Genomic DNA, 131,493 nt, shown 5'->3' with positions numbered 1-131,493 from the left:
ATTTCTAATCTGTTACACTGATTTATTTCTCTGTTTTCCTCAGGTTTTAACCTAAATCCTGCATTTCTAGAGGGAGACGAGAAGGTCTTAACATTTCAGCGTTACGTAGAAACCTGTAAATTTGCCAATGGTCTTAAGAAGTTCATAAAAGATCCCAATTTTGCCTCTCAAACGGTAGGATTTGTAGGAGGAAATTGTTCATTTTACATTTTTAAGTTCTCTGTAAGTGTTAAAGGCATGATACCATGTGGTCAGGCTGTACTTTAGTATCTCAACAGAAACATTACAGTCATTACACTCTCTGGAGGCACTAGTGTAATCTGCTATAATGACTTAAGTGCTGTGTTCTGGGTGATCGTTACTGCAGGCAGTAGAGTACAGCATAGCAACACTGCCATTATTGCTGGAATCCCACTGGTTGGGACACATAAAGTCATGCATTAGTTCATCATCCTCGACGTTCTGTGTGGCTTTAATAGGAGGCAGTTGAGATCGTTCAGAAGCATTTTGCGGATAAAGTGAGAGCAAAAATCAGCCCTGACTGCACTTATGATGCCAGCTACTACAATGTCACTCCATACCTGGACTCTCATGGCACCACTCATGTGTCCGTGCTCGCTGAGGATGGTATGGCGGTATCTGTGACCAGCACCATCAACCACATGTATGTGCCCTCAAATCACATTCACTCCATTTATACGAGCACTGGAACACTGCCAGATAATATTGTGTGTTATATTATTACTTTATTAAAGAATGCAGTGCTATGCAGGAATAAAATTGTGCCTTAGAATGTGTCAAAACTGACTGTTTCTTTCTCTCTTCTCAGATTTGGATCCAGAATTTTCTCCCCCAAAACAGGCATCCTCCTCAACAATGAGCTTGCAAACTTCTGTGGAAAAACAGACCAGATTCATGCTGGTCCGTGAATAAAATTTCATACACTGAAAATTGTGTAGGATTTAGTTTGAAGCAATTTTAACTTAGAAATTGAAAACAAACTGCAAGTAACAAATTAAATCAAATGTGAAATTTTGAAGTAGAAAAAAATTAAATTATAATTTTCTTGTAAAGTTCACTTGAATTACCACTGAAAAATAGTTTTTTTTTTTACAGTGTAATTGAATAAGAGTGAAATGTAATATTTCGCCAATCTCATATTGATTTATTTTAGTTTTTTTATATTTTTATTTAAGCAAAACAGTGTAGAATGTTGGTATTTATTTGAATTGAATTGTATTTATCAGAATTTGTATTGCTTATTTGGTATTCTGATATTTATCGCTTATCAGACATTATATAAACATAATTATCAACTTATCTGTATCAGCTAGAATTTTAATATCGATCCATTATCTAATGGATAAATCTAAATATGTTCTTCTTGTGGTAACTTCTAAACTAATTGCTTTATTCAAAATGCTATTAAACTAATAATAATAATAAATAAATAAAAATTACAAAAACTTTTTACACCAAATTTAGTGTATGCTACATTTTTATTTCTAAAACTGAAGTAGTTATTTAGAAAATATGGCTACTTTTTTGTGAGTTTGTTACCTTCAGGTGAAATGTCTTTCGATCATAGTTATATATTGGTGTCTTTGTTGTTGTCGATGAAGGGTAAACCAAAAGACATGCAACCTTTGTATCAGCTACAACAGCATGTTATTTAATCAGACTAAATCAACCTGACAAACTAGGTTACAAAAACACAAGTCATTTTTATGGGTTAGATCAATTAGAAATACCTCAAAATTGGATGATTTATATAGCTTTACATGATAAATGCATTATATAGTTCTTGTAAATGCTGCTCGATACTTGTACCGAACACAAAATATTCCTTAGAATAAGAATAGGGGGATAGAACATTTTGACACTTTGTGAATGTATAAGTATCTGTTCTGTGTATCTGTGTGTAGGTGAGCAGCCGCCTTCCTCCATGTCTCCAGTGATCCTTTACTCCCCATCTCAGAAGCACATTGTGGTCATAGGAGCCTCAGGTGGCAGTATGATCACCACTGGGGTGGCTCTGGTGAGTCTAAACTGCTATTTAACAAATTTAACACACTGTGCTTCCGTAATCCAGCTCTAACCGAAACCCTTCTGGCTAGACTCTCATGAACTTCCTGTGGTTCGGCAAGACTCTGAAAGATTCCATCGATGCCCCTGTAGTGTTTGTGGACTCCAAAAGCATCCTCAACTTTGAGCCCTTGTTTGACAAGGTAAGTAGATACAAATGTGGTCAATGTTTGTAAAGGATCAGGGGAAATTTCCAAACCACTTTCATCTCTTTTCATCCTCAGAATGTTCTGGAGTCACTTAACAAGATTGGGCACAAAGTCAAAGTCCCACAGATGTTTTATAATGTGGTAAATGCAGTGTCAAAGAAAAACAACTGCATAGAGGCTGTATCTGACTCACGGAAACATGGAGAAGCTGCAGGGTATTGACCCGGAGTATAGCTGGAGACTGTGCCTTGTTTGGATGAACTAAACTGGCCAGTTGACAAACTGACAAATAACAGCAAACACCATCAATATGTGAAGTTTTGATGTTTTACTGTGAAAAACGTGAAAAATATATATTTTTTAATTTTACTGTGAATAATGTGTTGTACATATGTTGATGGGTATATATATATATATATACACAGTATGTGAATGTTGTTTTATAATAGTTTACAACACTGCTTTGGCACATGTTTAAAAAACACTTTGTAAGCTACCCAACTTGCTTGTATAATGTGAGTTGATTTGTGCACATAGATGTCAAAGAAGGCAAATATACAATATGGTTAAAAGCTTTGGGGTCTGCAAGATTTATTTTTATTTTTTAATTAATACTTTTATTCAGCAATTATGATCAAAAGACATTTTCAATGTTACAAAAAAAATGTTCTTTCAAACTTTATATTATTTAAAGAATCCTGATAAATATATTATGGTTTCCACAAACAATGAATAAATGAAAAAATAAATAAATTAAGCAGCACTGTTTTCAACATTAATAATAATGAATGTTTCTTGAGCAGAAAATCAGCATATTAGAATGATTTCTGAAGGATCATGTGACACTGAAGACTGGAGTAATGATGCTGAAAGTTCAGCTTTAACATTACAGAAATAAATTGATTTAAAATTGTAATAATATTTCACAATCTTGCAATATCTAGATCAACTAAATGCATCTTTTATGAGCATAAAAGACTTGTTTAAAAAAACATAAAAAATAATTCTCACCCCAAACTTTTGAGCGGTATACTATTTATTTTATTTGTATTTTTTTCAAGTTTTTTTGACACTCGCTAACATTTTGTGAGGTTGTTATCAAGTCCAATGTCTTTCTTTCATAGTTGTATACTGATAATATATTTTTTTTCTTAAAAGTTAAACCTCAACACACGAAACAATCTTTAACATGTTTTACATAAACTCATTTGTTGCTTTTTTTTTCTAGATTTAGAATACTTTAGAATACTTCAAATGCAAATTGAAAATTCAAAATAAAGTATTACTAAGTGTAGTGTAAGTAAATACTACTACAAAAAAACAGTTTGTATATTTAAGTCGTGTGTATAATATTCATCTAATATTAGCTGAAATTGATTGCCCTACAGACACATGATGAGTGCAATATAACATCTCTATGATTATTTTTGCTTGGCATCCCTCATTGCTTGGGGGGAAAAAAAAGATTTTTAATTAGACTGTCAAAACATTTTTAATGGGTAAACGGCACCATACAGGCTCTAAAAAAGTGTTACAGTCACATTATTGATTGTATGGATTGCTTGTCACAGGTTCTTGGCATCTCTCAATAGTTCTGAAGTGTGCAGATGGATGGTCAAAGGGAACGTTTAGCTCAGCTGCTCACCAATGATGCCTCCACAGCATGACGCCCAGCATTTCTTTATAATTAACTTCCAAAGCCCTGAAAATAGGATACGTCTGACTCACAGTGAGCTCTCATCAGAGGCTATGAACAATGTGAGTGATTGCATTGGCTTTGGCATCATGATCGGAAAGATAAACAGAGCATTATGAGCTCTAGCTATTCAGGAACACAAGAATAAACATTGTCATGGCATAAGCAGTTAGCAGAACTTGAGTACCAGTCAGCAAAGTCCTCCGTCTGTGCGAGTCTAAAGCCCAGTCATTTCCATTTGAAGTCCGCAGGGGAGCTTTAGTCCTGAATCTGCCTGCTGGTACCCAAATCTTTCTCACTCTCATTCCTATATGCTTTCCATCCTGGAGCTGAGAGCATATGGAAGCCAGAGGATTTCCTGCCTGACAGTAGAATAATAGCATCTCTCCTCAGCCCATACTTACAGTCATCCTCAGCAACCGCAGGCCGGGGGACAATATAACTGTCAGATGATTGTGCGCTTTTGGACATCGCCTTTTGTGTGTCAATCAGTGGATTTCCTTCATTTTCAGTTCATTCACAGTGTGAATGTGCTCTTGAAATCTCTGACGGAACATTTATGAGCACTCCAGAATCTGAACAAAGCATCTCCGCAGTGAGTTATGAGCTTACGATGGTGACCACACCATCATGCAGCAGTTGTAGAAAATAACGATTTTCTTGTTTCCTTGAAAATTTTAGTTATGTCTTTTCTCTGCTGAGTTAAGTCAACATGGAAATACATGCAAATCATACACAGACACAGCCTGAGGCCACTTACATGGGCTGCTACCGCATTAACAGTAATGTTTACAATATACTGTAAAAACATGGCAAATAAAAGGACTTTTAAATAAATATGGTACTTTTACGCAGTCTATTATGCTCATTAGTTTGATCAGTAAAACAGGATATTGTGAAATGATATTATAATTAAAATAACTGGTTTCTATTTGAATATATTTTGCAATTCATTTCTATGAGGGCAAAGCTGATTGTTTAGTAGTTTATTTAAATTTAGCTGCAATAAACTGATTGCAACCACTTACCTTAAAAAAAAAAAAAGTAATTCAATTAATCATTGTTTTGAGTGTCCCCACAATTCACAAAAACAAACGTGTGTGTGTGTGTGTGTGTGTACTATAAGAAATGTATTACTTAAAATAGTTTTAATAAAATATGACAAACCTTGACAAACCATGCTCACTTAGAATGCAGTGTAAGCTTGAATGTAGTCAAAGTATGTGATTCCAGATGCAGTAAATTGTAAATCTGTTTGTGATCCTGGTGCAGAAACACCACAGATTTTCATTATTTCAGATAGGTTAAATACTTGTTTACTTGATTCTTATTATTCTTTCAAAGATGAGTTTGCTCTTCTACCTTAATAAAAAAATTAATTCCCATGTGGCCGCTGACTGGAATATTTACAGTGCTTTTCATTTTTCAAAACATGTTTTTGCCTCAGAGCTGTTTCAATGGCGCTGTTTCATAAAATACAGCTTGCATTATTTAGTAATTAGCTCTTGCAATATTTATATCAACACTTATGAATGCGACGGCAAACATACATTGGTCCAAAAACAGTTTAATTAACAGCATAACAACAGCCACAGAACAGTGGATGTTTAAAAAATATATACACACATGTATTTCTCTGAATGCACTATACATTAACACCACAGTGTCAGTTGATGATAAACATTAACATCTCTAGCTTCATGGTATAGCTTAATGTGATCTGTACAGTATACAGCATGATATTGCAGTTATATGAATTGGCAACAAACAGTCAAGTGATAGCCCTTAAAGGAATAGTTCACTAAAAATGAAAATTAGCTAAAAAAATTATACCATCCAAGATGTAGTTGAGTTTGTATCTTCATTGGATCTGGAGAAATTTAGCATTACATAACTTTCTCCTCTGGATCCTCTGCAGTGAATGGGTGCCATCAGAATGAGAGTCCAAACAGCTGATAAAACAGTACAATAATCCACAAGCAATCCACATAACTCCAGTCCGTCATTTAGAAGGTTTTTATTTTTTCTCTCTATTATGTCTTCTCTACATAATATTGTTTTCTCCAGTGAAAAAGTTGTCTCATCTGATTCAAGACAGAAATATGAACAAAGCAAGCACCGTTTACAAGAGAAAACAATCCAAAACAGTTATAAACAAATATGTCAGTGGATTTTAAAGTGAGAGGACAAGAGAGGATGGACTTTTTCACTGAAGAAAGAGTTATTTTGGATTATGGACAGAATCAACGGTTTAAATTTGAAACACCTTTATGGATTTGTCCCTTACAAACACACAGCTTTTCATTTAAATTTTATTCATTGTTTTTATCAGCTGTTTGGACTCTCGTTCTGACGGCACCCATTCACTGCAGAGGATCTACTGGTCAGCAAGTGATGTAATACTAAATTCTGTAAATTATCAGCAAATTTATTTTTGAGTGAACTATTCCTTTAAATGTAATTCAAAGATAAAATGAGACTAACATTAGATAATAATAGACTTGAAGTGAACATGTTTTTCTGCCTTGGAACTCAGGTCTTTTTCACATACACATGTCATTTACTCATTGCAATAATTCAGCATTTCACATTATGCAAGTCATCTCATGAGAGGATGGCTCTATACAGAGGCGAGCGTGTCCAGTGAGGTAATCTAAAGCTGTGCATGTCCAGCTTATAGATGGTAATATGATAGTTTCCACACATTTAAACAGTTTTTTATTATTACATTGGGTCTACCATGAAAAAACAGAAGCTTAAAGAGACCATGTTTTTCCAATATGACTTTTTTTGTAAATAAAAAGCTGAAATATTTGTATTACTATGATTAATTTCATACTTATTTCCCTGACTTTGTCACTTTCACAGGCACTTTTTGTATTGCTTATTTTGAATCGCTCTTAACATGTCCATTAACCCAAAGAACTCCATTACACAACAAAGAACCCATACAATGGAATCAGGTACCAAAGGACCTCCACATACTGATAATCAATCCTCTTCCTCTACACACAAAAGGAATAAATAAGCTTGGAAATATCATAGACCGTTCAATATGAAAGTTAGGCACTGTTAATACCAATAAAACATTTTCCCATCAAAAAGAAAAAAAGAAATGTTAATAAATACAGGGAGTCTTTGTGCAACCTTGCGCATTGGGGTCCATGCTGATGGTTTGGAATGAGATGTGCATTTTTCCTGGTTCTTGATTGAGTCACCAATGACCGAAGGCCCACAAAAATTGAAAAGGGAGAGAGGGAGTGTTGTTCAATATCCCGCAGGATAGCCGCCTTTCCTGGGGTCAGATACGGCGCAGAGTTTGTCTCCTTGTCGCACAATGGCTTGGACTACTGCTCCTGGCGTCTTCTGCAGCTCTGTTACGTGATTCTTCTGAGCCAGGCCATCAAGAACGCTCTGTAGCATGTGCGGACACATTCACAAAGAGCCACATACATATAATAAAAAAATATGAATAACTGTCTTTTTACTGACTTATTAAACCGTTTCTCATGTCTCAAATTATGAAAGCTTAGTTGTTAAGTCCAGGGACCCACCTGCTCAAAGTCCTGTTCCACAACTGTCATGTTGGGGTTGAGCTGGTTGTGGACTCTAGGCTCTGTAACTGCTTTCTTCAGATCATAGTTAAAGAACAGTGAGTTCAGGATCACCTGGGAGAAGTGGAAAAGGAGAGGTGAAAATACATGTTTTGATATATTCAACAAATTACATTTTAAATTTTGAAAAATAATGAAAAAATTGTTTTTTTTATATATATATACTGTATATGCAACTTTATTAAGACCACATATATACAAAAATCTGTATGTTCATGAATATTTTTGTAATTTCAGTTTGTCTAATTCATGAATTCATGAATAAATTTCCTTATATAAGATCAACATGTATTTAGGATGGATTTACATGTGCATGTGTCCAAAAATTTATTAGCTAAACATACATATTTAAATATACATACATTTTTAACCATTTGAAGGCATTTCAATAACTGACTAATAACATTTTTATTGCCGTTAAAGTGAAATTACTGAACCTAAAGGAGTTAGGTTAAATAAAATTAAATCTATACAGTATATACCAGTCAAAAGTTTTTGAACAGTAATATTTTTCTTTATTTTAAAGAATTTTCTTCTGAATTCAGTAGTAATATTGCAGTAATATTGTGAAATATTTGACTATTTAAAGCTTTCTATTTGAATATATTTTAAAATGTAAGTTATTCCTGTGATCAAAGCTAATTTTTTAACATCAGTACTCCAGTCACGTGATCCTTCAGAAACAATTGTAATATTATGATTTTATTTTCAAGAAACATTTATTATTATTATTATTATTATCAATAACCGTTGAGTAGGATGAAGGATGCTTTAAATTGATCAAAAGTGATGATAAAGACATTTATAATGTTACAAAAGGTTTCTATTTCAGATAAATCCTGTTCTTCTGAACGTTCTATTCATTAAAGAAACCTGAAAAATTCTACTCCGCTGTTTTCAACATAATAATACGGTAAATGTTTTTTGAGCAACAAATCAGAATATTAGAATGATTTCTAAAGGATCATGTGAATGGAGTAATGATATTAAAAAATTCAGCTTTGAAATGAATACATTTAATTTTAAAATACATTTCAATAGAAAACAGTTATTTTAAATAGTAAAAATATTTCAAAATTGTACTGCTTTTGCTGTACTTCCAAGAGGCAACATGTATATTGAAAATAGCAGAGGACCTAGGACAGATCCTTGTGGTACTCCATACTTTACTGGTGATAATTGTGATGACTCTCCTTTTAAATGAACAAAGTGGTAGCGATCGGACAGGTAGGATCTAAACCATCTTAAAGCCTGCCCTTGAATACCAGTATAGTTTTGTAATCGATCTAAGAGTATGTCATGGTCTATAGTGTCGAACGCAGCACTAAGATCAAGTAATAATAGCAATGAGATGCAGCCTTGGTCTGAAGCAGGAAGCAAGTCATTTGTAATTTTAACAAGTACAGTTTCTGTACTATGGTGAGGTCTGAAACCTGACTGAAATTCTTCATAGAGATAATTTGTGCATCCAATGAGTATAGTTAAACGCTGTTTTGTGTTTGTGGTTACCAGAGCAGTTGCAGTGGTGATTTTCGTCCCCCCTGAGGCCCCAACCACCATTTTGACTCTGTGGTGTTTGTCAAATATTATCGTGGGGCACATCGATGAAAGTGGTCTTTTACCTTGTCAAAAGACAAAAGTCTTATGTTAATACAGCCTTCATTTGAATCGTACCTGCATATCTTGAGATAATCTGTCATTTATATTAGGCACCTGGCTGAATGAAGTTATTGGGTGAAGGAGGGACCCCAAAGCCATTGGTAATGTAAGGAGAGCTAAAATCATCCATCTCATCATTAAAAATAATGCCAGTTGAGCGTGACATCACCTTCGAGCCAAAACTGTGAAAGCAGAAGAAAGATCAAGACAATCAGATCAAAAGGAAAAGAACAACAATATTGCCTTTCCCCCCTGAGGTCCACTTATAATGTTTTTTTGGCACAAAAACAATCATACTTGTCATTCTCAGGGCTCCAGACTAACATATGAGAGCATACTAAATATTCTAAGAGGAACGGTGTTTTTTTTTTTTAATAAATGAACAGGGAAATGCAGGTCAAGTGCAGTTTTTCTCTTACTAAAGGTTGATGGTGCTGGTGGCTGCTACCGCGCTCCCATCCTCTGCGATCAATGACAGGTGAGCTGTGCCGTGGTCATCAGGGACAAAGTACTCAGGATCATAGTAGGTGTCTGGGTGAGTTGTGTCATCTGTGATTTTACTTCTAATGTTGTCTGCAAAGTAGTCTGAGGTCATGTTGTGGATGAGCTAGGAAAGGATATAATTGAAAATAGATTTACAAAAGGCCATTGAACTCGCAGGTGCGTGAAATAGGAACAGTTAGAGGCCTTGGGAAAATATCATCTGCTGTAACGGATATTATTTGTAAATGACTCTTTAAAACACTTCACAGATCTTGAGCTAAAATGCATGAGATCAGGTTGCATTACTCCTCAAAACTCCTTGTGTGAGACACAAAAACAACAAAATATGTACAGTTAGTTAAACTCACGTCAGTGATGTTGAGGTAACGTGGGTCTCCCAGTTTACTCCTCTTGGCATAAGCAAAACGAAACGCTTCTACAATGCGATGATAAGTCAAAGTCCTCTTCTCTGCTGTGGACACACTGCTGTCTGAGAAGTTGAAACCTAGAAAACGAGTTGAATCCTTGATGTGAATTATCTCCGTTATCCATATTCATATTAGGATACACAAACACTTCGCCTTACATAATTCAGAAAAGCCTTCATTCACATAGAACACATTTTGGTAACACTTTAGTACAGGTGCCAATTCTCACTATCAACTAGTTGCTTATTATCATGCCTATTAATAATATATTGGCTGTTTATTAGTACTTAAAGCACATATTCTTCATGACCATATTCTACATCTTTAATCCTACCCAATGCCTAAACTTAACAACTACCTTACTAATTATTTATAAACAGCAAATTAGTAGTTTATTGAGACAAAAGTTGTAGTTAATGGTTTGTTAATAGGGAGAACTGAACCACTTTTATTTATTTTTTGCTAGACATATTCAAATTTCTCTTAACATTCTTTGCTAGACATATATATTTGACTGCTGCATTCACTTCTTGTATATTTTGCAAAATCACCTTTGACACACCATTCTTAAAACACTGCATTTCAATTTTAAAAAATAAAAACAGATCTTGCATCTTGTGTTTTTTTAACCCAGAACACGTTTTTGGTTTTAAAAAAGCGAGATTCAGGGCAATCTGAAGGCAAAATGAAAAGTATTTCAAGAACTATTAAAAATATGCAAAATATGTAAGATATGGTCAGATATGTTCTTCTGGTGCATATTTACATAGAAAAATTAGGGAAAAGCAGCACAGTAGAATACAAAATCATGTTCTGTGTTTAAGTTACATGACTCTCATGAATACTTTGTGGAGTATATTTGGCATATTTGGTATATTTGGAATATTTGGCAGATATTTGCTTATATTCTCCATGGCAATGCTGTCAGTCCAAACTGAAAGTGGCACTACTATCAGATTCAAACTCAACTGGCACCATCTTGCATCTCACTTAATGAATGCAGTGAAGATAAGTAAGCCACATAAGATGGATAATATACAGTCATCTGATCATTATCACAAAATAAACCCCCACAGGGTTACCCAAGACCTTATGCTGCTCACCTTGTTTGTGTTTATTTTGCAATACTGATCTGCTAAATGTACATTCTTTCTCAATTCATAACATGATGCTGCTTGCCCTCATGAATTAAGCTCTTCTGCGTAAATCCCCGGTTTACTCATGAAGACTCTGCTTTGTCATCATAGTGTCTATAAATGAGTTAATAAGTGTCTGTGGTGATGAAGGATTAATACATAATCAAGTACTTGAGTCCTGGTGAATTCCCAGCTCAAAGAACAACATGCCCTCTTATAGTTATCCATAAACATATCTTCATAAACTTTATGTAAAAACAAAAACAGGTGTACCGTACATTCAATTTGTTTATTAAGGATATATTAATATATTTTAAATGGCCTTATCTTACTTAATCACTTCTTAATCACATCACATTAATGGCTCAGATGATTGGCTCAAAAGATTCCTGGAGGTCTGCCATTAAGATGAATGGGAATGCTAATGAATGGCTCTCTCCAGGTATTCTAGAGATCCTTGATGCCAGTACACACACACACACACACACACACAGGAATAATATGAGACTCACCATCCACTATGTTGAGAATCAGAGCGAGTACAGGTCCACTGGATGGAGCATCAGGAACATTAATGGTGTACTCTCCCACATTTAACTTCAGCGGGGTCTCGTTCAACACTGGTTTATATTCCATTAGGTCCTGAAGTGTTATAATCCCTCCTGTAGTGACACATTGATTTGCATTTTTTTAATTAGGTAATCTGACCTTCAGCGCATGAAAAAAAAGGTCAATAAAGAAAGTATGAAATGACCCGCAGCCTGGATATCGTCCACTATATTCTGAGCCATAGATCCATTGTAAAAAACATCCGGCCCTTCCTCCGCTATCTTCTTATAGGTGTCAGCAAGTTTGGGAAATCTAATTATGTCATTTTCCTTCAGGAGGTTTTTGTCTGAGTCACAAAACACTTCTCTGGAGCAAAGACAGAGAGAGGAAAGGGTCAATATGATTTCTTTAAAACTACAAGTAGAGGCAGTGTTTGGAGTGTGGTAAGTTAGACTAGTTATTTGTGATTGCTTCATATGACACAGTATGATGTAATTACAAATTGCACAACAGTACACCACGGTAAACTTGTTACTTGATGCAATGTGCTATTTTCATTTATGATAAGTGGATTTTCTCACAAACTGAACAGTTTTCTATATAGTGTCCAAAAGATAAATCCTCACCTCAATGTAACGTCACTCAGAATTGAGTCCTTGTTTTTTGCAATAGCATTGGCCAAGGCCCTGCCGATTGGAAATCCATTGCGTGCCAGTTCTATACTGGGCTCAAACAGTTCCCTCCATGGCAGTCTCCCATGTCTTTTGTGTGCCATCTCATAACCGCGGATTTCCCCTGGTATGGCGATGGACAGCCCTCCTACCATTCAAACAAGACATAGATTCATTATTCAATGGCCAAAACTGCAATAAGGTTAATGACATGATGTTTCAAATATGTTTTAATGCAATTTAAAAGGCTCATTAAAAGAACAGAATAAAAAAAAAAAAACTAATTTAGTACACTATCATTTTTATATGGGAAAAATGTAATACTTTTATTCAGAAAGAATGCATGTTGATCAATATACATTTAGAATATTATAAAAAGATTTCAAATAAATGCTGTTCTTTTGAACTTGCTATTCAAAGAATCTTTAAAATATGGTTTCCACAAAAATGTCAAGCAGCACAACTGCTTTCAACATTCAAAATAATAAGAAATGTTTACTGATTTAAATTGTACAAATATTTTGTATATATTTTTGATCAAACATATGCAGGCTTGGCGAGCATAAGATACTTAAAACATGAAAACAAATCTTATTTGCCTCAAACTTCTGAACTGCAGTAGAGTTTGTCATAATCTTTTGTTATTTCTTAGTCAAATAATACATTTATATAAATAAAAAAAGATTAACAATACTTTTGTTCACCAAATCAAAGTCATGTGATGTGACCAACATGCAGAAAAAAAACCATGAAATGATGCCTTAGCGATTGTCTAGACTCTAATAACTGCGTGTCAAGGTCAGTAAGTCTCTTAAGAGATCAGATAATTTGACCTATATGACAAAGCAAGGCTTGTTCACAGGCAGATTACACTCTTAAATATAAAGCTGCTTCACGATGCCATAAGAAACTTTTTGTCTAAATGGTCCCATAAAGAGCCTTTAACATCTGCAGAACCTTCCTGTTTCACAAAAGGTTCTCTGTGGTGAAAGAAGGTTCTTCAGATTATAAAAAGGTAAGAAAGAGAAGGTTCTTTAAAGAAACTTTGACCGAATGGTTCTTTGTGGAACAAAAAATGTTCTTCTGTGGCATCACTGTGAAGAACCTTTTGAAGCACTTTTATTTTTAAGAGTGTAGCTCTATTTATTTTATAGAATGGAGGCTGGACTTGGTGATATTTACATTAATGGTAATTTACCTTTCCGTGACAGCTGGGTGTTATTGCCAAACATATCCTCTGAAGCATTCATTGGAGCAGTTTCTCTGGCATCTATTGTCTCAACCTTTCCTGTGGACCAACACATGGAATTATTATTTTTTTATTATTATTCAAGACTAAAAATCATTTGGACAGAAACCTAAGGCCACAAGCCTGTCATCATAAGTATCTGCTGAATGGCAAATGACCTCTGCATCATGTTAAACTCCTAAAGCCATGTCCTTCCGTGCCAGACTGACTAGACCTGACCTGACGTTTTATGTTTTTTTAGAACATGGTGTGAGCAATACCAATGTCATGGATTTGATTCTTAGGTAAACTTCTTAAATGCATAAATGAATGCATAAATGTCATTGTTTTACCTGTTGATGCATTGTATATGGTGAAGAACAGCCCTCCTCCAATGCCCATACTGTGTGCGTTGAACAGCCCAACACACAACAGAGCAGCAATAGAGGCATCAATCGCTGAACCATTGCGCTTTAAGATGTCCCTGCAAACATGAAGAATGATGGGTTTTTGAATTGACGTGCATGATGTTCAATGACAAGCATAGAAACTCTTGGCTCTAGATATTTGAACTCTTACCTTCCAACCTCAGAGCACTTCCCGGCATCTGCTGCCACGGCTGCTTTCAAGTAGAAGTGGTCTGAGGATACAGTGAGTCTCTTATTTCCGATTCCCAAATACACACCCAGGAAAAACCCCACTGAGGCCACAAGCAAGACCACCAGACCAGCAACAAGAGACTTCTTGACCATTTTCCTGAATAGATACAGAATGTGAATACAGGATGGTTGAGATAAAAACATTTGAGAGCATAATTTGATATATAATAAGTGACATTTATGCAATGTTGGGAAGGTTACTTTGGAAATGTAATAGGTTACAGATTTCAAGTTACCCTATTTAAAATGTACGTAGTGTAACTATTTCAATTATTTTATTAAAGTAATGTAAAAGATTACATTTGATTACTTTTCTAAATTTGTGTTTAATGTTTTCCACTGTGTAATTAAATTACGTAATTTAATTGAATGTAACTAGTTACTCCCCAACACTGCATTTCATGAAATTGTTATTCATTACAAACAATGCGAATGTGATTGTTTACATGTATTTTGTAAACTGATGTGCTTATCACCACCACTTCAATGTAATTTACTTCATCATTGTCAGTTGATCAGTGAAGGGTATCCACAGCAACACCACAGTTTCAAATTCATGCCCCAGTATATAAGCATGTACATTTTTTGATCATAGAGAATATTTTCCCCTAAGGAAAAAACATATAAGTTACTTCACCTTTTCAACATGTGCCGTTCATGAATGGAAGGGCAGGTGTAAACCTTTGGTAATTTTTTAGGAGAAACGGATAACAGTGAAATGTCACCCAGCTCAATAGACCTGTTGAACAAACCCTTTACAGTTACACATCAGCATCATCATCATCCTCAATGTTTACAGCAAGTTTTATAAAAAAGTTTTAGCATTCATTCTACAAGTCTTTACGCTACAAACATTGCATTCTAGCCCTGAATTTGCCCAGCATGCAGAGTTCAGAGAGATTCATCCTTGTGCACATCCAAACCTTTCAACAGTCACACACTATACAAGCCCTGAATTGTATTTCCCAATTACAGTTTACTCTTATAGACAGAAAGATTGATCTATCGATAGACACAATGATGACAGACAGACAGACAGACAGACAGACAGACAGACAGCTAGACAGACAGACAGACAGACAGACAGACAGACAGCTAGACAGACAGACAGACAGACAGACAGACAGACAGACAGACAGACATACATACATACATACATACATACATACATACATACATACATACACATAGCTATAGATGGATCAACAGATAGATAAACAGATATATAGACATACCTCACAGATGATTTCGTCTGGTGAACCATAAGTGTACACTTGTACAAGTGTATTTATTAAGACAAATGTGTATAGGACTGAGGACAGATATAATCTATGCTAATTCAAATTTAACTCCAGAGGTTATAAATCAACCTGGTCCCAACCTTACTTGGTGATTGGCTAGGACAGGATGATTTTTACATTTTTCGGTCCTGACAGTAAAGACAGGTATTGCTCATATGAAACCTCACCCTGTTATTAAGAGCTTAGCTTCAGAGGTTAAGCTACTGCAATCTTGTTGACAATGCATTTACTCCACCCTTATTCTTAGATTTTACATTTAAAACTGTAAAAATGCTCATACAGTTTTACAAAGGAAAATGGAAAAATGTATAACAAATATTAAAGATTTGGCAGTATTTCTAGGTGACTAATCAAATAATAAAATGTGTGACATTAGCCGTGTAAACTCCCCTGTATAAAAGGTCAAAATGTACAAAATGTTCTTTTTTCCATTGAAGAACAAGGTGCTCTTTTGATCTTTCTGAAATCATGCTTGATAACATGGATCATCTGTTTTGAATAAACCGTCCATGTTAGCTTGAGTTACAGCAAAACGTCCAATACACATACTTAGAAATTGTCAAATTTATGTTAAGTAATTCATGTGATGTTACCCGAGTTATGTCCACGTTTTCACTCAAAAATATTCAAAAAGGAAAAGAGAAAAAATGCATTGAAACATCTTCACTGGTGCTCTCAGACTTTTGGACGTTATTATTAAAGTTTAGTTAAGCGAGCACTGTATGTTACGTAAGACTTCTAAGAAATATCTCTGATGCAGCATGTTGGTGTTGACTCTCAGCTGAATGAGTGTCAGAGGAAAAGATTCTTGACTTTGAAAATGTCATTTTTATGTTTGTAAAACCTCCAGGGACTTTATTCAAGAGCGAGGAAATGCTAAAGACCATTTAAGCGCTTAATACCAATGACAGAAAATTCTAATACTTTCTTACAGTCACAATTCTTGTAGCTGGTGTCAAAGAGCACAGTTACGTATTAATGCCACCATAAAAACAGTCGGTCAGCACTTTTCAGCATGGGACAAGACACTTGAAGCATTATTAGACCTGTTCAAGAGACCTTTTGTCCCACCGTCCTCAATTCAATAAGTGAGTGTTAGCAGGGCCTGTAATTTGAGTTTATCTTCAGCTCCTCCCATTATATTTAGCACACTGTTCAGGATTTATTCATATGGTGTCACTCAGCAGTCCCTTCATGCCATAAAACCTCAATTATTGTTGAGTAAATGGATAAAGAGCGTGTCTATGTATGAGTATTTATGTGTCAGTAGTTTTTAGGGAGATATGTTACTCACCTACTAGGAATTCACAGAATTGATCTGAAATTCAGTTTGGCAAACAGTTCATGACACATTATTTGATTAATTAATCCCATGCTGATGTCTCAGAGTCATTCAGTTTGAAACTATTTAAACAACTACTAATAAATACAGTTATGCCCTTATTTATCTTGGTATTATATGAATTACACTAACAAATGATGCCTTCTCGTAACACCCATTTCAAAAGCATATAATCTAGCTTTCATTTTGATATATGTACAGTCTTGTTTGGTTATTTAAGGGGCGTTTTGATGTGGAAAGCCATATTTTTTGGAAATGAACAATCACTGAGCCAGCTAAGATTGTGCTTAATCTGAAATAAAAAAAAATATGTGAAATTTTTCATGTATCAGTATGAATTACAGTTCATTTATTTACACTGAGTAACAGCACATGAAAAAAATAAAAAAAAAATAAAAAAAGTTCTTCATTGGCATCCAAGAAGATCATTTCACATTCCCTTTCCATACCACAAAGTAGTCTTTATTGTTAAAAAAAAAAAAAAAAAAAAAAAAAAAAAAAAAAAAAAAAAAAAAAAAAAAACAATATATATATATATATATATATATATACATATATATATATAAATATATATTCCACTAATGCTATCATACAACAGGCAGCAATTTAATATGCAGAAGCTTACTGACAGGTTTTTGAAAATCAAACCCAATAGGAATAATTTCTTTTTATGTCTATTTTGCCTTTACATTGGAAATAAAAGACAGATGGAGTTTCAGCAGATATTTTGAAAAAGGCTGCGAATCAGACAGGGACATCAGTAAGGTCTGTTGCTAAGGTCTATTCCATCTGTCATGTCACTGTGGACAGATAATGAAAAGCAATTGTTTTTTTAAGAGGTCTCATTGTATTTGTTTGGGCTGTTTTTACTGCATTTTACACTGTTTTGAGAAACAGTTGCCACCAGCCTGTGGTGTTTCGAGTGCTTCACACACATTGAATCATTCTGCGAAGCAATTCATTCAGAGTTTTGAAAAGTTTCTCACATTTCTCACATTACTTACTACAAAACAACCCCAATAATAAATAACAAACTAAAAAAAAAATGTGATAAATGTGCTCTAGTAGCCGAAATATCTGTATTTACTGACAGAATGTAAACCCACACTGCGCATGTGGAATTAAACAGTATCCCGCGAAATCCACCCTGACAGTTTTAAAATAATATCAAATAAATAAATGATATTATTGTCTGAGAGAATGGAGGTAAAATGCACTATTCAATTTTTTAAAAATGTATTCTACTTTATTAGCCTACTTATTTAATTCATTTCTAACAACAACAACAAATAGGCCTACTATTGTTGACATTTTTGGACACAATTGTTGTATTGAGCTTTCTTTTCTTTTGGAGAATTTAATGAAAATATTTGAGTTCAAATATTTGAGCTCTTCTGAAAATGTATAGGAGATTAATGGACATGACTGGATTTGACAGTTGCTGTTGTCTAGCACTGGGATCCTATAGTGATTTATTTCATTCTCAGCATCAATCCATGAAATTAATTGACCATCAGTTCAATAAACTTACTTAAAAATCGATTCAAATGTTGTTTTGACTTCACCACCCCACATTTTTCTTTCTTGGCATGTGGGGCACATACACTAAACACCGTTAGCCAATGGCAGGACAGAACTCAGTAATGATCCACGCGTGGTGCTGAGGAGAACATCTCCATCATCCACTGAACACCAACTAGAGCATCAAGAGGACGTGTCCTACTGACAACAAACACAAATACGAGGGTGCGAGAGCTGAGATAAAGAACAAAACACTGACATTTATGCTGCTAAAACTACTACTTGTGTCGTCGAACGGATTTCTCAAAGGACACGAGCGAGTACATGCTACCCAAGTTCGGACCGATGTGGAAACCTCTGGGCGTTATCGTCCAGGCTGCCATGGTTACGCCATAAAAGGGTATTTATTGTAATATTTGTGGTATCAACGTAGCCTAATTGAGATCATGGGATCCAGGCTCAGCCGCCAAAACAGTCTCGACAACGAGAATTTTTCAAGGAGGCGACGGAAACATCTCGACAGTACGGGAGAGAGCGATCGGAGCGGAGACTTCTTGTTTACGTCCCTGATGCTCAGGTCGGATAAGCTGCCGGGGATGCTGAGGAGAGCCAACCACAGCCCGTATGTCCGACGAGTCGCCTGGATCCGAGAGATTCAGAAGCTCCTTCGGGAGAGGAAGAGAGAAGAGGCGACGGACGTGCTCAAACTGTTGAGGAAGGTGAGGGAAATAAATGTCCTGCAGTGCTTAATAAACGTGCATCTGATAGAGACAGCTGTAAAACATGCATGAGTTTGTCTCTCTCTCTCTCTCTCTCTGCTTTACTGGCATTGCATGTGTTGCAATCACTGACACAAATATTGCACAGATGCATCAGTAGAACACACAAAGACATGACCAAAGAATGCAATTCATGTAGAAATCTTGAATTTTCCTGTAATATGGTCAACATGTTGACAATTTCTGAATAAAAAAAATATTTTTGATATTTTTGAGGGCTTAAAGTGTGCAAAGCCAAAGTGGTGTAACTGTCTTAAGATTATTTTTTTTTTTAAATTTTGCTAAAAAAAGAAAAGAAAGAAAAAAAACATTTAATACACCAATACATAATTATTTTTTTATGTTTTATTATTTTAATATATTGTTCATAATAATTCAAATATTAAAAGTGATATTATAATATGATATATATGTAAATGTATGTAGATATATTGTTGTCATGTGACAAGAAAACCATAAAAAAGGACCCGTTTAGATTGTCATAACTCTGTCAGGTTTTTTAAAATTTCATTCCAGTTTTAGTTAATTTAGTTAGTACATCAAGTCAAACTCAATTAAAATGAGAAATGTTGCCTTGTCAAGTATAGCTGATTTTTTTTTTTACTTTTAAAGCTAGTGACGAAAATGTTTTTAATGGTTTTAGTTTTAACTATAACTATAACTATAGTAACCCTGCTCTTTATGAATACTTTTTGTGACTCAGTCACAACATTTGTAAAAATATATATTTAATATTAAATAAATTAAGTAAATTAAAAGTATGTAATAATGCATAATAAAATAAATAAAAAGGTTGTGTGCACACGTGCAATTACAGTTCAATGAAAACACTATGGTAGTTTTTATCTCGATGGTTACACCACTTGACATTTTTTGCCAGTTTTGTCTGGACATTACTCTGTTTTGCATAAAAATAGCTATAAGTGTTTTCCAAACATATATGAAACCAACAATAATAATAATAAAAAAGATATTTCTCAGAACATGGCACATGTGTTTTAAACTAGATTTCCCATTTTCATCACCTCAGACATCCTTATGTCATTGATTGACCCTTATATAGTATCCAGTAGGTGAAATGTGGCATTGGCATTTCCACTTCAGATGCCCGCCGTGCGTCTCGCTCTGTAGTGCTGCAGTGAGTCACCTTGTGCAAGAAATCATTTCCCTGGATTTTCTGCTGCTATTATTTGTTGTTGAAACTGAGACTCTACACAAACACTAATACTAATGCCTGGATGCTTCTACATTTGTTCTGTCAGAGTGACCCATATACTCAACGCAGCACAGAGCAACAGAGAGAGCTGACCACTGATGACAGAGGAGTGCAGGGGATCACGAGGTCAATCGCATTAAGTGTGTCATGTGCATGTGTAAGAATAAGTCAAAAGCTGCTGTTGGATAAATAATATGAACAATATAATATATTAAAGGCATGCAAAATGAGTGTTTTCGAACAGGTTTCTTGAACACTCCCCTTATCTGCAACTGGTCAGACAGACAGTCCTGCTCCATTAGCTGCTGTGTTGTTTGCTATTACTGCATTTTACTTGCAGGGCAGTACAATTGTCTCTTCATACTGGGACAAGAAAAGGTATTTTAACATAGAAAAAAGTGTCACATTTATTCACTGGGGGAAAAAAAAAAAAATCCAAAATGTGATATATATTTTTTTATTATTATTTTGCCTGGAGCAAAAATGAAGGCTGACATTTTTCTCCTGCTGTGTTAAAAGTGGTGATCTGAGGGCAGAACGTGTCACAGTTTATGAACTCCTGTTCTCCTGACAATCTCTTTCTGATATCATATGATTAATGTATCAAGATGAGGAGACGCAGCCACACCTAATCAAAATGAAGTTTTAAAGGCGTTCTTAGATCTTCCGTTATTCCCCAACCCAAAGATACATGCATAAAACTCAATAAAACTCTCTCTCTCTCTCTCTCTCTCTCTCTCTCTCTCTCTCTCTCTCTCTCTCGCTCTCTCTCTCTCTCTCTCGCTCTCTCTCTCAATTTTCTCATCTTTGCAGCTGCTCATTCCCTTGTTCCAAAATGCTGTTGCCTTGCTGCTCATATGAATTGGCTACTGTTGATTTTCATCTGTTGTTTTGATTAGAAAGCATCTGCCAAGAATTATAAAGGTATCTGTTGCTTTCTGGCTTATCAAAGTTATTTTAATAAATGGTGAGAAGAAACAAGAATTTTGAAACTAAACTTTTTATATAATATAGCTTGAGGCCAAACCTATTTTCATGCACCTACACTGTAAAAAATGTATGTATTTGTTTTTACTGTAAAATAATGTAAAAATGTTTGAAAGTATGAATAGGATAGGATATTTATTTATAGGATATTTTCTTTTAGTGGAAATCTATATTAAATTTAGCAAGAAAATAATTATGTTTTCTTTCAGTTTAACTGTACAGTAAAAATGGTAAAAAGAGGATCCCAGATTTTATTATATTTTATTAAAATAATAACAATTCTTCTTATTTTTATAAGGTAATATTATATACACTGCCTTAAGTTTATTAACCGTAGATTATGGAGAGACCAAAGCACATCTTCAATTTTACCACTTATATTATTATGTTATTATTTATGTTTATCTTGAATCAAATCCAGTGAGAAAAGTGTCACTCTAAATACATAAATATATAAAAAGGGTAGGAAAATAAGCAAAGCCTACAACTTTTCAACATTTAATTTATTGCGAAAAATTCTCTGTGAAGACCTAATTAAAATTTATTCTACTTATACAAGTTATCAGGAAATCGGGTTGCATATATGTATTAATAAATCAAATGCAATCCTGTGATGCTGAGAACATCATTTTACAGTGATTTTTTTATAATTTACTAAAATGGGAGTTTATATATATATATATATATATATATATATATATATATATATATATATATATATATATATATATAGTGTTTTGTTCCAGATGGACAAACACTTTTTTTTTTGAAAATGTAAAGGCTTTCATTTAAAATATTAATGCATGTTCATATTTAAACAACAAGGTTTCCTATAGATGTATTTGCTGTTAAGTTTGTTTAGGCATGAAATTTTCCAGCAGCAAAAATATAGCCTCGCAGAGGGTCAACATTTTAATATGTACAGCAAGCCACACAAATCAAGAACAGGAGTTGCACAGGCCTCTACCAGCAGGTCTTATATCTATTAGTCACTTGTGTGTATTTAATATTCACACTGTGCACTCTCTTCTCATGTTTTCAGTCTTTTATGTAATTTCCCCCCACAGTTTGCCTGTTGTCATCCCTTTGTTTTCTTTTTTTAAATTCAGTTTTTTATAGTCCCATTTCATTGTCTCCCTCTCTCAGGAAGTGCTGTTAATTAAATTTGAGAATCTGTCATCCCAGAGCAGAGAGCGTTTTAATCAACACAGAAAGATAGTCTTGGATACCTTTGTTGCGACAAGCATGTCACCGCAGACCCGTGGTGTGGTCCTCTGTGTGCATTCACAGTCTTCATTAAGGCTTTCTCCCATTATCAAGAAACAGAGAATTAAAAATGGGTCTACGATTTAGCAAACAGGACCTAACACAATTAGAGTGGACATGGAAAGTACTGAAAAGAGAACATGAGATAAGTAGATCAGTGTCTAAAAAACAATGTAAAAATTATGACAATTTGCAACATATGAATTTAGCATGTGCCTTATGATGCTGCATATTAAGGGAAGTTTATTATTGAGGGAAATAAACATTTCCTAATATACTTGTTACAGCACAAAACTGGGATATGAGGACCTCCTACCAAGCAAGAAACTCCCCATAGGAAACCATCTGTTATCTGATTTTTACAGAAAGAGAAATACATCTATTGCAGAAATGTATTATATATATATATATAAATATATTTAAAGTATAATAATAAACACAATTCATATTAATGAATATAAAATACTAAATAAGTATACAATAAAATATTCTATTTAAGAATATGCATTTAATTAGTTTTGCTTAAAATAACTAAACTATAATAGTTGTTTTTGAATATGCAAATATACATTATTATATTTTTTAAACATGATGTACATGCAGAGAGCAGAATTATAAAAATAAATAAATAAATAAATAAAATGTCACTCAAGCTGAAAAGGGTAAATTAGCCTCAAACCTGTTCAGATATACTGTAAATGACACCTGTTCAGGAATAAATCACTCAAAAGTTGGTGTTTAAATGTCAAAACCGATGCACTAGTAAATGCACTGGATTCTGAAATTGAAGTTTTCCTCTACTACTTACAGAGATTTGAGTTGGTGACAGGACTGCTACAGTGATAGTGATCTCACATTGATGAAAAAATATTTTGGCATAAAGGATCTAGAGATACCAGCTAGCCGGACTGCATCTAAAAAAACAAGCTGACAGCCCCAGATCTCGCATGATATAACTTGAGGCAGCTGTCAGCCGGTGTTTGGTCTTTTACTCAAGTCTCTTTCTCAAAAGGCTTGTCATAGAGATGATATTATTAGGATTCTTGGAAGTCACAGTAACAGGAATTATTTTCAAATCCTAAAAGGTTTTTCATCATCATGTCCAACTTACTGTCTCCCAGACCTCTCAGGTCAATTTGAGTTGACTTTCACTATAATTTCTTTGTTTGTGTTGGTGTGTGTTGTTCATACTAAGATAAAATGGTTTGTTAGAGTAAAGAGACATAAGAGCCAAACGTCATTAGACATCCTCACTAAAACAAAAATACATCCATCTGAGACGTGTATGTGCGCAGAACTGGCGCTACACATCTTGTTACGTGCTTTTTTCATATTCTGATCACTTGCTGTCTGGATCTCATAGAACACTATTGACATTTACATTTCTTGAACAGGCAGTTTAACCCTATAAAAACTAGACTTTATTCATTTTTGCAGATAATGCGTAGCTGCTAGTTAGTAACAAAGAAACCAATGTAGGCTCATTTTAAAAAAAATGTGTATCTACCAGCAAAACAAAAAAAACGTACCTATCGATAAAATTCACTGCAGTTACATAAAATAAACACTAGAGGCAGTAAAACTCCAACCATTTTTAACTCACGTTCGTTTCTGCTAACACTATCAATACGATTTTATCAATTAGGGTGGGATTTTCAAATGCGATAAATCTTTTAGCACCACTCACTAGACGTTTAATATCGGAACTGGCGTAATTCGTACAACAATCAACAATAATAACATTTTACCAGATTCACATTCATCCATTTCAGATGAAACTGTTCATGCTTTTAGAGCTTCACTTGACATTTTACTTTGAAAGTAATATCATTTTGCTGAAATGTCACCACAGGCATGTTTTTTCCAATGATCTTGGGTTGAAAGAAACAATACAAGCTCAACCTTCAAACCAGTGCTATCCAGTATTCATTCTGGAAATTCATGCTGGTCTAAGCAGGTCTTTCCAGCAGTCGAAGTGCCCCCTGTGCTCTTTTTTTTCTCTGGAATTGAGATTCAGCACACGATAATGGGAAAAAAGAGAGAAGGTGTTTGGTGCTGGATGGATGGAGAAGAGTAGGGGACAGAGAGGTGGGTAGGTGTGGGCGTCTCCTTCCCTGCAGCTAAACACATTTAAGCATGCACATTCCAAACGCACTGAGTGCAAAGACCTGTTACAATCAGAATATGCAAGTCACCACAGATAAAAGCATCTGGTCTTTGAATATTAATAACATTCCAATGGAGGCAGTTTCATAATCCCTTCTGTGTTATTGAAAGTCTGCGGCTCTCACACTGTCTCAGTGAAACACCCCAATCTTGTCATTCTAGAGTTATTCTTATCTATGTAAATCAAAGTTGCATAATACATGAAAGTTATATTCTCAATTTTTTCGCAACACTGGGACTTTACGAAAGGGCCGGTTGACTTTTTGGGACAGCTGTCAAAACCAAATTTGTACGCAGAATAAATAATCAAAGAATTTAAAGCCCCCTCCCACCTCACCGCAATGGTGAAATATGGTTATTATGGTATGAGTTATAACAAACAAAGTGTAGACACAATGTAAATAAGAGATTCATTGTGCGGTGTAACGCTTCATTGAATATAATGGAACTTTCCAAAATTGTGAGACAGCTTTTTAGTCATTATAAGGTGAGCACACTTTGTTCACTTTCTAGGCTATAATCCATTCAGAATTTAAATAAATATACTCACGGATTCACTCTCCTATAACCATTTATCCAGTACTGCCACTTTCCATTATGTTGTGTTTACTACTACAGTTATCGCTAAAGTAGTAAAGTACAGTGAAAGTAGAGCAGGTGTGATTGAGTGGAGGCGGGGACTAACTTGCATATTCCTAGAGCCTTGTGTTTAGAATTATATTCAAGTCATTTTAAGACATAAGGAATTCATTTTCATGGGAAAAAATTTAAATATGGTATTTTGATTATCAAAGTTTTATGAGATAAAATTAGTGTCTGTAGGACTTTAAAAGGAGAAAGAATAAAATAGCCAGGCCCATTTAAGTCATAATGGTGGGTCTTAGCTTAGGCAACATGGACAGTGTTCTCTCAAGTCAGTAAAATCACAAATCATACATGTAGCTGATTTGTTAAAAAAAAAAAAAATATATATATATATATATATATATATATATATATATATATATATATATATAATTTGAGCATTGGGGTCTATAATCATTTTAAAAAGAGGCCAGAGATGTTTGGTTTTAACTATTTAAAAGTAGCAAACTTAATTGAAAATCTATTTTTTAAGGAAACTTTTTAGTTAAATTCTGCTATTCTTCAATATGATTTTGTTTCAGTTACTGTAAAAACTTTAGTGTATTTTCTAGCTTCATTATTTTGTGAAATTAAATTATTATAAAATTCGTAATTTTTAATTCCCAATTTCATTTTAATTAGCAATATCCAAATGTTTTTGTTCCAGATAAAATTATACACACATACTGTATTTGTGCAAACTCTGCATATGGACGTTTTCAGGCAGAAATACTGATACAGCATTTGCATAACTTTTTTTCCCCAAACAATGCGCAATTTTTCCCAAACATCGGCCCAGCGAATTCTAAAGAGCGACCCAATGAACACGCAAAACTTACATACTCCCAACCAATACAAAAACTGGTTGTTGAGTTAGAGTCACCAACTGTTGCACACATAAATAAAGGAATTGTGTGAAATTATTAGTAAATGTGGCCCCTTATTATAGTAGCTTCCACAGATAGCAATCAAGACAGTAACTTGTATACCTAACTACCTATATGGATATAGATTTCATCATATATCCCTGGCATTATCAACATGAAAAAGGACAAAAATACACATTCAGAGCCATACAGTACATCATGAAATTGCCAGAAAAGGCAGCTTGAGTGAGGGACTGATAATATGTGCTCTCTTTCTATCTTTTTCTTTTTCAGGACCTGGGATTAGAGGGTACGTCACTCAATGAAATCCTCTATAAGAACGCATCCTTTCTAAACCTGGTGGACCCCATATCTCATGAGCTTCTGCTGAGCCTGGCTAGAGACATGCAGTGCCCAAAGAAGGCGAGTCTTTCAGCTTCACTTCAGCATGTAATTTCTTCACTTTATTGATTGCTAATTAAAGCAAATGAAAAGAAATGTGTTTGCTTATAGTGATTAGTTGTCCTAAAATGTCTAATTTGTGTTTCTTCATGCATTTATTTCAAACCCTGTATGCATCAAGCCGAAGTTTAGTTGAATCTCTTCAATCAACTTTTAAGCTCAAGTCTTGATAAACTTAAACTACTGTTGTTTTTGAGTGACATCAGTTGTTATTTTAACAACTTGCATCACAACCATTCCTTAAATGAATAAATTCTTTGAAAGTTATTCAGAGTGTTATCTGAGGCACTCTGTCTGAATTCGCTGAAAGTACGATATGATTGAAGATCAGCAAAGCATCCGTGTGCCTTAAGTCAGCCCAACAGCTATCCAGAATCTTTGAATCAGCACCACAGGCCATTCCATTGAGACCGATTCCCTTTTCCTGCTGAAGGCTTGAATTGTAAGCCATACCAGCTGCGGGGCACAATAGAAACTAGCAGTTTTATGAAAACTAAAGTCTGCATGCTCATCATTCTTGTCCATTAAAGATGATCTGTAATAGCATGCGATTTTTTCTTCTTCTCATAATGATTAATGCAGTTGCTGAACCCTGAGGCTGCTGTGCTGAGTATAGGAGAAGATGCAATAAATTAGATGGAGATCTTGCTGTGCGTCTGTCAGAGTCATGAGGAGGTGGTTCATAAAGGAGATGTACATTCTCATCTAAAGATTCAGCTCAGTGTGACACTCAGTTTAGTCTATAGGACTGTAAGCAAACTGTCACTAGGAAACAGCACGCTTCAGTCTGACCTGCTTTGCAAGTGACAGTGGCTGAATTTGATTATCCTGTATCAGAGAGATGACTGCCAAAAAAGGCTCTGAGTGTGGCAGACATTCAGGTGGGAATTGTGCCCACTGATACCCAGTTAACTAAAGGAATTATGCAAATTAGGTAATGATATAGAAACGGACACGTTTGAGATAAAAACTATACAATTGACATAATTATGACATAAGAAGTTGAAATTATGAGACAGAAATTCATAATTATGACATAAAAAGTTCAAATTCTGACAAAATGTAGCAATTATGATATGAAAAGTCACAATTTCTATCAGAACCCTCTTGGGGCACGAGGAGACAAGGAGATTCCAAAATAATATCCTTTATTGAAATCCACATCGAGGACCACAGCGCTTGGGGAGAGACGAACATAGACCGGACACATAGACAGGGAAACACAGGGCTTATAAACATGGGGAAATCAACGAGGAACAGGTGAGGACTAATCAAATGGGGCTCGGGACTAATTAACTAATGATCACAGGAACGAGGAAGGTCAAATAGAGACACGAGAGGAGGGGAAAACAAGACACAGGACTGACAATTATGACATCAAGAAGAAATTATAATATAAGTCATAAGTATGACATTAAAATTATGATATGAAAAGTCATACATTAGATGGAAAGTTTTAATTATGAAAAAGTCATGATTATGACAAAGTGGATATTATAGAAAAAGCTGCAATTATGAGATACTAAATCAAAATTATGGGATGCAAAAATGATGAGAATCTAAGTTAAGTATAAGATAATTATGACAAAGTCAGAAGTATTGCTTTAAAAAGTCACAAAATAAAAAGTCAAAATTCTGAGATACTAAGTTACTAACTGAGATTAACTACCTATTATAATTATGAGTTTGTCATAATTATGACAAAAAGAGCTGAGTTTTACTCCCATTTTTTTACTTGTATGCCATATTTATGACCTATATCATAATTTTAATTTTTTAATCTCAAAATTATGGATTATCTCATAATTTTGACTTTTTATCCCATAATTATTGGCTAAGTTTCTAATAATTTTAACTGTTGATGTTATTATTGATATAATGATGTATCCACAATTATAATTCACTTCTCCATCATATGATCACCAATTTAAAATAGGAATCACTAGAAAATTCACAAACATTTTATGTAAATTTGCAAAGGTGTAGCCAGACACACTTTTGTGAATATGGCACATTCTATAATAAGCCTCATTTGAATAGAAAGAAACCGTGTTTGAGCTGAAAACAAATGACAATGACTTCATTTGAATGTGCAGTACTTTTTAACACGCACAGTCTAAATATGTCAGGATCATGGACCTGTTTTTGTTGTTTTGCTCCCCATGTGTTCTGTGACCCAGTTTTTCCCTCATGTTAATTGTTAATTTGTCTCCTTAGACAATTGTTGTCATGTCTCCTTAGTTCCCTCGTTATCCTGTCTTTAAAAGCCCCAGTCCTTTCAGTTAGTGTTTGTCGGCCCTTGAATTGTCTTCCCTGCCTGTGATCTGTTATCTTCTGGATATTAAAGACTCTCGCTTAGTGAATTCCTTGTCTCTTGGCTTCCGTGTTCCGTGCTTCCCGAGAGTTGTGACAGAAGGACCGACCTAAACCGTTACCTCCGTTTGTACCCTCCGTTTTGTTTTCTGTTTTTTCTCAGTGTTTTTTTATTTCCGTTGTGCCCCATGGATCCCTTTGTCCGGCCCGAATTCCTCCTCCTCCTGCTAGAGCAGGGGGACCGATCTCTTGAGGACCATACAAGACTGTTCTTGATGCTAGCTAACATCACCAGCTACCCGGACGACACGCTCTGCTCATTCTTTCATGGAAGCCTAAACACCGCGTGCAGAGCGCTGTCATCCGAAGATGGTCCCAGAGCCCAGCCCACCATCTCCCCGAGGTGCGGAGCATCAGCCCGAGCCCACCGATGACGGAGAGCCATTTTCCGCCACGATGTGCGAGCCAGCGCTAAGCCGAGCGACTGAGCAGATGATTGCCCCGGAAGTTGAGCCCAACCCGTTAGACCAGGTGCGAGAGCTGGTGTCAGTGCCCATCACGGGGGAGCAAGCCGTGGACGGTGTGAGTGCAGAGTGGAGCTCCGCCCCCTGCACCGTGGCTGAGGGTGAGCTGAGGATAGATCTGGGACTGCTGGACAGAGAGGGGGCGTCCGATCCTCCAGTGCCTGCTCCTCGAAAGTATTCTCCAGTGGCCGCTCCTCAAAAATGCCCTCCTGTGCCTGCTCCTCGAAAATGCCCACCCTCCCACCCGCTCCTGCCTCCTCCACCGCTGTCGTCTGGCAGCCCCCCTGCTCGCCCTCAGCCCCCTATCGGTACGGTGCGAGCCCCGTGGGTCTGTCATCCTCCAGCGTCACCGGGGCTGGAGTATCCCTCACCTCCGCCTCCAGCCTCCGAGGCCTGGACACCGCCTCGGCCCGTAGACCCAGTGGCTCCACCTCGGCTCCTAGCTCCCTCGCCTCCACCGTCACCCCTCAATCCACCAGCTCCGCCGGGCTCCCTCGTCCCTTCGGCTCCACCTTGGTCGGGCGTCGACCCGCCATCGCCTCAGGACTCCTCTCCTCTGACTGCGCCTCATTGCTCTGTCCCACCGGCTCCGTTGGGCTCCTTCCTCCCTTTAGCTCCACCTGGGACCTCAGTCGCTCCGGCTCCGCCGTGGATATCCGGGTCTCCGCCTCCGCCTCGGTCGCCAGAGCCCTCGGCTCTACCCTGTGCCCCCGGATCCTCGGCATCGCTCCTCCATGGCTCCTCCCTCCGTCGGCTCCACCGTGGGCCATCTTTATGGCTGTGGCCTGGGTCCAGCTGTGCGCCTCCTGCTCCGGGTCCCTCCTGTCTCTTCCCTGGCTCCTCCCACCTTTGTCACCGCCTTGGTCTCTGTCTGCTGGGCCCCTCCTGGATGTCCGTCCTCCTCCTGAGCCGCCTCCCTAGTTCCCACCCGCCCCTCCCCTTTGGATGTTTCAACGGTGCGAGGACGCACCTTCCGGGAGGGGTGCGACATGTCAGGATCATGGACCTGTTTTTGTTGTTTTGCTCCCCATGTGTTCTATGACCCAGTTTTTCCCTCATGTTAATTGTTAATTTGTCTCCTTAGACAATTGTTGTCATGTCTCCTTAGTTCCCTCGTTATCCTGTCTTTAAAAGCCCCAGTCCTTTCAGTTAGTGTTTGTCGGCCCTTGAATTGTCTTCCCTGCCTGTGATCTGTTATCTTCTGGATATTAAAGACTCTCGCTTAGTGAATTCCTCGTCTCCTGGCTTCCGTGTTCCGTGCTTCCCAAGAGTTGTGACAAAATACTTCAGTCTAAAGTTTTGCAGCTGTGAATTGAATTTGCCCCTCAGCTTTTTTGCAATTCACGTTACAAAGCAGAACATTTAAGGGCATTGGTTTATTAAATGGCATTGGTTTAACATCACACCTGTTCCAGCATAAATATTTGATGACATGATTTATTCCACCTCCTACAGTCTGCAGTGTACTGTCAGTTTTGCATCTCTAAATGTGAAACCGTCACCTCACTTGGGAGGTCCAGAGGCCAGTGGGAGGTCCAGAGATTTCCATCAAAGCAGGGTGCAAGTTATTAATAGAAGGCAACACTGCAGTGAAATTTTGGTTTAGAGAGTCAGGTTGGATTGTGACATCTAAAGCCAAAGCAATCCACAATAATCCAGTTAGTACATTTTAAATCTGGGGTACCTCATCCAGTGGCATGCACTCTGACAGCTGTCTTACACACTTTATTGAGAATATTTGTACAAGGCAGCAGAGACAGAGACGGATCGACCTACCCAGAAAAGCTCATTCGTTTATAGATGATTTGAATCAATCAAGATGATTAAAATTATGTCTTTCACTGATCTGTATCTGAGGAATTAGTCTGATTTGGCTGGTACACATTGAAAGTGTTTAATGATTCATAGCTTTAGATAACCATCTTTATAAATCCACAAGGCAAAAAAATAAATAAAATGACACAAAGCCAAGATGGATTATATATCAGAGAAGATTACTGCTTTCATTCTCAGAGAAGATTATTTTTCTAAAAAGCACATCAAACTTAAAAAATAAAATAAAAACAAATGACTGCAATAAGAAACTGCCCTGACCTGCTCCTTATGTGCGTTATATTGTTTACTCGCAGAATATGAGAACTTCATGCCGCAGGCTCCACATTTGTCTTGTCAAATTTGATCAAAGGGCTCTTTTTTTATTTTATATTGTGTCTTTCTATTCATGTTGTTCTTTCAGGACTCAGGCACACTGAAGTCATCTGAAAAAATTTGCAGACAGCTCATCTACCACCTGACCCCTCACTCCAAGTGGCTTAGTAAAAGAATGACCCGGAGAAAGGCCCAGGCCTGGTGAGAAATCTTCCTTGTCCTCTATGCCATCAAAACATCAGAAAGTGCTGATATGAAGTAAAATTGCATTCCATCCCACATAGTAACATATCACATGCTGAACTATATATACCGTTTACTTCAGCTTCTATTTGATATATTATAAAGAATGAAGCATTCATTTTGCGCCTTACTGTGTACTATATATATGTATCTGTAATATATTATAGTGTTATTATAATATTACTTGTCAGCTATACCATAGCGTTTATTCATATTTTGGATTAGCTTTTATTCACAGTTATCATTCATGTTTTTTGTTTAAGTTTTAGTAATTTTATTAGCTTTTGACATTTCATGTTGACATTTTATTTTATTATATTGTATTTTATATTTCTATTTTATTTTATTTAAGTTAGTTGCCTAGGAAACATTTCTAATGCTCTAATTTTTCTAATATTTATATTTTATTTAATTTCATTTCAATTTCAATTCTTGAAAATATTTAAGAAAAATCTCAAAGATGTTTTATAATTTTAGATTTAGTTAACATGAAAACACATATTTTTGTCATTCCTTCTTTTTAAGACCTTGAAAATCTTCTGAAATTTGCATAAACTACTGATCTGTTCCACGATTTACTGAGCAGAAATCTGATAGCAGTTTCAGACAGTGTGATTATAGATGAGTTTAACAAATTAGAGCTTGTTTGGCCTGCCACCGCTAGCCCATTAATCTCAGCCCCCCTTCATCTCTGCTATTGATTGGTAGAGTCTTATTACCAGCACTGCTGCTGGATGTGGGAAGTGCTGTCTGAAGAGAGCCATAATGCCCTTTGTGACTTAGGTGTATAATACTCCACAAGGTTGACCTGAACCTTATTTATCCAACATAAACCTGTTCACTTCACCTGATTAATTAAATTCATGAGAGCAGCCAGTTTGCAGGGTGTTAAACAAGCACCTGTCACTGGTTGCAGAATATATTTTGCATATTTTGTGCTTGTTGAAAAGGGAATAAATGTGTGTATGTATGCGTACCACCCACATGGTCATTACATGCGCCCTGAATCCATTGCCTCTACTCAATACAGTTTTTCCACATCCTGAATTAACCATGCTGCCCTGCTCCATTACCTTTAGGCTGTCAGGGGAGGATAAAGCAATGAGTGGATGAGAGACACAGAGAGAGAGAGAAGGGTATTTTCACACTGCAGTTCTCATTTATTATGCAGGGTCGCTAAACATAAGCAAGTGTTACTGTACTGGTCATTTTGAAACAAGTCATATCGCTTATAAGAAATAATGTGGCAGTTCCAATAGTTCAGTGATGCTATCAAATGACTCACTGCCAAAAATCTTTTTCTTAATCAATATTTTGGTCCACTAAAATATTTAGACATACAAAAAATCCTTAAAACAAGATACATTTACTTGAGAAGCAAATTTGCACAAGATATTAAGACTTTCAGAGAATATATCTTGTCAATTTTTTTAGTTTTATATATAAACCTAACTAAATTTATTAGAAAAATGCACGTAGGTTAATTTGTATTTCTGTATGCCACATGGAGTAAATATTATATTGTATCATAATATATAATATTATGGTGGTACATGGCTAAAAAATGGTACAAACATTATGATATGATATTATTTATATATATATATATATATATATATATATATATATATGTATATACAATATAATACTATGGCTCTGTTATAGTGCATTATTATTTACATGGGACTCCAAGCTACTTTGAAGAAATGCCATGGTACATGTTTAAAAATGTACCATGGTATTATGGTGGTGAAATGGTGGGTAATGCATTGTGTAAACATATTATTAATTTATTCTCATTTGTATTATATTATGTTATATTATATTATATTATATTATATTAAATATATAAAAACAATATTTAGCAAGACTGATACTGATTTATTTTTTTATTTTTTAAGAGTGTAATATTATGGTACATTTACATATAGGCTGTTATTGATGTGTTATTGATTAACATATGCATGTGCCTTATTATTTACATGGTACTCCAAGCTACTTCAAAGAATATATGTCAAAAAAACTTACTATAAAGATGGTACATGTCCAAAAGCATGGTATTACCATGATACCTTTGATACTTTTCTGTTAGTAAGAGTTTTATTTGTGTGCAAGTTTTTGGCTTTATTGGCAGTGGTGCCAACCTTCTGTGTGATTAGAGATTCAGAGAAGATTGCTCTGCAGTGTGTGTATGTGCGTGTGTCTTGTGCAGCTCGGGTTCAGGAGCTCTGTTGAGGAGGATCTGTTATACTCTCCCTAGAGCTTTGTGTTCATATAAGTCAATCTGACAAACAGAGAGTCCGCAGGTCCCTGCTGCTCTGCACTACAGAAACCAGACACAGCACAAGGAAAAAGAGCTTCAAAAGAGTGTGAGAAAAAAACAGGGTATGGCCTTAGAGCAAAGGACTAGACAAAACAAGACACAGAGAACCTCAGAAATGGGGAAAAAGTGTTTGTTCTGAATCAATAATTTTGTATTTTTTAAAAGATGCATTTGCTTGATGCTTTGCAATTTGAGACTTATTTTCAGAGGATATATCTTGAGAGTATAGGTTACATCGTATGTGTACCTCTTTATTCGCTATTTTTCATTTCATGAATGCATGCTGGTCCTATTAGGTGCCATATCACCATACTCCAGCTCCATTTACATGTAAATGAGAAAGAGGTTTGGTTATATTTGAATTGACAGATTTATATGTGTCTATTTACTTTTGATGGATCTGCATTAGTTTGCTTGTCTCTTATAGAGACATCCTCAGACTTTCATTGGGGTTTAAGTTGCATGGATGGCGACTGAAGATAATGTAATTATACAGTGGGTAAAATTATTAATGTAACATCACAGTGTGTTACTTGATAGGAAAGAGAGAGCAGAATGGTCTGACAATGCTAAATGGAGGGAGTAAGAGAGATCTAAGAGACGATGAAAGAAGCAGGATTTCATGTTGTGCTGGTTCTTTTGTGTGCAGATTCTTGGAGCTTGATCAGGGGATTTAAACAGGCATTGTGGAAAATCTGGATGAAACAGGACCTTCTTTCTGACACCCGCATGTGTTTGATTGGCAGTATAAAGAGACTGTCTGTGATGACTCTGTGACTGTCTGATTTATCCAGATTGCACACATGCATGCTCAGACATACACAAACACAATCTGTCAGTCAGCCTAATGTATGATTTTTGCTTTCACATGTATTTGAGATGCACAATTAATTATGCTTCCCTTGCATCAACATTTTCTATTTGCAATGTGTTTTTGCAGTGACTGAGTATTGTAATTGATGACAGTTATGGATGCACATGAATGCAATGATGAATAGCTATTTAAATTAGCCTATACCGTTCAATTGTTTGGGATTGGTAAGAGTTTTTTATGTCTCTTATTTGATTTATTTGATTTAAAATACAAAATATTGTGAAATTATTACAATTTTCCTTTACATTTTTTTTTGGCATTTTCACGTTTATTATTATAGGAAGGATGACAGGAAGTGAAGTGGGAGAGAGATAGTGGGGCGGATCGGGAAAGGTCCTCGAACTCAGGACACACGTAATGCAACAGCGCTGTATGTCAAATTATTAAAATTTTCTGCTGAGATTAACATTAACAATAATTTTTGAACATTACAAACGTTTACTGTCATTTTTGGCTGTTTCATGCATGCTTGCTGAATAAAAGTACTAATTTCTTTAAAAAATATGTCTTACTGACACCAAACTTATGAACAGAACGTAAGTAAAGGTTCAGCAATGACAGCCATTCCTAATTAGCAAGGTTTCACTTTTCACTTTTGCTCAAAAGAAAGAAAAAGGGTATCTCAGGAACCGCACTCCAGTGGTTTGAGTCTTACCTCTCAGATAGGTCCTTCAAGGTATCTTGGAGAAGTGAGATATCCAAGTCGCAACATCTAGCTACTAGGGTGCCTCAAGGCACAGTTATTGGACCACTTATTTTTTCTGTCTACATGGCATCACTAGGTTCTGTCATTCAGAAACATGGCTTTTCATATCACTGCTATGCTTATGACACTCAACTCTACCTCTCATTCCATCCTGAAGATCCGATGATAGCTGCTCGGATCTCAGCATGTCTAACAGACATTTCTTGCTGGATGAAGGACCATCACCTTCAGCTCAACCTAGCTAAGACAGAATTGCTTGTAGTTTCAGCAAACCCATCACTTCATCACAATTTCACCTTCCAGTTAGGCTCATCAACCATAACTCCTTCAAAAACAGCCAGAAACCTTGGAGTTGTGATTGATTATGAGCTGAATTTCTCAGACCACATTGCTAAAACTGCCCGGTTCTGCAGATTTGCATTATATAATATTAAGAAGATCAGGCCCTTTCTCTCGAAACATGCAACGCAACTCCTTGTTCAAGCCCTTGTTCTGTCCAGACTTGACTATTGCAATGCTCTCTTGGCAGGTTTTCCAGCCAATTCCATCAAACCTCTACAATTAATCCAAAATGCCGCTGCAAGATTAATCTTTAATGAGCCGAAAAGAATACACGTCACACCTCTATTCATCAATTTGCACTGGCTACCAATAGCTGCTCGCATTAAATTCAAGGCATTAATGTTTGCCTACAGAACCACCTCTGGCTCTGCACCCCTTTACCTAAATTCATTACTTCAGACTTATGTGCCTTCTAGAAGCTTGCGTTCTGCAAGTGAATGACACATTATTGTGCCATCCCAAAGAGGCACAAAATCACTTTCACTGACTTTTTCATTAACATGTCCCATCTGGTGAATGACCTGCCCAACTCAATCCGAGCAGCTGAATCGTTTTACCCATTTTCAAGAAATGGCTAAAAACACATCTCTTCCATGTTTATTTGACCCTCTAACTCTAGCACTCTCTATTCTAATTTTATTTTATCCATCTGTCTACTTTTTATTAAAAAAAAAACACACACATTTGACCCTCTATCAACTGCATATTTATTCGCTAACTGCTAGCTTTTCTTGTAAAACTAACACTAGCTTTCCTTTTTCTATTCTATCTACTCGTTTTTGTTTTGTTTTTTTTAACATGAACAAAAACAAAAACCTTTCTACGTGTATTGCGTTAGGCTAACCAAGACTTGTAAAAGCACTTGCATGTTGTTGCTCTTTTGTTGGTTTTGATTGCTTCATAATGTCCTCATTTGTAAGTCGTTTTGGATAAAAGCGTCTGCTAAATGTAAATGTAAATGCTCAGCTCTTTAATTTTTAATTATATTGGATTTGCTTTTTTTTAGACTGCACATTTGAAATGTAGATGGTGTAAAATCTAATAGACACTCTAAGAGAGCCGCCCAACAAAACTTGAATGTTTCCATAATCAGCAAGGCATAAACACCATGAAGAGAATAAGTGATTGCATAAAACTTATATGCTTTGCTTATGAATATTATTCATGTGACTGGTTGGTAATTAGGCACTAATACCTAATTCGAGATCATGACTTGATGAGTGTGTGTTCATATAACAAAACGAGTTGTCACTTTATGTGGAAAGGCTTTGGTTTGCACTTTAGCCAAACAAAATGAAACTTCTAAAATATGATTATTTTCCAAAAAGACTGAACGAAAATTTCTCTGCATACAACTTTCAAGCTATAAACCTATTGTGGATTGCATGGTCTAGATAATCTGATTTTGGAAAAATTTGATAAACAATGTTTCAGTGCCTGTTTCAAATTGATACCTCTGCAAATATCAGCAGTTTATGACACTTAGGTCATTATTTGCTGAGATTATTGTCAGTGTTTCTTCTTCTGTGTGTTGAATACCTGTGCTCAGCTAAGGCCATGATGTGTTAATGCTATTTGCAGGGCTTCGTAGAAAGACAGACCAGCATCTGCTCCTGGAGGCAGGTGTGAGTCTGAAACTCACGCTGATCAAAGGTGTGAAAGCATCCACTCAGGTGGAAAACAGAATTTGCTAAATAATCACACTCACAATCATGTTTGCTTTGCACTGGAGAATCTTTTATATTTTTTGTCCCCTTTGTAGACCATTAGCAATAGTCAGACAAACAGTTCCTATTCCTATTCATCTCTGTTGCAGTTGATTGACTGACTCAGAACTGCTATGACTTGATGAGGACAAAAAATAAACCAAAAAATGGTGTAGATGATGCCTATGCCAATGGTAGTAGTACCAAGATCCGGACCTCTGTAAATTTTTCATGTTCAGAAATACAATTTGTTCTCTGAATGACGTCGCTGTTTAAAACTGCTCATATGAGTGTCTGCAGAATCACGTTTAGACAGTTTGCAAGAATGTCCAGTGTCCGTGGTATGAAAATGATCTCTGGCGGAATGAACGAGGCGGAGTGAGGGCACTGTCTCCGTCGTGTTAGGGATGTTGGGATGTTGCAGTTTAGGGTTATAGTGATATCTCTATCCTATCTTTTTGCAAAAGATTTGAACTAATTTCGGTTTATTTTTATATTTATTTTTTGGTTTTTATTTGTTTTCATAGCAATATCTGGCAACGCTGCCTCGCCGGCACTTAAACTGAAAGTAATAAAAAAAGTATAGTATAAACAGTAATATTGTGAACTATTATTGCAATTTAAAATTACTGTTTTCTATTTTAGTATATTTTAAGCTGAAATTTATTCCTGTGATGGCAAAACTTAATTTTCAGCAGCCATTACTTCAGTCGTCAATGTCACATTATCCTTCAGAAATCATTCTAATATAAACATTTTGTGCTTTGCTGAATAGAAAGTTCAATAGAATTTATTTGAAATGGAAATCTTTTGCAACATTCTAAATCTTTACTGTCACTTTTTATCAATTTATTTCATCCTTACTGAATAAAATCGATTTCTTTCAAAAAACGTACTGACCCCAAAGTGCGAGAGTAATGTATTATTTTAATTCACTTACAAATATAACTTACAATAATGTAAATACAAATAAATCAAATGTATGTGTGTTTTTTGTATGTTTTTGTCTCTTTTTTTAATACACAGTCGTGGTCAGAATTATTGGCACCCTTGGTAAATATGATCAAAGAAGGCTGTGAAAATTAATCTGCATTATTAATTCTTTTGATCTTTTATTTAAAATATTCTGAAAAATCTAACCTTTCATTGGATAATACGAAATTTAAATGGGGGGAAATATCATTATGAAATAAATCTTTTTCTCTAATACACATTGGCCACAATTAACGGCACCCTTTTATTCAATACTTTTTGAAACCTTCATTTGCCAGTTTAACAGCTCTAAATGTTCTCCTATAATGCCTGATGATGTTAGAGAACACCTGACAAGAGATCAGAGACCATTCCTTCATCCAGAATCACTCCAGACCCTTCAGAGTCCCAGCTCCATGTTGGTGCTTCTTCTCTTCTCTTCACCTCACTCATTTTCTACAGGGTTCAGGTCAGAGGACTGGAATAGCCAGCAGAAGAAGCTTGGTTTTGTGCTCAGTGACCCATTTGTGTGTTGTTTTTGGATTATTGTCCGGTGGGAAGATCCAAACATGGTCCCTTATAAGATTTCTAACAGAGTCAGTCACTTATTGATTTTTTATCTGTTGGTATTTGATAGAATCCATGATGCCATGTGTCTGAACAAGATGTCCAGGACCTCCAGCAGAAATATAGGCCCACAACATCAAAAATACAGCAGTATATTTCATTGTACACATGGGGTACTTTTTTCCCTGTGTTCACCAAACCCATCTTGAGTGTTTGCTGCTAAAAAGCTCATTTTATAGTTTCATCTGACCATAGAAGCCAGTCCCATTTGAAGTCCCATTCGTGTCTGATAACTGAATATGCTGGAGTTTGTTTTTAGATGAGCTAGGAGATTTTTTCTTGAAACCCTCCCAAACAACATGTGGTGATGTAGGTCCTGTTTGACAATTTTTTTTAAGTTTTTCTGACCCCGAGACTCGAACGAAACAAACCTGTTTTTGCAATTCTCCAGCTGTGGTCCTTGGAGAGTCTTTAGCCACTCAAACTGTCCTCCTCACTGTGTATTAGGACAATATAGACACACGTCCTCTTCCAGGCAGTTTTGTAACATTTTATGTTGACTGGAAATACTTAATTATTGCTCTGATTGTGGAAATGGGAATTTTCACTGCTCTAGCACTTTTCGTAAAGCCACTTCACTAATTTGTGAAGCTCAATTATCTTCTGCTGCACATCAGAAATATATTCTTTGTTTTTTTTTCATTGTGATTTGATGATTAAGGGAATTTGGGCTTTGTTTTCCCTCCTATTTATATTTCTGTGTAACAGGAAGCCATGGCTGGATAATTTCATGTTCATAATCACCCTGGAGTGCTATACTTCAGAGATATTTTCCTCATAAGAATTTCTAATGGTACCAATAATTGTGTCCAACGTGTATTTGAGAAAAATATTTATTTCATAATGAGATCATAATTGTTTTAGTTCAATGAAAGGATAGATTTTTGTGATTTTTCTAAATAAAAGATCAAAAGGATTAACAATGCAGATTTATTTTCAGAGCCTTCTTTGATCATATTTACCAAGGGTGCCAATAATTCTGACCACAACTGTAGGACATTTTGGCATAAACAGTTCTTTGGAATCCAGAAAATAAGCTTTTTTTTCACACTGACATAAATATTTGCATTACTTGACAACAACCCGCAGTGCTTGATGCTAGCTTTTTGTCATGCTTGACTGCCATACAACTGTGTAGGTCTTTTCACTGCCAAAGCAGAACATTTTCTAGACAAAAGTCTAACAGATGATGAAGCTGTATGCACAAAAGTAACAGTTGACCTGTTCATTTTATGTGTGGTTGTGTTTAAGATGCAATCAGCTATCTTAAAACAGTTAGTTGGTTTATTGTGCCTCTCATTAGCATATTAGACAACACTTCCCTTATTCTTTTGTTCATTTAGACAGATAACCGAACGAGAAATTCATATTTAAATGAGGATTTTGCAGTAATGCTAGAATACATTTTTGTGTCTGTGTTCAGATTTGCATTTTTGCTTTTTAATGAACAAGCTGTTCACTATTAGGAGACGTTAGCTATGCTGTTTGCCTCTTTTCAACCATTTGTGAAAAAAATCAGATTGACATAGGTGCTAAAAGGGCGATTTCATACCTTTAATGAAGCAATTTGGGATGAGCGAGAAGAGAGCCTGTTGATTACTAATTGTGTAACATGCCAGTAAAACAGAAAGGATTTTCACAGTTTTTTTTTTCTTTTCCCCCATGTAAATTCTTATTGCCAGAGGTATTAGAATACTAAAACATCAAAGAAAACATGGAAATATCCTTCCCTCTTACATCTGTAATTGTGATATATTTAGCTGGACGGTCAATTTAGCATAATAATTAATGCAAAGTGTGCATTTGTAGAAAATAAATAGCATAGACACTTTCTGTAAAGTCTGTTCAATGGTTTACTCATCTGCCAAAATAATATTATGCCTTTGAGGCTATTCATTTGGGGTATTTTCATGGCAAATATTGATATTTGTGATTATTTTAAGTAGTTATATCATGTTCAGTTTAAAAAAAATTTTCGGCAGCTGATATATATTATTGGATTAGGGGATGAAAGTCCAGCAGGGTATTGACCGAAAGAGTGAAACAAAATAGAGAAGATGAGGAATCTAGCTTTAGGCCAGGATTAATAATGGAGGTATTTTGCATCATTGATGACTCTGCAAAAACAAAATGGAGCGAGGCTTGAATCAGCCATGTCAGGGAAGACTGGAGGGAGAAAATGAGGACTGAGGAGGAAATCTTTCAGCACTGCACGGACAAAATCTTGTCTTTCTATTGATACTTCGATGTGTTTCAGAACTCACATATTTCTGTAGACTAGAAAAGTGGTGCAGAGGGAACAGACATTGGCGGTGTCTGAGTGCAGAATGCTTAGTGTCTGTGATCGTACGAAAGCTGACAGTAAGGAAAATGAATGTCACTCATAGCTGCTGGTTGCCAAGGAACGCGAAGTGAGCCCGAAGTGACTGTAATTCAAACTGGCATCTGGTCGCGAGAAAAATAAAAGAGATAAATAACACATACTTGTATTATTCTTTTACCCATCCTGCAGTGGCACAGATGGCACATTTGTGTTTTAGTTTATGTTTTGCAACCTGAAAGTCACAGTTCACCTTTTGACAACATACAGCACATCACTCACACACACACACACACACACACACAAACTATTTAAAAAATGATCAATCAGTAATTTTCGTATTTTTCAGTAAAAATATCTCACGTATATATATTGAGATTATACTTTAAAACAAGAAAAAATTATAGTATGCAGTTGTGCTCCTAAAGTAAATTTATCCTGTATTAAAAATGTTTAAAGAAATAGTTCACCCAAAAATGAACATTTGCTGAAAGTGTACTCAACCTCAAGCCATTGAAGATGTAGATGAGTTTGCTTCTTCATCAGAACAGATTTCTCTCCTGAATCAGATGAAACAACTTTTTCACTGGAGAAAACAATGTTATGGATAGAGGACTCATATTTTAATGAGAAGGAACAGTTTGTAGTTAAAATCATCATCATTTTCACTTCAGATGTTAACTGATGGACTGGAGTTCTGTGCATTATTGGTTTGTTTTATCAGCTGTTTGGACTCACTGCAAAGGATCCATTGGTGAGCAAGTGATGTATTGTTAAATTTCTCTAAATCTGTTCTGATGAAGAAACAAACTCATCTATATAATCTTAGGGTGAGTGCATTTTTCGGTGGGCTATTTCTTTAAATCTTTTGCTGTTTTTTTTTTTTTTAAACTAAGAGGGTTTTTTTATTTGTATTTTTTACTTTTTGCAGTGCTTAAAAAAAAAAAAAAAGCTTTTAATAACCAATTTGTCCTAGCCTTTAAATAATTCAAATCTGAACCAAGTTTGGCAGGTCAGACTAATCTTATTTTCTCTCAAAAGCACCTCCCTGCTGACTTTTTATTTAAATTGATCCCTAAAGCATCTCCAAAGACATTTCAGCATTTCATCAAAGCCTGCAGTCTTTTCATGGACCAACCTATTGCTATTTAATCACAGAGATCCCTCAAATGTCACTGTTTAAAGGCAGAGCAGATTGCCGTGTGAGTTAGCAAAAATGAGGCAGCAAGCTTAAAAGAACCACTGTATGTCAAAATGAAACCTGTGGACACTCGTATACTGCACAGGGGGTTTGGACCTGGAGTTATATTTGGCAAAAAAATTGAATTTGGGCCCAAACACAGAAGAGCGATGCCACCTGCTACCAATGATAGGAAAATAGAGGAAGACTGTCAGTGGGATTTCATGAAGAGATATCAGCCTTTGAGAGGATTGTGATAATACATTTGGATCTCAGTGTGGGTGTATGTGTGTGTTTCCTCGGCAAATGAATATTCTTTTGATCTCTGTCCTGTGGTTTGTGTGGCAGTATATATTACAGGACTATCCCTATTTCCATTTCAATCTCTTCATTGTTACCATTACTGGCACCAAATGGAATTGGAAAAATTATGTTTTAAAAAGGGTTTCCTGAACATCCCCCCTGTCTGCCATTGGTCAACCAAATAACCGAATAGATAGCCATGCCCCAGACTCATATTGTTGGTTGTCATGCTAGTCTAGATCCTCATACAAACTGATCAGTTCTTTATAGGCACCACAGAGAAACTGAAAAACACTTGTGAAAAAGAAGTATGCCTTTAAAAAGAGTTATGGAAATAATATATTGAGTTAATGGTGAAATGAATGTAATGTTTTCAGACACTTAATTACATGTTATGTACAATTAAATGGAAATGCGTTATAATTTCGATTTATATAAAATGCGGTAAATTAAAATACACTTTCAGTGCCATTTCTACTGAATCGTGAATGTCATGTACAGTATTTAAGTATATTTGTAGTTTTTGCATTTTTTATGATGAAGTTGCCATTTAGTACATTTAAAGTAAAGTAAATGTAGGCCTAAATGTTCTGAATATCAAAAAACACTATAGTTTTAAAATTATAATTAAGTACTTTATAGGTGCTTTATTATGTTAGTCAACGTGTAAAAATAATTGCACTTCTATAAAGCACAATAAATGATTATTAAAGCCAAATCATTTAAAAAGTAAACTTTTATTTTGACATTATTACAAAATGCACTTATTACAAGTTTGTTAATAAATACAGTGTTAAAGTGTATGCTCTTTAAGTACACTTATAGTAAGTGACCTTTTGTTTCATTAATATTATATTATCTGAAACTTCTAAGAGTTTAAGTACAACTGCACATTCATTAGATAAGTGCACTTCTTTTTCACAAGGGAATGGTTTAGTTGTTTAACTTTGCATATTAGACTGGGAAAGTATTTTTTATATTGAATTATACCTTCTAATAAACATTCTGTTATTATTATAAAATAATCCTGTTCTTTTCCATTCAAAGAAGCAGGTTTTGACTAGTCTAATATTCAAATCGAAAAAGTACAGTTCAGTTGAATGTTAGACTTTGAACTAAATATGGATGTCTTTCTTATCAACTGTATTTTGGAACTGTTTTGAGAGTGTAAAGAAGATTTATTTTGGGTGAGCAGAAAGGCACTGATTCTGTCTGCTGCCTGCAAACATCATAAGAAACAAAAAAAATAAATAAAATCATAACAGCAGCAGGGATCCAGTATTTGGCAGAACAATAGTGAACTCTGACTGTGAACCTTACTTCAGAAATCGTACTTTAGGAGGTTTTATCAGTCTCTAATAGAGCTCTAATATTATGTCCTCTTACAGGCTGTGTGTTTCCCTAGTGCCACTTTGATATACATCTATGTTCTTATGTACAGTATTTGACTTGCATACACAAAGACATGCTAAAACAAACTAGAAGCATGAACTCATTCGAGGAAGTAACTGATTACTGGTTCATGAGACTACTATGAATTTTTACACTGCATCATAGAGTAGACTTTTCATGCTGAAAATTATTGGTGCCTTGCAAATAGACCAAATAATGATTCAAAAAAGAAACAGAAGATTTGGCAAAGACTATGTCATAACTGGCAACACATGCAAGAGCTCAAAGCTCTCATCTGATTTCTGTGAACGCTGTCAATAACAGCTATTGAAGCTAGAGGATATGTGCACTTAAATTATATATACACTCTCAGGGGGAAAAAGAGGTACCCTTTCAAAAGATACTAATATGTACACTTTAGGTACTAATATGCACTTTTAAAATATTAATATGTACCTTTAAGGTACTAATATGTAGCTTTTGTACCATAGGGTATTGCCCAAGTGACAGCTTTTTTTTCTGAGAGTGTATGAAGTCGTTGAACAAAGAATTGCAAAGGATAGGCTAATATTCACTGAATAGATGTTTATCAGTACTGATACAATAAAGATGAAATTTACATACATAGTGGCAACTCATGCTTCTCACGAGTCGGCAAACACAGATGACAGTCAATAACAAACTGTGTGCTCCGTTTTTTATTCCTGTTATCTGCAGTGTTCTTCTGAAAAGCTGCTTCTTTGACCGCACTAATGTACTAGAGAGTAAAATTACTTACATACGATTATGAAATAATCAAATTACAAAGGCAAAGGATGAGTTTGAGAGCAAAACTACCCCATACTCTTCCCCCACCACAGCAGTACTGCTTCTAGCAAGAAGAAAATCATTTAAAAAAAGACCAAACATCTAAATCGTATTTTGTTAAAGCCACAGCACTTCCTTATTTGTTATAAATAAAATCACCCCAATGCCTTTTTTCGTTTTCTCATTGAATTCCTAAGTGTATAATATTTGTTGTTTTTTCACTTTTAGTCTTAAAACAACGCTTCAGAAGAAGCTCTGCAGTGACTCTGTGGACCTCTCAGGCATACCTTTATCAACTCGCGACATACGACATGTGGCGTATTACCTCCAGACCAGTGGGGACGCTGTGATATCCGTAGATCTTAGTTTCACTGAGCTCCGGGACGAGGGCCTACGTCTACTTCTGCCCTTCCTGGGTGCATTGCCCAAACTCACAACATTGGCTCTCAATGGGAACCGTCTGACTCTTGGCATCCTTAAAGATCTGACTGAAGCCCTCAAAGATTCCAAGAAGTTTGGTTGTCTTGCCTGGATTGACCTAGGCAACAATGTGGACATATTTACCATGCCACAGGTAAAACAACAGAATCTTAAAATCAATCACAGACCCCTTATTGTAATAATTACACTGAGAGAAATGCTTTATTTTGGATAAAACACGGTTATACTACAAGACATGTTGCCTGCTTTATAAGAGGTACAACATGGATTAGCCTAGTAGGGCATCCTTGATGCTCCTGGAGCAATATTCGCTGACAAACAGTCATAGCCTTACTTTTGATGCTAAACTTAGAGACCCAAAATATAAAATATTATTGGCTGATTGTAATGTTGTACCAAGAACATCAAGGATGTTGATCCAGGAACATGTTCTACTTGGATGAATCAGATTATGCAAGATAAATATTTGTTTTATATGTTTTCACTCACCATTTTCAACTGGCAGGGTGAACCAGTTAATTAAAATCCTATTTGGATGGGACTAGTTTTCCCTGAGGAGAAAAGCATCAATCTGTTATCATTAGTTGGTGCTTTAGGTATCCTGAACTAACAATGAACAATATATATATATATATATAAACAAACACACACACACAAAATGATGCATTATAAACAAACATGAATTAACAATTATCAATAAAATTGACCCAGATTAATAAATTATAATTGTTGCTTTTTGATAGTTCATGATACCTAATGCATTAACTGATGTAAAAAATGTAACTATATTGTGAAGTGTTAACATTACTTTTACTATTTGCTTCCCATTTAGTTTGACCTTTGTTGAAATTTTTTCTTTGTTCGAATAATTTACACCTTTTTAACCAACTTTCAATGTTAAGTAACAGATGATCATTCAAGTACTGCTGGTATCTAATCTAATATAAGAAATACATTTGGTAAGGAGACTCCATGATTTTCTATAATGCCCACATCCAGACAATAGACATTCTACAGACATTATCTGCAAGTAATTGTAACTCAAAACTATTTCTACTCCATTCTCAGCCTCTTCTAGTGGCCCTACGTCGACGCTGTAGTCTAAAGAGCAGTCTGCCCACCATCTATGAGTACACAGAGGGTCAGCCCTATTGCTACCGCACAGAGAGCTCCATTGAAGAACCCAGCCACTTTGAAGAAGAGGAAGACGAGGAGGAGGAAGAAGACCTGGAGCCATGGAGCATTGGGGAACAGAAAAGTACAGGTAGTTTTACCCTGCACCATTGTGAGAGGTGAACCAATCGCGATCATTGTCACCTGACGATGGGATAAAGAAGGAACGGGAGAGCGCAGGCAAGAGAAATCTCTTCTCTCAGTACCATTTCTCCCAATCAACACCTTTTACCATCGCCCTCCTCCACTGCAGCTCCATGACCTTCCCATTGCGGTTATGTGTGAACCAACAGCATCGCATTTAAGGAGCCAACTAACCACCTGAACAGAGCAAACGGTGAAACACGCTGGTTTGAAATTCTCTCAAAGCTTCACCATTGACTTACTGTGTTGGCAGATGATGCTCCTTGACTCGAGGTGGGGGATCATTGGAGGGGGCCACAGAGAGTTGCGTTAAAGATGCTTTCTTACACCCCTCTTCGGTCACGAATGACCAGTGATGGACAGGAAAAAATGTCAATAAAAAAAATCCCAGAGTCAGTCAACTGGCTGATGCATACCAACGGTGGATCTGAAGCTCTATGGACCCCGGTTTTAAATAAGGTATGGTCAGAAATTTTGTGGGGTCTGGTCAGGTTTGGTCGTATTTGTCAGTGTTGCATTGCTGAGGCCGTCTCTGCCGCAGCAGACCGGTCCTATCACCACTCTGTGTGTGCTCTACTAATCTCCCAACAAAAGCCATGAAACCAGCTCAACAGACTATACAGCCGACCCACGTCACGTGATGCAAGCAAAACTGCTATGTCAAGACTTTTGCATTTTCCCCCCCTTTCCAAAATGTTCACTTGTGAATACCCACGCACCACTTGTCATGTAGTTGTGAGTGATGATACAAAAAGGAAATGCTGTTGAACTGCCAGCATCTAGTTTTTGTTGTCTGCTAATGATAAACAAACTATCTTAGAAGACAACAGGTATATTTCAGCAAAGAAACGATTTTGTTGTATATGAGAGGATCGTCCATCTTTTTATGTTCAGGTCATCTTAAATATACCTCTTAAATATGTCTTACTGTGTCAATGCATTGCTGCTCCCTTTGGAATCGTCCATTGAAATATGGCGGTTCATTATGCTACATTTCTGTATGGTGTATTTTAATATCTTAAGCACATTGATTAATCATGTCTGGTCAACTTTACTAAAACTTTCTTAAATGTTCTTAACATCATGCTCAACATACTCTTGCCTGTAACACAGAGTTGCAGCAACACCCCACCTATTTTAAATCTAATATTGGTCATTAATGATCAAATTAATGGACCTCGAGATACAGAGCTAATGATTGTCCCATGGCCTTCGATTACCTGAGCACTTTAGTCTGTGTTTCCATCAGGTTTGTGACTGAAAAACTTGTAGCAATGTCGTCTTGTAACATGAACATCTTTATGTCTTTCTGAAACAAAAATGAGCCAAACGAATAGTTACTGTACTAACCAGCACTTAGTTGTTTGGGAGTAAAGCTCAGATGATCAAATAGTTAAATGTCAGTGTTATTTATGATATATGTATTATTTTAAATGTGTCAGTTGTGTGTGTATTTGTTTAATGTTATCTTAATGTTTTCTCAGTGCTGACTTCAGACTATTATATTATATGTAATATCCCACAACATGTGCTAATAACTGTCCATTTTCACAGGGCCTCAACAAATTCAAATGACAAATTGACCTCTTTTTAACTTTCCAAAACTGAATATAAAATTAATTTGGACTATTTAGAACCTGATTAAAAAACAGCAATCTTTGCATTTGTTGTTTGGCTCTGTGTCTAGATCGTTGCAGTTATGTGGCTTGTGATCAGCTTATCTGGGATGTTTAACCTGCGTAATGTGTAAATCTGTTACTCATAAACACCACGTTGGTGTCAATACCCACAATGCTAAGCAAGCTAATACACTCAGTGGCAGGTTATTGATAGAGGGCAGCTTATTTGTCATGTTGTTTTATGTGTAAGTCTGAATGAGCTTTCTATGTCTGTGTCATATACGGTGTCCTCTTAATCTGTGCTTCAAACAGTTTATAAGACTGACTGTTCAACGCTTCTGTAATAAACTTTTATTAATAATACCATGGGTGTAGCAAAATAATACTTGTTTATTTTTAAGATGGAAAATCGGTTTGAATGCGTTTATTGGTTGCAAGTGCCTGTGGGAGGCTGGTGAGGTGCATGCAGAGACACAGAGAAGTTTTTTTTTTATGATGGGGTGGGACTAAGATCTGTGACAGCCTGAGGGAATATATTTTCTTTTACAGTCTATGGAATACACACACACACTTCTAAAATGTTAAAGTAATGGCTGAAAGAAAATGCAAATTCTGTCATTTAGTCACCCTCATGTCATTCCAAATCCATATTTGCTGTTATTTTTCCATGGAAAAAATAACATTTTTGAAGAACTGTGATGTAGATCTTTTCTTATACACTGACAGTTAATAGTGAACTGACCTGGGGTGTGTTTCCCAAAAGCATCGTTAGCTAACTACTGTCGTTAGTTCCATTACACTCCATTTGTAAGGACGGAACTTGCGGCTATAGTCGCTTTTGGGAAATGCACCCCTGTTTATCTCCAAAACCTACATAAAAGTAGTCCATGCCCTGCTAACAAAAATGTTCTAATGTTTTTCTAACGTTTGGTAACATTCACGTTTAATTAAAAAATAAATAAAAAAATTTTTGAACATTCTCTGAATGTTGAAAACATTTCGTTTTTTAAATGTTTTGAATTTTTGTTATGCTTATGCAAATGTGTTACGTTTGCACTCCAAGGAGATACACAAAACACGGCAGGCAGGTATATCAAAAACAATAAACTTTACTCACGACGACAAAGGCAGGTGTAACACATACAATAGCGGGCCTATGAACAAGGGAGAACACAGGCTATAAAGGCAGGTCACAATCAAGGGAGAACAGAAACAGGTGTGGAGTTAATTAACTAATAATCATGGGTATAAACTAGGAAGGTAGACAGAGACATAACTAAACAAAAACAGATCAGAATCGTGACAAAATGTTAATGGAACATTCTATTTTAGAATTTTGCAAACGTTATTGGAACATTAAGGCTGGAATACACTACACGACTTTCAAAATCTGACCAGCTTTTAAAATACTGGGCATCAAACACTTACTGACTTTGTAATAGTCACAGAGGAAAAACTGGCCATCATACACTACACAACTGAGGATCACACACTACCAGACTTTAAAGTTCCAATCACAACAAATCTAATTTATTTGATATCCTTCTCCAACTAGATAGATTCATAGTCTGAGGAAAAAAAATAAAAAATGCAGGCTGTGATCATCATACACTATACGATTTTCTGTTAAATCTATATCAAATCTGCAGACTGGCTCTGACTTTCAGCAACTAGTGTCACAGTCTCAGTCAAAGTTACAGTCTCCTAACTGTAAATTGTCAGAAAATTGGGAGCAAAAATTGTGTAGTGTATTCCAGTCTTTAGAGTTTTCTGAAGGTTCTGAACAAAGTTTAACATTTATTTTCATATAACATTTAAAAAAAAAAATGCTAGATGAACGTCTAACTAAAATGTTACAGAAAAAAATAATAATGTAGAAATACTGTTTTTGTCCTACAATTTTGAGAGCAAAAATTCAATTGTTTTGAAAACTTTATTTCTGAATGTTCAAATCCTTTTCTATCTATCTATCTATCTATCTATCTATCTATCTATCTATCTATCTATCTATCTATCTATCTATCTATCTATCTATCTATCTATCTATCTATCTATCTATCTATCTATCTATTCTGTCACATCAATGTTCTCTGAACATTCTGAAACATAGAATATTATTAAAGATCAAACAAGTCTTAATGAACATTTTATTACTTATATTTTTTTTATTAATGTTACTGGAAGAATGTTTGCTCATAAGTTTGAGAGAATCTTGCTCGAACCCTAAAGTTTTGAGAATGTTCCCTATTAGAGGGGTATGAGTCTAAGTCATACACTGTAAAAAACTTCCGGGATTTCACAGCATGCAACTGTAATATTTCACAGTAAATTACATTATTATCACTTTACAGACTTTTACTGTGATTTTCACGGTATAATACCGTATTCGGGAATTTTACTGTGCAAATAATGTTGGTTGGAGCAGTTACAGGAAACTACTGTGAATTCTTTCCCGCCTCCGCGCATTGAGCTCGTCTCCTCCATTTTCTCACCCGAGTTCAACGGATTCAGCAGTAAGTGTTGAAATGTCAAATTAAATGCCTTTTTTTATATGATAGTGCATGAAATTTAAAAGTATTTACCAAGTAGAGTTAGTTGTAGGTTCTGTTGTCACGTTGTTAGCGGTTAGCTTACTTGTGTAGGTTTGAGCGCAAATTTTTTTAAAATCATAAGCAAACATTGGTTGTAGTAATCTTATCGCGGGTAAGTCAAAAAAATTTAATTATATCTTAGCTTTTCTTAGCGCTAACAGCGATCTCTTTCTCTTTCCCTGTGTAGCTTCTCTCCACACTGGGGAATAAAGTTGTATGTATGGTAAGATGGCCTTATGATCGTTATTATCAACCAGAGTAATTATAGTGTCGTGGATTATGGCAAAGGTAGAGTAGATTCATCTAAAATGAGTAGCGTTAACTGGGCTTCTTCATATTTTTCTTCCCTGCTGTGTGTTTGTGTGTGATACCGAGCAGCCGTTGTCTGCTTCGTCAACTGAAAAATGATAAATCGATAAAGGTAAGGGATTATTTGTGTGCAAATTTTGACTGTGCTACCATAGGTACAGATTATTAACAGTCGAGTCTTATTGTACTCTTATTCATTGTTATATTATTTTGCAGCCTTGTGTTACAGCAGGGGACTGTGATGCTACCAAGAACCCCTAGCTTGCTTGATTGTTCAAGGTAATGTTGTCCTTCTCATTTTTATTGTATTTCCAAGTGTCAAGTCATCCACAAATTTGTTGCGAGCAGTTTCATGTAGAAACTATTTTCTTTCGACAGATAGTTTCTACATGAAACTGCTCAGAATACGGTCTGTGGATTATCTTGGTCTTGATTTCTGGAAAAAGACATTGCTGTAGAGTGAGAATGGTTCTGACTATGATACTAATGATGTATTCATTTCATTTAAAGGATCTAAATGTAAACAAAAAGGTTGCCTCACTGCCTGGAGTCAAAATAAACCATGCTATCACTTCTGAACGGAATCATTTGGTCTTGAAATTTTTTTTAAAAAGGCATAAGTGTTTAAAAAATGTTTAAAAAGGCAGAAGTACTAGGTGCAGAATTCTGACACCACATTGATTACAAAACCTCGGAGATAATATAATAACTAATTTTAAATAATAATTTAATTTTCTGTAATTAAAATGAAGTGCACCCAATTGGGAGGGGGAGCAAGCCTGGCCAGTTTGCTCACTTGGAGGGTTGTGATTAAACCGCACCTAATTTTGAAGTATAAAAAGGGGTTTCTTGCAGAAACGGTGGAAGCTCAGCCGTGGGATAAGCGCGCGTTAGTCTTCTGTGACTGAAACGGGCTCCCCAGTCTTTTAAAGAGTGAAGATGATGGCACGGTTCTGAGGTTGTATATTGTTCTATTACTTGGCTTGGGGTTTAGTTTTAGTGTATGCTTGAATTTGTGTACTATTCATTCATGATTATTATCTTTTATCCATTTACTCATGATCATTCTTATAGTATGCACTGGTGTATGATTCTTCTTCTTTAATGTGTTTATTTTTGATTATCATTATTCTTTTATGCATTTACCTATGTTCATTATCATTATTGATAATTGTATTGCTTGATTAGTATGGTGTACGGACCTTTTATTGGCACCTCCTCTTGCTGATTAGCACCACACTTGTCTCACATCAGTTTTGAAAAAAGAAACCATAATAAAACAGTACTGCTCGTGCCCTACCTGATCGGAAAAATCCAGTCATTGACTCTGCCTGTGTCAGTTTGAGTCTTGTTAAAGATTTAAATCCCTGCTGCCAAGATGCTCCTCTGCTGGACACGGATTATGGAACGTTAAATCTCTAGGGGTGGTTGGATTTATTCACGCACGTTAAAATATTTAAAGCTTCCTTCTTTTCAGATTCTTATTTACAGCATTATCTTAATAGGCTGTATATTAACTTATTGGGAGAAAACCAGTAGTTCTATGTGAAATCAAGACATATATGATCATAACACCCTGCGAATATTCGACTGTGCGATTGGGATTCGAATCAGGCTCATCCTCAAAGCATCGAATCGTCGACTATTCGGGGTTACCCCTAAACAGGTAACAGTATATCTGTTTCTGTTCCAGGTGACACAATGAAGACGAGGGCATGGATGCTGACATTGGACGGCCAATTTGAAGTATGCTGAAGATGCTTCTTGCACTCTGGAAATCAAATCACAGCTACAAGTTTGGAATGACATGAGTGCGAGGAAATAATGACATAATTTTCATCTTTGGGTGAACTGTTACTTTAAAATGTCATTATTATCTTTCTAAAGATACGAAGCAAGACGCAGACGCCCAGTTCCTCTCGATGGAGTAGAGCTTATGGTTCTTGTCGGTGTGTGTATAATATATAATTGTGGTTATAAAGAGTGTGTGTGAGTTAAACATCTGTAAACAGATCTTCAACAGTGTGTACACTTGCTTTTGTCACTGTGAGCTCAAACAAGAAGTACAAACTGTTCTGCTCTTGTTACATCTGGTTACATAAACAGTGACGCTGTAACTGCTTTTGAGACAGTCCCATTGAGGTCTTGGGAATTATGCATGTCATGGTCTGTGTTGGTGTGACAAGCATACTGACCCACATTACTGCAGAAGAAATAATACCAGAGTCCTCGTCTGCCACCCCATGGCTAAACAAAACAAAAACATAAAATAATGGTTTAAAAACATGATAGGCCAGAATGAATATGAATTTGATCATATTCTTGTTGCTTGTTCCTGAAAGGACAGTTCATCCATGAATTAAGTCATTAATTAGGCCACTCACCTTCATGCATCACTAACAAAAGTAACATTAAAAAAGACATTTTGGCTTAGTTTGTATGATGTTATTGACATTCCAACAAGGAAATGTTATGCATGGAGTTTAAGGCCCAGCAGTGCACCTTATGGGGTCTTTTGTGCTGTCAAAGCAAACGGGGACCTTTTGATCCGAACTCACAAAATGTCAGCGCACAGTCAGGCAGCGGTAACCCCACCAGGATGAACTTTGAAGCTTAAGAATTTACGCCTTCACTTGTCTGGACACTTGGTACATTTATTTCTGAGGATGTTTTTCCTCTAAGAACATTCAGCTCAAATAACAACAGCGTGATAGATTGGCTGGGTCACGCTGAATCTGTTAAACATGAGGGCAGGGAAGGTGATTGCTACAGATGGCAGAGATGCACATCAAACTCATTACTCTGTTCTTTGCCATTTGTGCCTCTGCTGTCACATTAGTCAGAAGGATGAAGAGTGCAATGGCTGCCACTTTCTAAAATATCTGCTTTTGGCCTCTTTGAAAAAAACAAAACAAAAAACAGCTAGAACAAATCAAAATATTAATGTAAAAATACATAATATCAACAATGGACAGAAGCAATAGCTAAACAAAGGAAACTGGAATACTATTTGCCCCCCCCCCTCCCCCCCTCCCCTCAAGACACTGCCAGCCTACCCTAGACCTAAATATGCTACATATAGGGCACACTAAACACTGCATCTGTTTTTGATTGCTCTAATGTACATCTACAATACATAGAGCATACTAAATACTAATGCTCATTAGTATGTTTTACAGTGAACACTAATAACACTACATAGGCTAATGCATTATACATAACAGCGCATATTGTACTGCCTAACATATCATTTTCAGTTAGTTGAATTAAAAAGAAGCAAGTGCAAAGATAGCAACCACGCAACCTGAAAGTGTGTGTGTGTGTGTATGTGTGTGTGAGAGACTTGTCATGTTGCACGATTTTGCCATCTAATGGACAAGGACATTATTGTATTTTTTTCTTTTATTTATTTTTTACATCAAATCAGCTAGATTTAAACTCATCATGGAAGACTATTTCAAATACTAGTGAACTTCCAAGTCCCAAAAGACTGTCTGAAGACCAATGAAGATAAAACAAACAAAACAACAAATAATTGGCATAATCATCAAGACTGAGGTTTGGTCCTCCATTCTCCACATGGGTGTTTGGCATTGGAGATTTGATAAACTAAAAGAAAAGTGTTTAAAATACTGGTTTTCCCGTTATGCAACTTTCCTGAAACAACATTCCTCAAAGGAAACCACACAATTTTATGATGATGGATTTTCCGTTAAAGGCCAAAAAAACAAAAACAAACATGTAAATTGATCATTGGTAAGCACATTGTTTTGATCCCATAAAACATCAGTGCAAATTCAGCTCTTCGTAAATAGTATATAAGCTCTTAGCTCACACAAGTACTGGATTGTTGTATAGGTTTCAAAATAACAGTGCACTTTAGGATATTCTTAAGTCTTTAAATGCTAAAATGTACACTACTTGACATGTTAAGACATTGTTCGTGACTTTTATTCAAGAACAGTTTCATAACCAGAGACAATGGCAGAATTTTTTTGGAAATCTTTAGTAAACATTACTTTCATTAATCTGCAATACTTTGTTTAATCCAAAAGAGCAACAATTACGAACTCGATTGTTCCGTGGTTTTCTTGTCACATGCCAGAAAAGTGGTTTGAAACATTTGCATGGACGCATCTTTAAATATTCCAGCTTGATTGTAAAAAGACATTTTAAAAGGAATTTTGTTTTTCAAAATCATACTTTCATTCACAAAAATCCAAATTATTAACATTAACACATACTACAAGCAGACAAAGGCAGGCCTTAACTGACATCTTCTGCCAGGTTCATTCACATTTACCAAAATAACAGAGGATCTACACGCACTTAAACGTGCACAATGATTCACTTTTGAGTCTCTAAGAGAGTTTGTGCACATCATAGTTCCTGTCTCTTCTTCAATATGATATTCCGCACAAGCGCTGTGGCTTCCTTTCGGATATCATCTATGGGCTCCTCCGGCTTCCAGAAACGCACCACCTGGCCCTCTGGACTCACAAGAAACTTCCAGAAGTTCCATTTTGGGACTCTCTGTACTGAATCTAGAAATTAAAAACAAAACAATATATCTAACAAGATTTCATTTAGTAATTGCTTCGATTTTAAACCAGAGGTTATTATGATTGTCTTTACTGCCGACTGAATTAACAGGGTCTGGGACATCATTTTTGAGTGCTCAATCATCTAACACCCCTAAATATTCATATTATCAATAAATCACTATTAGTGGGAGTTGCAACAGCTGAACATAGGATGTCAAAATAATGGTGACCGTGAGGGGTCGCTTTCCCAGCTCTGAAGAATAAAACAACTTTATATAGAAAAAATAAAATAAGAAATATAAAAATATATATATATGCCTGGGGGTTTGTACACAGTTCTCACGGTATTCATTTTTTTAAAGCGTATTAATTGTATTATTCTGAGGTAAAAGCTACCTGTAATGAATCTGAACGCGGGCTCCGCCTCAGACCCCATTATTTTGATCTTGCTGAAGATGGGGAAAGTCACACCGAAGTTGGATTTGGCGAAAGCCTCGATTTCTCGACTGGTGCCTGATTCGGTGTCACCGTACTGCGAGCAGGGGAAGGCGAGCACGTTAAAATGAGACGTGCCGAGCTCTCGGTGAAGCTCCTGCAGAGCTCGGTAACTCTGCTCCGTTAACTCGCTTCCACTCGCCACGTTTACAACCAGAGAGACCTATTCTCAGAGATAGCAAGACCTCGAGTGAAAATACCGCTACACATTTCTACAATCGTGCATTTTCAAAAGCCTCACAAATTATGTTAAACCATTTAAAAGAAAACTTTTGTGTCTACTCTGTGATATTGCATAACATACTTTCCCTCGATACTTCTCCAGTGAGACTGTCTTGCCTCTCGCGTCCTTCACTTCATACGAGTAGAAATCTTTGGCTTTTCGCGACTTTAACAGTTTACTGTGCAGTAGGTACAGTGAGCCCATGCCCACGGCCACACTCAGCAAGACCTTGATCAGTCCTGCTCTAGAAGCTGATGATTTGTTGGGGTATCCTCCGAGCGCCTCCATGATGGAGGATAAATGTGGAGGAATCCGGGTGAAAAACTTCAAGTCTGGTTCTCTGCAGCTCAGATAGTGGGCGTGTCGAACTGAAGGGGTGTGTCTGTTTCAAATAAGTGGGAAAGTGGAGCCGCTCAGTGCCTCAAAATTGCATTCATCCGTCCATAATGCTCTGTTATAATCGCCATCAGTGGCGTAACTTTGCTTTGAAAAGTGGTGGGGACACCGCACAAAACGTTTTGCTATTTGTTTATTTAATAACCGAATTTACTTGGGGACTGAGTTCAGAGTTGGAAATGCACTTAATTTCCACACATGCATCACATTCACAAATATGTCTATAAACATCCAAATAAGAAAAACGTAACATTCACAATGTGGAACAACTTGCTAAAAGGACAACTTGCTAAAAGTAGGTGTGATCAATGCACGCGCTGAACGAAGAATCAACATTACGTCAAGAGTCAAGACAAGCCCACAAAATGTTTCCTCATCCAATCAAATAATTTAACCAATCCTGAACTACGCAAAACCTTGTGTAAAACATGAATGAGAGTTAATTTGTGTTTGAAATAGTTAAACTACCTTTATTAATTAAATAAATGAAATTGTTTTGACGAATCTTTTTTTTTATGACGTTTATATAAAAGCTCTATTTTTCCTCCCCCACCCCACATGTAAAGGCTAGTTAACGGTAAATGTTGCTACCTATAGCATAAATGTTAAAACATCAACAAAATGTCCAAAAGAAAGCGTGGAAGTGATATAAGAAGCTTTTTAGTGAAGCAGCCACGCACAGTAAAGGCCATTACACACTGAGTCCGAATTTTTCGTCCGAAATTTTCGCACGTTGAAAAATAAATACGACCTCACGTTGTCAATCACGTTTGCACACTGCCTCCGAAATTGTCGTCCGTCAAAAAAAAATCGGATCGGGTTCGATTTTTTTGCGTTTTTCGCATCCGTATAAAGCATTTTGAGATGCTTTGAGAAGGTGTTTTGACCATTCAGAGCCACCGTACAAAAAAAGCCACAGCGAAAGCCAAAATCCAAAATGGTGTCAGACAAATTAATACACTTTGTCTTGCAGCACAGAGCACTTTATGACAAACAAATTGCGGAATACAAAGATACAGAATATAAAGAACTGCTGTTGCCTATTTTTTTATGCCTGGCGCGCACCTTTCCGATGCCGCAGTTCGGGGTGCGTGTGTGTGTGTGTCTGTGTGTGTGTGTCTGTTGGTGTATCCATACCTCAGACAGCCTCTGTTCAGGATAAATTGGTTGACGGAAATTGGTGGTCTTCTTTTTAATATGTGGATTCAGTATCGCTAGCAAAGTATCAAACTGAGGCACTGACATCCTGAAATAAACTTTGAATCTCTCGGGATAATCCCGCAGCTCTTTGATAAGGAGGTGGAACTCTCCTTCCTCTCTGCGCAATCTAAGGATTGGGTGGACCCAATATTTCCTTTTTCTTTTTCTTTTTTTAAAAAGAGAGAGGCCAACAAAATCATCCTCACTGCTTGAAGACATTTTGTATAGTTTTGCGAATTCTTTCGCAACGGATTAATTAAAACGCATTGGACTCAGTGACAATACTTGACAATACGTCACGACTTACTTACAGTGTGCAAGGTCTCTGTGCGTGACGAATTTTTAAGATTGCGAATGCGAAAAAACGCATGCGAAAATTTCGGACTCAGTGTGCAGAGACCTTAAGACTAAAATACAGTATTAACATTGTAGACTACAAATAAATTTTAAAAGAGGTACAGGATCTGTAGACTAATTAATTATAGGGAAAGGAAACTACATATCCCATGACGCATATCGCGTATCTCGCGATAGTTTCACAACGAGACTTAATATTAATCTTTGAGGATGTTGAAAAGCTTCTGACCGGCGGAAAAAAATGTTAAATGAATGAATTAGATTATGAAGAGTGACGATTTGTAGATGGTGCTTTTCCTTTAATACATACCTTACGCAATCTATTTTTCAGTTACTTTTTAAAAGTGGTGGGGACAATATCGAGCCTGGTAAAAAGTGGTGGGGACATGTCCCACCCGTCCCACCCGTAAATTACGCCTATGATCGCCATGTACGTTCTTTTATTATTTGTTTATTTGAAGATCTGCCAAAAAGGCCAGCAGGATCCCAGAGAAAAAAAAACAAACAAACATAAAAATGTGATCGTAAAAAGATTATTGATATTTCACACTTCTTTAATCAGCAACCTTTTCAGTTGTTAATTATATTTTTTTTATGTTTAATGGGCTTACTGTAAAACGCAATTGTGATGTGATGAAATTATAGCAAAAGAACAAATTTAATGTCCACACACTGATATAACAGCTCCATAAAAAGTATTTATTGCAACGTTTCTGTGTAATATAACTGCACTCTTTTAAACTTTTTTTTAAGAGTGGGTCTGATCGTTTATCAAACTGAAACCACGGGCAATTAATCGATAATAATAGGCTGATTAAAAAACACTTTATAGGCACTTCTTGTTTAATGGTATTTATAGACATTAAAAAAAATCATAAAAATATAAAATCAAATTGTTTTCTGCAAACTCCACCACTGAGGTGATTTTCGTGTTGCTTTACAGTATCTTTTTGAAATAATTGCATATTGGTGATTTTTTTTTTTTTTTGGTGAAAACAATTTGATTTGATCCTTTTATTAATTTTTTAAATATGTCTTTGTGAGGTAGTAAATAGCATTGGTCATGAGTTTGATAGGCCTATGCAATTATTAAAAAATGAAGCAACATAGAAATCACCACAGTGGTACTTGGGGAGTTGTAGAGCAAGAATCTGTAAACAGAGTTTGCAGAAAACAATTTGAATTTATCTTTTTATGAATTTTTTAAATATTTCTATATCAATGTAAATAGCATTTGTTATGACTGGTATGCAATTATTAAAAAATTATACAGTAAAACACCACGAAAATCAACTCAGTGGTACTTGGGGAGATGCAGAACAAGAATCTGGTGGAAAGTTTTGCAGAAAACAATTTGATTGTCTTTTTATGAATTTTTTAAAATATGGCTAAAATCTTTTTTTGTTGTTGATGCAAATTTGCTTCCTTCATCCCTGCATGTATAATAAAATGGTCAGAAAATAGTTCTTACAAACAAAATACCATTTATTTGATACTGAGGTTTCCTAAAGACGATTGACCACAGTCATCCCAAACGACGGCAGCTCCTGATCCAGCAGGCGGAAGAGCATGGCACATTTGTTGCGTTGAGAGATGTTGCCGAGGGAGTGATACAAGCGTGCCTGTAGGTAGTGTATGTCTCTCATACGCTCTTTACAGTCAAGTTGAGAGAAATACACAGCTGCCTCATCCAAAGTGTGCACAGATAGTTTCACAGCTGCAGGAAAGAAACAAACATGACAAACATGAATTATGACATGAATACAGTGAGATGGGTGACAAACATGACTCGGGCAGTACCAGTCAGTCTGCGTTCCTTTGTAGCAGCTCCTGCTAAAGCCATCTGACAGCGAGCGGCCAGAAGCAGAGCTCTTCCCTTGTCTATCAGAGACCCGTGAGCCAAAACCGACTCCAACACGTCCTGCACCAGTACAAGAGCCTGCTCCGGGATCCCCAACATCAGCTGTGAAGAGAGATGATCAATATCAGACACTCCTAGTGGACAATTGCACTCTTTCTTCATCTTTTAGAAACAACAAACACACAGGTGTACATAAAAACACTTCAATTAATTCTCATTTCAATGAGTCTTGTATGTTGGTGTACCTGTGTAAATGCCAGGTGTAACAGCGTCTCTGAGGTCAAGCTCTGCAGGTTGTGTTGTCGTGACAGAGCAAGAGCTTGTAAGAGTAACGGCAGAGCTGTTGCAAAACCAGATGAGTCCCAGTGAAGTTCTGCAGAGGCCAGCATCACCCTGCCACACAAACACACTGAAAAGTTCAATATAGACAAGAGAACAACTGCATGTTCAACAATATATCAGCAATTTAAAAATATACACTACAGGTGCATCTCAAATTATAATATTATGGAAAAGTTCTTTATTTTTTGTAATTTAATAAAAAAAAAAGCAAACGTTCTTATATTCATTGCACACAAACTGAAATGTTTCAAGAGTTCTTTTGTTTCAATTCTGGTAGTTATGACTTACAGCTTTGGAAAATTAAAAATTCAGTATCTCAAAAAGTTCGAATATTTTCTCAAAGATCAATCAAAAAAAGACTTACAAAACAGAAATGTTCAAGATCTCCAAATTAGGTTTAATTATGCACTCAATACTTGGTTGGGGCTCCTTTTGCACGAATTACTGCTTCAATGCGGCGTGGCATGGAGCGATCAGCCTGTGGCACAGCTGAGGCATTATTGAAGCCCAGGTTGCTTTGATAGCGTCCTTCAGCTCATCTGTATTGTTTGGTCGGATGTTACTTACCTTCCTCTTGACAATAGTTCAGGTCAGGCGAGTTGGCTGGCCAATCAAGCACAGTAATATCATGGTCAGCAAATCACTTGGAAGTGGTTTTTGCACTGTGGGCAGGTGCTAAGTCCTGCTGCAAAATGAAATCAGCATCTCCAAAAAGCTTGTCAGCAGATAGAAGCATAAAGTGCTCCAAAATCTCCTGGTAGATGGCTGCATTGACTTTGGACTTGATAAAACACAATGGACCAACACCAGCAGATGTCACGGCGTCCCAAATCATCACTGACTGTGAAAACTTCAAACTGGACTTCAAGTAGCTTGGATTCTGTGCCTCTCCACTTTTCCTCCAGACTCTGGGACCAACTGTCAAGTCAGTAGTCTTCCCCATAGTTCTGGTTGCATGTTCTAAACTAGCTCAGGAGGTACTCATTATTTATACTCAAAATTAATGAAACTAATCAAGCTCAAAATGGAATATTCTAATTTTTTGATATTCTGAATTTTTTATTTTCCTAAGCTTCCTTCTGAAGTCATAACCATCAGAATTAAAACAAAAAAAACTATTTCAGTTGGTGTGCAATTAATCTAGAATATAAGAAAGTTTGCTTTTTTAAATTAAATTACGAAAAATAAAGAACTTTTCCATGATGCTCTAATTTTTTGAGATGCCCCAGTATATTGCCTTGAACTTGACTGGTCTGCAGAAATCCAAGTCCTAATAGAAGAAGGCAGAAGGCACTTCCAAAAATGTGGCAACAAAGATGGAAACAATTCATGCATTTAAAAATTGTATTTCCATCTCTGTTGCAGCAGTTTTGGAAGTGTATAAAATTATTGTACACAAATGTACAAGTCATTGGTGTTTGGTGATGAGTTTTTGGCTCACAGTCTGCATTTAAAGTCACACCACAGGTGTTCAGCTGGGATTAGGACTTGGCTTTCTGCAGACCAGTCAAGTTCTTCCACACTGACTGAATCAATCATTTCTTTTTTTAACCTTGCCTTATACACTGAGGGCCCTGTCATGTTAGAATAGAAAAGGGTTCCGTCCAAACTGTTGCTATAAAATTCGAAGCATGCAATTCCCTAGAATATCATTATATGCTTAAACATAAAGATTTGTACTCATGGAAATGACTAAAGTAGTCAAACCTTGTTCATTAGAAGGGGGTGTCCCAATACTTTTGGCAATATAGTGTATATATGAACGGTCCAATAAAAATGATTCATTTTCCATTTTTCCTAACATACATTTTTTTTAAATTACAGCTTTTTTTGTTACAATTATAAATATTATATTGCCAGCAATAATTTGACTGAAAAGTCAAACGGAGTTGAATCTAATATGATCACAGAGATTTCATAAACACACACCTGATAATCATCTCTGTGTTCTTGCTCTTCTCACACTGCTGCTTCAGCTGCTGGAGAACCTTAGAGGCTTCAGTCGATCGATTCAGAGCTTTCAGCAACTGCGCTTTCCTGAACAGACAAGCACATTAGCAATCACTTGTACATTTGAAAGTTTTTTGTTTTAAAGTCGTGACGTATTGTCAAGTATGGTGACCCATACTCGAAATTGGTGCTCTGCGTTTAACCCATCCAAGTGCACACACACAGCAGTGAGTAGTGAACAAATCCACACACACACACGCACACCGTGAACACACACCCGGAGCAGTGGGCAGCCATTTATGCTGCGGCGCCCGGGGAGCAGTTGTGGGTTCGGTGCCTTGCTCAAGGGCACCTCAGTCGTGGTATTGAGGGTGGAGAGAGCGCTGGACATTCACTCCCCCCACCTACAATCCCTGCCGGCCGGGGACTCGAACCCGCAACCTTTCGATTATGAGTCCGACTCTCTAACCATTAGGCCACGACTTCCATGTTTAATGTTAGCCTATTAAAAGAGTATAAATCTGCAGTTATCTACCTGTACAATCCCTCAGTACTGTTTAAGGCAGAGATAGCTGTGACATGGGGTTCAGCCAAGTGGTATTTCCCATCATTCATAGCCTTCTCAAACTGAATCTTTAGATCACACAGCATCCAGAGCTGTTAAAGAGAGAGAGAGAGAGAGAGAGAGAGAGAGAGAGAGAGAGAGAGAGAGAGAGAGAGAGAGAAAAGAAAAAACATTCTTAATTGGAACTGCTGCTGATCAGTACTTGAGCAAGTCTGTATTTTGTTCAATAGGTTTACTTTGGCATGCTGGGTATGAGGAGGAAACTGCTGCTTTAAGTGTTTCATGATGTCACTCACAACAGCATAAAGGCCCTGAAGATGAAAAAAACATGCTAAAATGTAGCATATAACATATATTTAAATTCATGTAGTTGTGTGGAAGTTCAGGTACCTGCTCGGCATGGAGTTCAGCCAGATGACAGAGAGCGATGGCAAAGGCCTCAGTGTTGTTCTGCTGCACACTAAAGTTCACCGGCTCCAGACTGTTCATGTTCAACAGAAGCTGTGCCTGCTGCCGTGCCATAGTGCTACAGAGAACACAAATAAATTCTGCTTAAATAACATAAAACCAAACTCTGCAGAATGGAAGATCTTACAGTCTGTTTAAAGCAGGGTGTCAAACTCAGTTCCTGGAGGGCCGCAGCCCTGCAGAGTTTAGTTCCAACACACGTACCCATCTAGGCTGAATCCGAAAACTTAGGCAGCTGACTTGCTGCCTTATGAGGCAGACTTTGCAGGCAGCATTTTTGCACAAAGGCACCTCACGAAACTGATTTCAGACAGGCTTCTGAGGCAGCGCAACGGTTTAATGATCAACAACAAAATAGAACGAGTTTTGGTGATAACTAAACTAATATTTAATTACTATAATACTAATTGCTCGCTAGAAATAACATCCAAAGTGCAAGAAGTTAATCAGAAATATACATTTACACACAAACTAACCACCAAACACAACTTTCAGATGCCATCTTTAATTTTTAGCTCAACCGTCACGGAACGGAACGCACAGGATTGTGGGACATCAAAGGCAGAGAAGGATACAGCTATGCTGCCTTCAAAAATCGATCAGATGAAGGCATCTCATGAGAGGGGAAGTGAAGCTAACTTTGGATTCGGACGTGCCTTGATGCCTTCCTACCTTGGAATGTGTCCTCCGAAGGCAGCATTTTTCAGTTTTTGCATGCAGACCTAGTTTTCAAATAAGCCAGAAGGACCTAATTAGCTGGATCAGGTGTGTTTAATTAGGGTTGGAGCTAAACTCTGCAGGGCTGTGGCCCTCCAGGAACTGAATTTGACACCCTTGGTGTAAAGACTGAATGCATCCAGAATCTGCGTTATCTGACCTTTTGCCATACATCCTCCATATAGATGTGGTCTGTGCCAGACTGATTTCAATCAGCTCAGAGAGGCTTTGCTTCCAGTGCATGATGTCGGTTCCTCGCAGGGCGTCCAGCAGCTTGTTGGCCGGCATGCCCTGTTTTGCTCCCTGCTGGACCAGAGACTGAATGCCTAGAGATGCCAAATACTGCAAAACACAACAGGGAGTGTTAATTATTTACTTCATGGTATAATGACCTTGGCTTGCAAGAGATTAAAATGCACTGGATTGTTGCTAATACCATTTCTTATTGTCTACTGAAGGAAACAAACATGGCAAAGAGTAAAAAAAAAAAAAAAAAGTTTAAAAGGATCAATTGAAGAGTTACTTACAGGGAGACAAAAGTGAGCTGCAATTTTCACAGAATCTTCAGTTAATACCACACTATCAGATCCTTTCATCTGTTCCAGTGTGTAGAGCCAACTCTAAAATTAAGAAGAAAAAACTGTAAATTGATATATATATATTTTTTTTTCCTTCAATGATTGCGTATAATATATGCAATTGTTAATCAAATGGGAGTGATTAATAAATCCCTTTGCACTATTTTAAAATGGAAAGTGGATTTTGCATTATAGGGATGCATAGTATGACATCAATTATTGTCTAATATTGCAGATTTCAAATTTTCAATAAAAAACAAAATCAGTATTCATGCTCATTTAACTTATTTACCAGTACTTTGCTGTCATCTAAATCTCAATTAAAGCATAATTTAATTAAATATTCTAATTATTTTTAACTATTAATTTTGAAAATAATTAAATATACCATACAATTTAATATTAAATATTTTATTTAAATTTACAATCTCTCATATTTTACATTATATTGCTGTGATTCACTTGTCGCATTTAAAACACCCGATTTTAGTATTTAGTGTTTTATTTTAAATTTATTTAGACTAAATAATATAGAAATTGAATACTGACTATTTACTGGTTAGTGGCCATGAAAATAATAATCAGCTTATCAACCTGAATTTTAATAGCGATGCATCCCTGCTGCATATATCAATAGTGAAGAAGAACAAAGAATCTGTTCCTACCAGACAGTGTTGAAGACACACGTGGTCATTTGCTTCCTGTGCAATGCGGATTGCTTCCTGCAGAGCCAAATCAGCCTGTTGACTGCACAAACACAAGCACAGAAAGCAGTTACAGTTCAGCAGCTAAAATTCTGTCTGCTCCCTCTTTTCCCACCAAAAATAAAATGCTCCTGACGTAACGCAGTGCTCTAAACATAATCTGGACAACTAATACACACTAGTGTCCGAAGCGACAATGCAAGGTTGCCAGATTCAGGACAGCATAGCGCAAACTGCGGCCATAGCCTTCATCTCCGTTGCTCTTTCCTTCTCCACCGGAAAGAATGAGGCGGTCAAAGTAGTGCAGGAGGCTGTGAGTGGAGATGTAGATATCCTGCACTCGCATGCTGTTCAGATAGCTGAGGTAATGCTGTGGAGAGACAGACTCAGATATATTAAAACAAGATTAAACATCTGTTTTGTGAAAGGAAGAATTGCAGCTTACAGCTTCAGCAAAGTCAGGATTGAATTTGAGAATGTTGTTGAGCTCGTCCTGTAGTTTAGCCGGCGACATGGCCTTGTTTTCATCGTTCTTAAGGAGGTATGCCTGAGAAGAAGAAAAAAAAACATGATTATAATTAAATGGAGTAAAATGTGTTAATGAAAGTCAAGCCTCTTCTAGGTTATAATAAACCAGGGTCAGAAATTATTCAGGGTTTGGGGCAAAAATGCCACCCAAATTCAAGATACTGACGCCAAAAGAAAAACTGTACCTGCACAATAAATTAGATAGATTATGACAACAGTCAAATATAATAAGGTAATCATAAAAATTGCCCTAAGAAGGTTAAAGAAAAAAATGCACCCCACTGGAAATCAATTCCAGGGTGCAAATATTGCCCTTAATGGAAAAATTAATTCCTGACTCTGTAACAAACCTGTCGTGCAAGAAAGAACTCTGCTTGTTTCTGAGATAAAGGACCTCGGGTCTTGTCAGATCTGATGAAAACAGAAAATTAAACCCTCGTCATATTCAGTCTAATTCAATTAATACAGCCCTGATTGCACTAATAACACAAGTAACATGTTATTCCTCTGACCTCAGCTCGGACTGGTGTAGAGATGCTGTGTCCAGCTCGTCTTTGTCTATGCGGTCAGTGCTGGGATCTTCATTGCTCGTCAGCTCCATGTCTTCAGCAGGCAAAGCGGACGGTTCGGGCTGATTGCCACGATGGCAGTACTGCTGCAGGGACTTGTACAGCTTATACACCTGACTGAAGGACAGTTTATTGTAGGCCAGCAGCATCTGACGCATGAACAGACCTAGAAACAGAGAGAGAAAGTGATCAAAGGTCTTCAGAATAAAGTTCTTCTTAACTACTATTTTCACATTCTAACATTTATTGAAATTAAGGATACTCTGTATTGCCAAAATAGTTCTTAAATCTTTTAATCTCACACATTTTACATTATGAATATTTTTCTATTTAAAAATTGGTATACATATCTGCCTTATTAAGTACAAGTATGTACTCATGAGTATGTAAAAAATATTATAAGAAAATATTTTTAGAATTTCTTAAGAATAACTGCATTCTTAAGGCCACTGAACTTTTTCTGAATCGTCATCCTTTCCTATCAAAATGCTTGCAACGGATGCAAAAAAATCGAACCTGATCTGATTTTTTTAAAGACGTAAACGTGATTGACACAACGTGAGGTCTTATTTATTTTTTAACGTGCGAAAATTTCGAACTCAAGACCTTTACAAATGTCTAATATTATAATCTAACAACTTCCTATACTTTTTTTTCTTAATATTTGTGTGAATCTGGTCACAGAACTCTTAAATTGGGAGATGTGTGATAGGAATGGTGGTTATGGCCCTGAAAGAAACACATTCATACCAACAACACTAGTTTTGAATGCCTCCGAGTCACTGAAAGCATTGGGAAGGATAGTAAAAAAGTGCTCCATATCCTGCAGTTCTCCATCAGCCATTAAAAACAACCTGAAAAACAGAAGGCCATGGTTTATTTATAAAATATTCATCAAATTAAATCCGACTAAAGCCGAACAGTTCTTTATACCTGAGTTTAACAGCATTGGCCATGCGAAGACAGCACTCCTCTACCATCTTCAGAAACTGCTCTAGAGTCAAATCTGGACCCTGGTCATCACAAACACAAATCAAACACGTGCTCAACATGTGTGTGAAAATAAGCGTTCTTAATTGTATTGAATTGTTATTTAAATGCATGACACGAATTTCAGTAGAATAGTAGTTAACACAAATGCTTGTATGCACATGCATCAGCAAGCCAATATGAATATTATATAAATATTAAAGACGTCAAAAAGTACTGTATTTAATATACATTTAAACGACATTACTATTACATATTTAAAATACACTTTTAGTGAACTTTAACGGACATGCAAGTATTCTAGAGTAACGTTATACTCAAGACCGTTAAAGAAATTATTAATCATACCTGTTGTAAAGGTAGGATGAGTTTGTTCAGGAGTCTTCTGTCTAGAAGCGCCATTGGTTTGGTTGTGGACATCTCATAGAGTAAAGATAATACTGCAATCTTGTAAGGAGTCACCCAATCCTTTATACCGAAGATATTGGCATGAACAACACCATTTGTCATCATGGGGTTGAAATACAAGCTTTCATGCACACTGGCCATGGCCTCTCTGGACTTATATTCCTCAAGGATCAGCAAAATGAGGTGTATCGGTGCAGTAAATTATATAGTTTAATAACGACGGTAACTGTGCTGTTTTGGGATAAGCTAAAATAATCTATCCTACATTATATTGCTAATATGGTAAAACATCAACGGCGTTTCAAATGCAATAATGGCAAACCTTTCTTACATGTGGAAATCTATAATAATAGCAACCGCTATGTTTGATGCGTAAGGTTAGTAATCATAGTGATCATATTCATGTGGATCATTTGCTAACAACCTGACGGAGATATTTCTTCAAAATACCCTCCAGTTCCGTTCACGTTTCAGGGCGCGGTGTAGAGCACAAATGAATCGATTATGTTCGTATCAATGAGTGGCTGAACTATCAACACGGATCGTTGCGAGTCTGATCGCGGTTGAATGAAACTCGAGACCCAAGTCCGATGTGGATGAATCGTTTAAATCAGCTTTTTTAAAATCTGTTCAATAGAAAAATGCTGTTACGTTTTAGTACGCGATGCAGAGCGCCGATACATCGATTCCCGTGGGCGACTAGAGAACAAACTCTGACAGCAATGTTTTTATTTATTTGGCTACATATTGCTTATTACAGTTGTATATACTTATAACTCAGATAATTATATAAATATTTCTGAGACAAATAATACCTGAGATCAAACGATCATGCTAAACTTATTAAAAAAAAACAAAGCAATTCCATTCCATGCGCAATAGAAACTACTCTCATGCCACTGCACGAACTTCCGCAGTACTAGTGGAGGTAAGAGATGATTGGCTGTTTGTTATTGCGTCACAGGATTTCCACCGCTGTGATTGGCTGAGAACGCTTCATTACAGTTGCATAGCGATCCTGGTGCGACTGAAGCTGTTCACGAGCGATGGCCAGGCTGCCTTAACATACAGCTGGGTGACTCCCCGCGGTGTTCTGGAGTTGCTATGAAGGTACAGTCATTTCTCATCATACTCGTTTAGTTTTTAACTTGTTTCTGTATTGGCTGTGTATCATGCTAGCATTAATAATCTGCTGCCTTTGCTATCAGCTCGATACCAACTGATTTCCAGTTTAGCAGTTCATGCATATTTTGCACTGTGTGATTTTGTGCATTGATGACATGTCTTAATTATGTATCAGTCAGCATCTAGCAGTTAATATCATTTATGTGTTGAATGTCAGTGTTCAAGTATTAGATGCAATGATCATTAATGTGGCTGTTTGTTTGTATCTCTTCATTTGTTGGGAGGTGAGACCCAGCAACAGGACCAATCCTTCACTGTGCCACACAATGACACAATTGGGAGTTGATTATCATGCTGGCTCCCTATGAAAATAAAAACACCATGGTTACTCTCTGTTGAGTGTCACTAAGAGCTCTGGCTGCAGTCAGAAGTCATTTAAAGCACACTAATCTCTTGTTATGGCTTAGTCCTATTCCCATCCCTTTCTAATGGGATTGATCCCAGTCAATGGGAACTATTTCAGAGCAGGGCATTCTGAATGACCTAGAAAATGTGGGATAATAAGGCACAGCAGCTCAGATTTACTATTGTTATCATGCACAATTGCAGTTTTTACATGTTGGAGAGGTGTAACCATATATTGTGTCACAATATATTTAATTACAAAAATGCAATAAAATGTATTGTGGATAGCAACTATATGAATCAGCCAATTTAGTTTACACTCATTTTAATCTTGGCCCTTATTTACATATAAACAAAGATTGATGCACATACAAAGAGTGCATCAAATATGAAATAAATAAATCTAGAAGAGCAAACATTTGAGCTCCCATGTTTAATAAAGTTGGCATGAAATGGAAGTCCGAAGTAGTAATCGCCTTTTCTCCCCTATTATAAGGGAAATTAGTTTGAGTAAAGATTCTCAAGGTGCATGGGTTTTTAAAAAATGTGTATGAATAAGTGATTTATAATAATAAACACTGCAATAATCTATTAAGAAGAATTGTCCATTTTGATTTCACAGTGACTTTAATTATTCTTAATTACATAAAATGCATTAAATGATAAAAATATTAAACTTTTTCAGTGTATGTAGTCAGGGACAGAGTGTAAACATGTCTAATCATGAACATTTTTATTCTGGTTATAATAAACTACCTATTGTTAACTTTATCATAAGTCTTTGAAGTAACCATATCTTAAAAATTATCATTTTAATTTCATAAATTAACTATTTTAGCTTTGTTTAAAATGTTAAAATGAGAGTATTATGTCATAAGGTCAGTATTGTGTACTGAATAATGACTTGGGTATGTTGTTATACTCCTACTCTTAATAGAAGCTCAGAGGTTTGAAAAAGACTTATTGAAGATCATTTTCTTTGTATGTTTTTAAAGTCTTTTGTTTTCCGTGCAGGCGGGGGCCTCGTCCATGTGGGCATCATGCTGTGGTCTGCTGAATGAGGTGATGGGTACCGGGGCCGTTAGAGGGCAGCAGCCAGGTTTTGGGGCAGGTGCGGGGCCGTTTCGTTTCGCTCCCACTGCAGGATACTCCACATACCCGCCCACTAACTCCACCAGCACCAGTCTGGTGTGTCAGGCCTGTGGACAAGCCTTCTCTGTCTTTAGGAGGAGGGTAGGGAGACCTGCACACCTGCCACTGCCATTCCATCGCATTTGCTTTGCACATTAATCCTAAAAACATTTATTAGTTTAAAGACGGCATGAAACACTTTGACAAACACGATTTTCTTTGTTAATGTTGACATATGTCCTACTAAATCAGGAAGTTGGGTCCATGTTGACAGGCTTGTACTTGTTTTAAACAAAACTGGAGTCATAGCCTGACAAAAATAGTTAGTGGGTGGTATTAAGGAAAGGGATGTTTTCATTCTGTATATAATTTGATTTGACAAACATTTCTATACTACCCTGCATGCAAGACGAATCCTCAGTATTTGGGCCTATTTTCCATAGAAGAGAAAGACTGCATTTTTCAAATCTACTAAAAGTTTGTTTGATCAATTTTAGGAATATGGTAACTCATATAGATCTAATTTACATGGACTAAAATGCAGAAATCTTTTTTTTATTTTTGAGATTAAATGAAAACGTATTCTAGTGAAAGGTTATAAATAAATGCTGATTTTTTTTATTGCTTTCCCGTAAGTAGGACTTAAGTACATCTTTGAAATATGGTTTAAATGTACTGCTGACTGTATCGAGCATTTATGGTAAACTAAAATTTGATGTAAATTCAATTGTCTGTCATGTATTTATATGTATTTGTAATTGTACAATTGTAATGATGAAGTTGCATTTTAGTACATTTTAAATCTATTTACTTTAAATGTAACATTGAATAACACACTATAGTTAACATTGCAATTACTTTACCATTATAACCTTGCATTTTGTCCTTTTGATTCAGTACATACTCTCTTTTTCTCCACTGTAGCACATCTGTTGTGACTGTAAGAAGAGTTTTTGTTCGCTGTGCTCGGTACTTCAGGAAAACCTGCGCCGATGCACGACTTGTCACCTGCTGAAGGGCACTGCATTCCAGCGTCCCCAGCTCATGCGTCTGCGTGTTAAAGACTTGCGGCAGTACCTCACGTTACGCAACATTAACACTGATACCTGCAGGTACTTTTGCACAGACATTAGAAAGTTAGCATTATTAATAATTGGGTATATTATGTAAATATTGTTAGTGTTTTTGAATGTTTAAAATGTTTTCTTAGGGAGAAGCAGGACCTTGTGGACTTGGTGCTTTGCCATCAAGGGGCAGAAAGTGAGGATGATCCAGACACACCCTCTCTGCAGTCACGCCCCCTGTATAGCCCACCACCTTCAATGGAAGAGCCCACTTCCCATCTCTCAGCACTCTCTCCAACTCAAGGAGAACCAATCAGTTGGAGCAACAGCAATCAGGTGTGTCCTGTATACATTTGGAATAGGTAGTGATTTGTCTTATTTTAAAAACTTTTTAATAACTTTTTTTATTTTCCTCACTGTATTTACAATAGGATGAAATATGATATCAAACGCCACTGCCTCTTTTTGTTTTCATTTAAACATATTAATAGCCACGGAAATGTAGTTCATGCACGTTACAATGAAACAAATTATTATATCAAACAGCATTGCCTCTTTTCATTTTCATTTTAACATATTAATAGATTAATAGAATAATAGACTAAAGACCAAAGATTACCTGTTAGATTTACCCAAAGCGAATTATATCTCATGTTTAACCACTACAGAGACATCAGAACCAGCAGCAAATAAATGTGAGAAGGACTAGCCGAGGTTATGCTCCTCTCAGTGGGATACATGAGCACTGAGCACCCGGTGATCGCGTGGAGCTCACTCAAAAAATATAGTGGTTGAAATGCAATGCTGCATGAACTCAACCAATCAGCATGTTCAGCGCCCATTTCCCGCCCCCGAAAGTTCTGGACCTTTGAAAAAGTACTACCTCACGAGCAGGGACTTTCTGAGGGGCAAATTTGTACCCGGAACTTTATTTAGATCCCCGTTCCTGCGGTGGAAACGGGGCTTAAGTATTTCGATTTGCAGTTTTACAATAATAGGACTACTTGTATAGCAAAAGTTATATAGTAATAGAAAAAATTTAATTGTTACGCATGTATAACTGCACCTGTTTCTGAATATTTGCTGAATTAAGTGCTGTCAGAGTTTCCAGTGTTGGCAGCTCCATTAAATTAAATATATAATAAACATTATAGCTTGACTGCAGGTTTAAAAACAGTGAAATGTTATAATTAAGGAAATTAAACTAAAAGGCAAAATGAAATATGTCTAATTTGGTGATAAAAGATAAACATTGGACCTTATGAAAAAATAATTTAATGAAGACACATACCTCTGTGCGTTCAACGCGCACTGTTTATAATTTTAGAATCACGATAAAAATGTCGACTTTCATCGTGAATCTAAAATGAGATTTTCTTCAGCAGTTCTCCTCACAAAATGAAATTCATTTCAAACTAATTTTAATAACACTGTGTGAGCAGGGCGGGTAGACAACATAATCAGATATTAGATATTCTGTATGGTGATTATTTGTCAAATTTGTATTTTTTTCACATGTCACTGAGCCCTAGTTTGGAACAACACATTTACATACATTCCAGAATACAAATGTTCTATATGCACTTGACTCAAGCTTCCTATTTGTGTCTAATGAACTGAAAGTAATATGTTTGTTTTTCCTTAAGTTACATAAATGTTTGTATTACATTTGATTAATTTAATAACTAAAACATTGCACAATTGAAATAAAATTGAGAAATGTTATTTTTCTCTAAGATGATAAATGTACAGCACTAAATTGAGCATGCAACATGACAAAACCATGTGACTATAATAGCATAGTGCTGTTTGAAACTTAATACTTACTGTTTATGTTCCTGAGCATATGCTCAGATACCAGAGCAGTATAGTATTTCATGTGAAACATGGCCTCTTCCTCAGCTGATCCAGGGTGCAGAAGTGTAACATTAGTTCGTTTTCAAAAGGCGTGTGGCAGAACTGGTTTGCACACTGTTGGCTTTGGAAGTACACTTCATTCCATTTAAACCTCTATTAACAAAAAAACTGAAATGATGCCAAACTTGAAAGATGCTTCTTGCTTGTTGACTTGTGGCAGGAATCCTTGCTAAAGCTGTAGGGGCTTTGCATGGAGCTAATTATACTCTTTCTGTTTAAACATTCCTTGCTGATAGGATATTGAGGACTCCACTTCAGTCTCACTCCTTAACCTTGACCAGACAGAACACACGCCTGAGGTGAGTTAAGTCACTAAGTGAAAACTGAAAGGAATGACATGGTCATTTCCGGTAATTATTGACTATAATAATTTCTGAAATTGCATTGACAATATGACTATAATGTATTTTTACCATCAGGTTAGTCCTCAGACGCGGCGGCGGGCTAGAGCTTCTCTGTCAGACCTGTTGTCTCTTGATGACGTGGAGCAGCTGACCGTACGGCAGCTAAAGGAAATCCTGGCGAGGAACTTTGTGAGCTTCTCCGGCTGCTGTGAGAAGTGTGAGCTGGTGGAGCGTGTCAGGAGGCTTTACCGGGAAAACGAGGACAATCGCAAATCTAGTGAGTGCTATATACAGAGCTGCACTTACATTGCCGCACATATACACAACACACAGTCTAAGATTAACTTTTTTACATAAATGCCAACTGTATGTAAATTGAATAATAATAGAAAAAAATTATTTACAAATATTCTTAAAAAATATTGTTCCTAAATAAAAAAAATTAAAAATGTTTTATCTTTTTGTCTGTCAGTGGAAAATGTGAGCAACCCCATCACTGCAGGTAAGAAATTACATCACAGTCTGACTTAAAGTTCATACACTGTAAAAAATAAAATTGAGGAAACTTAATCAAGGCAACCAGCTTCAGCAGATTTTTTTAGTTTTCTCAAATTTTTGTTATATAAACTTAAAACAACCATTTGAGAAAGCTCAAAAATCTGGTTGCTTTAAAAAGATGACCAAACTTAAAAAGTTTTTTTTTTTTTACAGTGCTGTAAAAAATCAAAAGTTGAGAGAACTTAAGGCAACCAGATTTTTTAGTTTTCTGAACTTGTTTTAAGTTTATAAAACTTAAAAGTTGAGAGAACTCAGAATCAGAATCAGAATGAGCTTTATTGGCCAGGTATGTTTACACATACGAGGAATTTGTTGTAGTGACAGAAGTTCCACAGTGCAACAGAAAGACAGCAACAGGACAGGACACAGATAATAAAAGAATAATATACAAATAGGCAATGTACAAAATAGCAAAAACACAATATATAATATAGACAATTATGTGTGTAGAGGTCTAATATGTGCAAATTTGAAATGAATAAAAAAAAAAATAAGTAAATGTTGTGAATGTATAATAGAGTTGTGTGTTCCGTGTTTTATTGTCAAGTGTTCATGAGATGGATTGATGAGATGGATGAACTCTGAAAAAATCTGCTGAAGCTGAAAATTGCCTTTTTAGGTGTAGGATTTTTATTGATTTCATTAATAATTAGCTTAGGTTTTACCAGTAAATTAAATAGATTGTTTAATTATTTAATTCATAGCCGAATCTAATAGCTGTGCTTTGCTCCTCCCACTTAAGTGGTAGCTTATCCCCCTCCAATCTGCAATGGCGGAATCGGAGGTAAGGCTTGCGATTGGTGGAAATGTTTCCTGGTCACACCCACCGGTGCACTGAAGTTTGTGATATCAATGCACTTTAAACCCCTTCCCTGCATGGCCACTGCCAGATAGCATGTACTCTTAAAGAATAAAGGAAAGAAATATAGTACCATTCTTTATTCTGCAATAAATTATTAATAATGCATTTTACTGGTATGGTTAATAGTCATACAAATGTGATGTTTTACCCCCATTATACCATTCTATCTGTGCCCTTCATCAAGTATTATGATGTTGTATAACTAGGGTTCAAATAAATTGCACAATGCAATAGTTGGGACGTAGTGATGCACCAAAATTATTTATTTTTTAACCGAAACTGTGATACAGAAAATAACATTTTGGTAATTAAATTTAGGTAATTTAGTACGTGAACTCTGTATGCTATTCAGAAAGTCATGTTCACAGGTAATAAACTAGATGTTAAAGTTATTTCACTCTAACGAATTTTACATTCATGCTATTAAAGCATAATTTTTGGTCACAGTAAAGTGTGCCCACTAGTTTGCTGACCTTTTTACTTTTACACATTTTGCGTACGAAATAGATGCTGACAGTCAAAACACTTCATCGGAGAAACGCTAACAGTTTCAAATAATGATTTCGGTCCTCCAAAAAGAAAATTAGGTTTTCTTTTTGCCATTTCGGATGAATATTTTTGTTGCCATAATTTGGGTGCATCACTAGTGGCATTCAATTTGAGTGGTGGCCATCTTTGATTGTGTTTGGTTCATCATACATGAAATGAACCCATTGATTAAAGTCCAAAGTATACCTCTGTGTTTTTTTTTTTTTTTTTTTTTAGGCACACAATCAAACGCTCAGCCTTTCATAGTACTCCTTTTGACAGCGTGCGTGAACGCAAGTGCTCGACATGTGCGCTACAAAGATTCAGCCTTGTCCAGTGTCAATGCTTTTTCTCTTTAAAAGTTATGAGTGATAAATATGTATTTATACATGTTGTCCTGGGTTTCTTTTCCAATTGTATAAACAAAAATATTTACTGCAAAAAATAAAAATCTAAGTGCAAAATGTGTAAAAATACTAAGTATACTTTGGGCTTTACTCAAGATCCTGTCCTTACAGAGAGATTGGCACCTATAGTATTGATATCTTTTTCTTTCTTTTTTTCCCCCCTCTCTCTCTCACTGCAGATGGTTGCAAAACCCAGTTATCAAATGACGACAACCTGTGTCGCATCTGTATGGACGCGATAATTGACTGCGTGCTGCTGGAGTGCGGTCACATGGTCACCTGCACTAAATGCGGGAAGCGCATGAGTGAATGCCCTATCTGCAGACAATACGTTATCAGGGCTGTGCATGTTTTCAAGTCTTAATACTGCTGGGAGAACATCCCATCCCGCTCCACCTGCGGACCATTTTGCATTAGAGACTCAATGAGGACATGCTCAGCAAGTCTCCCGTCTTTACATCGGATCAGTGAAGAAGATAAAATTATCTGCTTAATTTTTCATGAAGTTTCAGGAAGCCTTCAGACAGTGGTCGGCAATGGCTTTGTCAATAAATGCTTCAATAAAAACATTCCACAAGCTCGTTAAAGAGGCTCTGTAATCATATGCAATTGTTTAGCAGCAACACCTCACAGCCTTGCCTTGATGTCCTACAGCTTTGAAGACATTCTGCTCACCTGTTACATGCGAGCACTGTGAGAAACTCAAAATAATGAGAATTACTCAAGTGTGTTCATCATCATGCGCCATAACTCAGGATCTGAATGTTCCTGTTCTTTTATTTCCATTTTTGTTGCAACATCTGTGAATGGGCTTTTGTTTCCCATTTGGATTGTGTAGCCTTGTGTAGATTTTTGACCAAAGTTTTGGAGTTCCTACAAGTTACATTGTACCTCCTTTTAACTTGATACTGGTACCATTCAGTCAGTGATTTCATAAGTGGCATAATGAACATGTTTTGTGGCACACAACAGGTCATTCTTCTCTGGATTCAGCAGTCCTCTGTTTTTTGTTTGTTTAAACATATGACTTCCTTTCTTTGTCAAATGTCTAAGAACATTTGCTAGTTTCTCAGTCACCACTGTTCTTTTGGGTCATGCGACACTGAGTATGTGACTGGAAAATCAGCCTAGAAACCTGTTGTTAAATCAGTGTAAGTGGTGATAAATGAGAAGGGATAGAACTGTTTTGTATGCAAAGTAGGACCATAAATGGGCACAGTGTAACTGTGAGTCAATCTAATTCGAAAATGTGCATTTTATGTATGTGCAAAGTAACAATAACTTAATCAAAATGCACAGTGTAAAACAAGAGGGATGATTTAGGTGCCAAATATGTATTCCTCTGTCTTCAGTTGCTTTTCCATTATTGTTAGTACTTGAATTGATGTGTTTAAGTTGGAAAACCTTAAAAAGAAATGAAATGAAAATAAGGACTCCACTTGAGAGAGAGATGCCCATACAAATGATCTACCCATATTTTGTAGCCATTTACTCACTTCTGTGATAAACCTTATTAAACGCTGCATCATGGCACATTGCATAGCGCTGACAAATGAATGCTTCACTCAGACAGCACAGCAATACCAGCCTTTCTTTTTGTGTGGCATTTTAGATTATAAGGGATTCATGTAATGTTATGGTGTAAATTCAGATTCATTACATTCTTGTTTAACCTTGACATATCTTTTATTCCTATGTATATGCCTATTCAGATAAGTTTATTTTTCTTAAAAAGTATCTTGATATTTGTTTCTTCAGTTGCTGTTTCTTTAATATAGAATTAACAAGACGACGCAGTATGTATGTTCTTAGGTACCCTTGTGGTACTTCAATAAAAGTGCTAAGAAAGATTTGTACTGCATTGTGATTCTTAAATGTCAAATTTTACTTTCTCATTAAATCGGTATGAAACCAAAGTTTTCTTTTTGAACATTTCTACTTTTTCACTTGTATGCAAGATTACGAAAGTAAAATGGTTTACCTATGGCTCTTAACATTGAAAATGGTCCCTGCTTTAAGCAACAATTTCAATTTCATATTTAATCTAATAGATACATTTGCGTATGAACTTTTTTTTTGGAAAATAACTTCACTTTTCAAATGTCTCACAGTAAAATCTTTTTTTTTTTAATTACATACAAATATAAATAGCCGAATGTACAATAGAGTGTTTTAGATGGCGAACAATGCCTTAATTTATAGTGGTACAAGTATGGTGGCTTAGATCAGATGGCACGCTCCCTCTTTCTGATAGTCACCATCCTGAGACAAACTCACAATACACACTATTAAAATCATCTGTCATCATTACAGTTACTATTTTACAATAATAATCACTGTGGAAGTAATAAAAACATGATGACTTTCATAGACAAATACTGCATGGATGTTCAGCAACGTCTTTTTTGACCTCATGGAAAAAAAATGCAGAACTACCTGATTGTGTTGAACAAAACAAGATTACTGAGCTAGCTGGAGTATGTATTCAGCAATTTGTTTGGTCTAACACGTGTAGAACCAAGCTCTAGAGAGTTATAGCTATGAGATATACTGATAGCTGAAGTTTTGCCTGTTACAGCGATGTAAAACAACACAGATGGAATATGGCACTTTTATAAATATACCTCAAAATAACAAATTTGACTTCAATATCTGCTCTGAGATTAAAACAAGTACTTGACTGAAAAATGCTGATCAAATTGGAATATTCCAATACTGATGACAAAATGAACAGATATTTGAAAATCCCATTATATTAAAAAGAAAAAATAGAGAACAATACATATACCCAGTACTGAACCAAATACAGCACAGAAATCGGAATTGATACATCTTTTATACAAAAAAAAAAAAAACAGTTTGGAGGGTTTTGAATAATGTACAATCATGCTTACTCACGGATTAAGTGTTTGTAGTATCCAGTGAGTATGTAGATGGTGTGTGTGAGATATACACATATACATACATCCACTGCTTTTTACCACACCACCTATTAAATACAATCTCTTGGTAATAACATGTATAATCTCTTCAAACATTAGAAGAATTTGCTTTCAGAATACACCATTTCGAATAGGAGCAGAATTATGTGCCTTTAAGGGCAGTATGTCTGCTCTTCTTTCCAGTTTGAAAGGAGCTGACACACACTTTGTCCACATATGTGTTGCAGTGCTTTTTTTCAAATGTGCGAATCCAGTTTCAATCCAAACATGAGTGCACCTGATACATTGTATCATTTTAGATTGGCGTTCGGTCCCTCCCAGACACTAGGGGGTGCTGTGAAGTTTTTGGAGCAGTTTATCCTCTTGCAGTTGGAAGGGAACGATGACCGACATCTCAGCAATGAAGCGCTCACATGCCTGTCGGCTCACCTGCTTGCAAAATCGCAGGTCAATGCGGCAGATGCTTCCGCAGCGTTTGAAGTAGCTCAGCGACTGATCAGTGACCCTGTTACAAACTAAAGAGAACATCAAGGAAGGAGAGATCAGTAATCAGTGAGGGGGAATTAACAGTTAAGCTTTAGACTCCGTGAACCCTTCAAAAAGGAAAGTTAAACTACTTAGTAGTCCTAACTAAACCACATCCTGTGGTCTAACATGAAAGTAACTTAATTCATAGATCGAATCCAGAATTACTGATATGCCTTTTTCACTGAAATGCCTGGGTGCATCTGCAGGTCTCTCTCTGAACCAGACCACAACTCCACTGACTACTGAACCAAGTCATGTAACCTGCCCACCCTGAATGCTTCCTGTATTGACAGCTTCTCTGATTAAAAGAGAACATTTTTTGTGTCAGTCTTGCCAAACTGAGTTGTTTTGGAAATTTTAGGTGGTGATGACATTTTCCTTCCCACAAGCCCCTGATGTTTCTGGTTTGAGACCAGAAGGTTTATGGGCCAGTAAGGAGTCAATTTTCTTTGGTGGAAACAATGAGGCAAGATGGTTTGGTACCAGGACTGTGTTGGTGAAAAAGGGTATTAACTCAGAAGGAATCGGAATGGTTTAAAAGCATTTGTTGTAATATTACAAATGACATTAAACAGTGCAATTACCAGAAAGGTTGACATCAGTTAAGGAGTCTCTAGTGGTCGTCCCTGCAGCAGTCAGCAGGTTTACTGACTGGTCATTGATATGGTTGCAGTAACTCAAGTCCAGACGAGAGAGTACAGGCATATTTTTAATGATGAGACGCAGAGAGCTGTCTGTGATGTCCAAACCAGCCAGACGCAGGTCAATAACATTCCGTAGTTTGCTTCGTGTGTCCATCTGACCTGTTAGAGAAAGCCCAAGTAAAGAATGCACCATCTGAATATGTAACTGTCTTGTAGGAATTCATTTCTGAGTTCAGTGAGGTAGAACTTGGATGTGTGCAAATCAGTCTAGAGGACTGTATATTACCTGGTCTGTTGTCAGTCGGAGGAGATAGTAGATCCCTCATCTGGGGGTCTTTGAGCCCCTCCACCCATTGCAGGTCTAGAGTACGTAGCAGGGGACAGCTGGACGTGCAGAGAGCTGAAACGGCCACCCATGAACAGCCTGATAGGAGAAGCACCCTCAGTCCTGCAACAAAACACACAGGTTAGATGTGTGATTAGAAACACGTACATACTGTAAATTAAGATGATGTGGATCCACATACATGCTCACATAAACACTGACCTGGTAAACGGTTAATAAGCCAGCTTAATTGTTTCTTGGAGATGTTGGTCCAGCTCAGATCCAAAGTGATGGGCTGTCTGCGAATTATCCCACTTAGCATCAGTGGGGTGATGGACTTACAACGCTTCAAATCGATATGCGTCCATAATCTTTTGTCACAGCACCTAAACCAACAAAAAAAATTAATGAACATACTGTATAGGCCCTGTCCCAAAATGGCACTCTTGGCCTTTGTGCATGTCTGTAAAGTCCACAAGACTGTAGGGCAAGAATGTCCAATCCTTCTGCCGGAGGGACAAATACCTGCAGAGTTTAGCTCTAGTCTGCTCCAACATAACTGCCTGGAAGTTTTTAGCTGTCCTCAAAACCTTGATTAGCTGTTTGAGGTGTGTTTAATTAGGTTGAAGGTAAACTCTGCAGGAACGTGGCCCTTGAATAGAAAAACTGGACAACCCTGTGGTAGGGTATCTGATTTGTAAACTATCTAAATATATATGCAGGTATCTAAACTGATATCTAAACTATGCAGGACAGTGGCCCTCCACCCCCAAAGTTGCCCAGCCCTGTCTACAACCCCAGTATTTCCCAATCCTGTTCACATTTTGGATGTGTTCCTTATTTGACCCATCCACTTTAGGTCCGGGAGTTCCTATTAATGAAATGATAAGTTGAATCAGCTGTGTTTGGTTAGGAAGAGTTTGAAAATGTGTAGTGTTTGGGGTACTCCAGGAATAGTGTTGGGAAACACTTTACTACTCCAATGGTTTTGAACCCTGTTCCTGGAGTACCCCCAACACTACACATTTTGATTGTCTCCTTTTTCTCACGCGCTCATTTCAGGTCTTGGACTTTATACAAATGAGCTGATTACCTGAATCGGGTGTGTTTGATTAAGAAAACATGCAAAATGTGCAGAGTTGTGGGTACTCCAGGAACAAAGTGTAAACCAGGGGTGCAGAACTCAATTTCTGGAAGGCCGCAGCCCTGCAGAGTTTCGTTCCAACTCTGCTCCAACAAATACCAAGTAGTTTTCAAATAGGCCCGGGGGCGGTTTCATAACATAAGCTAAGAAAAGCGGAGATTAAAGTCCAAAACCTGACTTGAAATAACCTAACAAATCAATCGGGACTAAAGCGGTTTCATAAACGACAATTTAAGTTCACGCAATCTCACTAATTCGATCCAGGTTCAATGAGTCAGGATAATTTGATGTGCACGCTTATTCTTAAGCAGCCCTTAATGTCGATCGTGGATCAAATCAATCCACCGTGGTAAACAGCGAATATTTGTGCCGTTTAATGCATTTGAGACGTCATGTTTTCCTCAGTGCATAACTGATACGTCACAGATATATTTTTCATCTGTAAATGTTAGAAAGTCATGCAAATATATAATTTTATTCTGTCAGGAGTGGGCGAGGCTTACCCGAGCACTGCTGAGCACATGCGCGCTACACAGACGGAGCAGAATAGAATAATAGCGCAAGAATTCAGAATAAAATATACATTCTGCTAAAATATTTGTTGTTGGACATTAAATGTGACACGTAGAATTTTAATCCTACATATGTGTATTTTTATGACACCAGTAACTGTAAATCAAATGTAAGCTGGCTAATACAGCCATACTAGCTCAAATGAGTTAAATGTGCGTTCCTCTTATCAGTTAAAATGTAGTCTGATTTCTATTACTTATTTTAGATTTTTAATTCAGTGAGTTTGACTTGACTTTTGATTTAGTGTTTTTAATGCTTTAATGCTTTAAAGAGCCATTTTAGATTGTAATGTTTTAATGTTCTAATAACCATAAAAGGTACAGCTGTCATAAATTCAGAGAGAAAGGCTGCATGGCTAGAAACTTCTGATCAACTGAATGCACAAGTAGCAACTATGTTAAAATGTCATTAGCCTACATTTTGTGCACAATACATTAAATACAGTTGGTTGTAGCCTATTTTTTATTTATTTGATTAAGGTGTATTTTCTGTACACTTTTGTTTTTGGATTAATAATAAAGTCAACTAATTGTATGTGAGAGAGTCAGTGGTAATATCGATGAGTTCCTATTGGTCAGTTTTAGAGGAGCTCAGCTTAGCCTGACAGTTAGCCTGCTCCTGACCAGGTTAGTTTCTCAGCATAAGTTGCCACAGTGACTGAGCTTGAGCTATGGTAATTTTGCTTTCGGAAACCAAATCAAGTTAAAATAAATCAGAATTACGGAAACAAGCCTGGCTTATTTGGTAAACTAGTTTTATGAAACGGCCCCCTGAAGGACCTGATTAGCTGCCTCAAGTGAGTATAATTAGGGTTGAAACTAAACTCTGCAGGGCTGTGCAGAAACTCCATGAACAAAGTTCTGCACTCCTGGTGTAAACTATTTGAGATGGACCACAAGGATTGAGGGTGGCATCTGGGACAGGTTCACAGATAAGAAGTCTCAAGTTTGAAGTGTGAACAGACAAACTAGTTTTAAGGTTTTTCTTACCAGCGATTCCATGTTCGGCACACTCGCATGCACACACAGAGTTCACGATGGCTCAGGTGACTGAAAATGGTCAACCATGCTTCTCTGGGAGCGATGTGATTGCGTCCATCAGCTAGTGGTAGCCTATCAGGTGGAGGGCAGATTGGAGGTGGCCGGATCACATGGCGCTCCATCTGAACACACTTGGGAGGAGAACGTGCAGGAAGTGGTCTGACTGTAGGTGAACTGCGGTTCAAGCCAAGCGGGGTAATCTGAGGAGGGTAAAAGTGCCGCAGCTCCCAAGATGTCCCGTTCATCTCCCTCGCTCTTAAGTGCGGCCGCTCCCCTCCTCCCTCTCCACCGGCTCCTCTTTCTACTCCTCCACCTCCTCCTCCATTCCCTGCAGTCCCGTTTCGTAAGCCTCTCTTTGGTTCCTCATTCTCGCTGTCCTCTGGTTCACTCTTGAGTGGCTGCTGGTTCTCGTTGGCCAGTGAATGCTCTGTGCGACGGATCTCCATGTTGAGCTGCTTGCTGAGTTCTGCGCTGAGCTGTCGGTTAGGGGGCTTGCGCCGGTGTCGCTTCACCCGAGCACGTGGTGCCTTCTCTTGAGTCTCACTACCTTCGCTGCTTGGCCCTGCTCTTGGGGAGCTGCATCGTGAAGCATCACTCTCAAGCGATAAGGAAATGTTCTTCAGTGCAGGGCTGCTGTCCCTGCCTCGTTTGCCATTATTGTCCTCCTCCTCTTCCTCATCATCTTCCTCCTTTTCTTCCTCTTGGTCTTCCTCTTTCCGGAGGGTGTTAAACTCCTTTAGAGATCTGAAAGGTGGAGCTCTCTCCTCCCTCCTCTCTTCCTCATGTTCTTCCTCTTTTCTTACTGTGCTGTAGTCTTTCTTAAATGAACGACGAGGCGGTTCTCGCCTCTCCTGCGCCTCTTCCTCCTCATCAGAGATGTCTTCCTCCTCTTCCGTTTTCATGTGAGAGAGTTTGGGAATCAAAGGCTCTTCAGATCTCCAGGGTTTCTTCGGCTAAAAATATGTCAATAAAGTTACTGAATGAAAAAGCTACAGCAGATCTGTTCATGCAAATAATGCATGTCAGTGTAAACGTTACCTTCTTTTTAGAACTAGCCTCCTCTTCCTCTTCATCATCGTCAAATAACTTCCTCTTCTTCCTCAAGAAGTTGGGCACTTCAGATCGTGGTCTTGGCAGGCCACTAGGGCTCAAGAGTGGGGGAAGACGGGATGGTAGATCTTCAGTCTTCAGTCTGGGAGTTTCCTCCCTCTCACTCTTCCTCTTAATGGATGAAGCACCTATGGATGTCTGGTCTCCTTCCTCCCTTCCATCACGTCCTGCTTTCTGCTCCCTCAGCAGGGAGCCTGGCAGGTTGGATGCGTATTTAAAGCCTGGGCCCCTTTTTTGCTTGCAGGCCAAAGAGTGGCAAGAAAATACAAAAGACAACTTTATACCTTATGAATGTTATACATTGTTCGCAAAGCATGTATTGGTATGATATACTTCCTTTAACTTTAAACGTATTTTAGCGTTTGCATTAAGGGAAACAGCTTGACAGCCTGTCAGTAACTGAACCGAATTAAAATGATCATAACATGTCTATTTGCATTATATTTGCATCAAGATCTGGTTTGACAGTTTCCTTATGGGCTTGTCATACTAAATGAGAAACACAGGCCCTTTAATGCTTTTTGTCAAAAACTAAACAGGAACTAAATATGTGAAATAACAAAAGTTCAAAAAGTAAAATTAATTTGTAAAATTACAAAAAACATATCACCACTTTACTGTAAACCACATTTCATCTTTATTGTCTCCACTACTTTCTTAAATAGTATCTCTTTTCAAATGCAAATCCAAATCTTTTTTTGTATTCACTGTTCCCCAAATACTCACTTTTCCAGTCTTCCCAGCGTAATTGCATTTTGGACATTCCCAGCAGTTAGGAAGCTCATCATTTACTACCCCAGCTGCATCCTTCACCTGTATAGGCAAGAGACTGGACTTAGAGCAGAAAAGAGATTGTTTATGAAAACACTCTCGCCAGGTATGTGAATACACTACACCACCACACACTAAAGAGGAACTTAAGGGTGTTAAAAAAAATGTCAGAGCCGCCCACAAGCATGCACTTCAGCTCAATCACTTCCTTCTTCTGTGTCCACACAAAACAAAAGAGTGCAGTATACACTGCTTTATATTTACTTTCGAACTATATTCTTAGGCTGGTGGTTAGGTTAGGGTTCAGTCAGTCTGACCTTGAGGCAGTTTGGGTGGACAATCTCGTTGCAGATGGAGCACTCCATGAGCATGGCGTTAAATTTTTCATCTTCATCATCAAGTGTGTCTTCTTTACCAGCTTCACCGCACACTACACATACTGCTGTATGTGGTAACACGGGCTGTGGAACCACATGGCAACAATTTAATATCCAGAATATCAACAATTTGGGAAATGTGTGGTTACAAAATACACACACATATATATATATATATATATATATTATATATATATATATATATATATATATATATATATATATATATATATATATATATAGATAGTAAAATATGATTACAAAAGCAAAAACACTTTTTAAGTCGATTGTTTAAAATAAATGGACCATTCATCTACAGGTACATCTCAAAAAATTTGAATATCATGAAAAAGGTAAATATTTTTTGTCACTCATTTCAGAAAGTGAAACCCATATATTATATAGATTCATTACACATAGAGTGAAATATTTCAAGCCTTTATTTCTTGAAATTTTGATGATTATGGCTTACAGATAATGAAAACCCAAAATTCCGTGTCTCAGAAAATTAGAATATTATATAAGATCAATAAAAAAAGGATATTTTTTTCAGCATCTCCAAAAAGCTTGTCAGCAGAAGGAAGCATGAAGTGCTCTAATATTTCCTGGTAGATGGCTGTGTTGATTGTGGACTTCAGAAAACACAGTGGATCAACACCAGCAGATGACATGGCAGCCCAAATCATCACTGACTGTGGAAACTTCACACTGGACTTCAAGCAGCATGGATTCTGTGCCTCTCCACTCTTCCTCCAGACTCTGGGACCTTGATTTCCAAATGAAAAGCAAAATGTACTTTTATCTGAAAAGAGGACTTTGGACCACTGAGCAACAGTCCAGTTCTTTTTCTCCACAGCCCAGGTAAGACTCTTCTGACGTTGTCTCTGGTTCAGAAGTGGCTTGGTAGCCCTTTTCCTGAAGATGTCTGAGCGTGGTGATTCTTGATGCACTGACTCCAGCTTCAGTCCACTCCTTGTGAAGCTCTCCCAAGTGTTTGAATCAGCTTTGCTTGACAGTATTCTCAAGCTTGCGGTCATCCCTGTTGCTTGTGCACCTTTTCCTACCCAAATTCTTCCTTCCAGTCAACTTTGCATTTAATATGCTTTGATACAGCACTCCTTGAACAGCCACACCTTTCAGTAATGACCTTCTGTGACTTACCCTCTTTGTGGAGGGCGTCAATGTTTGTCTTCTGGATCATTGCCAAGTCAGCAGTCTTCCCCATTATTGTGGTTTCAAAGAACAAGAGATACCCGGAATTTATACTGTAGTGATGGTCTTTAATTGAAACTCAAATGTAAATATTCTAATATTTTGAGATACAGATTTTTGACTTTCATGAGCTGTAAGCTCTAATCATCAAAATTAAAACAAAAAAAACTTTTGAAATGTTTTACTTTACATGCAATGAATCTAAAATATATGAAAGTTTCCCTTTTTGAAATAAGTTACAAGACAAAATGAGGTATATATTCTGAATAACTAAATAATTAAATGTCTGTATTGATACATTTCCATTAACTACATGGATTAACAAATGGATGTCTGTCATGTAAACATATCTGTGATTTTATGTATTAACGGTGTGACATTTGGTTCATGAATCATCTCAGTGTCTGCTGGAATTGAGTTTCTTACCGCTATACATTGTCTCATAATGCAAGACTGTTTCATTCGACCAGGTCCTCCAAACTTCTTCATGTCCTTACAGAAGTGACACTCTCCGCATTCTGTCCGCACACATGCCTCACATTTTCGACATCGTGTGCGTCTACGGCGAGCTCCGGAGGAGGTTCGATTGGATGGCAACTTGACCGCTGCTGCAGTGGATGAAGAAGTGGTCGCTGCCGGAGTTGTTGCTGTTGATGCAGCCATTTTGGGCTTGGGTCTGTTGGGTAGCCGAGGCTAATGGGGAAAAAATAATATAATAATAAATTACAGCCATATACAACAAACTGTTGCCTATAAAACATCCACACTAGGCATCTGGGAATAGAAGTGAAAAGCTATTGTTTTTGTCAGTATATTAGTTCAGATTTTTGTTATCAGCGGTTTCTGTATCAGCGGTTTCTGTTACACTTTACTTTTACTGTATGATATTTGATTGTAAAAGTAATTTAGCTGTATTTGTGGACGTTAATAAGATAGACTTGCTGTTAGTTTAATATTTCCATTACAACTAGCATGTAAAATGCGTACTTTTAGCCCACATGGTCTTTTTCACCATTTGTTTGACGAAAGAAATGGCACAGGCACCTGGTTCACGTGATTAGCACACTGTTAAAAAATTAAGTGTCGAGTATCATAGGTGCTCTTCTCTAATGATTTTATTCTGTATATTATGCAGCTCTCCATGGTTCAAAGCTCTTACCAGTGCCTCTTATTGTCTGTTTACCCACCCACAATCCCTGTATGACTCTCCTGCTTGATTTATGCACTATGCTTCAAAATAATCTAAACTCATATACTTTATTCGTTCACCCTTGCAATTTACAACATTTGATTGCTATTGTTTATCATCACTTCTAACTTGACTATGCACCTCTCTTGCTTGCTCAGCTGTTGGAATATAACCTATTTAGGACCTCATTATGCCGCTCTGTTATTGGGATCATTGTGATTGGTCTCTAATGTAGTAATAAGCAGCAGAAATAACGGATTCCAGCTAATTTGTTCTGGTTACACATGGGATCATATACAGCAATACTTTGGAAATGTAATAATGTTCAAAACACAGGCAAGTAAAGTTCAGGGCTCAAATCTAACATCACTACATAAACTCTGGTGCAATATCTACTATATAATAAAAATATCAAATAAAATGTCAAATAAAAATAATAATAATTCCAGTTATCCCTATATAACATAAGTTAACGTTTACATTTTCTTGGTCTTGTAAATATGCAATTGACATAATTAGCAATATGGCACTGTTTTTTACTGGTCTTGTGAAGGAAAAAATATAAAAATACGAAAATAAAAAAACACGTGGTTTTCCCTGGTACCAGGTGCAACAGATGCATGTGTATGTGAACAATTAGTTCTTTATTACATCAACTTGCATTTTTCTTTCACACCGTACTGTAAAGCTAAGATGTAACCTTGCTTATCATTACTAATGTCTTATATTAGCATCAAAGCAATCCTTATAATCATCACCCCCTCCAGAAGAATCCTATCTTGCCTTCCAGCTCAGATAATGAATATATTACAACGCATGCACAAAACTGCAGTGCAGTACTGGAAGTCTGTCCTTCTGCAATGTAACCATGGCAACACAGCAGTTCTTGCTGACTGGTGGAGTGAAGGAATACTTCTATTCAACATTTAATTGGCTCAGAAGGGAGAAGTGGTTGACAAATGGGTTTAACGTCAGATTCTTTTTAATGATTTCGTTTCCCATTGCAGACAGTTCCTCTCAGGGACTAAATAGTAGCACTGTAATACTGAAATATACTCAAGATCAATGGTATTATATTCATCTTGATGGGATGTTTCAGACATTGAGATCAAATGCTGTTGTAGAGCCATTCCTGCCCTTGCAAAATCCTGTAGGACATCATTTCCTTACAACAGAACAACTGGAACACAACCATTCCCCAGCGCTATGTTTTATCATAACAGATTCAGGGAGCTGCAGAGCGGTGCAGGCTGCTGACTGTAAGAATGCTTACTATAGAGCACAACAGTGTTTTTGTGCTTAGGAGTGATGCATCACAGCTGTGACCTCTATTCCCACTGTCCGAGTGTGGAACCCAATATGAGAGATAGTTGTTTCAAAAAGAATGCCGACAGTATTCATCAGCTGTCCAAGGTCTACACATGTGTGAGGACCTAAGATGTAATCTCCAGCTCAAACAAATGACTGTTTGGACTGATGAAGCTGATCCTTGATCAGACCTTTTGAACCCAGCACAACACCAGAAGTTCTCCAGTTACTCTTCCATTATACACTGCACCATCAGTGCATATGAAGGATATGAGATCTATCTACAGATATGTGAGTCCAGTAAAATAAATAAATAAACAAACAGCACAGACTGTACTTTCTGAGGCGGCTCTTTCCCTTTAATGTCTTCTGCAGGTTGCCTGTAATGTTGTACCAATCAATGATCTGCTATAGGGTCATGAAGAAATCATTACATCCCAGTGCTCTACAAACTACACCTAGAAACATCAGCCAGGATCCTCATTCCTATCATCATGCAATTATACCTAGAGACACGCATTTTCCACTAAGTCACACATAATTATTCTCTTTTCTGAAAAAAAATCCACATGCATCATCTTTTGCGGTTGCACTCAAGCCCTGCTTGTGAGTAATTGTGCTGTGATGTCCATTCAAGTTATTTTAGTCTCAATAAAATTGACATTCTGGGCATTTTCATGTTCCTTTCTCGACTGTCCACTTCCTGACAAAGAGGAATCATTTTAGTGCAAATGCAGCAAAATGAAGAGAAAAGATGCACTTTAGGTGTGTAAATGATGCTTTACATGTGTATTGTATCATTCTTGTGCTTCCACAGAGAATGATGGGAAATTAAGTTTGCCTGGCTTTGTTGTTATTCTTCAACGATCTTACCATCTTATAATACAACTTGGGTCTACACTATTCTATCATGCTCAATAATACTACATAGTTATTTACTGACACACCCCCAAACTTGAAAGCCAATTCATGCATGGTCAACACATAAGATAATTCTGACATGACTTGAATGCATCACTTACAAATGAGCCATTCTCCTAAAACACTCGTTTATGTTGTAGACAGGATCATCCACGTCAACTCGTGTACACTCCAACAAAAGCATAATTGCAGTCTGTGTGAATATGTTTGCTTGTGGTCATAGGTAAGAGTTTATGTCTTATTTCTGGCACTTTATTGTGTCCACACCATGACACAAGTCAAAAGACTGAATGCGTCATAAGGCTTCATCGCAATAGTGATCTAGAAGAATTAAAGCAACCGCCTCTGCACAATAGTGATGAACAAGTCAATGACAACATGTTGAACTTTAAGTGCTCTGTGAAACAAAGATCTGGCGATAAAAGCACTAACAAATTTGACTCATTCACACAAATTGCACAAAGCTTTGTGGTTTGGTCATATTTGCGATCAGGAAGATTAAAAATTTCCACACACGGATGAACAGTGCTTCATATATTGCTACACTATTCACAACTGACATTTGACCTTTTCTTTGCCAGCTAAATTTTGCTGAAATTCATAAATTTCAATAGGAATTCATTTGAATTCAATCAGGAATTTCATGTGAGGGGAATATTTTCCCTATGTGGATTTTGCAACGGGTTCAAGTTCAAGTCATGCAAAATTTTGTCGAAATTCTTCTAATGTTACCTCTAGACCAAATATATGTCTAAAGAGTCTTACCAAATATACCTTTTGACTTATAAACTATCCAAGATGAACACAAACAAGGGGCCCGAGAGCAGCCAGACCCTCCTTTTGTTCCCCCCACACTTTTCTTCACCCCTCCCCCCAGTCTTCAACATTTAAAGATACGGGACCCTGTTATATTTCACGACAGGGATTAAGAGATTTGAAATGCTTGCATTATTTGTGTTGTTCGTGAGCACATGTGGCTTACTTGGTTCAGTGACATCCACATGCAGCCTCACACCAACATGTACTGCGCCGCAGCTAATATGTCTTAGTAAATTCAAGAATTTGTTAGCAAATGCACAGGTGTCTGTTGCAAAACTCTGAATGTTTTGCTCCCTTAGAATATGATATCCTACACCTAACGTACAACTGTTATTAGTTGTTTTTAGTTGCCAAAAAAACAAAAAGTTGGTGTTCATCATTTACACAGAAGTGTCAAGTAACACATTAAATTAAACTTGAATTTAAAAAAAAACTGAAAAAGTAATGTATTGAAAAAAAACATACTGCAATGATATTTTATTCACAACTTTGAAAAATAATTTTTACAGTGTAGTCTAGATTTTGTCCTCACCTAAAAACAACAAACCTATTTCCTAGAAAACAGCAGTGCATCTTGGGAAGGGAATTTAAGGACAACACATGTCCAGTCATGCTTTGAGGAACTTTAGTCTTCCTTTAATACAGTATTTATTTACTCCCTAACAACCCCACACATGTGTGAAAGTCAGAATACATCACACCCAAAAAAGTTGAACTACTACATTTGAGTTCTCCCAACAAAACAAAGGAGGCAAACCAGTATAAACCACATCCAAACACAAAAGGTAAAGCAACATGCTTTTTTCCTTAAACAAGCCTTTCTGAAAGAGGCACACATGACCCAAACCAATCACAACTGATAGCTGAAGCTCAATAGAGACAAACAATAAGACAGAGCCACTCTTCTCTGTTGTATGAGTTTTTTACCCTTCCTGTCGCATGTAATCTCTCTTTCTTATACTATTGCAAAAAAACAAAACCCAGAAATTGTTTCAGAAAGAAAGATGGCGAGGAAGAAGAAAGCAGAAGGAGGTGGAGAAAACACATGCCTTGTTTGAGAGCCATGGTGCTACGAGAAAGGGAACCTGAGAAGGAGGCTAATTGATTGTGTGGTGTGTGTGTGTGTGTGTGTGTGTGTGTATGTAGAGAGAGAAAGAGTGTGTGCTGACCTGTTCGGCTGTGTCCGAGTCGTAATCCTCATCGTCGGCACTCAGTGACATGGCCATGGCTACCTGATCTTATAGCCAGCCAGACAAACAGAACATAGACATGATTACAACCCCCCTAATCGCAGTCGCCTGCCGTCTCCTCACACGATTTCCTTTCTCTATACCTCTTCCTCTAACCTTCCCCAATGTCTCGCTGCTGTTTCTCTCCCTCTCTTTTCCTGTCTGGCTGCACAGGCACACACCAGCCTGCTATCTCATGCATATGCACCACAAAAAGAAGACGGGGGAGAAGGGGCCTCGGCTCAGCCAATCACAGACCACCTGGCGTCCATTTACAGGCTTGCCTACAAAGAGCACACATTGTACTGTGGGTCTGGGTGGGAGATGGAGGGGGAGGGGGGCACTGCTGCACACAAAGAACTACTGACATTACCATGCGAGAGCAAGGTCTCGCTCTGCAGGTGATTCAGAGGGTCTGATGTTGCCTTCCTCTTACAAATACAGGAAGTTAGCAGTTGATCTGGGTTTGACTGTTTTAGTCTAATGTGTTGCTGTGTTGTTTTCTGCAAGCATCAGTGCATGAAAGGCTCATACAGTACAGTAGGTTTAGTGTAACAAGCTGGGATGCTCATTTGAATGATCAGATGTGTCACATTTAGGTGCCTTTATGTTTTTTAGGAACTCTCACATGAGTCAGATTTAAGGAAGTGGGCTTTGTTCGGATCAGCATTTATTTTACTAATGTAACCCATTCTGCTTAATGGCAGATTTAGGCATCCTCATTTGGGAAGTTGTTTGAACTAAAATAAATCAGTTAAGGTTTAACAATGTTAAGATTAATATCAAAAGGCTGAAATCTCCAGAACAGCCTGTAGAACCATAAAAAGTCGTGACGTATTGTCAAGTATGGTGACAATCTGCTCTGCGTTTAACCCATCCAAGTGCACACACACAGCAGTGAGTAGTGAACAAATGCACACACACACACACACCGTGAACACACACCCGGAGCAGTGGGCAGCCATGCTGCGGCGCCCGGGGAGCAGTTGGGGTTTCGGTGCCTTGCTCAAGGGCACCTCAGTCGTGGTATTGAGGGTGGAGAGAGCTCTGGACATTCCCTCCCCCCACCTACAATTCCTGCCGGCCGGGGGCTCGAACTCGCAACCTTTCGATTACGAGTCCGACTCTCTAACCATTAGGCCACGACTTCCCCTAAAAAAAGAATAAGATGCCACACAGATACTAGTATCATGTTAATATAAACCTTTTTTTTTTTCCCACAAAGTTTTTTGACGACGAAGTAATGCTATTTGAGTATCACTGCAGTTTTTATTCATATTTTGAACTTGTTTTTTAATTTATTTAATTTTAATTTTAGTTGTTTCAGTAATTTTTGTGTATTTGTTATTTTCATTATTTTTACTCTGTCTATATATTTTGTATTACTTTTTATTTTAGTTTTAATTTTTGTTATTGAAGTACCTCAAGTCAGGCTAAACAAAAATGAGAAACGCTGACTTTGCAACTAGCTGAAAATATTTTAATTCATATTTTATAATTAGATTTTATTTGTTTTCAGGCAACATTTATTTTATTTAAAGTTTTAGTTTTTAGTTTTAGTTAGCTATAAAAAAACCCTGGCCAAACGTCCAATTACACAACAACATTTTGTTTTCATCTAGAATAGATAAATAATTTGAAAATAAATAGGGTTAATTCTAATTTCATGCCAGCTTTGAATTTTGTAATTTTAATTACAATATGTAATGGCCAAAACTAAGTATTTTTGTGCTACATTTTTGCTCTTTTATTAATTTTATTTTAGAATTTCTTTGAAGCCACATAATTTATTTTTGCATATTTTATTCCCCAAACAACTGATTTAATTGCTCAACTCAGTCTTTGTTTAAGCATTACGGAAATAGGCTCTATATTGCCCTGACCAATCAAACCTTTGCAATTTTCTGCAGGGCGGGGTTTGTGCTTAACTGGTGGAAAAAAATGTCATTTTTTCAACGCAACTACTTTATAGGTAAGTGCCCAAGAAAATAACCTTATTTATTCACTGTGCCAACCAACCAAGTCCCCTTCTTATCTGCCCTGCACTGTCATGACTGTCTTCTCAGGAAATTTCTAAATTATTGTGAAATGTCATAACCTCTTATGAAAACTTACCATATAGTAACAGTAACTATAGTAACTATGGTATTTCAGTGATAATGCTGATTCATGCAAACAAATAATGCAAATTGAGCTCAACTATTTTATTAGGCCTACAATTACGGCAATGCAGTTACAGAATCTGTATTTGTATAGGCTGCTATTTTTATTTACAAATGACCTAGTTTGTAGAAACTACAGTTACATTGATTTACCCATTGTAATAGGGGTCCATTCATGGTTTGACCTGTGGTTATTATGGCCTTACTACAAATACCACGTAATGGTTAAGATGTAAAACCTATAGTAAATTTGAAAAACAGATATAATTAGATATACAACCTCATCTCTGTTTCTTAAACACAATAGCATCCATCTATATTTGGCTGTGTACCTCCTCATCAGTTGTAAACCAACTATAAATATTATATATATATATATATATATATATATATATATATATATATATATATATATATATATATATATATAAAACACCAAATTTGAGGTAGAGAGATTACCTTATTCATTCATTGTACAGATTCCTAATGCCAGTTCAGATTCTGCACCTGTTAAAGAAAAAAAAAAAAGACAATATATTCATTGGGGGGAATTAAGATGATTTTAGATTTTTGGTAGGTTTCACTAAGCAAATAAATTATTTTGGGTCGATAATTAAGCTCGCAAATGAGAATGGGAATAGGGCATACAAAATATATTAGCTTCAGCAACATAAAAACAATTTCAGGACATGACAGTTCAAATCGAGCCCGAGTGGGGGTAAAAAAAAAAAAAAGTTATGGACTACAAATCCCACAAAGCGTCATCTGCGCAGTGACCGTCAGCGGTGCATTGTGGGTAGCTCGACTTGTAGTTTCTGATGGAACAGACTGTAGTGCCGAGCGAGTAACTGGTGTTGGTCATTTTACAATCCGAGTATGTCACAGCGGCTTGAAGGGCTTCGGCAAACATACGAAGGGTAATCAAGAAGTTACAAAGGCGATCTCGGGATTAAAGCATAACGTTTCAAAACTTCTGAACTTACACCGAAACCAGCGCAATGAGTTCAAACGAGCACTCGCTTCAAGCTTTATCATGGAGAAAACTTTACTTGAGTCGAGCTAAACTCAAAGCGACCAGCAGAACCTCTGCTCTTCTCTCCGGCTTTGCTATGGTGAGTTGATGAAGTAATTAACTCACACTCTGTTTGCAAAAGAGAAACTTACATTGCTCGGGAGCCTGCATGGCAAGTTTTCGGAGTTAGAGGCTTGTAACATGACGCATGACATGTCAGTCACTTTGATGTGGAACCGACACCTGTCATGGAGAGCTAGACACTTTAACCTCCTACAGCAGCCGATTCATGACCTTCGATGTAATTCTCAGAAGTGTTAGATGGTGCTCTCAATTGAATTTTTATTCAGCCCTGTGATTCGAATCTTTTGAATCTGTTCGCTAAAAAGATTCATTGGCACCCGTTCTTCCTGCGTGTACACGCCAGTAGGGGGCGACTAGAGTGTGAATCATTGAATAATTCACTCGGTAGATTAGTTACAAATCCCGAGTCCCCTGTCGATTTGGCTGTCAGTGGATTCTCATTTAATAACTATTTTTCGGAGTTCATTCAGTTAGTTTACGAAAGAGTCACCTCTCTCAGCGCGAAAACGAATCTCGTGTCTAACATCACTACATAAACTCTGGTGCAATATCTACTATATAATAAAAATATCAAATAAAATGTCAAATAAAAATAATAATAATTCCAGTTATCCCTATATAACATAAGTTAACGTTTACATTTTCTTGGTCTTGTAAATATGCAATTGACATAATTAGCAATATGGCACTGTTTTTTACTGGTCTTGTGAAGGAAAAAATATAAAAATACGAAAATAAAAAAACACGTGGTTTTCCCTGGTACCAGGTGCAACAGATGCATGTGTATGTGAACAATTAGTTCTTTATTACATCAACTTGCATTTTTCTTTCACACCGTACTGTAAAGCTAAGATGTAACCTTGCTTATCATTACTAATGTCTTATATTAGCATCAAAGCAATCCTTATAATCATCACCCCCTCCAGAAGAATCCTATCTTGCCTTCCAGCTCAGATAATGAATATATTACAACGCATGCACAAAACTGCAGTGCAGTACTGGAAGTCTGTCCTTCTGCAATGTAACCATGGCAACACAGCAGTTCTTGCTGACTGGTGGAGTGAAGGAATACTTCTATTCAACATTTAATTGGCTCAGAAGGGAGAAGTGGTTGACAAATGGGTTTAACGTCAGATTCTTTTTAATGATTTCGTTTCCCATTGCAGACAGTTCCTCTCAGGGACTAAATAGTAGCACTGTAATACTGAAATATACTCAAGATCAATGGTATTATATTCATCTTGATGGGATGTTTCAGACATTGAGATCAAATGCTGTTGTAGAGCCATTCCTGCCCTTGCAAAATCCTGTAGGACATCATTTCCTTACAACAGAACAACTGGAACACAACCATTCCCCAGCGCTATGTTTTATCATAACAGATTCAGGGAGCTGCAGAGCGGTGCAGGCTGCTGACTGTAAGAATGCTTACTATAGAGCACAACAGTGTTTTTGTGCTTAGGAGTGATGCATCACAGCTGTGACCTCTATTCCCACTGTCCGAGTGTGGAACCCAATATGAGAGATAGTTGTTTCAAAAAGAATGCCGACAGTATTCATCAGCTGTCCAAGGTCTACACATGTGTGAGGACCTAAGATGTAATCTCCAGCTCAAACAAATGACTGTTTGGACTGATGAAGCTGATCCTTGATCAGACCTTTTGAACCCAGCACAACACCAGAAGTTCTCCAGTTACTCTTCCATTATACACTGCACCATCAGTGCATATGAAGGATATGAGATCTATCTACAGATATGTGAGTCCAGTAAAATAAATAAATAAACAAACAGCACAGACTGTACTTTCTGAGGCGGCTCTTTCCCTTTAATGTCTTCTGCAGGTTGCCTGTAATGTTGTACCAATCAATGATCTGCTATAGGGTCATGAAGAAATCATTACATCCCAGTGCTCTACAAACTACACCTAGAAACATCAGCCAGGATCCTCATTCCTATCATCATGCAATTATACCTAGAGACACGCATTTTCCACTAAGTCACACATAATTATTCTCTTTTCTGAAAAAAAATCCACATGCATCATCTTTTGCGGTTGCACTCAAGCCCTGCTTGTGAGTAATTGTGCTGTGATGTCCATTCAAGTTATTTTAGTCTCAATAAAATTGACATTCTGGGCATTTTCATGTTCCTTTCTCGACTGTCCACTTCCTGACAAAGAGGAATCATTTTAGTGCAAATGCAGCAAAATGAAGAGAAAAGATGCACTTTAGGTGTGTAAATGATGCTTTACATGTGTATTGTATCATTCTTGTGCTTCCACAGAGAATGATGGGAAATTAAGTTTGCCTGGCTTTGTTGTTATTCTTCAACGATCTTACCATCTTATAATACAACTTGGGTCTACACTATTCTATCATGCTCAATAATACTACATAGTTATTTACTGACACACCCCCAAACTTGAAAGCCAATTCATGCATGGTCAACACATAAGATAATTCTGACATGACTTGAATGCATCACTTACAAATGAGCCATTCTCCTAAAACACTCGTTTATGTTGTAGACAGGATCATCCACGTCAACTCGTGTACACTCCAACAAAAGCATAATTGCAGTCTGTGTGAATATGTTTGCTTGTGGTCATAGGTAAGAGTTTATGTCTTATTTCTGGCACTTTATTGTGTCCACACCATGACACAAGTCAAAAGACTGAATGCGTCATAAGGCTTCATCGCAATAGTGATCTAGAAGAATTAAAGCAACCGCCTCTGCACAATAGTGATGAACAAGTCAATGACAACATGTTGAACTTTAAGTGCTCTGTGAAACAAAGATCTGGCGATAAAAGCACTAACAAATTTGACTCATTCACACAAATTGCACAAAGCTTTGTGGTTTGGTCATATTTGCGATCAGGAAGATTAAAAATTTCCACACACGGATGAACAGTGCTTCATATATTGCTACACTATTCACAACTGACATTTGACCTTTTCTTTGCCAGCTAAATTTTGCTGAAATTCATAAATTTCAATAGGAATTCATTTGAATTCAATCAGGAATTTCATGTGAGGGGAATATTTTCCCTATGTGGATTTTGCAACGGGTTCAAGTTCAAGTCATGCAAAATTTTGTCGAAATTCTTCTAATGTTACCTCTAGACCAAATATATGTCTAAAGAGTCTTACCAAATATACCTTTTGACTTATAAACTATCCAAGATGAACACAAACAAGGGGCCCGAGAGCAGCCAGACCCTCCTTTTGTTCCCCCCACACTTTTCTTCACCCCTCCCCCCAGTCTTCAACATTTAAAGATACGGGACCCTGTTATATTTCACGACAGGGATTAAGAGATTTGAAATGCTTGCATTATTTGTGTTGTTCGTGAGCACATGTGGCTTACTTGGTTCAGTGACATCCACATGCAGCCTCACACCAACATGTACTGCGCCGCAGCTAATATGTCTTAGTAAATTCAAGAATTTGTTAGCAAATGCACAGGTGTCTGTTGCAAAACTCTGAATGTTTTGCTCCCTTAGAATATGATATCCTACACCTAACGTACAACTGTTATTAGTTGTTTTTAGTTGCCAAAAAAACAAAAAGTTGGTGTTCATCATTTACACAGAAGTGTCAAGTAACACATTAAATTAAACTTGAATTTAAAAAAAAACTGAAAAAGTAATGTATTGAAAAAAAACATACTGCAATGATATTTTATTCACAACTTTGAAAAATAATTTTTACAGTGTAGTCTAGATTTTGTCCTCACCTAAAAACAACAAACCTATTTCCTAGAAAACAGCAGTGCATCTTGGGAAGGGAATTTAAGGACAACACATGTCCAGTCATGCTTTGAGGAACTTTAGTCTTCCTTTAATACAGTATTTATTTACTCCCTAACAACCCCACACATGTGTGAAAGTCAGAATACATCACACCCAAAAAAGTTGAACTACTACATTTGAGTTCTCCCAACAAAACAAAGGAGGCAAACCAGTATAAACCACATCCAAACACAAAAGGTAAAGCAACATGCTTTTTTCCTTAAACAAGCCTTTCTGAAAGAGGCACACATGACCCAAACCAATCACAACTGATAGCTGAAGCTCAATAGAGACAAACAATAAGACAGAGCCACTCTTCTCTGTTGTATGAGTTTTTTACCCTTCCTGTCGCATGTAATCTCTCTTTCTTATACTATTGCAAAAAAACAAAACCCAGAAATTGTTTCAGAAAGAAAGATGGCGAGGAAGAAGAAAGCAGAAGGAGGTGGAGAAAACACATGCCTTGTTTGAGAGCCATGGTGCTACGAGAAAGGGAACCTGAGAAGGAGGCTAATTGATTGTGTGGTGTGTGTGTGTGTGTGTGTGTGTGTGTATGTAGAGAGAGAAAGAGTGTGTGCTGACCTGTTCGGCTGTGTCCGAGTCGTAATCCTCATCGTCGGCACTCAGTGACATGGCCATGGCTACCTGATCTTATAGCCAGCCAGACAAACAGAACATAGACATGATTACAACCCCCCTAATCGCAGTCGCCTGCCGTCTCCTCACACGATTTCCTTTCTCTATACCTCTTCCTCTAACCTTCCCCAATGTCTCGCTGCTGTTTCTCTCCCTCTCTTTTCCTGTCTGGCTGCACAGGCACACACCAGCCTGCTATCTCATGCATATGCACCACAAAAAGAAGACGGGGGAGAAGGGGCCTCGGCTCAGCCAATCACAGACCACCTGGCGTCCATTTACAGGCTTGCCTACAAAGAGCACACATTGTACTGTGGGTCTGGGTGGGAGATGGAGGGGGAGGGGGGCACTGCTGCACACAAAGAACTACTGACATTACCATGCGAGAGCAAGGTCTCGCTCTGCAGGTGATTCAGAGGGTCTGATGTTGCCTTCCTCTTACAAATACAGGAAGTTAGCAGTTGATCTGGGTTTGACTGTTTTAGTCTAATGTGTTGCTGTGTTGTTTTCTGCAAGCATCAGTGCATGAAAGGCTCATACAGTACAGTAGGTTTAGTGTAACAAGCTGGGATGCTCATTTGAATGATCAGATGTGTCACATTTAGGTGCCTTTATGTTTTTTAGGAACTCTCACATGAGTCAGATTTAAGGAAGTGGGCTTTGTTCGGATCAGCATTTATTTTACTAATGTAACCCATTCTGCTTAATGGCAGATTTAGGCATCCTCATTTGGGAAGTTGTTTGAACTAAAATAAATCAGTTAAGGTTTAACAATGTTAAGATTAATATCAAAAGGCTGAAATCTCCAGAACAGCCTGTAGAACCATAAAAAGTCGTGACGTATTGTCAAGTATGGTGACAATCTGCTCTGCGTTTAACCCATCCAAGTGCACACACACAGCAGTGAGTAGTGAACAAATGCACACACACACACACACCGTGAACACACACCCGGAGCAGTGGGCAGCCATGCTGCGGCGCCCGGGGAGCAGTTGGGGTTTCGGTGCCTTGCTCAAGGGCACCTCAGTCGTGGTATTGAGGGTGGAGAGAGCTCTGGACATTCCCTCCCCCCACCTACAATTCCTGCCGGCCGGGGGCTCGAACTCGCAACCTTTCGATTACGAGTCCGACTCTCTAACCATTAGGCCACGACTTCCCCTAAAAAAAGAATAAGATGCCACACAGATACTAGTATCATGTTAATATAAACCTTTTTTTTTTTCCCACAAAGTTTTTTGACGACGAAGTAATGCTATTTGAGTATCACTGCAGTTTTTATTCATATTTTGAACTTGTTTTTTAATTTATTTAATTTTAATTTTAGTTGTTTCAGTAATTTTTGTGTATTTGTTATTTTCATTATTTTTACTCTGTCTATATATTTTGTATTACTTTTTATTTTAGTTTTAATTTTTGTTATTGAAGTACCTCAAGTCAGGCTAAACAAAAATGAGAAACGCTGACTTTGCAACTAGCTGAAAATATTTTAATTCATATTTTATAATTAGATTTTATTTGTTTTCAGGCAACATTTATTTTATTTAAAGTTTTAGTTTTTAGTTTTAGTTAGCTATAAAAAAACCCTGGCCAAACGTCCAATTACACAACAACATTTTGTTTTCATCTAGAATAGATAAATAATTTGAAAATAAATAGGGTTAATTCTAATTTCATGCCAGCTTTGAATTTTGTAATTTTAATTACAATATGTAATGGCCAAAACTAAGTATTTTTGTGCTACATTTTTGCTCTTTTATTAATTTTATTTTAGAATTTCTTTGAAGCCACATAATTTATTTTTGCATATTTTATTCCCCAAACAACTGATTTAATTGCTCAACTCAGTCTTTGTTTAAGCATTACGGAAATAGGCTCTATATTGCCCTGACCAATCAAACCTTTGCAATTTTCTGCAGGGCGGGGTTTGTGCTTAACTGGTGGAAAAAAATGTCATTTTTTCAACGCAACTACTTTATAGGTAAGTGCCCAAGAAAATAACCTTATTTATTCACTGTGCCAACCAACCAAGTCCCCTTCTTATCTGCCCTGCACTGTCATGACTGTCTTCTCAGGAAATTTCTAAATTATTGTGAAATGTCATAACCTCTTATGAAAACTTACCATATAGTAACAGTAACTATAGTAACTATGGTATTTCAGTGATAATGCTGATTCATGCAAACAAATAATGCAAATTGAGCTCAACTATTTTATTAGGCCTACAATTACGGCAATGCAGTTACAGAATCTGTATTTGTATAGGCTGCTATTTTTATTTACAAATGACCTAGTTTGTAGAAACTACAGTTACATTGATTTACCCATTGTAATAGGGGTCCATTCATGGTTTGACCTGTGGTTATTATGGCCTTACTACAAATACCACGTAATGGTTAAGATGTAAAACCTATAGTAAATTTGAAAAACAGATATAATTAGATATACAACCTCATCTCTGTTTCTTAAACACAATAGCATCCATCTATATTTGGCTGTGTACCTCCTCATCAGTTGTAAACCAACTATAAATATTATATATATATATATATATATATATATATATATATATATATATATATATATATATATATATATATAAAACACCAAATTTGAGGTAGAGAGATTACCTTATTCATTCATTGTACAGATTCCTAATGCCAGTTCAGATTCTGCACCTGTTAAAGAAAAAAAAAAAAGACAATATATTCATTGGGGGGAATTAAGATGATTTTAGATTTTTGGTAGGTTTCACTAAGCAAATAAATTATTTTGGGTCGATAATTAAGCTCGCAAATGAGAATGGGAATAGGGCATACAAAATATATTAGCTTCAGCAACATAAAAACAATTTCAGGACATGACAGTTCAAATCGAGCCCGAGTGGGGGTAAAAAAAAAAAAAAGTTATGGACTACAAATCCCACAAAGCGTCATCTGCGCAGTGACCGTCAGCGGTGCATTGTGGGTAGCTCGACTTGTAGTTTCTGATGGAACAGACTGTAGTGCCGAGCGAGTAACTGGTGTTGGTCATTTTACAATCCGAGTATGTCACAGCGGCTTGAAGGGCTTCGGCAAACATACGAAGGGTAATCAAGAAGTTACAAAGGCGATCTCGGGATTAAAGCATAACGTTTCAAAACTTCTGAACTTACACCGAAACCAGCGCAATGAGTTCAAACGAGCACTCGCTTCAAGCTTTATCATGGAGAAAACTTTACTTGAGTCGAGCTAAACTCAAAGCGACCAGCAGAACCTCTGCTCTTCTCTCCGGCTTTGCTATGGTGAGTTGATGAAGTAATTAACTCACACTCTGTTTGCAAAAGAGAAACTTACATTGCTCGGGAGCCTGCATGGCAAGTTTTCGGAGTTAGAGGCTTGTAACATGACGCATGACATGTCAGTCACTTTGATGTGGAACCGACACCTGTCATGGAGAGCTAGACACTTTAACCTCCTACAGCAGCCGATTCATGACCTTCGATGTAATTCTCAGAAGTGTTAGATGGTGCTCTCAATTGAATTTTTATTCAGCCCTGTGATTCGAATCTTTTGAATCTGTTCGCTAAAAAGATTCATTGGCACCCGTTCTTCCTGCGTGTACACGCCAGTAGGGGGCGACTAGAGTGTGAATCATTGAATAATTCACTCGGTAGATTAGTTACAAATCCCGAGTCCCCTGTCGATTTGGCTGTCAGTGGATTCTCATTTAATAACTATTTTTCGGAGTTCATTCAGTTAGTTTACGAAAGAGTCACCTCTCTCAGCGCGAAAACGAATCTCGTGCAACACAGCGACTCTTCAGTGAAGGGGGCGGATTCGTTCAGCAGCGCAACCAATGAAATGTTCCGTCACAACACAGACTCGAATGCTATTGGTTTATGCTGCAGTCTGTCACTGAGGGAAAGAACTTGAGTCAGCAGTGCGTGGGCGTTCACTTTAAGGAATTATTAATACCGTGCTCAGTTAAATTGTTTAAATACTAAATAAATTAAATATTATTACTGCAGTAAAACAACCTCTGCATTTATGCAGTTAGTGTACATTTCCTACATCATTTAGGGAACATATTGACCACTAATAAAAAAATAAAATAATAATAATACAAATTAAAAGCATCATACAATGTTGAGAGTAGGTTGTATATTATTAATTATAATTGTATAGTAGCAATAACTGTATTAACTATTATTTTGGCAGCAGCTGCGGTTATGATGACATTTGTGAGATGTTTGTGAGATGTTTCCGTTTACTGGAAAGTCCCTTGCACAGAGGAAATGTACTTTCTTTGACAGTGTCATGTTAAGTACGCTGATATAAGTCCATTACATTATAAACGTGAAATAGAATCATGTATGCCTGTTATCTTTTCCATAATGACTTTCGGTAATGGGTGTAAAATAAACTGCTAAATGTGGAATGTTAGACAGGTATTATAAACATTATCATTATGCATTTCTGTAAAGGGATATCCAAAATAAAAATTTATTTGAAATAATATTAAATGAGTTTAAATTGACATTTGGGGTTTACGTTAATGCATATATTCCCTGACTGCATTTTTCTCGGTACACAAAAACTGATTTTGCTTTGTTGCTAAGAAAGTTGAGACCCACAACAAAACGTATTATACAAAAGTAAACTAACTGTCCTTGGTCAAAATATTAATATTAGGACAGGTTATTCAACCTGTTCATACTGTAGGGATGAATTTACACTGAAATACTGTGATGTTTGATTGAACGCACAGTCTTTGATTTCAACAACAATAGATACGGAAAGCATTGTTTCCTCTCCTTTAAAAGCTGATAAGCCTATTTATTTTGTTCTTGTAACTACAGTTTCGCTATTATTGTACTTGAGGTTAGTCTCTTAGCAATAAACACAGCTCAGGAAATGAGCTGAATATGAGTGGCATGAGGAAAATGCATTTCATAAACTCCTCTCTTTTAGGGATGAGTGTGAACATGCAACATAATTACACATTTCAGTGGTAGTGTTTGTATTTAGTTGTACTGACTGTTAGTGCACTTCTTTTGTAATCTACTATTGACTTCCAAACTCATTTTCATATCTGTGGCACTATGTAACATGTAGGGCTGACTTTAGGCCTCATTAAACAGAGAACATGTGATCTGTGGCTTTTCAAAAGCATGAGAAAAAATTTGTCTACCAAATTAAGATTTGTCTGCTACACGGCAAAAAATATTTTCTTAATCAAAAGGTTTGTCTTGTTTTTCCAAAAAAAAAAAAAAAGTTTAGTAAAATTACATTTTTAATTACAAATAGAATAGAAATTATTTGCAAAGAATATAGAATTTTTTTTTACTGCTTGATCAATTTAGGTAGTTACAATGAGCTAATTGTTTTTAATTACATACAATGAATTTAAATGTATAAAATGGAAGTTTATTTAATCTATTTGCTTGGCCACGTCTAAATACATGTTAAGACAAACATTGATTGGATACAAGCATTTATGTTTTAATCAAGCAATATATGTCCTTGTAAAAGGTTTATTATATTTAACTAAAACCATATATTTTATTTCTGGTTTGCCAGAGTTTTACTTTAGTTTGCAAAGTAAACTAAATGCACTAAAATTACTAAACTAAAACAAAAATGAAAATTAGTAAAAACTGCATGGACATATTTAAAACAAAATGGAAAAAAGCAACAAAATACAAAATTACTAAAACTTTAACAAAAATTTTAACAAATTAAAATATTACTAAAAACTGTAATAGTATCTCAATGATGCTAAAATAACACTCCCTCGTTGTTTAATTTAATTTAATAATCTACTTATTTATTGTTGTATGCCAAAATTAAACTCTCAATAGATAATGACTGGTAAAAAAAAAAAAAATCAAAATTATAAGAAAATTTTTCAGTAAAGTAACTTCATCAGAGGAGCATGTTTTATTTTTTTCAATTTAGTTTTTTGAATGTTTATTTCATTCTACCTTCTTAAGTGTCAATCTAACATAAAAAAATGAGTTTTTTGCTTAAACCAGTTGCTGAAACGTTTTTTTGTTACCAATGAATGTGTTCTCAGGTGGCGATGGTGGAGGTCCAGCTGGAGGAGGATCACGACTACCCTCCAGGCTTATTGATTGCTTTCAGTGCCTGCACAACAGTGCTGGTGGCCGTCCACCTCTTTGCCTTGATGATCAGCACATGTATCCTGCCCAACCTGGAGGCTGTGAGCAACGTCCACAACCTCAACTCCATAAAGGAGTCGCCACACGAGCGGATGCACCGCCACATCGAGCTGGCCTGGGCCTTCTCCACCGTCATAGGCACCCTCCTCTTTCTTGCAGAGGTGGTTCTTCTCTGCTGGGTGAAGTTCCTTCCTCTGAAGAATAAAAAGAAAGATCCTGCCCCGACAGGGAATGTAACTAAATCTCTAGGGATAAGCCCGGGGGAAGCTGCAGCGATTGCTTCTACCTCCATCATGGTGCCCTTTGGCTTGGTGTTCATTGTTTTCGCTGTGCATTTCTACCGCTCGCTGGTCAGCCACAAAACGGAGCGGCAGCACCAGGAGTTGGAGGTTCTGGCCAAAATCACACAGATGCAAAACCAACTGGATCACAGGGGAGACATGTCCAACCTGTCCTCTTCAGCACATTTCGCCTAGCTGACGCACTTAGTTGTGCCCTTGTTCTCATACCAAACAAAAATGGACTATTGTCATTAATAGACACTAGATGATGGGAATCAGGGATTCTGCAATATAGTAGGATCACAGTATTGTGATGCCTTATGTTTTTCTCATTTACTTTTTTAGTGTACATACAAACATTTATATATATGGGAAATCTGAAATTGTGCCACCACACTATTTTAACTGCTATTTGAATCTTCTGTTTTCGCACAAATAAGAGAAAAAAATTGTTTAAAAATAGTTTTTGTTACGGTTACAAAATTTGGCATGCATCGGAAGTTGCAACAGCCTTTTCTTCCCTATTGTGACGTATATCAGAGTAAAATAGTTTCTCAAATAAGAAAAAAATGGAGGATGAGACTTGATTTCTTACATCGTCAGAAAAGAGATGAGTTGTTTCAAGAGGGAGGGGAAGATATTGTGATGGCACTTGAGGGCACATGATTTTTAGGGTAACACTTTACAATAAGGTTCATTAGTTAACATGAACTAAGAATGAGCAATGCTTCTACAGCATTTATTAATCTTAGTTAATGTTAATTTCAGCATTTACTAATGCATTATTAAAATCACAAGTTTTGTTTGAATAGGGACACCGGCATGTTAGCCAGAGCTGTTTGTTGTTCCAGTTCAGTATTTCCATAAACTGTTAGGCCAAATTATTACACCCAAATGCATAGAAAGTTTTCCAGTGTTACGATGATCGAATCATATTCTTTTTTGTTCAGTTTAACTGCATAAAGTTAAAATATTTTTTCAACATTGTGCAATTAGAATTTTACCTTGTAAGCGACAAAGTGTCATACTTGCGTGCATAAAAGTGTCATTGAAAATAACATTTTGTAGACCCGTTTTCTTAAAACCCATTTCTTAAAAATTGCTGGATTTTTTGTAAATTATATTTTATGATTCAGTCAAATGGTATGTTGTGGGTGGCTTCATTTCAATCGTTTATGTGCTCAGGTCATATGAAACCATATTGGCATCGCTGCTGTTTAAGCCATTATAAATAATGCTTTTCTGGAAGCCTTATCTCGCTCTGACTGAGGTTACAAACAGCTCAAATGTATATCAGAAATATTGTATATTTTCTTTTTCTCTGTTTGTTCAGCATGTTTTGATTGTGTGAACACAAAATGTGGACTTTTAAAATAGATATTTTTTAAAAAGCCCTTTGCTGGGAAGAGGCTTTTGAATTATACTGGTATAATTTGTTTACAAATATAGACTTATATAAAGTAAGGTCTTTTATAGGTATTTTGCACACGCACTGTAAAGCTATTATAAAATAAAACATGAGAAGTCATTTTTAGGCTATTTGGAAGATATTTTTCTTTTTCACATTTTTCAGGCCACCTTGTTTGCATACATCACATATCTTCTGATATTACAACAGTTGCTAATTGACTTTGATAGCACCAGTCCATTTTTGCCCTTGTGACTAAAAGGTACTATTCACAATTTCTATTATAGATGCATTTTGCTGGTACTGTCTTACTAGCAGACTATTTTTGTTGCTATGCCATTTCACAGGAGAGTACCTCTGATATTGTGACAATTGTGTTTATAAAGAAAAGAAATCAGTGCATTGTTTTCATATTTTATATACAGATTAATTCTTACCCTGTAAGCACTTGCTATTTTTGTTAACCTATAAATACCCCCACTTAATGAAGGTTAAATGAGACCTTATTTTCATATTTCTTGATTTTATAAGACGCTAGAGTTGATGTTTTATTTCATGGTACTTTTTTGTCAAGTAGAAAATGTGCATTTGCCAAATAAAAATGTGTAAGTGAAAAAGTGCTGACTGTTTCTTGTGTAGCCTAAGTTTTCAAGAGCGTTAGCTGCATAGAATTGAATTGAATTTGTCTTCCGGTAACTTTCAAATATTAAAAAGGAAATAATTCCAAATACCCTTGTCTCACATTAGATTTAGCTACTCTTGATTGGGCAAACAGAGCATTTGTGACACACTGGCGTGTTTTTGCTGGTCATCTTTATCAAGTCTCACAACTAGTGCACAATATGCATAGAACAAGAAAAAATACAAAATGTCCATAATAATATTTTGAATTTCTGAGTTCCTTGCACCCCCTTGAAGAAGACAACTGAACATCTAAAGTTATAAGCTCTTCTTTCTCCATCGTACACTACATATGATTTTTAGTTTTTAATGCAGGGAGACAATGCTTTAGAAATGTCCTGTCAAGGGTTTTTAAAACTTATATATAAAAACTGAAATCAAATAGGTTTATGCTAAAATACTAACATAACACTAAATCAACTAAAACTATTTAGCCTATAGACATTAAATAGACAAAATAAAAATACAGTCTAATTCAAAATAATAAAATGATACTAAATTAACACTGTAATGCATTGCTTTCATCAGCAGATGGCAGTGTTGATCAGGTTCATAAAGAGCAAGACCTCCAAAAGACCCCAGTGTATTTCAACTGATTAGGAAAGCTGGAAAATATACCTCAAGAAACGTAATAGCTAGTAGCTTAATAGCTCTATTCCTATGTTCTATGGATAGTAATAATCAGTATTTGTTTCCAAGAGCCGTGTGCTGCTATCATGTGACATTTCTACAGTGAAACAATGGGCATTTGGCTCCTGACTGGTTTTCTAGGTCTTTCTGCTGGAGGTGCAGGTGAGACTGAGGTCATAAGTGCTTCATTGTGTTTGTTCGGTTGTGTATTGACCCTGAAACGATGCTCAGGGTGATCAGTGATGTCTCTGTTATCTTAAGCGTGACTGTGTTGGTATGCTGCTTTGCTTCTCAAGACATTCAGAGAGGGTCATCTTTCCCCCCCCCGTTTCTTTCTTTCTCTCTCTCTCTTGCTCTGTTTCTGCTCACTTCCCGTCACTCTATAGCTTTGATGGGGTGCCATGTATCTCTCACACTGGAGGTCTTATCATTGGGAGCACCTGTCAGGAGGAAGTAGGGAATGGCAGTTTGTTGTTGCAGGCAGTGAATTCACAGCAATGGCCAGATGAGGCAGAAGTGTGTGTCTGTTTGTGTGTGTGTGTGAAGGGAAAGAGATGTCTGCTAGGTGGCAGATGAAGAAAGAGGTGAGAAGTGGAGGGTAAAAGACTGCAAAAAAGCTCCAGTCAGTTTGGACACGGGTTTGTGTGTTGGCGGTTTTGACTGAATTTAAACAGACCAAGAAAACACAAACACACACGTTTATTTAAATGGGGACATTCCATAGGCCAGGGGTTTTCATACTGGGGTCCGTGGACCCCCATGGGGCTTCAAGTGAGTGCTAGTGGGTCCGGGAAAAGTTTGGAGAAAAACAATTTTTAAAATGATTAAAAATAAATAGATAATAAAAAGTCAGATTAAACTATCTAACATTGCAAATAAATGGATCATTTAAATAAAATACACAAAAATAAATTAATTTAAATAAAGAAATAATTAATCTAAGAGTACATTACCAGAGTAAGTAAAAAAAAAAACATAATAATGTACCATAATAGAAACTAAATATTTTCAAAATAATAATTTAAGTATAATTTTAATAAAATGTAATAAATAATAAGCCTAATTTTAATATTTTTCACAGTATAAATTTACTATATAAAGCTTCTTTTTAAATTTTTAGTATGGGGGTCCCTCACACCATGATCATATTTGGGGGTCTGTGGTATTTAAAGACTGAAAACCCCTGCCATATATTGTTTTTATATAAATATAATATTTATTTATTTATTTTCCAAAATAGGACAAGCAGATTTACAAATTTTCAGATTTAGCTCACTTCTTGGTACAAATTTGTCCCCAAAATATCTAATGTGTTAATTAGGGCTGTAAATTTTTTATTATATTATCTGTTATTATACTTTTTTTAATATCTGGGCCATGATACAGTAATATTTGAATTATATTGTTATATAATATGATAGTTATATTGAAATCTTTGACTTCTTTTTAATTTGCATTAGACTTGGATGTTTTGTACAATTCTATTCTTTGCTCTTTTTGAGGTTTTGGCCAGATAACCTGGTCAAATAATTAGTTAAATGGTGCTTGATCAGTGTTAAATAATTAAAAGTTTAAATAATTATCTTAAAAATATTTTTTTTTTGTGATTCTTGGTATGAAAATATCTATTCAGTTTAAAAAAAATATTGCAATACAATATACAGCCATACTGTATATCTACACTGTTAAAAATGAAGGTTCTTTATTGGCATCTATTATAGTTCCATGAAGAACCTTTAACATCCATAAAATCTTTAATTGAACAAACGGTTATTTATAGTGGAATGTCTCTTAAGAATCATAAAATCTTTATTCACACAAAGAAAAAGAAAAAAGCTTATTTTAACAATGTTTTTGGGGAACCCAGAAGTGTCCTACTGATGCATCTGTGTTAAAATCTACTTTGAAATGTTTATTTTGTTAAAGAGTTTAATAAAGGTGTTGGCCCAATTTGTGTTAGCAATCAAGAGGAATGCAATAGCACAAATTTAGTCTGTTTGAACACCTGTATGTGAGTGTGTGTTGGAGTGTACAAGGCCGGATCTGGATGCAGAAACAACTCATCCTTCCTCCTGGAGCTACAAAGAGGCCGTTTAGGTGCTCGTGAGAGGATGGCATTGTGCGGGTCGCCCATCCCTGGCTGCCCGTTAGAGAGCTAAATGATTCTGCTCTCACTGCCAGTGCAGCTGGCCACTCATACAGACACACTCGTATAACCACACAACATCCTCCCGCCAAAATCACCATCAGATGCAGCAGCATCTCCCTCTAGTGAAAGACAGACAGACTGGGGTTTATTACACCTTATGTGTAATCTTTCATAATATTGTTTCATAAAAATTATGAATACTTTGTGCAGATTTGTTTACTTCTCATTGCGGGTGCATGGTAGAATTATGAAAGTGTTGCGACTGCAGTAGTGCTGCGTGTGCATTTCTTGCACATTGAGCTCAAACGGTCAAATCCTGACCCAGTTGTAGCATCCTGGGGAAACAGCATGTTTAATCCATTAAGAAGCACAATGTGAGAGGAAGACTTGCATGTTCTCAGGGTAGCCCGAGATTCATCCCTTCTGGTCTTATCACAAACACAGAGACACGTATGCACACACACAGGCCAAAAACATCTTGGAAGCTGATGTGGTTTTTATATTACGTATAGATACATACAATAAAATAGATGCAAAGAATATAATAGATACACATTAAATAATAATAAAAACAAACTAGAAAATATTTTGTGCCACCATTATAAGTTATCAGCATTGCTGCCACTTATGTTAAATAATCCCAAATCAATTACAAATAAGTTTGTAATGTTGTAGCCTTTTACAAATGAAGACATACACATGCAGTTTAACATAAAGATGCGCACAATTTTAGCAGTGAAGTTATTTTAAAGTTTTCAAATAATTAAACTTTAGAAATATTGCAAAACTGCCATGAAAAACACAAGCATTTTGCTTTTCACTTTTTGGGTTACTGTTTTATTACAAAAAACATTGAAAACGTATGTATATATGTGACCCTGGAACACAAAACTAGTCTTAAGTCGCTGGGGTATATTTGTAGCCAAAAATACATTGTAAGGATCAAACTTATTGATTTTTCTTTTATGTCAAAAATCATTATGTTCCATGAAGATATTTTGTCAATTTCTTACTGTAAATATATCAACATTTAATTTTATTAGTAATGTGCATTGCTAATAACTTAATTTGGACAACTTTAAAGGCAATTTTCTCAATATTTTTTTGCAACCTAAGTGTCATGAAACAGGTCCATGGACTTTCATTCGCTCGCCACCAGAGGTCACTCTTCCATCAAATCGACTCTCACACCACACAGACTGTCAAGTATTACCCTGGACTGCATTTCCCATCATTCATTGCACTAAGTACATACAGCTGTCTCAATCACACTCTCACACCTGAGAATAATCACACACCCTACTTAAACTATGGACTTCCTTTCACAGATCGCCGTGTATTGTTCTGCGTTTAGCACTCCTCTAGTGTTAGCTGCCTTACCGAGCCATTCTGTGTTTGTGTTCAGTCTTATGTGCTGTTCTGTGTTTATCATTCACCTAGTGATAGCACCTAGTGTCCAGTCCTAGTTAGTCTTGTCATTCTGTGTTTCCTGTTTCCTTATTCCTGCCAGTGTATCTTGGATTAACCCTTGTCTCTCCGTTCAGACCCTGTTTGTACCTCGTTTGGATTATTGCTCACGTTATTGGATTACCCCTCTTCTCAATCCCGTTGGATATTGTTGCCCACGCTTGCCCTCTGGATTATTCTTGTATCTTGTCTGCGCCATACCTGTGTGCTGATGTTTTGACACTGCTTGTGCTTTTTGATCACGTCTCGTTCGCCCCGTTACACTCAGATTCCAGATTTACAAATAGTTGTATCTCAGCCAAAATATTGTCCTATCCTAACAAACCATATATCAACTGAAAGCTTATTTATTCATCTTTCAGATTATGTATAAACCTCAATTTTGAAACGTTTACATTTATGACTGTTTGTGGTCCAGGGTCACACATATGTATGTATATACACTCACCGGCCACTTTATTAGGTACACTTGCTCAATTGCTTGGTAACACAAATTGCCCACTGCTCCGGGTGTGTGTTGTTCACGGTGTGTGTGTGTGTGTGTTCACTGCTGTGTGTGTGCACTTTGGATGGGTTAAATGCAGAGCACGAATTCCGAGTATGTCATGTCACTTTCACTTTTTTTTTTTTATCAGCCAATAACATGGCAGCAACTCAATGCATTTGGGCATCTAGATGTGGTGAAGACAACTTGAAGTTCAAACCGAGCATCAGAATGGGGAAGAAAGGGGTTTTAAGTGACTTTGAATGTGGAATGATTGTTGATCCAAACTGCTAATCTGCTGGGATTTTCACACACAACAATCTCTAGGGTTTACAGAGAATGGTCTGAAAAAGAGAAAATATCCAGTGAGCGGCAGTTGTGTGGACGAAAATGCATTGTTGATGTCAATGTCAGAGGAGAATGGGCAGACTGGTTAGAGATGATAGAAAAATTTAACATAGAAACTTAACTTGCAGAAAGTTTTTCCCCTTTTCTTTCCTCTATATAAGTTTACTTATTTACTGTTCCTCAATTTCATTTATGATGCTGTCTGTTGTGTGGCTAAGAATTTTTCATTATTGTACCAGGCCAACTTTCCAATGTTCAGTAAAGTTCTTGCATAATATTACAATATTACAAAAATCTCAATTCATGTCACTCCAAATCATATGTTTTTTTATTTCTTCAGTGCAACACAAATGGAACTGAAAGGATGAGCGAATGGTGATTGTGCTGTACAATATGGTTATTGTTCGGCTTGCTGGTGCTATATATTATCTTTTATTGTCCAAACATACAGACATATAGGCACATACTGTCACGAGTCCGGGCTCTGCAGTTCTTCCTTTCTCCACCAGAGGTCACCATCTCCCATCCTCCTGGACTCCATTCCCCTAACTCCACACACCTGCCGCATATCACACACACCTGTCACAAATTACACTCCCAGCTGTTCCCCATTGTCATGGACTATTTATACACCACACTCCCGCTTCTCTGTCTGGGTGAGTTAGTTGTAATTAATTGTATTGGTGGTAGTTGCTGTTGAACTCTGGGGATACATGCACTGTGTTGCCGTTCTATGTTTCTGAACCTGTTTTGTTTTGCCTTGTTGGCCTTTTTATTTGCTATTAAAATAGTTTTTCCTGCATTTGGACCCAGACCTTACCTCCCTTACCGTGCCGTGACCGATACAATGAGACCCTCAAATGTTGCTTGGAAAACTACACTGAACTTGAATGGAAGTCAATGCAAACAAGTTTAGTTAGCTTTTGTCAGCACTTGAATGGAGGGGCCAGTTTAGTCTTTGTCTGATGTGAATTCACACATGGACAGGTTTGGTCCTCTCTGGGTGTGGTCACCGGGAGTTGTAAAGAATATACACATTCAACAGCATGCTTTACTTTGGGTTTGACATTGTGTAACAGGATCATCAACATCAGCTGTGTGTATTGCTTGTCTCCTCCATTATTATGGATATTACTCATCCAAATCACCATTTCTTCAATTGCAAGATTTGTCTGAATAGCTGCAGTGGGCGCTCTAAATACAATCTTGCAGAAAGGAAAAGCAGTCTCATTCTGAGAAACGTCATAAAGCAGGTTTGACCCCTTAGACTTGCCATACAAGCTTAGACAGTAAACAGCATCTGCAGCTGGAGCCAAATATGAATTCATGAATGAAAGATCACAGACACCTGTGTAAAGAGTGTGTGCGTGTTTCTGACTTGAATGTAACTTATGTCATCTGTTAAAAACAGGTTTAATAAACACTGCATCCCGTCAATGCTGCAAACTCACACGCAATACTTTTTTTCAAATTCTCAAGTCATTCAAATTTTCCTGAATCAAATTTTCCACAACATTTAGACGTAAACACCACAAAATAGCTGTAAAATTATCAAATTTTAGGCTTTGGTAGATTATTTCTAACAATTAAACAGAAAAATTCATTGGCTGACTACTTCGAGAAAACCCACCTGTTGTTTTCAATTTCAGTTTTTTTAATTTTCAGAAATTGTTGTCAAATATCAACAGTAATCACAAAGAAATAGCATGTAAAACATTGATTTAAATGTGAAATTTGATGTAGAAAGCCTGAATTAGTATTTTCTTGTAATTCAATACTCAATATTTAATTTTTTTTTACAATGTAGACTCTCTTTAGATGGGAACCATATAATCCTAGCCATATACATTATTTGTGACTAACTTCTCTTTAGTGAAATGTTTATTCTTAGGCTAATACTTTCTTTTTCTCTCTGAGCTCATTACTGCCTAAACAGGAGAAATCATATTAAACTTCAAAAGAGCCCAAACCACAAGAGTGAACAAAGAGGAGATGAGAGAAAAGTGGGTAAAATGTTTCACGAGAGTTTCAAGGTATAAACAGAGATTATGAAATCATAAACAATGGAACATACGATAACAGACAAAAGAGGTTTCACAATGGAAGGAAGTTTATCCATAGATGATAAAAAAAATCACAACAGGGAGGCCAAGATTATTTTTTGATTTAACATAAATAATGAACCTGCAATATCAATATAATAATGATTGAAATAAGAGCCATCTGGCTTAGTTTAGAGACTTGATCTGATGCCAAACGTCATATGTGATTTATCTGGGAAAACCACTTTAGAAAACAGAAATTCCCAGTGTAGACATCACTCTCAGTTGTGTAATTCTCACACGCAAGGCAAATTCAGGAGCTAATGTGATACACATTCTCAGGGAGCTTTGCTCTCCATCAGACACCACGACTCTCATGACGTTGTTTTTTATCTCATGAGGATGTTCTCCTGCGTGACTGTGTGTCCTTCAGCAAAGCTCTGTTCAAAGATGGCCTCTGCGTTTTGATAGATGAGAGGCTCCATTGTCAAGTCTGGTCTGGTGTTCAGTTAGGCCAGACAAATTTCTTTATTAACTTCACACTAATTGTGTCTGTCTGTGTTCTGTATCTACGGGTACGTGATGAGAGCAGTTGGTGTCTATCTATCCTTAAAACTGGAAGAGAACTCAGTCTGAGAGCAGTATTAGGCCTGACAATAAAACATGAAAGAATATAGAAATATACATGTAAAAAAAACCAACCAAAAAGACCAACATGGAATGTTTTTTGAAACAGAGGGTGAGTTTATAAGCGTTTCCTCCTTAGTATTTGGTTCATTTGGATGATGCAAACTATTTTTTTTATAACTTTTGTACACGTGCAGACACCAAAAACAACACCAAAGGTTTGAAAACATGAACAAATCTTTTAGTCCATCTCAAAAGACTGGATTTGAACCTGAAACAAACCATTAATTCAGTTTTTATTATCTTTCAACATTTTTTTTTAACATAAGAGCATGCGTGACCATATTAAACTTGAATGTGCAATCTTGCTGTGTCATCCACTTCCAGTTATTTTAGCTGTGCAAAAACAGTTCATACTGCTGCTTGATGTTGCAAACTGCTATTTGTTATCATGTTAATTATTGATTAATTGATTATGGTAATCATAAACACACTACTTTGTAGCACAAACAGTTTCACCCTTTACTGCACTTTGGCCGTACATCAGACTTCTATAATGAAGCTATACTTCATTATAGCATATAATACTTGGACCTTGGGGACTTGTGAACATGTCTGGAAGTCACACACATACACAGACAAGCTAACTTTGGTATTGAAAAATAAGGTCTTATAAAACTGAATATCATTCTTAATAAAACAAATACAGAACTGAATATCAATTGCTGAAAAATAGTGTTGGGGAATAACAGTTAAAACCCAAGGGCCAGGTATGATGAACAAAGACCAGGAGTCAGAGATGCGATTAATTTAAAAAAAATGAACTGAAGAAAATAGTTTGCAGTTTCATCAGCAGAAGTCAGCTTCAACACTCGCGATGGAGTTCGTAGGCCGCTCTGCGTAACAGAAGTCACTAATTATGTCAATACATAGGTAAGCAATATTCTGGTTGGTAGATAAACTTAGAAAATCTCCACACGTGGACGTAAAACTCGAAGCATATCTTCTAGTGATTATTTTGGTGACAATTGATCAGAAGTCAGATGCAATAGGTCTCTCCAGAGACATATATCTGTTACCCTGGACATCAGGGTGACGGCAAATGACAATTTCCTTCAAGAGCTCTCTCTGTGCATCTAGCTGCAAAGATAGACATTCACACACACACATACGCAGAGAACACTTGTCTGTACTTCAAGGTTGCCGGGCGGGCTCTGCCCTGAATTTGATCAAATATGGTTAACTACACACACACACAATGAGATCAGCTTCTTAGAGAGTAAAAAGACAGACTGAAGCCATATTCAACTTATTTTCTAACATGCATAAATGTAACTTGTGATAAATATAATATTTCTTGAATAATTATTTAACATTATTATGAGGGCCATTGTCGATCTGCAATCCACTCCTTCAATAGTAACCGCTAATACATTTAAAAAAAAAAAAAAAAAAACTCCTAGAAAAGGTATATATTTTACTATGAATCAAAAATGATTTCTATAATTTGACACATACGGAAGAAGCATTTTAAAATAATGTATATTGAAACAACTGAATATACAGTATATATTTCATGCAGTTAACATGCAGTTTTTTTTCCCAGGAATGACAATTCGATCAGATAAAGTGCACCAATCCTCTTGAGGTCTGTGGATTGCAGTGCATTTGGACAATTGTTCAGTGTGAGTTTGAAGGCATGACACAGGATGCCCAAGTGACTGCTAAAGTCAGTGAGGAAACACACCTGTCGAGGACTGGGGGATGTTAGCGAGGGAGAGTTGTGATGACAGAGGGTATCCACTTCTGCTCTTTATTATGAAGGTTAGCAGCTGGGAAACATACATGCATGTATTTCATAATCTACTTTGTGACAAGGTTAATGGTTTATAACAGCCCTGGCTATACACTCCAACACTAGCTCAGCACCTGCTGCAGTTTTCACAGAGAAGCTATTTGAGCTAAAAAGCCACTGCAAAATCATCTAAAGCATTACATGATTTCTCAAAGAGTTCTCTCATGTCCACCCATTCATATTGCTTATTCTATGGGGAAAAAATTATACTCTACTGGTTTGTCTTAGAGTCTTTGTGGGCAGAAGCATGAGACTTCTTTCCCCTTGGACCTAATTAATTAAGTAAAGGTGCAGTTGGGGTGGTGAAGGGGTGCTGGAAGACTTGTCGAAGGAGTGAAGAAAAGTGTGTTGTGATTGGCAGGATGAAATGAGCATGTTCCTTTTCGTTTGAAACACCTTTTGGAAAGCTTGGTTTGTTATGTTTGGCACAAAGACCCTGAAACTTGAGATTCCCATTAGAACTGATTGAAACTGAGAACCTCTAACACATAATCATTTACATTTAACATTAAAAAAATATATTATTATTTCAAGTTATTATAGATTGAACTTAAAAAATATTACCGCTTCATTTACAGAATTTTATCAAGCATTTTTACCACATCACTCTACGCTTTTTCTCTATTTTCTTATGCACTTCAGTTTTGTTAAAACTTGTTCAATTTGCATAAAACTTGCCATTGTGTACTTCAAATATTGTTTGTTCTTAAGATAAATTGCTTCAGTGTTCCTCTTTTTTAAATTGCTGTGGATAAAAGCATTGATTAAATGTAAATGTACTAGAGTCAATCTTCATTTGCTTTTTACTATTACAGGTACAGTAAACTGAAATAGCTGCTTAGCATTTTGTGCATTTGTGGAAAAAAAGCACATTGGGCTTCTACGGTTTGTTATGTTTTTTTGAGATTACATCATTGGTCCGGTTTATCCAGTTAATGAGATTACCTCATCATATCTCTGTCCCAGACAGTGTGTATATCAGACAGTCTGCCAAAAACAATCTGCCAATATTTAACATGGGAAATCTGTATATCACGAGGGGCTTTAGTAAGTGCTCAAGTTTTTCATTCTCTGTTACTCTGTCTGTTTACTTGTTTCTTTGTTCTCTTTGATCTGAAAGTGTCTGGATCCTATTGGTGATGTCAGTTCTGTTATTACTGGTTGACGTCCTCATATGTGTGTGTGTGTGTGTGTAGCGTCCCTTTCCCCCTTCTTTAACGGTCATCCTTTCAAGATTTATTTTTCACTTGCCCCAAACTTAGCTTCAAACAGATATGTGTGCATCCTGTTTCATTCTTTTGGAGTCATAGGGGCCTCACAGTGTCACTATTAATTAGACAACATGTTATATGTGTGTGTGTGTGTGCATGTTTATGTGGTTTATGAGGACACAATTTTGTATAATGACATGGGTATGACAGAGGTATTACAATATGAAGGTGGTTTATGAGGACACTGCCTATGTCCCCGTAATTCAAAAGGCTTAAAAAACATACTAAATGGTGTTTTTTTTTGAAAATCTAAAAATGCACAAAGTCTCCTGTGAGGGCTAAGTTTAGGTGTAGGGTTGGTGTAGGGCAATAGCACACACAGTTTGTTCAGTATAAAAACCATTACGCCTATGGAGAGTCCCCATAAACCACAAAAACCAACATGTGTGTGTGTGTGTGTGTGTGTGTGTGTGAGAGTGTGTGTGTGTGTGTGTGTGTGTGTTCCATTCCTGTAAGACAGGTATTTAATGGGTGGATCACCCCACACTTTAAGTTAGTTTCTCTTATTTTATTTCAAGATACTTTAGGTGCTTTTTAATATTTAAAATTCACAACACTGTTCACAAAAAAAATTCCATCTACAAATCCAGAAGTACTTTTATGTTTCTATTTAAAAAGATGTATTCATTATATATTAAATTTAATATATTCAGTTTCAATATAATATTGAATAACACCATAAAATTACATAATAATCAAGCACTTCACCGGTGCTTTGTGTTACTACAAGTGCACATTCAATTAAATTCTAAGCACACTTCTTTTTCACAAGTGGTTTGGAAAATGGATGGTGGACTATTACTGTAACTCCCTTTAAACACACCAATGCATACCCGTAATCATGTGTAATGACACTAAGACAGTATTGTATTTAAGGTACATATTTAATACAGTAGCAGTAGTTAGTTACAGAAATGTCAAAAAATATAACAATTTCATGAATATAAATCCATTTACACCCCTAAATTTGTCCCCTTCTTCCTTTTTTCCCCCAGAGACATTCGTCACCAGCCATCTGTCTGTCTGCCCCCCGCCCCAAACCCCGACTCTCTGTCTGCGCTTTAAACTATCTAATCAAGCAACATCATCTTTGCACTGGAACACACTCTCACACACACACACTGATCAAAAACACACACATTCACATCAGGGAGTTCAACAAAAATTATAATTTTTATATCTCCTCTTAACAAGTGCTACAAATACTGAACACATTTCTGAACATTGCAAATTTAGCAGAAAAAAACATAGTACGAAAATACTGTACAATTTGCATCTCTATACCAGTGTATATAGGCTTCAACACAATCACACACTTTTTACAGCAGCACAAGCAAGTTCACCCTCAGTGCAGCATCATTGTGGAAAGTTTGAATGTTTTTTGAGAAAACTGATCTCCTGTTTGCTTGAATTCTTCTGTGTGTGCATTTTGAGCATGTCAAAGTCAACAAATAGATGTCAGCGAACATAAACTCACACATGCATACACACAAAGTCACATCATTCCAGCAATTCATCCATGAATACAGTAGAGTACACCAAACTACGAGTGTTATTTACAAACATAGAGCAATATGTTCTCCATCAAAAGTTCACCACATCAGAACGGACCAGCCGTCAATAGATTCCCACCTTTTTAACCCCTCAACCCAATGTTTTTTTTCTTCAACTTCATGTTTTCGGTTCTTCTCATTTCGTTTCCTCACACTTTGGTGGCCAGCGACTGCACCTCTGACTTCTGAGTCTGGGCGCTGAGGGTTGAAGACATGGAGCTCATGTGCCCATGCATGGCCTTCTTCAGGTTCAGTAGACACAGGCACTGTGAGCGGAAGCGCAGGTCAAAAAAGGCATAGAGGAACGGGTTGAGGCAACTGTTTACATACGCCAGGCATGTGGCATATGGATGAGCCAGAAGCAGAAAGTTTAGGAAGCCGCATGAGGTGGGCGCCAAGTCTAGATATGACAGTGCATCCATGCTCTTCAGCACATGGAAAGGCGTCCAGCAGAATGCAAAAACCACCACCAAGGTAGTGATGATCTTCAGGAGACGACGCTTCTTCTGATCTTCCTTGCGCAGGTGGCTGAAGTGCCGAGTGACAGTGCAGCCGATGAAGCAGTAGCAGACGGTCATAGCCAAGAAAGGCAGGAGAAAACCAAGAGCGGAGGACGAAAGGCTCAGACCAGCAATCCAAAGGGATTCGTGATGCTGGTTGAGAGTGACCAGGCTGAAGTCCATCGCACAGGTGGTGCGGTTGTTCCCGGCGTCGTCCACCGTAGTGCGAAACAGGAGAGTTGGCACGGCCAGCAGGCACGAGAGGAACCAGATGGCACCCAGCGACGCCAGCATGGAGGCCCGGGACCGGAGCCGTCCACTGGACAGAGAGTGGACGATGGCAAGGTAGCGGTCAAAACTCAGGCAGGTCAGGCAGAAGACGCTTGCGTACATGTTGACAAGCACCACATAACTGCTGATCTTGCAGAGAGCCACGCCAAACGGCCAGTGGTAACCCAGCGCGGTGTACACAGCCCACAGCGGCAGCGTGATGACGAACGTCAGGTCCGCGAGCGCCAGGTTACCGATGTAGACGTCTGCCGCGCGCCGTTTGGATTTGGCGCGCCAGACGGTGAAGATAACCACGCCGTTCCCGGAGAGACCGAGGATGAAAATGAGCATGTACAGCACGGGAATGAGAGAATAAGACGGCTCCCACTCGGAGTAGTCGCACGCAGTCTCGTTATCGTCATAGTACTCATAGGAGTCGGCGTATTCCGGCGTTATTGGCTCCATTTGGTGAGGGCGCTTTACTTTTGAATCCGTCAGTTTCCTTGTGCAGTTTTATCCGAATTTCTGGTCTTAACTTTATAGAGTTCAGTGGGAATGTTTGGATTTTTCTGTCAGAAACAAGAGACTGGGGTAAGTTTCCCTCACTGGAAGCTGAAGCGCGTCTGCGTGAGGGAGAGAAGCACCCTGTCTTTTTAAACTCCAGACTTCTCACCCCTCCCTTTGGACCCATATATCGGACCCCTTATCACCAGCCCCTATACACACACTCCCACCCACCACGGCACACCAGCCCACCCCTCCGGGCCATGCAGTCTGCAGGAGCGAGTGTGTCAACAAAGTGAGCTTAACTCGTGTTTTTCTTCTTAATGAAAAAGTAATGGCTCGCTCGTTTTTCAAGTTAGATTTAGCTTAAATTGTCTGACAAAAATGTTTTTGCATCACGTCTCATTTACGGAACTTTTTAAATAAAAAATTAGAAGAAACAATGTAGAGTTACAGTCGCAGAATTTAAATGGATGTTAAGTTTTCCACACAGTAAACATTTGTTCATAGGCTACATTTATTTTTAAGAAGCCTATTTTTTCTGTTAGCCTACTAAAATTATAAGCTTAAGTTTAATTGCTTCCTGTAAATCTTCGTTGCACTTTTTTGAAACATTTGAATTTAATTACTAAAGAAGAATAAAATTTAGAGGACTTATCGAATCGAGTGTGATAGAAATAACTGTTAAATGAATGGAAATAAATATGCTATAATAATGAAAAGATGCATTACAGTAAAGCAGCCCAAAAAGTTTTGAGAAAAGCCTCATTTTGGGAAAAAAAAAATGCGCGTAAAAAATAATTGAGCCGCACTGACAATGTGTATATTCTTGATACCTGAAATAGCCTACAGTTTTTCTTTATTATTATTATTATTATTATTTATGAATCAGGTTACACTGCATGTGTATCTTGTTTATTCATTATTGCTTACAAATTAGTAGGCATACGGTAGACCTGCACTAAACATGAAAGCCTAAACAGGTTTCAGACAGGCTCCCAGTGAAACCAGAGGCTGGGACCAAATGATAAAGTAAAAGAGGCATTGCGCTGTGATTTCCTCTCACTCAAACATTACATGAAGGTGACATTCAGTCACTTCAAACACTCTGCTTCCACTGCAACAGCCTCTTTAATATGAATGATTTACATGCACATTCAAACTCTTAAAGAGAAACATAAACATGCCTGTTTCGTTATAAATATTGTTACATTATATAATGTTTAATATAAAATCTATACCTTAAACGGAGCTCAATCGTAAAATTCAAATAATTCATTGAGTCTATTAAAAAAAGTACATTGTTCGGCTCCTTATAAAGTATTTAGTGATCAGATCACATGCCAGTAAAGGATTTGGATATGTGTGAATTTAATTCTCACTTTCTTGCATTTATTTGCATGATAATAGCAGACACAAACTCACAAAATAAACAAAAAACAAAAGGAAACGACGCATTTGACATTAACGAGTTTCTTAAGGAAGCGTTGTTCACGCGTTACACCCAATTTGGAGCACCTGAAAAAAGGCAGTTAAAGCGAAATAGCTTAGGCTGAATAGGGAGCAATTCACATTCAAAACAAACAGGAAAACTATATGCTACACCTAATTTATTTTTCCTTATACATCTGAGATTATCTTCAGACCTTAGTTCTCATGAGCTTCATATATCTTCATCACTATTTACACATACAAATCTTGTTTCACACACTGAACTCCTTAAATTAATGTGCAATCACATTTAGGGGGATCAGTGTGTAAATCCATTAATCAAAACCTATCAGTGTCACTCTCCACAACACTGATGAGATCATCTACAGATCTTCTGTCACTGGTGTCTTAAGTGCTTCAGGTTTGTAATCATTTTAAAGGAATAATATGAATTATATCTTACATAACACTGACAGTGTGAAGTACATGTGTGACTGACACTGATGACTAATGTTGAGACAACAGAGGCATGTAATGCACCTCTGACCAATTTGTTTAAATGCATCAGATTAGATATAAAATGTGTGAATAGAGCCACTTATGGTTAAGCATAAATTTGAATAAATGGATGTTCACCTTTTATTCTGAGGATACTGTCTGCACATGTCCAAGATAATAAAATCTTGTGACATCAGTTTTGGCATCAGAGCTTTCTAGAACACTGCATCTGTGGTATGATATTTATTTTTTTAGGTTCGTAAACATCTTAAGATTTAGATTCAGGACAGTACTCGCTTTGAATAATACTTTTCAACTTTCAGGTGGTCTTGGTTATTAGAAAGAAATGAATGTTGATGCATATCAAACAGACTGACATAAATAGTGTTATTTTATACACTCTTAAAATAAAGGTTCAGATAAATAAATAATAAAATAAAATAAATTAAAATAAAGGTTCTTTTTTGGCATTGATATAGTTCCAGGAAGAACCTTTAACATCTAGGGAAGATTTCCACTGGACGAAATGTTCTTTATAGTGAATGGAATATGGTTTTTTAGATTAATAAATGTTCTTCAGTTGGTAAAAACTGTTTCAAATTGGCTCTTCTATTGCATCACTGCAAAAACTGCCTTTTGCAACCTTTATTTTTTAAATTCTATACTAAAAAATGCTCATCATATGTTACTAAATCAGATTCCTCATGGAATGTGTCTTGAATACTCCACAAGGCACCTGTTAAATGATGCATTCACTGCCAAGCTATAATAAGCGAAGTCATTGTTCATATTTTGGCATTATTACTCATGCCATTTATATTTGTTGAAATATTACTTGTAGTTATAAATTATCATATGAATTTGAAGTTTGCATAAAGTCAGTGAGGAGCTCCTGCTGTGCACATGAGGTGACTAGGTTGCTCTTCATGCCCCCATAATCCTTTGCCCTGCCCCAGTCTGCCCCTCACCCCTTCCTCTGCATGTTGTTTTTGTTGGACCTCAGTGCTTCATATCGGGATAAACTAAAACACTCCACACACACCCACAGCAGACTGTCTGGCAAAAACAACAGACAGTTTCCTGCTTAAATCAAGCTGGCAGGCCCTCAGATGAGACTGCTCCCTCTAGTGGATTTCTAAATAGACAACACACACACACACACACACACACACACACACACAGAGAGAGAGAGAGAGAGGGTGAGAGGTTGTTAGGCTGCTATCTGATTGACTGTGGAGAGATGTGGCTGCCTGCTGCTCTAATAGATCCTTTAGATAAATAAATAAATCCACACATTTAAAAAATAAAGAAAACGCTGATAAGAAGCAAATGGTCAGATTAGCCAGACGTCTTTCAAACACTCAACACACACCTCTAATTGCCAGATTAGACAGATGAATTCGAGATCTTCAGCAAAAAGCCCTTTGTTGTAACAAATCAAGCTTTTTTTAGTGAAAGCTTTGTTTGAGTGTGATTTACTCATGGACATTTTATCACACTGATAATACTGTACGTTTTCGTGAAGCCAAACGGATGGGTTTAGAGGCATCGAAGCAGATGAGGACACTAGAGCTATTATACCAAAGTAAAGAAAAAAAACCCGGATATATAAGTATGTGCTATCCTGTTTTCACCACAGGATAAAAAAAAATAACAAAAAAATAAATAAAAAATACGACTTTTTAATTTGACTTTTTATCTTACAACTTTGATTTTTATTCTGGCAATTCTGACTCTTTTTTTTTGGGAATTGAGTTTATATCACAGTTTTGACTTTATATCTCACAATTCTGACTTGTTTTTCTCAGATTTTATAAAATTTTAACCATGTCCCACAATTTTTTTTTTTTTTTGATGAATATAATCTTCAATGCATCCTTGCTGGATAAAACGTTTGAACGGAAAGGTGCATATATTGTTCTGTCAAAAATGCAGTTAAACTGAATGTAAGTTTTCTGATAGGCATGACCATTGTTGTGAGCTGTGAAGAGTAAGACCACACAATAAATAGTAACTTTGCCTGTGAGTGAGTATGTGTATGTGTGAGACCTATAGCAGCTGTATTGTTTTTTGCCCTGTCCAGCTGACTGCACCACTGCTAAATAGCAGGTTAGAGTGGACCTCCATTCCACAAGTTGCCATGCTTCATTTAAACACACACACACACACGTCTGAATGTATGCACACTTACATTCACACAGACCAAGCAGTCTGGCTCGGGCTGAAGCCAGCAGAGGTGAAGCTACAAGAGGGGTGTGAGCTGTAATTTGGGGATTGTTTGAAGTATACAGCTGTCAGGCTCCTAACACATCAGATTTGATCTCTCGAGTTGATTTGTGGAACTTCAAACCCCACAAATCACTCAAGGTGTGTGTGATTCTCTGCTGTTGTGTGTCACCATATGCACTTCAGGCAATGTAGAGGAAGGATAGTGAGTTTCAAGAGGCTGTTCCCTATATATAGTGGATACTATGTTGTGTATTGGTTGTTTGGACTCTCTGATGTAAAAACAATGTCCCAAGTGTTCATATGGGTATGCTAAACACCAAGAAAGCTCCTCAGACGATATCACACCCATGCGCCACTCAACACCCCACTTCTGTCCTTACACACACACACACACACACACACACACACACACACACACACACACACACACACTTTCTGTTGATTTAGGCCTGTGAGCTAATTCATTGAAATTTAAAGGGCAATAGTGTGTGTTTGTTTGCCTTTTAGCTTAGCATGTTAGCATTCACTTCTGATTTGATGTAGACAGTCCTGTGAGTCTTTGAAATCCCTCAAAACATGTGTCTGTTCATCCCCTCACTCTCCTCATGTGTACTTAGTAATCACATAGTGGAGGATACCGACAGCTTGTTCTGTCAATGAATGTGCTTTTTCATCTCCTCTTAAGTGAGTTGCCATTCTGTAGCTCTGGGTTGGTCCACCCCAGCTCATTATTGAAGGCATGTTTGAAATATGGCGCCTGCGGGCAGCCACTTGACTCTTTGACTCTTTACCCTGAGACTGCCCTGGCTGATGAGTCTGATAACACGCTCACCTGGACATAGCCAAGGGACTTTTAAAATAGTGTTTCTTTTAGTGGTTTCTCACCCTTAAATCTCAGGCCATAATGAAAATGCCATATGGACTTCCCTTATGGGCTGATTATTTATGCTACAATCATGTTTTTATGCATGTGAAAAAGACTGGTTTGAATAAACAAGACTGTTCAAACTTCGAAAAAAGAAAAATGAGTTTATGTACACTGGGCCATGCTGCTCATATGGATGATGTGAGTTTGAAGCATTTCCTTATTTTATTATCTACGTTTTATGTTGTCTCTCAACAAATATTATTTTATATAGTTTTTTCAATTTTCATTATCTAAATGGCAAAATGTGGTTACAGTGTCAAAAAGTAGATAAATCAGTAGTAGGAAATAGGGAAACACATAAGACACAAATGGCACTATTTCCTGAGAATCATCCATAAATTATGTGGCTCATAAATAGCTCATCTTGAATGGACACACATGCTGGTGCATGAAGACATGCAGAGAGCTGACAGACTTGTCCTCAAGTGGCTGCACACAGTACATACATACTTGTGTGAATGTGGAGCATTGGATCAAATAAGACCATTGTTATGGAGGAAGCTACTGCATCAGGCAATCGATGATTGCTGGTTCCTGTTTCTACTGTATATGGAATTGCACAGTGATAGCAGGGGGAAATTTTATTAAATGTGTGCATTATCCCATCAAATTCATTATCAGCTGAATCCATTTTTGCACTGCAGAAGTGGCACAGAATTTACACAGACAGTTTGATGCAGCTCATAGGTGACATGAATTACAATTGCATAAATAATGTTGAGATTTTTTAAAATATAACATTTTGAATACAGAAATATGAAAAGATGGAAATATTAAAATGATACTGCACTTTTAAACATTATTCTGAAACTGCCAGTAGGTGGAGCAAGTGACTGTTAATTAGTGAGTCACTGAATCATTCTCTCAACCGATTTGTTCAAAACAAAATTCATGTCAGTGTGTGGCTCAAAGATGCACAGCACTTTTAGGGGATGCACAACCTAAAATTTAAGTTTTAAATGTGACCCATGCTGGCAGAGTGAGTCGGAATGTGCACAGGCAAATTTTGAGCTACAGGCAAAAAATGTTGATTTTGGTCAAATTTCAGGTTTTCAGAAAAATGAGATCCTTAAGCCCTGACATTATATGGTAATTAAACATCTAAAATGATCTATATTTGCATGTTTTCTGAGAGGAGTACATTTTTCTCTGCTCACTTCTCGCGCTGCTGCTGACTGATATACGAATCACGCACATAAATGCGCTTCCGCCAGCAAGCGATCCCAATACATACGCATACCGTATACATAGAATTACAGTATTTAAATTGGCTATTCACGCAAACTTAATCTGTAATGCCTTAAGTGATTGTTTGGGGAACTGTTGGAGGAAAACATCTGATGTTTAACATTATATAGTAATTAATATTAGGAAAGGAAGTGGAGGAAACAATGCAATGTTGCTAGGTGATTTTGCTTTGGAACCTTCAGAAAACTTCAACTTGTTTTTTTCTCAAAAGTTACTTTGCTGACTTTGTCGACTTCAGACGGCTGTAGCTCAGTCATTCTTCTAATAATAAAAGTAATAAAAGTAATATGTAATAAAAATACACATTTTTTTTTTAATTGCTCATTGTTACTCATTTTGTCAGCACAGGTCAAAAATATACTTTTAAATTGCAATAATATAGAAACAACAAAGACAACAATTTTTTTTTATATTTGTTTAATGGCATCTTTTTTATGACTGAAGGTGCATATCACTGATACCAATACTACTAATGTCTCTAGAAAATTTTTCTTTTTTTCCTAATATTTAACCATTGACTATTGTCATCTGGGAATGTATTTCTGTCTTATATCTCATATTATCTTTAACCGAATAATCTATAAACCAGTCTACATCATAAACATGGGCTCTCTCCCTCTTACACTCTCTCTAAATCTGAATCAGGAACAAAGAGGGTTTGCAAGGTGTTTCCCTGCTTGCACCAAGGGCTTAGTGACCTCTGACCCCAGCTGTCTCCCTAGCCCTTCGTCCCCAGAATGGATAAAGCAGCAAGCAAAGCAGGAAGCGCTCTGGACTCAGGATAATGGAAGATGCTGTGTGTGTTTTTGTGTGGGGTCTCCTTCAACATAAATAACATTTAGAGTTGTTATGGAAGGTTTTGCTGATAAAGTAGGCCCAAATATAGGTCTTTTAAGGGTTTAATAGAACATAGTGTTATCTTTGGTCCAAACTTATATATGCACTGGAAGGTTAAAATCACAAACGCCCACATATATCCCACCACTAACACACACACACACACACACACACACACACACACAAAGATGTTCTATTGAGATTGCCTTCAATGTTTCTGTTTTTGGGCTTCAAGAGACTCCATTAATATACATGCGTAAATAATAGCAATATAATAATTTTGAAATTAATCTTTTTTGTTTCCTTCAAGTTCATTTAAAGGGATAGTTCACCCAAAAATGAGTGCACTATCCCTCACTGTTGTGCACTGTTATGAAGTATATTTTGTATATACAATGGAAGTCAATGGGAACCTAAACTGTTCAGTTACCAACAGTCTTTAAGTTTTAACCCTTTAATTTTATATTTTCATGTGAAATGTCATATATTTTTCATATAGTGTGTTTTGTTTACATTGATTTTTATTGATAGTTATATCATAAGTCTCAACCTGATGGTTACGTTAAGTACAACTTTCAAGCTATTAAAACAGCCTTGAGGTCTCTCAGACCCCAAACAGACTGAGTGTTAAAGGTCTTGAGAACCAAAAGACAAGCTGGTGCTGCTGTTTTTCAGTCTTCCGATGTTGCTAAGCAGCACATCTCTGAATTAACAGGAAGTGCCTTCTTTAATTATTATTTGTATAACCAGCATTTATGTGGAGCCCTTGGGCTGTGGATCAGGAAGAGGTGGTGATGGTGGGAAGGAGGGAGAGAGGGAGAAACAGGACGGGAAAACATGGGAAGGAAAAACAAGGACAGAAGGAAAAACAGAGGTAGAAGATAAAGGTGATGAGAGGCAGGAATGGATAATGAGCAGGATTAGAGAAGAATGAAACACATAAATACTCAATCACACACAGATACACACACACACACACACACACAGTGTGCATTCACACCACTGCACATTTAAAACATGAGGATAAAGCTTACCACCTATCTGGTTACCTCTTTCCTGGGGGCCTGAGAGGAATTTGGACACATCTGGACC

General features: G+C 36.9%; 9 protein-coding genes across 13 annotated transcripts in view; 4 read left to right on the top strand and 5 right to left on the bottom strand.

The window, feature by feature from the left end:
* Window positions 1-2,456, top strand: part of LOC306849912 (glutathione hydrolase 5 proenzyme-like) — a gene marked incomplete at both ends in the record, with an annotated part of 7,040 nt that extends 4,584 nt beyond the window's left edge. Inside the window, 6 exons of the mRNA XM_079385294.1 lie at window positions 44-174; window positions 480-664; window positions 830-921; window positions 1,926-2,038; window positions 2,118-2,228; window positions 2,310-2,456. Of these exons, the coding sequence (XP_079241420.1) occupies window positions 44-174; window positions 480-664; window positions 830-921; window positions 1,926-2,038; window positions 2,118-2,228; window positions 2,310-2,456 (779 nt within the window). The remainder of the gene's footprint in view (window positions 1-43; window positions 175-479; window positions 665-829; window positions 922-1,925; window positions 2,039-2,117; window positions 2,229-2,309) is intronic.
* Window positions 2,457-7,197: 4,741 nt separating this feature from the next.
* Window positions 7,198-15,621, bottom strand: LOC306849274 (glutathione hydrolase 1 proenzyme-like; the record flags this gene model as incomplete). Its single annotated transcript, XM_079384197.1, has 14 exons — window positions 7,198-7,344; window positions 7,485-7,598; window positions 9,054-9,166; window positions 9,258-9,385; window positions 9,623-9,810; window positions 10,055-10,191; window positions 11,763-11,912; window positions 12,005-12,165; window positions 12,426-12,618; window positions 13,669-13,758; window positions 14,052-14,182; window positions 14,278-14,454; window positions 14,995-15,096; window positions 15,593-15,621. The coding sequence occupies 14 exons, from the start codon at window positions 15,619-15,621 to the stop codon at window positions 7,198-7,200; spliced, it is 1,860 nt and encodes a 619-aa protein (XP_079240323.1).
* Window positions 15,622-18,967: 3,346 nt separating this feature from the next.
* Window positions 18,968-47,404, top strand: LOC306848947 (leucine-rich repeat-containing protein 75B-like; the record flags this gene model as incomplete). Its single annotated transcript, XM_079383738.1, has 5 exons — window positions 18,968-19,240; window positions 26,720-26,848; window positions 31,961-32,073; window positions 45,896-46,241; window positions 47,177-47,404. The coding sequence occupies 5 exons, from the start codon at window positions 18,968-18,970 to the stop codon at window positions 47,402-47,404; spliced, it is 1,089 nt and encodes a 362-aa protein (XP_079239864.1).
* A 7,955-nt stretch (window positions 47,405-55,359) lies between these two features.
* Window positions 55,360-57,641, bottom strand: LOC306849034 (putative glutathione peroxidase 8). Of its 2 annotated transcripts, none has more exons than XM_079383885.1 (3): window positions 57,288-57,641; window positions 56,885-57,146; window positions 55,360-56,488 (listed from the first exon to the last, which is right to left on the bottom strand). In XM_079383885.1, the coding sequence occupies exons 1-3, from the start codon at window positions 57,492-57,494 to the stop codon at window positions 56,325-56,327; spliced, it is 633 nt and encodes a 210-aa protein (XP_079240011.1). In that variant the 5' UTR covers window positions 57,495-57,641; the 3' UTR covers window positions 55,360-56,324. The 2 variants fall into 2 exon arrangements, with proteins under 2 accessions (XP_079240011.1, XP_079240012.1); XM_079383886.1 differs by having other exon boundaries at window positions 56,885-57,020; window positions 57,288-57,534.
* A 2,197-nt stretch (window positions 57,642-59,838) lies between these two features.
* Window positions 59,839-69,760, bottom strand: LOC306849894 (anaphase-promoting complex subunit 5-like). The gene is made up of 17 exons (XM_079385268.1): window positions 68,780-69,760; window positions 68,375-68,454; window positions 68,192-68,295; window positions 67,385-67,607; window positions 67,223-67,283; window positions 66,790-66,891; window positions 66,524-66,714; window positions 66,306-66,387; window positions 65,590-65,682; window positions 65,223-65,404; window positions 64,268-64,403; window positions 64,114-64,188; window positions 63,848-63,969; window positions 63,292-63,399; window positions 61,266-61,413; window positions 60,960-61,122; window positions 59,839-60,876 (listed from the first exon to the last, which is right to left on the bottom strand). Exons 1-17 carry the CDS (start codon window positions 68,978-68,980, stop codon window positions 60,665-60,667), a joined length of 2,283 nt encoding a protein of 760 aa, XP_079241394.1. The 5' UTR covers window positions 68,981-69,760; the 3' UTR covers window positions 59,839-60,664.
* A 53-nt stretch (window positions 69,761-69,813) lies between these two features.
* LOC306849753 (E3 ubiquitin-protein ligase RNF34-like) lies at window positions 69,814-79,172 on the top strand. Of its 3 annotated transcripts, XM_079385034.1 has the most exons (9): window positions 69,829-69,949; window positions 71,384-71,602; window positions 72,425-72,612; window positions 72,711-72,900; window positions 74,718-74,780; window positions 74,901-75,102; window positions 75,298-75,327; window positions 76,126-76,167; window positions 77,360-79,022. In XM_079385034.1, exons 1-9 carry the CDS (start codon window positions 69,944-69,946, stop codon window positions 77,542-77,544), a joined length of 1,125 nt encoding a protein of 374 aa, XP_079241160.1. In that variant the 5' UTR covers window positions 69,829-69,943; the 3' UTR covers window positions 77,545-79,022. The 3 variants fall into 3 exon arrangements, with proteins under 3 accessions (XP_079241162.1, XP_079241160.1, XP_079241161.1); XM_079385035.1 differs by lacking the exon at window positions 76,126-76,167 and having other exon boundaries at window positions 77,360-79,172; XM_079385036.1 differs by lacking the exons at window positions 75,298-75,327; window positions 76,126-76,167 and having other exon boundaries at window positions 69,814-69,949.
* A 114-nt stretch (window positions 79,173-79,286) lies between these two features.
* Window positions 79,287-93,523, bottom strand: LOC306849511 (lysine-specific demethylase 2B-like). 2 transcript variants are annotated; one of them, XM_079384601.1, is made up of 10 exons: window positions 93,253-93,523; window positions 88,273-88,539; window positions 86,575-86,718; window positions 86,213-86,299; window positions 85,415-85,723; window positions 84,326-85,329; window positions 81,842-82,005; window positions 81,581-81,742; window positions 81,235-81,453; window positions 79,287-80,637 (listed from the first exon to the last, which is right to left on the bottom strand). In XM_079384601.1, exons 1-10 carry the CDS (start codon window positions 93,307-93,309, stop codon window positions 80,447-80,449), a joined length of 2,604 nt encoding a protein of 867 aa, XP_079240727.1. In that variant the 5' UTR covers window positions 93,310-93,523; the 3' UTR covers window positions 79,287-80,446. The 2 variants fall into 2 exon arrangements, with proteins under 2 accessions (XP_079240727.1, XP_079240726.1); XM_079384600.1 differs by having other exon boundaries at window positions 85,415-85,732; window positions 93,253-93,516.
* Window positions 93,524-103,976: 10,453 nt separating this feature from the next.
* Window positions 103,977-109,466, top strand: LOC306849850 (calcium release-activated calcium channel protein 1-like). The gene is made up of 2 exons (XM_079385207.1): window positions 103,977-104,280; window positions 107,055-109,466. Exons 1-2 carry the CDS (start codon window positions 104,167-104,169, stop codon window positions 107,634-107,636), a joined length of 696 nt encoding a protein of 231 aa, XP_079241333.1. The 5' UTR covers window positions 103,977-104,166; the 3' UTR covers window positions 107,637-109,466.
* An 11,775-nt stretch (window positions 109,467-121,241) lies between these two features.
* Window positions 121,242-123,349, bottom strand: LOC306849519 (apelin receptor A). Its single transcript, XM_079384611.1, has one exon. The coding sequence runs from the start codon at window positions 123,189-123,191 to the stop codon at window positions 122,106-122,108; it is 1,086 nt and encodes a 361-aa protein (XP_079240737.1). The 5' UTR covers window positions 123,192-123,349; the 3' UTR covers window positions 121,242-122,105.
* Between the last annotated feature and the right edge of the window lie 8,144 nt (window positions 123,350-131,493).

The sequence above is a fragment of the Barbus barbus genome, assembly GCF_936440315.1.
Source record: "Barbus barbus genome assembly, chromosome: 29".
Taxonomy (NCBI): Eukaryota; Metazoa; Chordata; class Actinopteri; order Cypriniformes; family Cyprinidae; genus Barbus; species Barbus barbus.
The sequence above is the reverse complement of the archived record's forward strand: the minus strand, read 5'-3'. Positions and strand labels throughout refer to the sequence as shown.

Excerpts from the sequence above, each read along its gene's own strand:
- LOC306849034 (XM_079383885.1), bottom strand. The coding sequence starts at position 57,494 with ATGGAGGCGCTCGGAGGATACCCCAACAAATCATCAGCTTCTAGAGCA. Across the intron at positions 57,147-57,287 it reads TGGAGAAGTATCGAGGGAAA|GTCTCTCTGGTTGTAAACGT; the intron begins GTATGTTATGCA and ends CTCTGAGAATAG. Across the intron at positions 56,489-56,884 it reads CGCGTTCAGATTCATTACAG|ATTCAGTACAGAGAGTCCCA; the intron begins GTAGCTTTTACC and ends TTTAATTTCTAG.
- LOC306849894 (XM_079385268.1), bottom strand. The coding sequence starts at position 68,980 with ATGGCCAGTGTGCATGAAAGCTTGTATTTCAACCCCATGATGACAAAT. Across the intron at positions 66,388-66,523 it reads CATTGTCGCTTCGGACACTA|TCAACAGGCTGATTTGGCTC; the intron begins GTGTGTATTAGT and ends GTGTTTGTGCAG. Across the intron at positions 60,877-60,959 it reads AAAGGAACGCAGACTGACTG|CTGTGAAACTATCTGTGCAC; the intron begins GTACTGCCCGAG and ends TCTTTCCTGCAG.
- LOC306849753 (XM_079385034.1), top strand. Across the intron at positions 72,613-72,710 it reads ATTAACACTGATACCTGCAG|GGAGAAGCAGGACCTTGTGG; the intron begins GTACTTTTGCAC and ends ATGTTTTCTTAG. Across the intron at positions 72,901-74,717 it reads GTTGGAGCAACAGCAATCAG|GATATTGAGGACTCCACTTC; the intron begins GTGTGTCCTGTA and ends CCTTGCTGATAG.
- LOC306849511 (XM_079384600.1), bottom strand. The coding sequence starts at position 93,309 with ATGGCCATGTCACTGAGTGCCGACGATGAGGATTACGACTCGGACACA. Across the intron at positions 88,540-93,252 it reads ACTCGGACACAGCCGAACAG|CCTCGGCTACCCAACAGACC; the intron begins GTCAGCACACAC and ends TTTCCCCATTAG. Across the intron at positions 85,733-86,212 it reads ACGCTGGGAAGACTGGAAAA|GCCTGCAAGCAAAAAAGGGG; the intron begins GTGAGTATTTGG and ends TGCCACTCTTTG.
- LOC306849850 (XM_079385207.1), top strand. The coding sequence starts at position 104,167 with ATGAGTTCAAACGAGCACTCGCTTCAAGCTTTATCATGGAGAAAACTT. Across the intron at positions 104,281-107,054 it reads TTCTCTCCGGCTTTGCTATG|GTGGCGATGGTGGAGGTCCA; the intron begins GTGAGTTGATGA and ends ATGTGTTCTCAG.
- LOC306849519 (XM_079384611.1), bottom strand. The coding sequence starts at position 123,191 with ATGGAGCCAATAACGCCGGAATACGCCGACTCCTATGAGTACTATGAC.